This window comes from Hydra vulgaris, chromosome 09, assembly GCF_038396675.1.
Source record: "Hydra vulgaris chromosome 09, alternate assembly HydraT2T_AEP".
Lineage (NCBI taxonomy): Eukaryota > Metazoa > Cnidaria > Hydrozoa > Anthoathecata > Hydridae > Hydra > Hydra vulgaris.
Window position 1 is genome coordinate 16,455,001 of NC_088928.1, and position 122,500 is coordinate 16,577,500.

Sequence of the window (122,500 nt, forward strand, 5' to 3'; positions counted from 1 at the left end):
GAGCAACAAGAATTAAAAATATAAGCAAAAGAAAAGACTTGCTTTTTTTTTTTAAAAATTCGTTTTTGTGGTTATCAAGGTATTCCTAGAAATCCTTATCACAAAACACCGTGGAATAGCATTTAACTAGGAAGTTCACCTTCCTACCTTACCAATGTTGTTTATTAGGTTAAAGCAGGCCTCAAACTTCTGACCTTTTGGTTCTAAGCCAGAACTCTGACCACTGCGCTACAGCTGCCTGCTACATTAACATCATTAGAAGAGAGGGGTCATCATGGCGACATAATTCAGCTTTTAAAAATCTTCCTCAAGAAAAAATTTATATATGTGGAATCAATGCTTTTCAAATAATTTTTTGGTAAATTCAAAGCTGTTTAAGCCTAACATACATTTGTTAGGTTCAGGTATATAAATACTACAACATCATGTATTGTAATACTTGTATTGTAAGATACTAAAAGAATACCTCACAACTTACCGCGGAGCACCGCGGAAAGCATTTAATTGAGTTCATTTATTCCTCATAATGATTCTAGGTTTGAGAACTGCTGCCGATGCCTCACGCTATTCAGTTATCTGTATAGTTTTTATCTGAAAAATGAACAGTTCCTCTATAATGATGTTCTAGTTTACGATGACTCCTTACTTTAATGTTTGCATCTAAAGATGACCATTATTCATCATGTTCACTAAGCCTCATTAAATATTACAAAGTGTCCTTGTTACAAAGAAAAAAACTTGTTTTTATTTAGCATTAAGACTCCTCTACATTCTATTTATCCATAAAATGTGAGTTTATTTACAAATATTTATTCAGGAAAAAATTACTCATTGATTGAATACTGCTTTTCATTAACGTCGTATGATGAAATAAACAACGAAGAAGTTATAATAAAGTTATAATAAAATTTTAAAAGATATAAAGAGAAAGATGGCACACAAAAAAATGATGTACAAAAAATTCCAATAAAATTAAAAAATTTTGCATAAAAAAATTTTTATAACATTTATAATACTTATGCAATTAAAATAAAAGTTTATTGATTGATTTGATTGATAGCTATATATGGTAAATTGATAACTATATATGGTAGATTGATAACTATATATGGTAAATTGACAACTATATATGGTAAATTGACAACTATATATGGTATAGTAAATTGAAAACTAACTATATATGGTGAATTGATAAATATATATGGTAAATTGATAACTATATATGGTAAAGAAATATGTAGATATTAATAAAAGTTTTGTCAACCGTAAATAGAATAGATTTTAAATGTGTATAAACTCAATTTACACAAAGTTTTATTGTTTATGTTTAAAACAAAAATGGGATTGTCCCCAAAAATCTTTCAAACTTATTTTAATAAAATTAATCATAAGTATTCAACAAAGTTTTCAGATAACAACTTTGTTCTTCTCAAATATAATTTAAAATTAACCTCAATTCAATTATTCTATTCAATTAAATACCGTGGACCTTATTTGTGGAAAATATTCCCAGATATTGTCAACAGAAACAAGACTACCTTAAAGCAATATTTAAAAATAATAATTTTTAAATATTGCTCAAAGGTAGTCTTGTTTCTGTTGACAATATCTGGGAATTAAAAAGATTATTACTGTTCAGGGATCTTAATTTATCCGACTTTAAATGTGTTTTTATATAGTAAGCTCAAAACAGATTTATTTATATCAATGAAATTTAAGTGATGATGTTAAAAATTCATCTAGTGATTATGTTAATTAGTCGTCTAGTAAAAAAGTATGTAATAATAAAAAAATTTTTATTGGTGTAGTTTAAAGGAGAAATTTTTTCTCTTTCAGAAAATATATACTTTTACACATATTTTTTAATTAGATTTTTCCAAAATTTTATTTCCTATAAAGACATGTATTAGTTTATTCCCTTTGCAACGTCCTTAGCAACAATGTTTTTTGGTTGTTTTGGAACAAAATTATTAACCAAACTTGATAATATAAACTTTCTTAAGAATGGAAAAAGGATTATAAGGAAAGAATTTATTGATAAATAAAAACACCAAGATGGAAGAGATAGTTGTTCTAAAGGATCATTTTTATTTTTTATTTTTATTTTGTTAGTTTTCTCTGTTTGTGATATTTCAGACTTAAAACAAGCATATCTCAACTTCTATGAATAATTTTTAAATGAAATTTTCAGAGTTTGTTCATCTGTATATAAGTTAGTATGTGAATTAGAATTTAATTAATTCTTTGAGTATTTTAGGAATTATGGGATGACTTTTGTTGAATTTTATCCCTTTTTTAATTTCACCAAATACGCAGAGTTGTCATTATGGATCTAAACATAATTATAAGTTTTTGCTGGTTCACGTACTAATTTTATGTATATCATGCATGCAAACCAAACTTCATGCAAAACAAATGTACGGATAACTAGAACTCTTTGTTTTAAGAAAGTTAAAGCGGTTCTTGATGAAAAGACCTTTTGGTCTTCTGCAAGTTTCCCGCGTTCTTCTTACAGTTCGTATTACAGAAGTTTGTTTATTATTCATGTTTGTGATTTTTTATATTTATATGTATATTCAATCTTAACGAATCTTTATTTTGTAATCACGAAAATGTATACCATGGAACAAAAATAATTTTTAAAAAAAGAAAGTGATGTTTTAAGGTGGTCCTCCACAGAAAAGGCTAACTTTTGAAAGCAAAGAGTTTTTGATTTAATTTTTTCACCAAAAATGTGGTTCTATAAACTATTTACAAAAATCAACTTTAAAAAAAAAAATGTCTCGATTAGCCAATTATTTAAAAAATGAATGAAAAACTAGCATTTTTTGTGACAAGCTAGCAATCAAAATACTTATCATATCAAGCTGAAAATTGGTGTATATACTCATTGAGTTATATTAATCCGGATGAGAGAAGCATTTTATATTATTCACAGTATATAAAAAGTTACAAGATTTGAAACAAACATAGAAAAATTGGTGGACAAATGGCCAACATTAGTCTCATAAAAAAGTACTTTCCTTATTTTATTTTATATATCTTTCTCTCATCCGGATCCTTTTTGATTATGTGAAAAATCAAAAAAAAATTAGATAAAAAGCTTAAACGAGTCCAAAGTTATCATGTTTTAAAGATTTTTATTCGAAACAAAACTTTATTTTGAGAAAACGATAAATATATAAAACAAAAGAATAAAACCATAATAAAAAGTTCACAAAAAACATATCAAAACCCTCCAGGAATATATTTCGAGTTTTTTTCTTCATCATCTTTGTCTAAGTAACCCTTTTTAATTGTTCTTAGATGTTTTCTTCTCTTTTTGACACGGTCAGTGGACCGCTTTATAGTTTCTTTCTTCTTTTCATTAAGTTTCATAGGCGTAACATATCCTGTTAGATGAAATTTATTTAGTACAGAGAGGATTCCATTAGGCCCTTCATTAAATTCAATAACAGATGAATTAACTGCAGACTCTAAGACCCCTCTACCCACAAAAATATTTTTTGGGCAGCGTCTCCAAATAATCTGGTTGAGTGCCTCGTTGGCGTTTTGGGTCTTACCATGGAGACATTTTTTTTAGTAAATCATCTGAAGATAAATCAGTAAAAGTTGGTTTCAAAATGTTAAAGACTGCAACAGAAAGATTCACTTGCTCTACATAAGTATTTACACCATGAACTCTGTCTAAATGATATTTACACCATGTCTCTGAATCTCTTGGGCACATATGGTGTCGCCATTCCTTGTCGTCAAAATCTGTGCAATGAAACAAAACGGCCCAAACAGCTTTTTTCATAGCATACAAATTTTCAAGATTGTTTCTAATGGCTAGGCCATAGAAGTTCTGCATAGAATTGATCACAGATTTAGTTAACTTTTCTCTTCCATGGAGTGGTGTGTTTGTTCCTTTGTAAGTCTTAACAACCTTACGAAGTCTAGTACCCATTCTCTTCTGTACATGGCCAATACATTCCAATTTTGTGATTTTAATGTTCAAATCTTCGTAAGGGTCGCTTTCAATTACATCTTTAAAAGAGGAAGTATCACCATCTTCTAAGTATTCATTATAAATCAGGTTATTTTTTTATTGAGCGATTGAATATTTTGACTGCCCCAGCAGATTCCATTGCACCCGAAGAACCAACATGGTTAATAGTGCATTGATGATTTGCAAACCATTCTGTATATTCTGGAGTCGACATTTTTTATTTTCCCGAAAGACACAACCATGGCAAAATTTTGAAAGTACTTCAACATCAATACATTTTTTATCAATGATTGTTGTTACTACTCCATTAAGGAAAGAATATCCTCAGGTTTGCCAGGTTCCATCAACGGTAACACGTTTTTGATTTGGGCATTCAGAATTAGAATGGAAGCTTTTATATTCACATCAATTTTTAACAATAAAAAAGATATTTGACTAGTTATTAACCTAAAAATAACTCAAAATGTGGTTGCTATGGGCGTTTCTAAGAATACTTTTTTAAGATACCTAAATATAACAGCTAATATCTTTTTTAATAGAGTTTGTTTACAATCCAATATAATCAGAGACTATTCACAAGTGATGAATAAATAAAATAAGCTTTTAAAAAAAAAAACTTTTTTTTTATAAAAATAAGCTTTTATGAGTGTAGGACTACCTTGAGCATTTTTTTTTTTATGCTGATTCAGCATTAAAAAACGTAAATAATTTTTTTCTTCATAATACAAATATAACTTTTTTATGTTAAAAACAAATTTTCCAACAAGTTGTTTTTTTTTATTTTTTTACTAGACGACCACCTTAATTATGAAATTTTATATTATCTTTTTATTCAAAAGTTTTTGTTTAAGTGTTCTTATATATTTTAGCGGTTGTAAGCATTTTAACACTTCTTAATTATTTGCCATTTTGAATTTCCTTGATTTCTAAGTAATTTTTTGTTTTAATTCTGATTTATGTCTTCATTACATAATTATTATATTACATAATTATTGTTACATAAATGAACTTAGTTATTTTTAAATATTAAACATTTTTAATCCATAAAAGTTGGATAAAATGTTCTTTAAATTGAAAATGTAAATGCGGGTTGTAAAGATCAAGTAAAACATATTTTGCAGATATCAAAACATTTCAGCGCTGAGTTTCTTTATTTTTTTTTCTTGTTTATTTTTGTTCGTTTTTATGATGCCAAATTATTTTTTGTCCGAATATCAGTTCCACAAGCATTTACGTTTCTAAGAAATTCTATTGTTTCTGTGCAATGTTTATCCGAATATCTCCTAATGCCTTATAATGATTTTTTAGAACACAGACTTTTACGCTATTTGTGACAGTAATATAAAAATATCAATTAAACAAAATAACACATAACTAAATATGAAAAAAATCACTAGTTTCTTTTTGGTTGACTACAGCTAGCCTAGTTGCAGCTGTAACTACAGCTAGCCTAGTTGCAGGACATTTGAGCAAAAAACAGAGTTTACCTTTAAAACTAAGTGGCTCTATTTTCAACAAAGCTTGGCTGGACAACTAGCCAAAAAGTGAAATCACTTGGCGTAGAAGCTAAGATCGGAATGAAAATATTAAAGGAATGGTCCAAATAAAAAGCGCTTTATTATGGCAAAAGAAGAGAGCAACAGTTATGCTCGATACGTAAGAAAATATTTGATCACAAAAAATAGGGACTTCAAACTGCATTAAAGATAAAAGAAGAAGATAAAAAAGAGACTTTTTTAAAAAATATTTTAAAGTCTTCAGAGTTCCGACAGAAATCAAAATTCCAGGACTTTTCAGGACCATTTTCCTATTTTTCCAGGATTTTCGCAAAAAAATTCCAGGACTTTTCCAGGATAATTCCCCCGAAAAAAAAAATTCCAGGACTTTCCAGGATTTAGCTATAAAAAATTCGTAAAATTGATATTTTCCTTTTGAATAAACCATTTAAAAAGATATAGAATAAAAACTTTATTACCACTTGAAACTAAAATTTTCATAAATAAATCTATCTTTCTCAAAAAACACAAAACCTAAAGCATAAAATAGTGTAGGGCAGTGGTAGCACGCTTGCCTTAGAAACTAGGTATCCGTGGTTTAAACCTACCTCTAGGCATATTTTGCAACATCTGTTAGGAAGGAGGCATGAACTTCTTGTTAAATACATTTCCACGGTGCTCTATTATAAGACCATAATGACTTCTTTTTGCAAAAGCAGGAATTTTCCAAGATCAACAGAATTCTGCTCATTCGGATGAAGACAATGAACCTTTTAGAGAGGTTCAAAATCAGATAGAATAACTTGATAATTTTTACCATCCAGGTACAACAGCTGAAGATGTTATTCTTGCAGATGAAAACTTAATTAGCACAGAACCTTTGCTTACAAATGAACAGTTGATAAAAGAAGTTAAAAATGCAGCAAATGAACATGATGCTAATGACGAGGAAGATAATGATGATGATAAAGCAATCGATCCAGTTTGCCCAAAATTTCAAGATTTCAAAGCATTATTTATTTTCCAGCCACTTGTTTTTGCATCAGCTTTCATGCTTCCGTGAATGGTGTGAAAACCACATGTACCTATATCAATAAAAGAATTTAGTTCTTCCTCTTCCTTTTGTTTACTGATATTTTTGAGAAATAGCAAGTTGACATTCAGACCATTGGAAGACACTTGTAAAATCTTTGCATTGGCAATTTCGGAACCCAGGGTTTGAATTGATCATCATGTAACCATTTTTCTTGAAATACACACTCATTCTTAGGCATTTTTTAATCTATTACAATAAAAGAAAATACATTTTGAAAAAATCTAAACATAATTTTAAAAACTGAAAGCAATTTAAACTACACTATAAACTAATTTAAAAATGAAAAATATGAAAAATTCTCAATCAATCATATAATTCTTATCATGTCAAGCATTTTTACAGATATATTAAGTAGAAGCAGTCAACTGTGTACTTTACATTATGAAATATTTATCTTAATCAAAATGTTTACATTGGTGAGAGGGAAAATATACTTGATTATAATATTATTCATAAATTTGAACTATAAAAATTAACCTCTTAAAATTTAGTTTAAAACTTTTACTATGGAACCAATGTTACTTAAAAACATGATTAAAATTTTGAAATTTAAATCTAATAATTTAAAAAATTCCAGGACTTTTCCAGGATTTAAGGGAAAAAATGAAAAATTCCAGGAATTTCCAGGACTGTGGGAACCCTGGTCTTTAACGCTTGAGAAAATTGTAACAGCAAACAGTTTTAGAACTGCATAAAAAAAACTGTTTACGTTTCGCAGACGCTGCAATATTACACTTTGTAATAAACAAATTTATGGATGCTTTTTCATTTTTACAAAATTTTTTTTAAATAAGTGATTGCCAAGAGTTTAATGCTTTTCAGCATCTCTTTTACAATTATCGACAGATATAGTCCCTTAAGCAAGATAATCCTTGCTAAAATTGTGAGTTATGTTTGGCTAAAATAAAATGTCTTTTGTTTAATTTGAAATATTGTTGTTTATAAATTCCTCTTCATTGAAAGCAACAAGTTCATCATATTTAAGTTCACGATAAACAACTTTAGGTGTCGGAAAACTTCAGGTGTCGGACAACTTTAGGTGTCGGACATCAGCTCGGAAAAGAGCTAGCATCTGTTTTATTTTCTAAACATTAAAAGAACTCATCACTGTAGCAACATTTTTTTCAAAAAACTTTATTTGATTGATTATTTTATTGTTTAGATATAAGTAAATACAACTACCATAATGCGTTACTCATTTGACAACTTGTGGGAAATACAAACAAGGCTTCTAAAAGAAGATCACAATGATCTTATCGTCAGAAGCCTTTTACAAAAGCTAGTAAAATATTATAAAAAACGCCTTTTTACAATAAGAGTACGTAAAAAATAACATAAAAACAATAAATCGTACTTAGATAAATGAAAATAAATTGTAAACAAGTATAAAACAAAACTTGAACATCCATGACAATAAAAATTATTTTTTATCACATGATAAATTAAAAATATTCTCAATAGAGATATTTTCAATAGAGAGAATGAGATCTTTTAATTTATTTTTAAAAATAGGATAAGTTAGGGGTAAGTCGAAGTTAGGCAAAATAATTTTGATTCAGAGATGAGCTGCACGATAAGTGATACAGAATTGATTGAATTTTGTTCGACAGAGTGGTTCATTTAAATAATTATTATTCCTCATGTTAAACTTGCCTAATGGTTTCAAAATAAAAAGGTCTTTACAAATTAAAGGAGATAAATCATACTCCACATATTAACAAAAGATAAATTTTTATATACGTTTAGTTTATATATATCTGGGATTTTCATTTGATTAAAAAATATTGAGGAATGTGCGAGCCGATCCGCAGAATTAATTAAATGGATTGCATGTTTCCGACGGCAATAGAGACATTGTAACTTGCATTGATCAGTGCTACCCCAGGCAATAACTCCATAACTTATATAACTATGAATAAAAGAATAATAAAGTTTAGTTAAATTATTTTTATCTAAATGAGTACGCGCCTTATATAAGATTCCGATACTTTTTGAAACTTTCAGGTAGACATAGTTAAGATGATGTTTCCATGTGATGTTCTCGTCAATTTTTTTTATCATAATACAAATATAACTTCTTTATGTTGAAAAATAAAACAAACTTTGCAACAAATTGTATTTTTTTCTAGATGACCACCTTAATTATCAAATTTTATATTATTTTTTTATTCATAAATTTTTGTTTAAGTGTTCTTATACATTTTAGCGGTTGTAAGCATTTTAACGCTTCTTAATTATTTGGTAGTGGGACGTCAGAGCGAAAAATTTTAAAGCGAAAAGTTTAAAAGCAAAAACCGTGAAATCGAGTATCGTGATAATTCAGCAACAACATCAACAACAACAATGTTATTATTGAAATAATTTTTTGTGATTTTGTTATTATTTCAATGTTATATTATAGATTATTTGGCGTTCGAATTTTATTTTTTTTTAAATTGTTTTATATTTTTTATTTATTAGTCATCGTTTAGAATTATTTATATATTTGATATTCTAGCTGAGAGTTATAGTTACAGTGTGACAAAAAGGTATATAATCTTCCATAAAAAATATTTTCGCATTACAAGTTTTTTACTGATAAAAAATAGACTTGCATAATTTCTTATTGATATTATTTCATTTTAGTTTCTTTTTTGATATTTATACATTACATTTCAAGCAAAAGATTGTTTTTTTGTTTAAATAAAAATTATTCTTAAAATTAAAAAGATGCAAATTAATAATGTGCTTTTCTTTTGATTAGGTATGGTGAGTTAGGCTGTTTACCCTTGATACTTTTAGAAATGATAAGATATTTAAACCTCAAGAATTGATGTTTAAATTTTTAGTCATAAACTAAAAGCCAGGGCAAATATACCAACACAACATATTTAAAAAAGAGACATATGAAGGTTAGTTTTTAATATAAATTATTATCTAGTAGATAATAATATCTACAAATACTCCTATTTATGTAAATTAAGGCAAACTTTTATCAGTTTACGTTTATTAAGTTGATCACTTATGCTTATGCTTATGATCTGTTATAAGAAATAATGTTCTCTTTATAAAATTATTTTTAAACTAATTTGTATTTAAACTAACTAGTATGCACTGACTATTTTAGTCCTAAAGTTAATATTTTCTCTTGCTATTTGATATATTTGCGGATTGGTTGGGTTACATACAGTGGAGAAAATAGAATTAGCCTCACCAGCCTCACTGTTTTGTAAATCTGTAAGCAAGTTTGTGCGGTGCATCTTTTGTATACACACACATATAATTATTGTTACAAACAACAATTTTTTAGATTATAATATAGCATAATTAAATTGCGGTACATTTGATAAAACCATAAAGTGTATAATACTTGATATTTGCGGTAACAAATAGCATTAGCCTCATTAATAATTATTTTCAGTTTACTTGTATATTTTGATCTGGTAATACGCATATGTGACTTATTTTTTTATTATTATTTTTAAATTAAACAAAGACTGTGATACCAGTGCTCATAAAGTTTTTAATATTTGGTTTTTAATACCATAATTTGAAATGGAACGTGGTAAGCGTAAAACAAATGAAGAATTAACAGTAATTAAAGCATACAAAGATACAGGCTTATCTAATTGAGAAATTGCAAAGAAAATTAAAAGATCTCCAAAAGTGGTTAATAATTACTTCAATATTGGCGTTAATTATGGAACTTATAAGAGAAGTGGTGGCAAACGTAAAATTGATAATCGTACTAAATGAGTTAATGTATGTTGGGCTGCTGCTCAGCACATGACTGCATCTAAAATTTGTGCTGATTTACAATTACCTGTATCTGTTCAACGTGTTAAACAAATCTTACATGAAGATTCGAACACAGTTTGAAAAAAGCGTAAACCAAAACTTACTGCATCAAGTTCTCTATAGTGATGAAAAAAATTTCAATCTATATGGTCCTGATGGTGATCAAGATTACTGGCACGATCTTCGAAAAGAGAAAGAAACTCGGATAAGTTGTAACTTTGGTGGTGGAACTGTTATGGTTTGGGGGGCTTTTTCCTTTGCTGGAAAACTCCCACTGGCATGGAATTCAAAAAATATCAATTCACAGGACTACATTGACTTATTAGAAATAAGTTTGCTTGAACATGGTGAGGAATTGATGGGTGAAAATTTCACTTTTCAACAAGATAATGCTGCTATCCATAATTCAAAACTTACAAAAGCTTGGTTTAGAGAAAAAAATATTCGCGTAATGGAATGGCCCGCATGTAGTCCAGATCTTGACCTAATTGAAAATCTATGGGGAATACTTTCTAGAAAGGTTTATGAAAATGGTAAGCAATTGGAATCCACCTTAGAGCTGGAAACTCATATCAGACAAGCTTGGAATGAAATACCTATAGAAACTATCCAAAATCTTGTGACTAGTATTTGTCAAGTCGCATATTTGAAGTCATTAAAAAATCATGAAGCAATACTAAATATTAAATGAGCAAAAAAACAAAATATTTTCTGTATTTTCTTGTATATAACTTGTATATAAATGAGGCTAATTCTATTTTCTCCACAAATTGAATACTTTTAATTTTTTTCACCATTTGTAATTAATTAAACATATCAATTTATAAACTTTTTTTGTTTTAATTTAACAAAATTGGCAGTGAAACAATTGTTAAGTCTACTTTATTTCTCAGTATAAGATAATGAGAAATAAAGTAGATTTAATAATTGTTTCACTGCCATTTTTGTTGAATTAAAACAAAAAATAAAGGTGAGGCTAACTCTATTTTCTCCGCTGTATTGTGATATTTTACGAAAATATTGTAGGTGTATGTTTTTGAAGTTCTATGTTTTTTTTAAGGGTAATTTTTGGGTATATGTTGATAGATTCTAATGTTCTTAAGTAAATCTGCTTTATTTTGCGTTTAATTTTGAGATTCCTTGCACTCAGTAATAATGCGCTTTGAATATGCAATATGGTTTTTTGAGTCTTTTATTTAGGTGAATGAGCTAAAGCACTGTCATTATTGGTCTGTGTTTAATTCTACAGTTAAGCCAATTTTTATGTAAAGAATAAGAGGTCAAAAACTAGTTGATATTTTAATTCATATGATGTTTAATAAATTATTCTTGTTCAGAACAGAAGTGTCAAAACTTATTATATTGTATTAAAGCTTCTAAACTTATGAACCTTTTTTTAAATTAGCTTTATACAAAAAATAAATAGAACATAGAAAAGAAAAAAGTGTTTACAATAAACAACCCTTGAGGTATAAATGCCAAATTGGTAGCGTGAAAAGACCTTTTGCTTATAATAATTGTGCTAAAATTCAGCCTTTAAAAATATTGTCAACTTATGATATATTTTTAAATTTATAAGCATACATCAATGCAAACATCTCTATAAGTATCTATAAATATCTTATCTCTATAAATCCTAAATCCATCCTTGTATGGAACACTTTCGCCATATCTTGAGCGGATCTTCAAGTGATTCCCTTTCTCTTTTAGACAAGGTGCAAAAATGAATTGTTTTTGCACCTTGACCTGCTCTTGCAGCAAACAAGGAGCTGCTCTTGCAGCCAACCTCCAACCATTATAACATCATCGTAATTTTGCTTCTATTTCTATTTTTTATAAATACTACAATGGACACTGCTCTAAAGAGCTAGCGTCTCTTGTGCCATCTACTAAAATTCATTCTTGTGTTACTCATCATTCAATAAAGTCTAATTGTTTTATTATGACTGTTCCTAAGTGCTCCCAAAATTCTTATTCGTCTAGCTTTTTTCCTTAAATTTTTGTTTTTCACTTGCTTTATCGTGTTTTCCTGATTCATATAATTCACACTGTAATAGTAGTTGCTTGCAGCCTTGTTGGAAATGAAGATGTTTAAAAAAAAACATTTCCAATGTTAGCCTTTAAGTATACATTTTACACTTTTGTTGTTATAAAAAAATTCTTTTTTTAGTAATAAAAAAATTAGCAATACAATAAACTAAGTAAATGATATAAAATTTCAAAAGAAGTAAACTAAAATTAGATTCATCTATAGCCTGCAGTAATTTATGTTTTAAAAACTATTTTATCTAGTTCAAAAACATATAACAGTATACTGAACATCAAACAAATAAGATAATAAAGGCTATTACCAACCAACCTGTAGAAAAAATAATTAAATATTTATGCTAAGTAATTCAAATGAAGAAATAAAAACTTTTTTTACTTAGGTCACAAACAATTCATGACATAAGTATTAACAATAACAAATCATTTAGTTAAAGCATAAAAAGTAAATATGTTTCTCACCAGTCAATCATCACAATTGAAACTTGTTAAACTAATTAGCCAAGTACACTTTATAAGCCTTTTTCCTTTAAGCAGAATTTTTTTTTACAATTAATGACTGAATTTTTAATTTTACATGCAACCGATCCAAAAAACATTATGCAGAATATTTTTTGAATTATTGGCATGTTTTTATACTACAATAAAATGCATAATGCAGAACTGCTTTCAAAAAATCTTTTAGGCATCAACCAAGAAGAATCCACCCAGTTATTAATTAAATCATATCCTCGAAGTGTTTTAAAAAATAAAAACAACCACAAAGTTAAATAAGAAAGTAGTTACACTACCTCCTGTAAAATGAATTATAAATAATTTTGACACAAAAATATTGCTGAAATTGAACACGTAGGAAAAAAAAGACACTGTGCAGCTTTCTGTTTAAGGAACAAATCAAATCAAAACAACATCATAAAAAAATAGTAGCCAAACAAAATACCTAAAAGGTACAGCAACATATTTCAAGTGTAGCAACATTGATCAAGATAGCGCCATACATAAAGGTCACAATATAAGTCTCTATATTATAGAGACTTATATTGTGATTTTTGACTTATAGATTATAAGTCAAAAATCAGGTTTTATAAATACAACATATAAAAGTCATTTTTGACACAGGCTTTGAGCTATTATTTATTTTACTAAAGTGTCTGATAACAACATTATTTTCAACGCAAATATTAAAAAATTCACTTTATCTTGCAGATAATTTACCAGTAAATATAACTGGCCGATATGATGGCACATAAAAGAGAACCACTTCTAACTAACTAAATTTTTTGTGTGGAGACAACTAAAAACTTCACTTCTTATCATTGGTATTTCAACTTTTACACTTTGTTTTGGAGCAAAATTCTAAACAATTCAATTTCGCCTTACTCTATCTTCCAGAAAGTATAAACTTCATGAACTTATTTCTGAAATTGACTCACTTCAATTGTAACACCTTTAAGATGACACAATTCAAAGAAAAAAATCCAGTCTTTATTAATAATTATTCCTCTCCTAAATGGAGAGGAATAATTATTAATAAAGACTTTTTTTCTTTAATTAAACTAGCAAAATATTGTAATTATTAATAAAGACTGGATTTTTTCTTTAATTAAACTAGCAAAATATTGTAAACAATATAAAATACAAAACGTGAGAAAAAATAAAAAAATAAAAAGATCACAAGTTAAGTTAAAATTAAAAGAAATTAAATTTTTTCAAGTGATTAGTAATACTGTAAAATGTTATCTTGAGAAAGAATAAAATTTTTTGCTTTGTTTTTAAAAAGATGAAGAGAATTAGTTAGATCAAAATCAAAATTTGGCAAAACAAGTTTATTCCACAGGTGTGGCGCACGATAGGCAAGACAGAATTGATTAAAATTTGTGTGACAAAAAGGTTTTTCTAAAAAATTTATATTTCTAAGTTCATATTTGTTGGTTGGTTTTAAATTGAAGAGATTTTTTAATTTTTTGACGCAATAAAGCTGATTGCTTCGTTCTTAATTATTTGACTGATTGATTCGTTCTTTGTTTGGCTGTTTTATTTTATTTATATTAAATCTATATTATTATATATTTATATTATATACATATATATATATATATATATATATATATATATATATATATATATATATATATATATATATATATATGTATATATATATATATATATATATATATATATATATATATATATATATATATATATATATATATATATATACTATTATATATTTATATTATTTATATTATATTATTTTATTTATATTTATATTATTATATATAATTATTTGGCTGACTGATTCGTTCTTAATTATCTATTTATTAATTATCTATTTATTCAAAAATTTTTGTATTGGATGCTTAGATAGAAACTGAATATTTTGGCGAATACTTGACTTCGTCTTCTTGATCTTGCTTTGAGTTACTTGTTTTGAACTTCCTATCCATTTTTCCTTCAAAAATTTTTTTTATTTGAAACTAATTTCTTTCTTTTCAACAAGATTCTTTTTATAATTGACCATTAACTTTCAATAACTCACTTCTTACATATTTTAAGGTTTCTTAGGTACAAATTTGAAGCAACTTTTTTCATACTATTCTAGAGACTTCTTGGAGTCGTAGATTTTAGCCAAATAAGGTCAAAGAGTTGTGCAAATATCATGCTTTTTTTAAAGTTAAAAAACTTTTTTAAACGACAAATTGCTTTGATTTTACCATCAATTGATTGCTTTGGAGTTTTCTTTGAGATTCTTTATATTCTTGAAATCTAAGTACTTTTCATATCAAAGCTTGGCTGCATTTCAATTTTCTTGCAAGTTCTCTCTGTGACTAATATGGGTTTGCCTTTATGGCGCAATATTTTGTTTTGTATTTATCTTTAAGTCCTTTCTTTTTTCACTTCTAGCTTCTCTTTTAATAGATTGAGTCTGTTTATATTGCTGCAAAAGAAATTAAACTGAAGATCGAGAAATACACAATAAACAATTTTGAATTGTCAACTTGTGACAATGAAGGGTTTTGAAAAAAAAAATTTTGATTTAATATTTGTTTACTTATTTATAACCATACTTATTACCACAACTAATGATTTGGTGATGGAAATAAGTTTTGGTATATGGATAATAATAAGTTACATATTTCTCATGACGAACAATTTGAACTTTCACAAAGGTGCTAAAAATACCTTTAGCAATCGATTTAGCTCCTTTTTTTTATTTTATCAAGTAATATTCTGTTCCGATTGATAAATTCTGTTCCGATAGATAAATTCTGTTCCGATAGATAAATTCTGTTCCGATAGATAAATTCTGTCCCGATAGATAAATTCTGTTCCGATAGATAAATTCTGTTCCGATAGATAAATGTTTTAAACTCTTGAGTTTTTAATTTTTGTGTTCTTTTTCTACTCGATGTACAATAAATTAACATGTTGGAAGAAAAATGATGTTCACGTCTTTTACTGTTAGCATATTGATGTATTAAGCGTAGGGCTTTTCTTTTTGCATCATCTGCACCTAAATCTTCAGGACTAATTCCGCTTATTGCTTTTTCTTTTTCGTTTAATTTTTGTTCCATTTCTTTAATGTAATAGGAGTTATTACACATAATTGGAGTAATTATGTTTTTTCCGTTTGTCTTGATTTTTTAATTTTTGATAAAGTAATTTTAGAGGATTAATAACCGATTCAGCTAAATACGCTTTTCCGTAATTTTTAGAATGAAAATGATGAATATTTTCAGATTCATACCATTCTTGCATTTTGTAATTGAAAATTTATTATTCAGTTTGTAAATAAATAAAACTTTTGTCGCTCGTTCGTTGAATGTCTTTAAAAATATGTTCAAGAACTCTATCGGCACTTTTTTTACCCGTCACTCTCAAGTAGACTTTTCCCAAAACACAGTCTACGACAACTAAACAAAATTCCGGATGATCGCCGAAATTAAGATTAAAACTGTTCATGTTGGCTAAATCGGCTTGAAAATATTGATGCTGTTTTTCATTGGAAAATTGATGCGTTTCGTATACATAAGGTTTTTGAGGTACTTTAAATACTCAAAATATAAATTAACCAACATTTTAAATAAATAACAGGGAAGCAACAAACGTATTAGACTTAGTGATAACAGAATCTTTGGGTAGAGTTTTTCAAGAAGAATTATTCAATATTAAACTTTTTTTGAATATTTCTTGAACATTTTAATATTAAATTTTTTTTGTTTATTTTATCTTTTAAAGAATAGAACTTTAAAAAATAATTTGAATATATATATATATATATATATATATATATATATATATATATATATATATATTATTATTATTATTAATACTATTATTATTTGTATATATATATATATATATATATATATATATATATATATATATATATATATATATATATATATATATAAATATATATATATATATATATATATTTATATATATATATATATATATATATATATATATATATATATATATATATATATATATATATATATATATATATATATATATATATATATATATATATATATATATATATATATATATATATATATATATATATATATATGAGGAATGGACTTGCAAAACCTGATAATTCACTTTTTCAAAAAATCTGACTTGCGCACACCACTGGATAGCTCTTGTAATTTTTCATCAAGAAAATAATTCAGGACATGCAGAATCCAATATTTCTATCACAAATTCAGTGGTTAAAATTAAGTAGTCCATGCAAAACCTGATAAACCAGATAATAAAAAAATTTATATTCGTTTTAAATCTGATTCTGCAGATTAGGATTTACCAATATCTATTCAAAACATTGTTTTATTAATATGCATACAATAGTGTTTCAATTACAACTGCATAACAAACAGATTTTCTGAAAACAGTTTTTGCCAATTATCTCGAAATGACAAAAGAGTGAATTATCAGGTTTTGCAAGTCCACTCCTCATATATATATCTATAAAAAAATATATATATTAATTATTTTTTAGCTTTAAAATTTATTAAAGTTAGTAAACATAACGGGTAATTACCCGTTATATCAGGTTTTCAAGCATAACGCTTACATAACTAGCAAAAGAGTAAACAAGTTTTAAAAAAAAACTTGACAAAAAAGTACTGCGATGAGTGTAAAAATGACATGTTAAAATTTTCAAAACACACCAAACCATCACGTCGACGTAGCTTAAAGCATAAACATTCCGCGCTAAGTTTAAATCGGGTCTCGGGTTCGAATCTAACATCACGCTATCATTTACATTTCATAACGTTACATGTTAAAACATTGAGTCTTGGTGAATATATTGAGACTTGGTGAGACTCTCTAGAAAGAATAGCTAGGCTCAGGATAAGTTTTATTTTTAATAAAAAAGATAAGTTTTTTTTAAATAATAAGATGCGCTTAAACGTAGATGATATTGATTTCACGGTTGCAAGGCCTCAAGTTTCTATCCGAGACTTTTTTTGATTATTTTGATCAAAGTTCTTTTGATGAAAATGATTTAACAGACACTCATATTGGTGGTTTAAGAACAATACGACATAGAAGTTGATTGGTGGTTTAAGAACAATACGGTGTAGAAGACGAAAAAAAAAATGAAAAAAAGTAAAGTATCAAATTTGTAAGAAAGGACTCTTGCTATAGAAAAACAAAAAGTCCTTATAAAATAATCAACAAAATCAAAAATTAAATTGTCTTTTTATAAAGATTAAATTTTAGGTTTGGTTTCACGGTTCAACAAATTTTTTTTTATAAAAAGAATATTAAAATTTGATTATTTTTTGATTCAAAGATTGTGACGTTCTAATGATGTTACGGTAGGGTAGATAGGTAGGTCATTGGTAGTGAAGGTAGGCAGGTAGGTAGGTAAAGAAACTCAAAAAAAATGAGTGTGCAAATTCATTAGGGAATACTCTAAGCTAAATTGAATGTGTAGTTGGCAAAACTATATTGTTTGTTAGTTATAAAAAATAACTAATAAACAATATCTAGAATACTTTGTTGTAGATACTACATTATTTATTAGTTATTTTTCTTCACCTATCTCTTGTCTCGAAATAGCAAACATGTTCATTAAAGAATTGTTGAAAATTACGAAAATTTTACTTTCACACCAAAATAAAATGTAATGCACCGCTAACACAAACACCCGCACCAAGTATCTGTAAAATAATTGGATAGTCTTAATAAAAATCTGCCAGTAATTACTTGGTAAAATTTTGGAGTCTTTTTCTTCAGCCGGTTTAACTATGGGATCGGTGATTCACTTCTACACGTAGCTCACTCCGACCCATTCTCCCTACTCAACAAAAAATTTTATTAGAAGATGTTTTTTCGTTTTATTTGTTACAGTAATCAATAGAACTTATACATTAAAAAATTTTATATTGATAAAGAAAAACAGTACCAAGCTTTCCTATACTGACGATAGCCATTGCTGCAGCTGAAGCAGTATTTAAATTTTTTTTAAAAAAAGAGTCTATTGTATATGCATCAACTATGTCATGCACTAATTTATTCAAACGGTTTGCATTTGGCTTGTGGGAAAAGTGCTAATGTTCTGAATAAACTATCGTTAGTTCGGGTTGTAAACACTGGGTATTTCTTATTTATATATTAAATTGTATGCCGAGTTTAATGAGAAAGATTTTTCTAGTGAAATCTAAAATTCAACCTTATGTAAATGATGAGCAATCTTGTATAGCAGTATTAGGTAATTACGATTCTTCGTTCTTCAAGTTTAAATTTTTAAAAATTTAAACGCGACCGCTAAAATGCTCAAAACAAGCAATTTTGATAGTTATAAATGTCTCATGAGTAGTTTCGTTCAAAAAAGTAAACATTGTTGATACTATAAAAAATTGCAGCAGTTGCTATAAAAACATAAAACTTGATATCAGAAAGTTAAACCAACTAGTCATGAAAGTGTGCTATTTATATTGTCGCCACTGTATATATAAAATGGTTCATTACGTTATACTTGTAGAAAATATTTGACTTTATATACAAAAATTTTTACAACACCTTTTGCATTTATTTTGAGACGTTCCTTTAAAAACTGGGGGATGTTCCAGATCTCTGGCGCAATTCAAATGTCACGCCTATCTTCAAAAAAGGTAAAAAACTCAAAGCTTGCATCTATAGGTAAATGTCTCTCACTTCTGTCCCATGCAAGGTGATAAAAGATATTATCAAAGAAAGAATTATAAAACACTGCAAAGAAAAAATTATAGAACACTGCAACAGACAAATTAATTTCAAGTTTCAACATGGATTTGTAAATCGCAATGACTGCGTTACAAACCTACTAGAACATTGCGACATTCTCACAGAGGCAGTATACCGTAGGCATATATATATAGGCAGTAAACACCTTGTTTATATAATTTTTACCGATTTTGCAAAAGCATTTAACACTACTACGCAAACGACTTTTTTATAAACTTCATGGTATTCGATGTCAGTCATTAAACTGTTTTTATCACAGAGTAATCATAGAAGAACAAATGTCCGAATAAAAAAGGATGACAAGTGGTATCCCTTAAGAGTCAGTTTTAGACCAGTGTTATTTGTGGTCTTTGTTAATAAATTACAAACTGTATCAGTATCAGTGGTATTAGTACCAATCAATGTTCCTCTGATTACGAAAAACTGCAATCAGATATTGTCAGAGGTGTAAATCAGTTGCACAATTCATAAGCCACTTCAAGGTTGAGAAGTCAATGCATTGATATATTTTATAAACTAGATATCTAACTTCGATCCGAAAAGTGAAGCCGCTTTTTGCCCTTTTTACAAATGGCGGATTAAATTTGTAAACAAATATTTTTAACTTTTCTTTTCTTAAATAAAGTAAATATATTTTAAATTTAAATACTATTTATATGAAAGTGTTAAGTGGAAATTTGAATATTTGAAAAATAATAATTTATGATTCCTTAATTTATTTTCGATTAAAAAGGGATTAAAGTTTTGTATAGAAAAGTAAAACAGCAAACGCTTTTAAAGCATTTTTATTAATTAAAATACTTTTTAATAAACATAAGTTCATAAAAAAACTTTTATAAGTATTTTATAATTATTAAAATTTGTTTTTGAATTATCTTTAATATATTGGGAACTTTTGACTTGCATTTTTAACTTTAATTCCACACTTCTGCCTCAGCTTTCGCCTTTTTTACAAAAGGCGGATAATATTAACAAAAAAATAAAAATAAACAAATAAATATAAACAAAAAAGTAATTAATAAATATTAAAAAAAAAAGCGGCTTTATTTTTTGTCCAATAAAATCCCGCAAGTTAGATATCTATATATAATATCATTAGTACAAAGTAATGAAATCGACGGTAACCGACACAATCTTGCTATCCGACAACCTAAAAGTCAAAGTGGAAGAAGCAGTTTCGGCTGGCAACCGAGTTAACAATTGGCTTTGAAAATCAAGCCAGTGCTGGAGCCTTTATGCTCTGAAAAAACTGTGACAGCTCTAGGTCTCGAATGCATCTTGAGTTAAGTGCACAGGCCTACTCCCCAAAATAAATCAAAAATTACCTTTTATCGAACGTGTCCAACAACGTTCAACGAGGGCAGTTTTGTCGATTAAACATTTTAGTTACTTTTAGTTACAAAAACTAAAAAAAGTATTTTTAGTATTTTTAAAAAAAGTATTCAGTAATCAGAGGAACATTGATTGGTACTAATACCACTGATACTGATACAGTTTGTAATTCATTAACAAAGACCACAAATAACACTGGTCTAAAAACTGACTCTTAAGGGATACCACTTGTCATCCTTTTTTATTCGGACATTTGTTCTTCTATGATTACTCTGTGATAAAAACAGTTTAATGACTGACATCGAATACCATGAAGTTTATAAAAAAGTCGTTTGCGTAGTAGTGTTAAATGCTTTTGCAAAATCGGTAAAAATTATATAAACAAGGTGTCTACTGCCTATATATATATGCCTACGGTATACTGCCTCTGTGAGAATGTCGCAATGTTCTAGTAGGTTTGTAACGCAGTCATTGCGATTTACAAATCCATGTTGAAACTTGAAATTAATTTGTCTGTTGCAGTGTTCTATAATTTTTTCTTTGCAGTGTTTTATAATTCTTTCTTTGATAATATCTTTTATCACCTTGCATGGGACAGAAGTGAGAGACATTTACCTATAGATGCAAGCTTTGAGTTTTTTACCTTTTTTGAAGATAGGCGTGACATTTGAATTGCGCCAGAGATCTGGAACATCCCCCAGTTTTTAAAGGAACGTCTTAAAATAAATGCAAGAGGTGTTGTAAAAATTTTTGTATATAAAGTCAAATATTTTCTACAAGTATAACGTAATGAACCATATTATATATATACAGTGGCGACAATATAAAAAGCACACTTTCATGACCAGTTGGTTTAACTTTCTGATATCAAGTTTTATGTTTTTATAGCAACTGCTGCAATTTTTTATAGCATCAACAATGTTTACTTTTTTGAACGAAACTACTCATAAGACATTTATAACTATCAAAATTGCTTGTTTTGAGCATTTTAGCGGTCGCGTTTAAATTTTTGAGGTCATTTTAAATAGCACACATTTACTTTTTGTTAAAAAAAAACAACAAAGTTCTTGTATTATATCAAAAGAAAATCATTATATTCAATATTTTAATGATAAAAATGTAATTCATTTTACAAGAATCGTATTCTTTTAACTATGGGACGAGGTAAACATGGAACAGATGTCTTTCGAGAACAAGTACAGAAATCGAGATCAAGAATTAAACAACTCTGAAATAGCTCGAAGATTGGGTTGTTCTCATAAAAAAGTTATCAATGCTGTTAATTTAACAATACTGGTTCATTAAGCAACAAAAAATACAAGTCTTGCAAACGGAAACAACTCCCAGAGAAGACGCAGCCATCGTCCGTATCGCTAAATCTTTTGCTGGCGCACCAAAAATTAAAGATCAAATCTCTCAAAATTTACAAGTCAATTTGTCTATCAGTACTGTTGAAAGGGTCGTCACTGTCAAGCACTCAAAAGGATACCCTACTAAATGTTAATTTACCTCAAATAAAAATTTCTTAACTATTTATACAAAGAACTTCTTTGATTTTTATAACAAAGGGACAAAATGATAATTCTTTAACAGGATGTGCTATTTAAACTGCCCCCTTATTCTGTACCTTTATACGATCAAACTTTTTTCTTTAACAAAGTTAATTTATTTTTTTACTCAGTTTTTTATCTTCTAAAACTAATATTTTATTAGGCTAAAAAAAGTTCAGAACTCAAATACTCTGATCTCTGGAAAACATATCACTACATATATAACATCAACCCGTGCTATTTATTTTGACGCCACTGTATATAAAATGATTATATATATATAAACCAATGTATATTGAACCTAAGAAAAATTTGTAGCGATAAATAATTTCCGAGTAATTTAGACAATTTTCAGTTACCAAAAAGAAAAAAATATCTTTATTGATTATCTTTTAATTGTTAAAAGAAAATTACATTTAGCTAAAAATTGATGTTAACCATAATATCGCTTGCGATCGCAGAGGTTACAAAATTTACGTATTGAGTCGATAAACTAAAAGTTTTTATTTGCACGCATAGATTAAAATATAAAAAATTGAAATTTGAAATAGTATACGTTTAATAGAATTTTAAAATTTCAGTGCATTAAGGAAAGAAAAAAAAAGAAAAAAAAAAAAAAGATTAATAGTATTATACATAGCTGTTGATAAAACCAATGCGCTTTTAAAAGATAATAAAATATTTGGGTAAACAAGTTTAGCTGTCTATAAAATAATCATCTTAGAGATAAAAAACATTTTCTTAAAAGTTGATGTTTTAGAATATTTAATAATTTTCTTCAAAATCTAATTTATTTTACAGAACCGAGTAACCAACCAATATTTCTTCTCCGTGTTTTCAAACAAACTAGTGATGCAAGTCTTTAAAATAAAAAAAAAGTATTATACTTTTATTTTAATCTATTTTATTGCGATTTTTATTATCGGACGAGTTTGTATCGAATTTTATGGTTGGGCGAGCCTTTATTAAACTTTATTTCTTATATTGCGCTTTTCTTGATTGAGCGAGTCTTTGTCGAGCTTCCTCGAGTTCTCGTTCAATTTTAAGTACTTCATTCTCTGCCTCTCTTTCTTGACGTATTCCCGTCATTTTGCGTTGACTGACGGTTACTGAAATAACTTCTGTGTTATCTGATTTTGCAGCATTTACAAGGATTTCCGTAGCTCGTTTAACATCATTACCAGCAATCTATAAATAAGAAACGTTATTAAAAAAAAAATTATTGTATTTACATTTAAAATATAACTAAAACACAAAACATATTACACAATTAAGGAGTCTATAAAAATACGCTTTATAAGCAACAACATTTAACAAATAAAATTAGCGTCATAAAACAAATCTTTTAACACGTTGCACAGAATGCACTTTTACTGGACAAAATTCATAACTAATTTAATATTAGAGCATTATTCACTAAAATTAGTATGAGTACTAATATGATGTCTGCACTTTTTATGAAGGTAATATTTTTTTATTTCGTTGCTATGGATACCTTTATTTTGCTTAGCAACAACCTACTTTTGTTATCTGCAGATATTTTATAAGTGCTATATTCACTAAATTTGGCATGAGTACCAATATGAGATCACACTTCTTACAAAAGTGATAATTTTTTAAATTTAGTTGTTATGGATACTTATATTGCTTAGTTACCGGATACTTTCCTTAGTTACAAAGTGGTAAATTGATATTTGAATATCTTATCGGATTTTTGACCCACCTATATTGAATAAAAATTGAGTATTTAGGTAAATAATGTTTTAGGAATAATAAAAGCAAAAAATAGTGCAAGAAAACGTTATCAATTTTAAATTACATCAAAAAATTATAAAACAATAATATCGTTTGAAGATTGTTTAAGTAATTGTAAAACATCTGAAGGAAATGCTTTATGATTTGTTTGGTGTGATGTTGATTTACGCAATGATGAAATAAAAGGATCACTGGAAACTAGGAGTCTATTGATAAGATCAGTATTTGTTGCTTTTCTGGATGTTTTTCGGCTGAAATTTTCGCGATAAGATTTAAAGTCTTTATTTCTAGCCTCTTGAGCTTCCTCTGACATAAGTCCGATGGGTAATGTAAGGCTTTTAATTATGTCATGTCCATGTATCAATACTTTGTGAACTGATTGAGCCATGTAATACCATGGATAAAGGGACACATATAGTCTAAAAGTGTCAAAACAATAATCCTTGAACTTTAAGCAGTCTATTTCATATCCTGAAGAGAGCGTTACCAAGATAATGTAAAATCTGAATATAAGGTTTTGGTCAATACCCAGAATTTCAGCTGTTTGTTCATATGCTGCAAAAGCACGCCTTGAGGTATTGCCATCATTACTTGTTCCAGAACCACCACTTTTAGGGAAATCAACAACAAGTCCCATTTTGTTTATAAAATCAGTCTGAATCTTTTGTTTAGCTACAGATGCCTTTTCTTTGTGTTCTTTAGATCTTGCTTGCCACTTTCTTGTTTCTTTTTTATATGCAATGTGCAATAACATCTCAAAAAATCGAATCCATGCATGAAGACTGGAAAGACCATATTTGAACTCTCTGTTAGTATAATCTATATTAAGGATATCAAGACTATTCATATTTTTTGGAGAGACACCACACACTGAACAGCATTGGTATGAGTTATTTTTTTCAGATAATATTGTTTGAACCTTCCCATCAATCATTGTAAGTTCAATAATACAATTCACTTCAATAGAAGATCCGCAAACCTCTAATAAAATCATACCCAAGCTTTCTATCTCACTTTTAATGTACTGATCTTCTTCAATCACAGATTCCTTGGATTCCATTTTGTATGCAAATCTTATGGGTCTACAATAGGCTGTGGAGGACGACTTTTGATTTCTCCAAATAGGCACCTTTTCGTTGCTGTTGTTAAATCCAGTCAAATCCAATGGGACAAGACAAGTAATAAATAATGATTCTTCACGCTTTAAATCTCTGTTAATGCCGGGTTCTGATAAAACTTGTTTATAAATGCTTTGGCCAGTAGCACCATCAAAACCAGCCTTACACGTTAGTGTCATTGTTTTTATTGCTTTGTTGTTCAATATCAAGTGCCTTAGCACAGGTTCCTGAACTGCACAGATTTTTTGCAAAGTATGAGTCATTAAATCTTTTAAAGGAACTGAAGCTGAATAGTCCTCCACTGTTATGTTTGCAGGATAACATTTCAATTTTGCATCTCTGACATCATTGTAAGCGGGGTAGATGTTATATTCTTTCTCCAAGGCTCCGCTTCTAATTAATTGATAGGAAGCTTTTGTCAGACTTGCATCAATTATTAAAGCCAGTGCTTCGTCTGCTGAATATTTAGTTGCTTTATCTGTATTTGATATATTTAAAACATTCTTGGCAGCAATAACAACAGATTCATCTCTAAATTTTTTATTAGCAGCAAAAAATAATTCATTGGATGAATGAGATTCAATTAAACAAGATACACGCCGTTTTTTAGTTTTATTAGAACTATTATCAAATGCAACTGGTTTTCGACCACGTCTACTTGCAGTTGGTTCATTGTCTTTTTTTCTGACAATTAAATATTCATTAAGCCAGTTCACAAACTTCTTTTCAAAATTTTTCACAGTATAGTTTGCAGATTTCCACTTTTTTTTATACAAGTAAACAAATCATTGAACAGCATGTCTAAAATCAACGTCTTTAAAATCAGCAAATTTTGGCTGAATAAATTTTAATATATCTTCAGTAATATTTTGTTTTGAAATACTAAGATTGTTTTTTTGGAGAAAATTATGAATGTCTAAGTTTAACAAAACCATATCTAAATAATTATTGTAACAAGTATTTTGTATTTAAAAGTAAAATGTTATAATATATATGCCGCCTGGACTACTAATACTTGTTAGTAATTAAGTTACTACAAGTGTTAGTAATTAAAATTAAAAGTAATTAAATTACTGTCAGTGTTAGTAATTAAATTACTAACAACTACCGAAAATATATTGTTGCTATGTTATGCAAAGTAAGGTATCCATAGTAACCAAAAAAAGTTAACCTCATAAGAATTCTGAATCTCATTTTAATACATACCCCAATATTGTGTATTTAGCGCAAGTAAAATACTGTTAAAACAACGTTAATGTAAAAATGAGTTGTTGCTATGCAAAATTTAGTACCATAGCAACCAAGTTAAAACATACATAAAATCTGAACGGGGATTTAAGGGGACGAGCAATCAATTAAAACTCGATTGAAGCATCATATAGCTCAAATAAATATAAGACAACACATGGCAAATTGTGGTAATTATTAGTTATTGTGCGGCAAAAAATAAGTTTCTTAAGAAATTTTTTTTTTTTAATCTGTGATTTTCAAAGTATAACTGAGATAACATGCTATGACAAATTTATTTCACACATTGGTTTTTCTTATCTCTAAATACTCTAGAATAACATGTACTAATTTTTTGTTTCAAAAACGTAGATGTAATTGAAATATAACACAACGTTGATGTCACCGTTAATTACTTATTTATAATTTTTTATTTTTTTTATTTTATCTCAATATTCAAATGCTTAGAGTCCTGGTAACTAAGGGATTTAATATAAATAAATTATCAATAGATTTCTCCTAATATATGTAGATACTAAAATTAAATAGGTTTTCAAGATTAAACAACTAAAATTTTTCCCATTTTGTCCACCTACTGGCCCACTGTGCGTTGTTTTAACGTAATACAACGGTTATTTGTTTTTAAAAGTAACGTTCTAAACGTCCTTTAAATGTCTTTTAAACATTCTAAACTTTGGAACGTTTAGAGGACGTTTAAAAAACGTGTAAAAGACGTATAGAGTCTAACTCGAAAAAACAAATGCTTGTTAAGAATATGCTAAGTTGTTAAAAAATGTTAGCATAATATGTAATTAAATGTTATAACTGCTGTAGCTGATAATGTTATTTAAAATTATTATAAAATTCACTCTGTTTTTAAATAATAGAATAAATTTAAAATTAAAAAAAAAAAATCAATTATACTTGTAAATTTCGTTGAGCTTTACTATTGGGATCAGCTTTCACACGACAAGCCAGTAGCAATTGCGCAGTAGAGCTAGCAACACCTTTTGCTACAGCAATAATTCTTTCTTCTGTTGCATTGCCTTGAACAGCTGCATTTGCTGTCTCACACAGTTGAAGAATGGTTCCAACAACAGTATTTGCCTGTATTAAACACACATTTAAAGAATCAATTATAAGCAGAAAAGACATAAATGCAGCGTTTATAAGAGCAACAACTACAAAATTGTCACATAAAAACAACAACAACAACAACAACAAAAACAATCAACCTATAGTTGCACCCAACACTTGTTGAATGTTGAATTAAGTTAACTATTTATTTACATTTTGTAAACTTTGAAAAAAAACGTACCATAAAAATAACTTGTAATATACATTATCATATACATTTTGTATTTACATCATACATATTATATATTTATATTATGTTATGTATTTATATTGTACATATATTATTATATCATATACGGATATATGGTTACAAAGAAAAGCATAACTAGCAAAACCAAAATTACAAACACTCTTAACAAGCAATTTAGCTCAGTGTTTGCACAAAAGAATATAAATGATCCCCTACCAAATTACAACTTTCGCAAGAATGCTGTTATCTTATAATTACAACAATGACTGTATACAAATTTGTACTTAATTTAAACGCTAACAAATCAATTACAACAGATGGAGTTCGTCCACATGTACATAAAGAGTGGTCTATGTTTTGATAAAAAAAATCTGTAATAGATCACCTAGGGCTTCCAATTCGAACATGTTCAGGTTCGAACGTTCGAACTTTGCCATTTTTTAAGAGGTTTTAAGTTCAAACCTTTTTTCTCTTAAAGTTCGAACATTTATGTATATCAGAATTAGGTTTTTTATTATCATTTTTTAGCAGTTAAACCAAAATCTTTTTTAAACTGTGACTTTTTTAGTTTTTGTTACACTTAACTTTTGTTGAGCAATATTTTCTTTCAAAAGCAACACTTTTAAAGTTTGAGTCACAAATGGAATATAAATAAACAAATGATTTAAAACGCCACTTTTAAGTTTTAAAGTTATAATAGTGGTTTACATATTTTTAATTGAAAATAGATCGTTAAAATTTCGGAATTTAAAAAAAAAGATGAGTTAATATAGCTTTGATAAGCTAATAAAAGTTTTAGTTGTACAAAAAATAAGTATGGATAAGTTTAAAGATGTAAGCACAACTAGAAGATATGAGGCATAGGGCTATTTCGAATTTTCCGAAGAATTACAGAGTTCAAAGTGTAAACTCTGTAAAATTATTCTCAAAAAAATACTTAGCTCAACAGCAACAGCTATAACAAGGCATTAAAAAAAAAATAAACACAAAATTTAAGTTTTTAAATGCAATAACTCTGCGCCCTAGGCCAAAAGCAAACACTCCTACTGCCAAAATACCGCAAATTGAAATTTTTTTCAAGGATGACCCTAAAACTTTTTTGAGTCGGCTTTCACCTATCGATGGAATCATCTTTCACACAAATTGCTAAAAGTGAAACTTTGTGAGCAGCATTTCATGCATAGAGATACCAAATTCCTCAAAGTCCTAAAACCGTTTGCGATCTTGTCATTAAATATGTCAGGTTAGTCAAGAAACAAGTTATAAGTTCTTTGAAAATGAAACTTCAAGACAAATGTAAATTTAGCCTTACATTTGATGAGTATACTTAGTAAAAAATAGAAGAAATATGAACTTAAATCTACATCATAATGAAGGATTTCAATTGCTAGGAACGTTAAGAATCCAAGGTAAAATGCCAGCAACAAAAGCCATTAAACTGATCAGTGATAAGCTTAATTCATTTGATTTAAATTTGGACAAAGACATTGTAGCTTCTGTTACTGAGGGAGCAAGCTTAATGAAAAAAATCGGTCATGAGACTAAACTCGAACATCAAATGTGTTACACGCTATTAATCTATGTGTGCCTGATGTGCTCTTTACAAAATACAAAGTTGATGCACATGGTTCTGATAATAACCCTGTTGATGGTGATAAGAAAGCTGTAGATTATGATCAAGGTTACAGTGATGAAGATGGGACTGTAGTTGGCGATGATATTCAAACTGTTCATGCAGTTAATGCCGTTTTAACATTTTTTGGAGTTGCAAACAGTAGTAAAAATAACTTTTTATTGAACAATTAGACACTGAAATGAAACTTGACCATCGGGAAATTGGAACAAACCTTGTTCAAAAGGAATTGGCTATTTTTGAAGCTAGCAAATCAAGACCCAAGTATTTAGATTTAGACTTTTCAAATCTCTTCAAACAATTCCTCCTACATCCATAGAAGCTGAGAGAGCTTTTTCAAGTCTTGAACTTTTTGCTACTAAAATAAAAAGTTCTTTAAATGACAAAACTTTGGATGCACTAACTTTTTTAAAGCAAACTATGAAGGGTATTAATTGATATTATTTACTTTTGTCCTAATTAACCCTTTCGTGCCGAAGGCGCACATATGTGCGCCTTGGACATACCAATCAAAACACCTCTCTAAAAGTTAGTTCAACCCTTTTTAGTCTTAAATAATAACCTTTTGTGCTTGTAGACATAAATTGAGCTTAGGAAATTTGAAACTTTCAATTCACGGATAGTTTTCATGTTTAAAACACTAAAGATAATTGACAAAAATATATGTAGTTGTTAGACGTTTTCAGCGCAGATGGCTTTGAGAAATAGGATTATAAATGATCCGAATGAAGCTCTTCGAATCCTTGATGAAATGGACGATGTTAATGATTTGTCTTCTGAGTCTTCAGAGTCTGATGACAACGAATTCGAAGAGAATAAAACTGATATTTGCTCAACAACAGCTCCATTGACTATGGCATTATCAGCAAGTCGGTCATCATCATCAGAAATAATTTCATCTTCATCATCTGAAGAATATGTTTGTTCCGAAGATGATTCAACAGAAAAAATAGGTGTGGATTTTTCTATTATTAATTCAGGAACTAATAATAAAGGACTCTATGCAATAGCATTTGCTGATAACAATGGTACTGTAAATAATAAAAGAAAAATCCGTAAACAACAAACGAGTAAACAACTTCATACCATTAAGACTAAGAAGCCTAATATTAGTAAAGATAATAGAGAATGGAAAAAAATTAAAACTATTAGAACTATTATTCCATTTATAGCAACACCAGGACCAACATTTAGAAGATCTGCAATACCTAATTGTGATGGAAATATCGAACCAATCCATCTCTTTGAATTGTTCTTTGATAATGCTTTAATACAAAAACTTGTCGCTGAAACAAATAACTACCATTCAAGAAGGTTACAATCTTCTCCGATAAAGCATAGAATGTTATGGGTTGATGTTACATCAAATGATATCAAAGTATTTATAGCAATCTGTTTAGCCATGGGAATATTAAAACTTCCTCGTATCCATGATTACTGGAGACAAAAGCAATGGTTTTTTGCTATTTCATAATTTTAGTAAAGTAATATCTTGTGATCGATTTAGACAAATTCACCGTTACCTTCATTTTTGCAACAAGACAGCTGCAATACCAAGGGGTAATGAAGGTTACGACAAACTTTTCAAGGTACGTATGTTGCTAGATAACCTTTGTCCTAAATTCAGAAATCTTTATAAACCAAAAAGAGACATTTGCATTGATGAGAGTATGATACCTTTTAAAGGAAGAATCTCTTTCCGACAATTTATTCCAAGCAAACATACAAGTTTTAAAGGAAGAATCTCTTTCCGAACATTTATTCCAAGCAAACAGTATGATATATGTAAAGCGGAAGGGAAAAAAAGGGGCAGTTGGTGGAATAAATGTTCCATGCCCCCCTGCAATTAAAGATTACAATGCCAACATGGGTGGTGTAGATTCAGCAGACCAAATCATGAAGTATTATAATTGTGGAAGAAAATCAAGTAAATGGTATAGGCGAATCTTTTACCACCTATTGGAAATATATGTTCATAATGCATTTGTATTAGAGTCTTGGTTTACTGACCAGCGTGCCCGCAGTCATCAAAGTTTTCGTGAGGAACTTATTGATCAATTAATAGGAAGTACTAGATCTAAGAATAGTGGGAGACCTAGTAACTCAAATGAACACATTACACTACGACATACAAATGTTGGAGTTCATAAACCTTTGGTGAACGATAAGCCAAGAGATTGCAAAAATTGTTCTGAAAATGTTCGAAAAACTACTTTAGTTGGTCAGTCCCAGCGCCATTTAAAAGGTATTCGTAGATCACGTGTTTTTTGTTCATTATGCAATGTCCATTTATGCCTTGATTCAGTTTCTAATTGTTGGAATATGTGGCATTCATAGTTTTATTTTTAAAATTATATATATAATTACTTGTGTTGACTAAATATAATAAATAAAATAGCTTGAAAAATTTTTCTTTGCTTTAAACAAAGTGTGTGCTTGTTATTTTCTACTTATCTAAATAAGGAAAGTATCCCATTAAATTAGTTACTTTTCCTTATAGGTATTTTTAATATTTTTATTGAATAACAAAATTACGTAAAACAAAAAAAACAAAAAATTTACGTCACCAGAGAAAAATGTTATTTATTTATTTTCTAGTTATCTATATTAGAAAAAAAAAACCCATCAAATGAAAGGTGAAAAAATTGTGCACCGTTCTACAAGCCTTTAATCACTTCTAAAACAATATAGCTAGCTATTTGAAAGGCTTCATTAGCAAATATTTAAAAGTCGCAATGCTACTTCATCAATATGAAATAATGTCGACGTCATCAGTTCAATTTTTTTACTTTTTTAATTTAATTTTCGGATTCTGAATTTTGCCTGCTTTCCAATAATATATACTTTGTTTAACTTATTTTGTAAGGAAACCCATCTATTTAAGTGTTTACGTGGCATAGTATTGCGTTTTTTAAATCGCCTAAATAAATTCCGGTACGAAAGGGTTAATGATGATAAACAAATAATTACTTTTACACATACTTTTGTGTTACTTTAGTGTGTTTTAACATAACTAAATAAAAGTTCAAAATAGCTCAAAATAGTTCGAACTTTTTTAATAGCTCAAGCATTCGGAGGTTCGAACTTTAAAAAAAAAGATCACCTAAATACAAATAAATTATTAAATCCAAATCAACATGGTTATGTTAATAACAAGGCTTGTGTAATAAACCTTCTAGAAATATTAAATTTTGCAACTGAATCCATCTCAAACAACAAATCGGTTGATATAATTTATAATCTTTTTTAACTTTGCTAAAGCCTTTGACAAATTCTCTCACAAAATATTCTTAGATAAATATTCAAAAATGAAATCTAAGGCAAAATTTACAAATGGCTAAACTCTTTCCTATTTAACCAAACACAACACTTAGTTCTTGGTGAATCAGTTTTGAAATAGGCTGACGATGTTAGCAGAGTTCCATAAGGCTCTGTACTTGGTCCTGTATTATTCATAACTTATATGACCTTCCCAATAGTCTGTCCTACCTAAAATTATGTTGACACTAAACTACTTTCACAAATAAATTTAGATGATGTCAACAGCAGTATAAGTAAACTTTAAACTTATTAGACAACGTTATTAACTGATCTAGACAATTATATTGTCTAGATCAGTTAATAACGTTAATAATGTATTATTAACTGGAATAACACATGGGTAATGGATCTAAATATTAATAATGTAAATTTATGCATGCTGGTAAAAAATAACTACATCTAACTACATTCTTAATGACTATTAATACTTAATTCAACCCTGCAAAAACTATCTGTGAAAAAGATTTGTAATATTTAATGATTTTAAGTAAAATCCAAACTAATCTAGACAATTTTATTAACTGGACTAATACATGGCTAACGCATTTAATTATTGATAAATGTGAAGTTTTACATGTTGGTAAAAACTTGTCTAACTACACAACCTACCTAATGTAAACAACCTTATCTAACAACACTATTATGAAATTTTTGCTTTGCAAAAAACTACCTGCAAACAAGAGCCTAATGTTTTAATTAATCTTAAACCATTAGCACAAGCATATAAAGCTGCCAACTAATTAAATAACACCTGAATTGTATACACTCATAAGCAAAGGAAGACTAAAGGTCATTTTTATATACATTTTGAAGTATTTCTGCTTTTATTATTATTTATTATTTTTATTATAAAACATTATGTTTATGATAAGTAATGTTTAAATCCTTAAATCAGCCAACATGATTGCTCTAATGAAACGTGTTTTTATCAGCCATGGTGTTAATCTCTGGAAGAAATTATATACTTGCTATGTACAACCACACCTTGAATTTGCAGTGCTAGCATGGAATCCTTACATCCAAAAAGATATAGATCTTTTTGAATGCAAAATTTTTAACATCACTCCTTTAGACCTCAGATGTGAACATAGTGATATGATTCAGTATTACAAAGTGTTTTATAGCATTGATAACACACAATCCTAACCACTCACAACTTAGATGAGAAATAATAAGAACTGTCAGCTTTGACATTTTCACAATCACAATGGAAAATCTGAACACAAAGCAAATGTGAAAGATGTCAAATCATTTAAGATACTAAACATGTATAATAATTAGTTATCTAAATTGCCACAGGGCGTCATCTACTGTTGATGTGCTCCACTTTATTAAAACTGCTATTTAAATGTGCTGCAGCTTATTATATTATACTATACTATGCCATATATCTATATCACATATATTGTATATTTATATCATATGTAATACATATTTATATCATATATATTATATATTCATACCATATACATTGGCTTTGAAAAATGGTATTTTTCAGATAAATTTTTATAAATAGTTTTCAACTTTATTGGTAAAACTACAAAAAGTTGTGAAGCTAAATACTAGCTGAAAGTGAAACGAAAATAAAAATTAATCACAGTTCTAACTCTAAAATAAGATCAAAAGAAACAGTTGTCCAGAAAGAAACATGAATCACAATCAATGATCATAAAAGATCACAAGAAACGGTTATAATCAACTAAATTAAAGGTCAGAATATAATTTAGTTAAATCATTTTTCCAAAATCAACTCATAAAGCATTTTGAGAAAATTGAAAACAGATATTATTTTATAGGTATTTTTTGAAACTAATGATTTTTGTAAACTTTTTTTTAATTTTTCAAAAATAGTTATTCAATTTTTAAATTCAATTTTTAAACATTCATATTAGCATACTTTGAAAAAAAAATCATTTGTGAATTTTTTTAAGGTATGAGAAAAAAAACTGTAACATTTCTATAAAATGCACAAGTTAGTAACCAGAAATTAAATTTAGTGGACCTTATCTTCTAAAATTCAATATTTTTTTATAGTAATGATTGTAACAAGTCAATTTAATTTTTTTAATCCAAATCTCAATGAAAAAGAAAAAATGAACTGAATGAATTTTAAGAAAAAATAAACTTTATTTACCCTAATATACAAATGTTAAAAACTTGGCAACTTTTAGTGTAAAATATTTGTTTATGGTATTTCTAGCAAAAGTCATCTTTATATTTTAATTGAGATAAAAAATTTTTATAACAATTTTATGAAGTTTTTTACTTTCCAAAACACTAAAATTAAAAATAATTAATACATACAGCAGATATAAGACCTTGAGACCATTGGCCATCTTCATCAGTGGATGTTATTGCATAAACCTATATATATAAAAATATATATAAATATACATACATATATATATATATATATATATATATATATATATATATATATATATATATATATATATATATATATATATATATATATATATATATCAAAAAAAAGCCAATATAACAATGAAATATATATTAGTTATTTAGAGAGGACTCATAATAGGCACTTCATAAAGGAACTTGTGAACTACAAAAAATTAAACAAGGTTATAAAATGAAAACTTCTTTCTTTCATTAAGATATTAAAAAAAAAAAAACTACAACATAAAAAATACTACAACATGCAACTAAAAATTTAAATATCAATTCTAATTTAAGTTAAAAATTTTGAAAAAAGAAATTTAAAGAACAAAATGAATCAAGTTTTATTTACAAGGAAAAGTAAGAATCTAAGAAAGTTAAGCAAGTCGATTAAAAAATTTAATCTTTTATCTTATTTAATGTCAACAAGTCTTGAAGAAGACTTGAGTTTATATATATATAAAACATGTCTGTTTATAAAGTTTGTTCAAATATTTGGTCAATTCTTGCTATCTGGACAGTAATCTTGTTTTCCTCTGAACTCTCTATAACTTTATTTCTGTTATGCACATTAATCATCTTCTTCAGGTCTGTAACGTTCTTTACGTATAATGTGAAGTTTAGAGCGAGCTATCTCAAGTTCACGTTCTTTACGTAAAATTTCTTCTTGAATTTCTAACTCTTGTTTAAAACCTCCAGTTAGTGATTTACTGACATTGACCTCAACTTCCTCATAATGGAACATAGCTGAACCTTGGGCAGCTTTGACTAAAGTATCAGCAGCACGTTTAACAGCTGCACCTGCAGTCTAAAACATGAAAAGTATATCTTAAAAGTAAATCTTAAAATATGCTTCAAACATAGAAACTAAAAAAGTTAGCGAAAATAAAAATACTTAAAAACAATTTATAAATTAATAAATAAATAAGCTAATATTTAATAAAATAATATGCAAGAACATTAAACAATAAAATTAAAAAGTTGTTATTATTTAATTACATAAAAACTATAGAACTAATTTTACTTGTAAACCCTTTTGTGATTTACTATTTGGATCAGCTTTAACGCGACAAGCAAGTAAAAGTTGGGCAGTTGAGTTAGCTACTGCTTTTGCACTAGCTACAAGTTTTTCTTCACTAGCATTTCCTTGTACTGCAGCATTGGCAGCTTCACACAAAGAGCCTGTAGCAGCAGCTACAAGGCGAGCCTAAGGAACACCACACCAAAGTTATAAACATAAAACATAACATCAGAAATTTAAAATTTAATTTAAATGCAATAACAAAACTAACAGCAGAAATAAGTCCTTGTGACCATTGACCATCTCCAGACCCTTCTGAAGTCACATCAACCTAAACATTATCTTAGAATATACTATTTAAGTATAATAAATTAGAAATATAAGGTGGGGCCTATAATAGGAGTCTAAAAACCAGGCCCCCGTTAAATACTAGTAAAAAAACTCTAAAAAATGTGTTGTACAAGTTTGATAGCAGAAAAATTAACATACTTACAAAAGCCTTGATTCCATGTTACTAATGTTATTTTCCTCTACCAAGTTAATCAAGTTTTCTCAAAACGTTAGAGTACTTTAAAAAATCCATATGAGAAAAAATTTCAAAGACGTAATCAAAAATAAAATAAACCATTAAAAAAACCTTAAAAACAATGGAAATAACATTTCAACACACATTTTTTTACTCAGTTCCAAGTTCCAAATTATGGTTTTAAAGTTTTACCTATTATAAGCCCCCTCTTACAGATTAAATATAAATTAAAGTAACTATTAACAAAATTTTAGAAATAATATGAGGGATAATTTTTTTTTTTACCCTTCCAGTAGCTACTAATTCACGTTGAGCAGCAGTTGCAGCTTTAACAAGAGCACCAGCAGCTGCAGTAATAGACTTAGCAGCTTCTAAAATCTGCTCCTCAAAGTTGAGTGACTCATCTGCTTCCTAAACATAAAAATGTTATTTTTAAATTCTATTAATAAACTTTTTAATGGTGTTTAACAATTATTAATAATAATAAACTTTTTAATGGTGTTTAACGATTATTAATATTAATAAACCTTTTAATACTGTTTAACAAATAATCTTTCTCTCCCTCTCTCTATCACACACTAAAAGTACATATTTTGAAATTTCACTCAATTCCAACACAGACTATTTTGTCTCCACTTATAGTTTCAAAAATACAAAAACTTTATTCAAAACAAATTGTATGGCTCTTTTATTTTCAACTTTTTAGCTGTTGCACATTAGTTGAATAAGTTAATTGGTTGAACAAGTTAACCCATTGATTAAATAGGTTAAAATATTGGTTGAGCAAGTTAAAATATTGGTCAAATAAGGTTTAAAATTAATAAGGTTTTTCAAATTAACTAACTTTTATTTAATAAATTTGCTTTGAAACAACATTTGTAAAATATCAATAACATTAAAAAAAGGAAACTTTACAATAAGATTTTTAAGATAAAAAAATTCAAGCATGTCATTTAAAACTTTAATCATTCGAGCATGTTATTTAAAATTTAAAACATTCAAGCACATCATTTAAAATTTAAAACACAATAATTTAACTTTAATAAAACACAAGGACCCCACAGTTTTAGAAGTCTAAAAATTAATGAGTCTTTTACTAAAAATTGTTTGAATTAGTATATTCTTATCATCAAAAGGAATGGCTTTCTGTCTGTGTTGTATTTTTCATTTACTAAGCAAAAAGCAATCAATATTTAACCTTCTTAAATATTTAATATTTTGTATTTTATTAATAAAAACAAAAATTGATACAAAAGTGTACCCAATCAAATTAGCTTATCCATACCGCAATTAACTTGTAAAGTTTTTAATTTCTTATATATATTTATTATTATTAATATTCATTAATTGATTTGTATTAGCATATATCATTTATAAGAATTCACACAATTCAAGTAAAAAGGGTAAACTTAAACCTACGTTGAAAAAAAATCTAAGGATTCCAAATGCAACAAAAGGAGAATTCAAAACATAGAAATAAAAGAAAGTTATATCACAAAAATCAGTGCTAGAGAGAATGATTGCAGCAGGCAAAACACAAATATACCCGTAGTTTCCTTACCCAAGTTGATAAGTTTAACAGAAAATAATTTACCATTTACATGAAAATCCAGAGGATTAAATAGTTAATGCTCCCTTAGTACTTGGTTAATATTTTCTACAGTGTCTTGATAAAAGTAAATGTTATCATCAACATGAAGATCTTTCAAATTATTACATTTACAAACACTTTGAATCTCTCTTTCGAACAGACCCAGACAATAATATTTCAAGTTACACTATATTATTGTATTATAATTATTTTAGTTTAAACTTTAACTAAATAGTAGTTATAAACTTTTTTGTGAACTTTTGTGTTAAGTTGATTTATCATAACTTTGTCTAATTTATCATAACTTAATCATTTATTAAGATTGATTTGTCATAACCTTTGTGTTAATTGTGTTTATAACATTAATTTATCTTTGCCTGGCCCTAGCTTTTTTTTATGAAAGCAGGATTCTATCATAAAACCAGGCTTCTATCAAAATCTAACCCTAGCTTGTCAAAACTAACTTTAACAAAATAAATGAATACAAGTAAAACAAATAAGGAAAGGAAAATATTTTTAACTACTATATAAATAGTAATGAAAATAGAATTAAACAAATAATGTAATAGGTTATAATATGAAACAAAAAATTTACATAATTGTATAAAATTCTTACAATAAATATTACAGTCAAAATTAAACATGATGCAAGGCTTGAATTACTTTATCATGCATTGTGATATCTGGAAATATTTCTGGTCATCAAATTCTCAGTTTATTAAAAACCATTAACACTGTTATAATGAAATGGTCAACTTATCATATTTCAAAAACTATTGAAAACAAAACAAATTTACTACTGCAAAAATAATAAGAGTCAAAACTAACATATTTTAAATTGTTTGTTTAAAAACCAGTTAATTTAAGTATTATAAAATAAAAAAAGTTATAAGAAAAAAATAATAATTACTAGAGGTCCAAAAAATTTGCGCAGTAATTTAAAAATCAACCAGAGTTGTTAGTCCTTGGCCTTGCCCTAAGACTAAAAATTGAGGCCTTGGCCATGGTCTTGGCATTTGAACTGTTGGTCTTGGCCTTGGTCTTAGCCTTGAAAATTTTGGCCTTGGCCTTATTGATTTTGTTGAATTCTGTGTATAACCTTGGTCTATTTTTACAAAATGTGGTTTTATCGCCACAGCACTTGCTACTTTTGTAAATAATACCTACAGTTTCGTTAATAATTGGCCTTAACGAAAAGCAAAAATTAAAGTCTTTGGTCTTGAAAATGTTTGGATAGGCCTTGGCCTTGAAACTCTTAATCATGGCCTGACCTTAAAACTCTTGGCCTTGGTCTTGTAACTTTTGGGCTTGGCCTTGCTACTTTTGGCCTTGCTACTTTTGGCCTTGTTAACAACTCTGAAATCAACCAAAAAAAAATTATACTAAAGTTATTTGTGCATGAAACATTAAAATCGATTTTTGTTAGGGGCCAACCTTTGAGGAATTTTTTTTTAAATTTAAATGTTTTAAATTAATTGATAATAAGAATAATAAAATAGATATATTTTGATACAAGCTACTTGAGTTTTTTTGTTTTGTTTTAAATTAACTATGAGTAGTTTAAATTAGTTTTTATATGTTTTTAAAATTCCTTAGACTGTTGTGATTTTCAGTTGTTTTTTTAATATTACATCTAATAAAGCGTACATTACTGTATGCTTAATTTTTTTAGTTTTATCCGATGATTTATGAAATAAATTAAAAAATTAAAGTTCAAATTTTTATATAATAATAAAATTTTTAATAATAACAAAAATCAATAATAATAAAAATGATAGTAATAATATGGTTTTATGAGATTTTATGTCATAATTTAAAATGAATATAAATATGTTTTATTAAATAACAACTATCAAGTTAAGTGATAGAAACGAAGTTAGTCTTTTTTAAAAACATATAGTTTTTAAAAAAGACTAACTTTATATATATACAGCCCTCGGAATTAGGGTCGGCATTCGAACTGAAAGTATTTAAGGTTGGCAAATAATCGCCGACCTCAATTCTATGTTTTATGGAAAAACCTTTGTATTTTTTTTCCAACCTGATGACAACCTCTAACAGTTTAAGGTCGGCAATATAATGCCAACCTCATTTTTTCTAATTCCGAGGGCTGATATATATATATAATAGAGATATCATAGTATAAATAAGTATACCCTTGGTCGAGCTCGTGGTTTAAGCTCTGCTAGCTTTCTTGCAGCTGCTTCAATTGATGCTGCAGCTCCTAACAACTCATTTTCAGCAATAACATTTGGATCTTCAGGATTCACCCAATCAGCCCCTTTAAAAAAATAAATTCTTATAAATATCAAATCAATTGTGTAATATATTAAGTTCGCTGACATTTTTACAAGATGACGCCTTTTAAATTTATTAACTTAATACCTTTAAGCTCTTCTGCAGATTTTACAAGTTCAGCAACAGAGAAAGCTACTTTCTTAGATAAAACAGTTAAATGTTGTTTCTTTTGTGGTGTTGGATGAACTATAACAGATGCAACGTGATCTAAAACTTCACAATAAGCTTGAGCTGTGTCGCGACCTTTTACAATGGTAGCAACGCGGATAGATTCTGATTCAGAATTAAAAGCAGCAGCCTAAAAAAATTAAGAGATTTTTTTAATACAAGATGTAGTGTACATATATCTCAATATTTTTAAAAAATGATTTTCTCAAACCACCACAATATACAGAGTAAATATAAAAATAATTTTAACAAAAGTCGAAAACAAAAAAATAAATATGAAAATTTAAAACTAAAAAATTAAATATCAGTAAAATAAACAATATGCGTAACAATATTCAAAACTTTATGATAAAAAAAGGTAAATGTAATAAATTTTGTGTTAAAAACACTTTTTATATATTTTTTAAATTAGTTATTAAAACTGTAAACAATTGTTAGTCGAAAAAAAAAAAAGTAAATATGAAAATTTAAAACTAAAAAATTAAATATCAGTAAAATAAACAATATGCGTAACAATATTCAAAACTTTATGATAAAAAAAGGTAAATGTAATAAATTTTGTGTTAAAAACACTTTTTATATATTTTTTAAATTAGTTATTAAAACTGTAAACAATTGTTAGTCGAAAAAAAAAAAAAGTAAATATGAAAATTTAAAACTAAAAAATTAAATATTAATAAATGAACCTGTATAATTCATTAACTACAAATCAGTGAAATAATAACTGAGAACAAAGTAAGATGTACATATTGATGTTTAAAAAAAAGCATGAAATTAAAATCTAAACAGATTAGAAGATAACATGGATGGTAAAGATAACATATGAAACAACTAGAAATAGATTTCTATAGATTCGTTTAGATGATCATTAAAGATGTGATAATATATTGTATTTTATTATTGAAAAAGTGTAGCAGTTTTGAAGAATAATGCATCTATTTTATATATGCTTTAAATAAATTTTTTTATATAAGAAATAAAAAATTCTTACTTCTACAAAAACTTTATCATTTTTAAAAGTACTTGGACATTCAAATTTGATTATTATAAACTCAATATGGAGAGCTGTAATATGATTTATTTTATATATTAAGAAAAGTAATAAAAAACATGTGGAAATTAAACCCAAAGAAATACTATTATAAATTAAAAATAGAAAATTATAGAGCGATTAAATATATATAAATAGAAAAGCAGTTGAAAAAAAAAAAAACTGTGGTAATTAACCACAAGAAAGCTTTACATTCTTTGGGAAATGGATGTTAGAGATAAAAAGTTATTTATTTTGTACTTTATATTTGGTGCTTCGAACATATAAAGCTCGTTTTCATATAAACTATCTATTGAAATTATCTTTAATAAATAATTTAAATAGGATATATACTCAATAACTTTATTTATATAATTATAAAAAAACTTTTTTTTTATGGAATTCCCTAAAAATGATGCGTAATTAAGATTTAAGGATATATTTTTTCAGAAAAAATATTATTTTCTTATGCATACTTTTTTACTTAAAGTCAAGTAGCTATATAAAAAAAAAGCTTAGATTACCCCCTACCCTATTTATATAAAAAGAAATAAAATATAACAACCTTGACAATTATTAGAAGCTCAGTACAGTATCTTCTACCAATATTTGCAGCTTGCACAATATCTTCTTGACGACCAGAGTTACCAGCAGCTACAGCTTTTGCTGTGGCTAAAGTGACTCCTTTTGTTGCTCTAATTAGATCTTCAGGAGAAGCTTTAGATTCTGGATCTCCAACTTGCAAGTTCTACATAAATAAAAAAACAAACATAAATTCAAACATTTTTTTAGAAAATGTAAAAACATGACAGAATAATGAAAACAAAAACCAAATTTTTTTCTACATAGAAAAAATTTTGCCCAAAGTTTTTCATACATAGATGATACCTGCTCAAACTCAAACCTTCAGTCAAATTATGTACAAAAGCCCCCACAGCTCCTTATTTCAGTTATTTATGCTAAGCTAAGTACATAAAAATCTTTATTTGTGTACAAATACATTGTGTGTACACAAATACACATACGATGTAGTGCCACTACATCTAGTAAGGGTTTAAATAATTCTTGAATCTACTCAACATTATCAAGATGACTACAAGGAATTGTTGTTTCTTGGTTCCCCATCGTGGGGCTTATGTGATGGCTTCTGGAGCCATACACATGACTAGGTGAATTGCCAAAATTTTATATTCAATGAAAATATGGATGTTCAAGAGACAGTTCAAATAAACGGCAAGAGGAAAAATCACTTCAGGATATAAGCTTGTTGGCTAGTTTGGTGTACACCAATTCTTGGACATGTGGTTCATCCTCCCATGCAATATGCTAGGGAGGATGAACCACAGAAACAAATAAAAATAGATTTAACTTCAATTGAAAATTTGCAACTAGAAAGTTTTGTAACAGAGAATACTTTGAAATTTTTTAACATTTTGAAATTACCAACTACTTTTGGTCCAGACAAGTGGATCCAAAATGAAGAGTTTCAACAGGCTGTAAAATTTGTAAAAAGTCTATGAGTTGTTAATGATATGGCCAAAAGACAAGTAAAACTAATTAAGGATTTTAACTGTTCAATTACTAAAAATGAAGAACAAAAGCAATTCTTGCTGTCTCTAAACCCAGGTCAAACAGAAATCTTTGTTGATCGATGGAACCAAGTCATCAAAAAGCGATGAAAACAAAAATCAATAAATATTGTTTTTTCATACCTACAATAAATTATGGACGATGGGTTCATTATTTTTTTATTATTATTTTAGTAAGGGGTCGTCCATAAAGTACGTATGCCAAAAATTTTGAAATTTTACCCCCCCTCCCCCTGTTGCCATGCGTACTTTTATGTCCCCACCCCCCCCCCCCTTAAAAGTACGTACGTTTCTCAAATACCCCCCCTCAAATATCCCCCCCCATCCCTCCTTTTTTTTTTTTCTTAATTAAAAAGTTTAATTAAAAAAAAAGAAAGACGGAGGCTACCTTAGATACTTTATACTACCCCAAAGCTCTTTGCTTACGCATTTTAAAAATGTCTTCAAGTATAAATGCAAATAATAATTTAAATAAATTTAAAATTTACCAATGTAAGTGTGTATTTGGGCGAAAGGTTTATGCGGGGGCAATAGTCGACGGAGATCCAGGTTCGATTCTCGGTGAAATCTCGGAAAACTTTTTTTATTTTTTTAACGAATCAAATGTAAATAAACTATACTTAAGGTGGACGTTTTTTTCAGGCACCCCTCTTTAGTAAGTAAAAAACGAGTCTAAGGTGAGATCAGTAATATTGAAAACAAAGGGTAAAACCCAGTGGGAGGGAGCAACAGCAAATTTTGTGCCCTTTTGCTATTTTAAGAAGCTTTTTATTTTAGCAAAACCTAGCGGTCTTTGAGACGCCATTGACACGTTTTTTTTGGGGTGACTCCGTCCCATCAACCACGGCCCTCAGGTCTTACTCAGGGCCAGTATATAAGGGCGGGCATGTGTGCATGGGCCCCCTCAGGATTTTTTGATGTTTTGATTTTTGATGATAGAACACTTTCACACAACGTGCAAACTTAAGTTTGTTAATATGCCAAATGAGGTGGCCTTGCAAAAAATTTGGATGGCGGAGGCCATCCAAATTTTTTTCCAAATCCAAAAGTTATAGCCATGCAAAATTTACACCCCTCTCATTTTGGGGGTCGGGAGGGTAAGCGTTTTAAGGCTTTTTGTTCACAGGCCTCCGCCATCCCGATATTTTGCAAGGCCTCCTCATTTGGCATAGGTATAAACAAACTTAAGTTATGAGTTTGCACGATGTGTGAAAGTGTCCTATCTGCAACATCAAAAAATTCTGAGGGCGCCCATACATGTGTGTGCATAGAGGAAAACTAGACCCTCTACTTCATATACCATACATCTTTTTATGTTGGCAAACTAGAATCTTTAGTCAGAATGTAACTTTTCTATTGATTAGCTGGTTAATTGTGATAAATTAGAAAATCGAAGTACGTACTTTTAAATTAAACCCTCCCCCCCCTCCCATACGCTTTCGTACGCTTTTTGAAGACCCCCCCTCCCCCCCTATGAGCGTACGTACTTTATGGACGACCCCTAATGCAGCAAGTATTTCTGTACTCAAGAAACGTAGCAAAGTAGATCAACTATAAATAATATAATAATACCTGAGATTCTGACTATTATTAGACTTTTTCGAACTTTTTCAAAAAATTTTTTTTTACTATAGTGAACGCAATGTTATTATAAACCAAAAGTTTATTACATTATTCTTTAATTATTTAACTTGTAAACAATAACATTAATAATTTAGTTTTAAAAATAGTACCTGGTTTTTGATTAGTAAACAGTAAAAGTTAAAATGCTATGCTGTATTTTAATTTATTTATAATTTGGGACTAAAATAGATCTGGGACTAAAATAACCCAAAAAGTAGAAAACTTGATGTTGATGAGCGACTTTTAAAAACTATACAATCATGCCCAAACTATACAACTGTTATTCCTACACATAATGTAACAAAATAAAAATGAAATTTAATTTTTTTTTTTGGCACCACCTTAATATATATGTATATTAGCCAAATTCATTAGTCGCGGTCCGCACACTTATTTTTACGATGTAGGGAAAAAAATAAAAATGGTAGCTTTTCAGTTTGATAAAGTGAAAACAAGTGTTCCGCATCTTAATATTTATATTTTTTCTGATTAGATTTTTAAAATGCTTTAATTGTATTGTACTTCTGCTTTATGCTTTATAAAAATTTAAATCAAAAGATTTGAATGGTCTGCTCAAGTACTATTGTTTACCAAGATCAGAAAGTGTTCAAAAAACCTATATGAAGTTGTTTAAAACAAGTTTAAAAAAAGAGAGATTTAATACAAACAATTTGCCAGAAATACTAACAATTTGCCAGACATTATTATTTCAGTTAAATAATAAGAAAGAAGATGCAAAAAAAACTGACTAGCTAAAATAAAACTTGAATCAATCATAAAAACAAAGTGATATGAAAAAACAAAAATAAAATTCAGCAAAGAGAAAATTATAGTTATAAAAATTATAAAAGGAACCCTTTATATATACAAATTGAAAAATAAAATTTTCAAAATGTTAAAATCTCGAAAAAATTACAATGGCAAAAAAAGTTTTTTATAAATTTTCTTAATGATTTTAACATAACAAAACCAGATTGTCCAATTTGACTTTTAACATAACAAAATTAGATTGCAAAACTTGATTTCAAAATAATTTCAGTTTTTCATTTTCTTTTAATCATACATTGAATTTACTGTTTCTTCAACAATTACTAATAAGGTATTAATTTGTTTAATTTAAAAATGTTTGATGTATTGCATCTCTACACTTAATCTGTAGCTGACATTGAACATAAAATTGAAGAAAATTTTCTACTTGTTGTTCATGGCCCAACACAATTAACACAATCTTGAGTTTTCTAGTCTAACAAACTTCTTGATAGATCTAATTTATCAGGGCTACAACCATATTTATTGTTGATTAGGCTAATAAAGTATAGGTATTTTTCAACTTTTGCTTTAGAAAGAAGTATTTACCTTTTTGAATATTTTCTGAATGGCTTAGGCCTGGTGTAAAAAACATTCCAATATAACACAACTTTAAAAGTTTTCCAAAAAAACCAAGTAAATTAGATAGTCAAGCAGCTGTAACTTTATGTTTTCTGTAATTATGCTACTTTTTTGTATTTTGTTCTATTCTTATGTAATTAATACCATATCATTTTGGAGCCATGTGGTTACTAAGGTCAATATTTACAATACCAGTATTAAAAAGTTATCTATTAATGAGAAATATGCTATGCCTTTTAAACCATCATATGTTCTTTGTACATCAGTATTTTCAGTCTTATGTCGAATGATAATAGTGACAAATTTTGGTATTATTTTTAACAGTATTAGAAGAAGTTTCTTCAAGTATTATTATAACTTGAATCTTCCGTGAGTTTATTAATATAGAAATCAATATTTTCAATTTTAGTATTATCCATGTGAAGTATGGATCAAATAATGAGGTATTAAAACAAATATAATCTGATAAAACAAAGGCAGTTCTTTGTGAGTATTTATAACATAAATGTTGACAGACAAATGATTCATGTTCAAATTTCAACTTCATTTGTACAAAATAAACACGTTACAACTAAACAGCCATTTCTTAAAAGTGTTATTTCAATTTTTAAACAATGATACATCTGTTTAAAAATAGTTTAGTTCTGGATATGCTGAGATAGCAATTGTCATCTTTTTTATTTAGGACTCAATTAATTTTAAAAAATGATTACACTTTGTAACTGTTCTGTGCAAGAAAGAGCCTAAATCTTTTCTTTTATAGTTTTCATTGTATTTAGTATTTTATCATTATTGTGTTTTAAAAAACACAAAAGTGAAAGTAAGTAAACACAAAAGTGAAAGTAAACCCAGTACACAATCTACTAGAACTAACAGGACAACTTCAATGTTCTATTTTAGGAATAAATCAAAAAGTAAAACAACTGATCTCATATATTCATTATATAATTTTATACTCATAGGTTTAATGCATGTAACATTTAACCAGGTAACTATTTTATTTTGCAACTTTGTAGCATTTTTTATGTTTTTTCAGGAAGACGCAGTTGCCTTTCTTTTTATGGTCACAATATCTGTAAACGATATCTTCACTAATTTACTTATCGTAAAACATCTTGTTTGATGACCATTCAGCTGTAATTTTCGGTATTTTAAGAGATACTTCATTAAAAATAGATGTTTGCTATTTAATAATAATATTCAATAGCCTATTAGGCTTCCTTTTTTTCTTTTAGCTTTAAAAAATGTAAATACATTTGCATTTTCTTTCGCAATCCTCGAAATTATCTTTTTATTCATTTAGGTTTTTAATCATGATGAATTAAGAGCTAATAGTAGCAGCGACAGTATTGTTTAGTTGATTTTTTTAATAACAAAGTAACCATCTTTACTTTTTTCCCTACATTGAATAAATTTTGAGACCAGGCCTCTGAAATGAATTTGGCTAATATATATAGACATATACATATATATATATATATATATATATATATATATATATATATACATATATATATACATATATATATACATATATATATACATATATATATACATATATATATACATATATATATACATATATATATACATATATATATACATATATATATACATATATATATATATATACATATATATATACACACACACACACACAAAGCGAGAGAGAGAGATTTGGACAGGTCATTTATTTGAGCAAAATTTTCTTATATTGTTCTCATTATTCTTCTACTTCTTCTATTTCTATTTCTCTCCCTCCCTCCCTCCCCCCTCTCTCTCTCTCTCTCTCTCTCTCTCTCTCTCTCTCTCTCTCTCTCTCTCTCTCTCTCTCTCTCTCTCTCTCTCTCTCTCTCTCTCTCTCTCTCTCTCTCTCTCTCTCTCTCTCTCTCTCTCTATATATATATATATATATATATATATATATATATATATATATATATATATATATATATATATATGTATACACACACACACATATTATTACATATATATAATATCAAAATAGACATACAATGACTGCTTGTTTAACTGCTTCAACAGTAGACTCGATAGCACGTACACCCCTAGAGGCTTCATCTTCGACACTTCTAACTGTTTTGAGTAAGGACGACACACTGGTTACCATAGTCTGAATAAATAATTTTTCAAATTTAAAATTAAAAAAAAAAAATTATTCCATTGGTAGTAAACAGTGAGCAAATGCCATTTAAAAATTTTTTAACCAATACCTTAGCAGATACTTTAAGTGTATCCATAGCTGGGTCATTGGCTGACTTTCCTGATGAATTTTTAGTTGAATTTATTAAATCTGTTAATGCAACAGCCACATCTTTTGCAGCCATAAGTAACATAGTCTAATTGTTTTATACAAAACTTATTTAAAAAATAATTATTTTTCCTATAAATTTTTCAAAATATAATATTAAACAAACAAAAAAATGTTTATATTGTTTTATCACATATATTACTAAGACAAAGTAATCTAGTTTTCAGATTTAAAGTGATGAATAAAAAAGTTACTTGAGCCTCTTGGTCATCAGCACCTAATGCAATAGCACCTAGCTTAACATTATCAACAAGCTTAGTCATGCTTGACAACACATTTTGAGCAGATGTTGCAAGCTGCTCTTGGCTTCCTTGTGCTGCAACAACTAAATTCTTTGTATTTTCTACTAAATTTTTTGCTGTTTTTAAAATTATTTCTCTATGGTCACTGAACGTTTCACCTTCATTTTCTGGATTTAATGTACCAGCTTGAGCAAACATAACGGTGGTATCAATATCACCAACTATTCCAGCTAGAGTGGAAATTGCATTAATACACTCTTGAGTGCCTACAGATCCTGCCTGTAATGTTGCTAACACATAAGACACCTGAAACAGAGTAAAATATTATGAAAAATTTGAACAATGCAAATAAGTAAATACAAAAAATGATTTAAAAAAAATGCATTTACCTTTTCAGTCACATCTCGAGCTTTATCTGAAAGTTCAGATTTAGCAAAAGGATCACTAGGACTTGACTGTACACAACTAGCTGCCTGGATTAAGGATCCACAAGAATCTCCTAATGCACCAACACTAGTCTTTAATCGATCAGCTATCTAAAATTATACAATGTTGTTAAATATTATTATCTCTGAATTATTATCTCAAATTATTAACATTTAAACAAATAGCACAATAATAACAAAAAAAATTTTTTAAATGATTACTAATTTTTAAAATTAAAAAAAAATTACATCTAATTGAATAGTAACTCTAATTGCATTTTTGGTGCTCTCTGTTAATTCATTATAGTTCTTACACATCTCCTGACTTATTGCACCTAGCTCTTTTGGCTTTGTGGTTGCCTTACCAACCTGTAAAAATTAACAGTAAAAAAATGGTACACAAGCCATGAACTCAATAAAATGAATTTATCAATCTAAGATGTAGAAATAAAGACATTTACTAACTTTTATTAAAAATAAAGACATAAGTCACTAACCATATCTTGAGCACCTCTTGTAATATCTTTTAATTTTTTAACCATATTATCTTGAAAATCAACAAAGGAAGCAGTTTCAGCACCAGGAGGACTATTGGGATCTCTACGATAATCAGCTACATACACATTGATCTGTAAATATATGATTATACATAATATAAAAAAATATAAACAAAGTCTAATTTTGCCAGATTAAACAACCTTAATGATCAAAAAATCACTTTCATTATCAAATTACATAGTTAAAATTAATCCATAAAGATAATTTTTATGTCTTAGTTCAGAATTATTACATTGATGCATTACATTTGTATTGTAATATCTCAAGTTAACTAAACTTGGAGCTAATTATATAAAAACTAATTTTAACAAACATTTAATTAATATAAAAATTAATTAAAAAACAAAAAAGATTATTACCGAAGTTCGTGCTTTGTTAATAGAATCAACAAGAGCCATAACAGCTCCTGTGTCTCCAGCAGTTTCCTCAAGTTGTTGAGTAAGATCACGAAGTGCTTCACATAAGTCTTGAGCAGCAGCATCAACAGCTGGGTGGAAACTCAAAGCCTTTAAAATTGTTTTAAAAGATATGTAAAATTTGATTGTCATAATAAATAGTGACTTTTCATCATCATCACATCATTTCATGGTGTGATAAAATAGTTACCTTTGGATTTCCACCTGAATCTTTTGTAGCATATACTAAGTGTGAAGCAGATTCACAAACAGTTTTTGCTGTATCAAGTAACTCAGTTTGTTTTTGTGAACCACCAGGAAGCTTTGATGCAAAACCAATTGCACAGTCAGCAAGAGGATTTACAAGATTTGCAATTTTCATAACCTTAGAAAATAGATTTTAAAAACTTCCATTGCAAAAAACAAACAAAAAAACTCATTTTGTAATTAAGAAAATACACAATACATACTGAGTGCCCAATATTTTCAGGAGAACCTTTTGCATATTCTACGGTTTGCGGAACTGCTTCTCCAAGCTGAGCAGATGTCAGCATCATTTTCTCTTCAAAACCCTATAATTTAATAAAATCATATCAAATACCAGCATTATGTTAACTATGAGCATGAGATGTGTTTCATAAAAATGTTGACCAGATCACTTTGAAATGACATCATTTTAGAATGACATCACTTTGGAATGGCCTTATATATGATACATATGATATCAATCCCATTTTAATTACCGTACTTAGTCAGCAAAAATAGACAACCCAGGATATTAAATACTAATAGAGAACTTTGTCAAAAAAATAAAAATAATTTCAAAATATATGAAAATTAGGCTGTGCAACTGCAACGAGAGTTAAAATGAACAAAGAAAAACAATTTTCAAACAAGAACAAAGAAAAACAAGTTTCAAGAAGAAACAACATTTGTTTTGTATTCTATCTATGTTGTGTCATTGGAAATAAGGTTGTTTTTTATTTGCAATTTAAAATTATATATTTATGGAGAATATTTTGCAACTTTAAAAATGCAGAGGTCACAAAGGATAAAAAAAGAAGCGACTATCTTATATAGAGTGTATCTAATAGGCAACACCATTGAAGATTAAGGGGGTTTGAACAAGAGTTTGAAAATGCATTTGATTTGACATCATCATCTAAAGAGTTTGGAGTATCAGCAGATAAAGGTAGAAATAGAAGTAGAAAAACTTGGAAAAAACGCATTGCAGATGGCATAAAAAAGCTTTAACTATATACTGTATTTTGATATTATATATAGGGGTGTATCGGATTAGAAATTTAGAATTCCAGCCGGAACTGAATTTGCCGGAATTGTTGAAAAAATTCCGGCTGTAACGAGATTTATATTTATGTAGTTTTTTACCTTCAACATTGAAAGTGAAAGCCTGTACCTCAACATCGTGGCTACATAATATATATTTATAACCTATATTATTTACATATATATATATATATATATATATATATATATATATATATATATATATATATATATACATATATATATATATATATATATATATATATATATATATATATATATATATATATATATATATATATAATATGTATATATATATATATATATATATATATATATATATATATATATATATATATATATATATATATATATATATATATATATATATATATATATATCAATCTTTTAGAGGTCGGCAAAAATTATTTGATACAAAGGTCTTACCATAAAACATAGAAAAGAGGTTGGCAATTTTTTGCCGACCTCAAACATTTTCAGGTCAGCAGTTAGGTCGGCATTGCCGAATGCCGACCCTAATTCTGAGAGTTGATATATATATATATATATTTATTTACATATATTTACTGTATTAGGCATCCTATACTTTTTAACTATTTAAAAGTTAAGAAACATTAAAAATAAGACTATTGTCAGAGGCAGGTAACATTTTTGATGAAAAAAGAACTTGTTTGTTGCCCAAAACTGGATAGCAACTCTTTTTGCACCACAATATTACTAAACTTTTAGAAATCTTTACATAAGTGATACATAAGTGAAAATTAGGCAAAGCTACAGATTAGCTAATTTTATTTTATTGCTTGTTGCGCTATCGTGTGGAGACTTGCTCAAAGTGGTGAGTTTTTAATATAAACATAAAATATATTTATTGGCTTTAGTACATACATCGACTATCTTAAAGCCTGCTGCTACAAGGGAGTGCAGCTACATCTATTATCTTATAGCCTGCTGCTACAAAGGAGTGCTACTACATCCATTATCTCATAAACTGCTGCTACAAAGGAGTGTTGCTACATCAACTATCTTATAGCCTGCTTCTACAAGGAAGTGCTACATTGACTGAGGATTTGGTATAGGGCAGCAATCTTTTTTCTTTTATTATTTCAATTAAAATTTCTAATGTTTAAAAACTCTCTACTAACGAGAGCGCAACAAGCAAAAAAATAAAATTATTTTAGAGCGCTAAACTGTAGCTTTACCTAAAATTACATTGCATTTGTTAAGAATTTTGTATTTTTTACCTAGGTTTACCCATAGTTCTTCATTGCCCTGTAGGACAATGATTTTTTGATTTAATTTACACAGTCTGTGTCACAATAAAGTAAAAAATAAATTCCGGCCTGAAATATTATAATTCTAGCCAGAACCGGAATGACCTTAAAGACACAAATACCGTCCGGAACGGAATTCCGGTACATCCCTAATTATATATAAATATATTGGAGAAATGACATTATGAGAAATACCCAACTTGGGAACAAGGACTATAAAAAAAATATGAGAATAATTCACTTTTTGCCAAAACATGATAAAACAAAGTCAATTGACATTGATAAAAAATATAAATATAATTTATTAACCTGCAGAAAATGATTTTAACAGCTCATCAATTAGATGGAAATCAAGAAAAACTATTCAATATAAAATCCTCAAAATTAGATAGCAGCTTCAGAATTATGTTAGCATTTCTGTCATCTAGTCTACCTCCATTATACCTATGCTAAATAATTCCATATTTTTTTTAGCCAAACAGTGATATCAGGGTCTTTATACAAAAATCTCTGTTATAATCTTTATTAGTAAAATTATTAGTAAAAAGTTCTAAAAGAGGAACTCTTATCAAGGACTTTAGGTTATAAAATTATCACACACTAAATTTATGCTTTTTTTTTCTTTTTTATATATTAGAGGCTTGCTTAACACATATTATTGCAGCAGAATCGGCAGAAAAAAATTATTGAATTCATATACCATCAGCAGGATATTAAATGTAAAATAGGGTATTTTGATTATTAAAACCATGTCAAAACATTGTTTTTTTAGTTTTAAAATAAGCCATCAGTTTACCTTAAGAGAATCTTCATTTGATGGTTTTAAATTATTACTAATAGCAGCTAAAGAAGCTTGATCAATTTTGTTTATAGCTTTGTTAATTGTATCAGCTGCCAACTCGCATTCCTGTTGACCTGGAGCATTATCTCTAAAATAAAATACTAAGGTTCTGGAAAATCTATAAAATAAACTATGTAAAGTTAAACTTTTATTTATTTTTACTAGAAGAATTTTAATTATTTTTACTAGATTTAAAAAAATATTGCTACATATATCTGTTGTAAACATGCAACTGTGGAAATATGCTTTAAAACATATATATTATTAACATATATATTAAAATATAAAAACGGCTTTTTCATACTTTATTGCTGCAACAATTTTTTTCATTGCATCAGCCATTGTCTTTGAATGTTGAGCGAAAAGTTGCCAAGTTCCTTGATCTTTATTATTCAGGGCTAACTGTTTAGCAGTAATAAAGTAATGACAGCTGGAAGTCACCATAGATTTTCCAGACATTATTAAAGGATATTGAGCGGCTTTAGCCTATAAAAAATGATAACAGTATTTAAATATCAATTTTCAAGTTTTATGAGACTTTAAATATGAAACTAATTTGAATAAAAAAATATAAAATTCAACAAATATGAAATCAAAATATGATAAAAAATGTATCAGTATATATTTATAGCAATGAATTAACTGAGTTAGTATTTATTTCATTTAAAATGATAAATAATAAATAACTAACAAACCATAGCTAAAAGTCTATTATTTTTATTATTGTGATATAATAAATAACTTTTTTATTCAAACGAAGAGGATAATAATTGAATTTATTTTTTTATGAAACCATAAAAATGATCGCAGAAACAAATATGTTTTTTTAATTAATTGCTTTTAATTTTTTAATTCTTATTACTGCTTTTTTTCTTCCTTTTTTTTAATCTTTTGATGTTTTGGCTGTTTTTTTGTTTGTTTTTTTAATTTTTTGTACATTGATTGACTGACTTAATTAGGGAGAATATGCATTGGAGTTTACATACAGCATTTGATTTAAAAAGGGATAGCATGCTGTACATTCATCAACTGACTTATGTAGGAAAAAAATGTATGGAGTGTACATGCATCAAGGGATATGGCTAGGGTTGGCAATTCTAACTCTAATCCTGATGCATATACATTCCCTGCATGTTCAAGTCGTTCTCCCTGTTTAAGTCAGTCAATGCATGTACACTCTGCTGCATAAATTCATTTGGTCACAACACATAAAAAATATATATCATGATAGATATTACAATGTGGTAAAATATCTAATGGAAGATAAAATATAATTATGTAGACTATTATTATTATTAATATATATATATATATATATATATATATATAGATATATATATATATATATATATATATATATATATATATATATATATATATATAATATATATATATATAGTTATTTTTACCTGTGCACTAATTTTAGCAGGAACCGATGCAAACTCAGGAGAAGAGGCATATGTGACAAGATTATTAACAGCTTCTAACAATGGTTCTGTGGCACTAGCACAGTTATTACGGTTCTCGGGTGTCATGCTACTAGCATAAACCTGTCAACAATTTTTTATATTAAAAAAACATTAAAGTTTTTAAAAAAAAAAAAAATTACAATTAAAAAAAATAGCTTTACTTATATAAATTATAATGGTTTACTTTTTAAAACAAACATGACTTTACCTTGATAAATTTCACTAAATTTGCAGTATTATTAGCAACATCCTTAGCTGATTGCACAAAATGACGCTTTGCAACAGGATTGTCTGTCTTTGAAGATGCAGCTTTGCAAGCATTGCACAGTGCAGCAGTATGCTTTGCAATTACAGTTGCAGCTGATAAAACCTGTTAAAAAAGCAAACTTAAAACAGTTTCAAAAACTAAAATGTTTAAACTTTTATTACAATAAATACATATTATAATATTTTTATTAAATAAAATATTAAAAGAAAACTACATCATGTTAACTTGAATTTGTTTTAATTTAGTAAAAAGGTTTTGCTTGAAAAACAAAAATTTGCTTTTTTTGTTGTTCAGCTGATTTTTAAAATATAACATATTAATAAATAAACTTAATGTTTGATCTTTAATCGAAGAATAAATTCAAAAAGCTCAAAAAAACATATTTAAGAGTCTCAAAACAATGTTAGACATGATCTGTAGTTTACCTCAAATATGCAGATATTGTTTTGTTAAATGTATTATTTATTATAATTAATTTTATTTTTATGTTATGTATTATTTAAAATAATTAATATATTTTAACTAATGTTATGTTTAGAGACTATTATTTATTTTTAACATTTATTTTAGAAAATTTATACATAATAACTTTACCTGGAAATACAGTTTCTCTTTATCCTTAGAAAATAAAATTAAAGTTAGAAATTAGTATATTATTTATTATATTTATATAATTAACTTATTATTACTTATTTTCATCTAAATATAATATGGTTTTTTTTTTACATATACACACAAGACAAAATTATTAAACGCTAAATACAGTGCAGTCATTTTTGTCCTTATTTTGTCTTTTTAGTTGTTTTTAAAATCTTGAAGTATTATTTCCCTAGTTTATTAGTTGTTTCTTTTAAATTAGATAACAAAAATTTTAACCAATTAAAAACTTTTAAAACAAAAAAATTAACTAACTAAAAATCATATATACGTGAGTGCCAAAACTCACATATAAGAGTGATGTGCATCATTATGTGTCAGATAAAGTGAGATTAGTAATATATTTACTATAATTTACGATGTTAATGATTTTATTTTAACTATCAACTAAGAGTTTTTAGTATTTAGTTGTAATTATTAGATTTTATACTTGTATAAGTTGTAATAATTAAAATATATTAAAATTTAATTATAATTAAAATAATTTTAAAAATATTAAAATTCAATTAAATATTTATTTAAAAATTTTAAAAATTTTAAAAAACAACTAAACACAAATAGTACTTGTTGTTGAGTTGCATTGGGATGAAGAAGACCCTCACAAGCTCCCATAATAGCATCACGAGCTTTAGCAAATTGAGATTGGTCAACTAAACCTGCTTGGCCAGCAGTACTTGAAGGATCAGCAATAGCAACCAAATAAGCAGCCTTAAAAAAACAAACAAAAAAACTAAAAGAATTTAACACTAAATTTATTAACACAATGAAAATAATAAATCTGACAATAAATGAGATAAGAAATAAAAGGCAATAGATATATATGATAGATTTAAAACAGTAAATGTAGTAGAATGGATACTAATTAAAAAATTTAATGATTGATTTACAAACATACTTGAGCTGTAAACTCAGTTAGTTGACAAACTGCATCTGATGCGTAGCTAACAGAATTAGCAAAACCTTCTGAATCTTCTTTTTTTAAAGAATTTGTTATGTCTTGCATATTACGAGCTAGCTCTTGTGATTTTTCTGAAGCATGTTCTAAGCACTCAAAAAAGGATGCTTCATTAACTGGCTCAACAGGATTTTCTAAAACATGAGCCAAACCATCTATGTTTCGTAAAGCAGAATCACATTCTTTTTGTCCAGGAGCTGCAGTCAACGCTTGATTGAGAAGTTGATTAATAGCATCTGTAACACCCCTTTTAATTAAAAGTAACAAACTTTTAATACCAAACTACTATTTACAATTTAAGTTGAAACTTAATATAAATAAATTTTATATTTAAATTTTATGAATGTTTTATAATGAACTTATTACTAACTTTATAATGAATGATTATATTTGTACTATTAATAAGAAAATCATGTTTTTAAAAGATTAACATATATATATATATATATATATATATATATATATATATATATATATATATATATATATATATATATATATATATATATATATATATATATATATATACATGTGTATATATATATATATATATATATATATATATATATATATATATATATATAAATAAATATATATTAATATATACACATATATATGTTAATATATACAGTTTATATATTTTATGTTGTACATTATATACAAACTTTCGAAGATTTACTAAGTAATTTATAAGTAATATCATACTATTCTTAAAAGAAAATTCACATATTTTATAAATTTTTTGCACAATAAACTGTATTAATATAAAATTTCTGATCACCATATTTTTTCCAGAAACAGTTGCCTATAGTTTTGATGCTTTTGTTTGTTAGTATCAAAGCAGTTTTTAAAAATAACAGCAAATTTATTATTCTTTTAATTGCCATCAAAATAATAGAAAATTATTATTTATACATATTTTTTAACTTTGAGATTAACTGAAAGTTTGTACTTATTTTATGCTAATGGTAAATGCATCTCAATCTTTTTTAACCTTAGTTATCAAAATCAAAATCATTAAAAATATATACTTTGCAGCAGCAGCTAAGAGATTCTTTGCATTAGGAGCCCCAGGATCAGCAGCCAATGCTTTTGATGCTAGCAATAACTTGCTGCTCACAGTTGAAGTTTTACGTAAGTCATTAATTAATTGATCTTGTGCAGCTTTATCTTTAATTTGTCCAGCCAATGTTAAACCACTTGCTTGAAAATCTGCATAGGAATGAGAAAATTTTAACGAAGCAGTAGAAAGTTGAGCACCAGGCCCTTTTGCAGCATGTAAGACATCATTTGCGGCAGCATTAAGTTGGATACTTGATGCATTTAATTGATCTTGAACTTGACTGAACGAATCAGTTGAATAAGGAAACTTTAAAAAAACAACAAGAAGAATTAAAATTGCAAGTATTTAAAAAAAAAGCATTGCATTGTAATGATGCTAAATTAAAAGGAAAAGATAACCATTTAACATACTTTTATATCTGGGGAAGCAAGATATTGACTGGCCTCTGCAATTTCTTCAATGGCATCTTCTAAAACTCTTTGTCCAGGCAAACAGTTAACTACATTATTTAGAGCATGGGATACACCACGAGCCACCTGACATATATTAAAAATTTTTTAAATCAAAGCGTTTTTAATAGCAACAATTCTATATAAACAATAATAACAATTTTTACTTGCGCCAACTTTTGTTGGTTTTCTGGATCACTTGGATTTTCTAATGCTGTCTTTGCTTCTTCAATAAGATTTGCTGACTCATGCATCACAACTTGCGCTGCCTTAAGAATAGCTTGCTGATCTTTGGACTCATTTGAAGTTGAGGCAACTCCACGAACAGCATTTGAAAGAACTTTCAACGCGTTTGCAGTGTCACGAGCTGCAATGCCTGTATAACTATCATTTCCTTGAGCAGCTGCAGTTAACAATTGTGCCATTGAAGCACCAACAGTTTTGGACGTGGCGCCAACTTCTAATGCACGATCATCAGCCTATTTATAATGTATTTCATTAATGAAATTTTAAACACATTAAATTCTTAAAATTTTAAATTCCATGAAACCTTTACCAAATAAAAAATTCATTATGAAAAAAATATTAAACAGAACAAGTTTGCCCAGGTGACCAAAAGGTCAAATATAATTTTAATGAAATTATAATTGTATTGATGTAATTACATATTTTAATTAAAAAATACTTAAAGAGATTACATTTTCATCAGGAAAAGATTTAAGCTGTCCTTTATCAGCTTGGCTTCGAATTTCTTCTAGTTCAACCTCAAGAGCTTTTACAGCAGCTAAAGCATTGTCAATTTCAAGAGAACCACATGCTTCTGCAGCCTAAATACAAATCAGGAAAAAACAACTACATTATTTCATCAAAAGTTTATTGGAAAAATTATTAATTGATAAATTACCAATTAAAAAACATAATTGGTATAAAAAATAACTTTTATCCATACATTTATATATAAGAATATATAATTTTTAAAATATTATTTTATTTTAACAATACCTTTTCAGCAGCATAGCGTAATTCATTTAATGAATTTTGCACATTTTTACCAGCATTTGAAAGTTGAAGAGCAACAGCATTATCGCCAACTGTTGGCACAGCAGCTTTTGAATGAGCAATAAACTTTGCACAAGCCTGAAATTACATAAAAAATTCATGTTATTTATATAGCCACATAAAATGTCTGTTTAATAACAAATAATAAAAAAAAGGTTTATATTTCAAAATAAAGGCATACAGGTATAAAATTCATTGAAGATGTAATAAGGCCCAGTTGTGATGCAGGAATATCAGGGTGACGTTGGCTATTTCTAATACTAAATATTAGTTCACCAGAGCTATCATTAACAACCTAAAAAAATGAAACAGTTAAAAATCCATAAATCAACTCTGAATATTAAAACAATTCACACCAGGCAAGGACTATGTCATAATACAATTTAAATACTTGGTATGTGAAAACTGAATATAAATGCTCAAGTAACTCGATTTTTTAAAATTTAGTTACCTAATGTTAAAGTTTAAAAGATTAGGAAAAGTTTTAAAAAAATAAAACTTTTAATTAATGTATGATAAAAGTTTAAAAAAAATAATTTAAAACTTTTCACTTTTTTTTTAATGGATGGTAAAATCACAGAATGTTATTTTAGAGTTTTCTAATTTCACTTAACAAATAAAAAGAATTAAAATTAAAAAGTAAAATTAAAAAAATAATAATAAAATTAAAAATAAAAATATATACAGGATGTTAATAATTTTTGTGTATAAGTTATTATATTAGTTTTTATAAAATGTAAAAGTTTAAATAATAAAAAACATTATTTTTATTTCAAATTAATTGGCTTTAGCCAGTCATTTTATCACAGAATAATTCTCATTACTAATCAATCTGAGAGTGCATTAGTGCAAACGATTTACTTAAAAATAAAAATTATAATCTCTATTAAATCATTTTAATTAATCAAATAATATTTTTATTAAAATTTATTTGAATTATACTTTACTTTTACATATTTATTATTATTGCATTCATCATTGTCACTATTGATTTTATCATAGAAATAGTCATCAAATACTTAAGTTCAACTGAGGTATACTGATTTTCAACTTTTTTTGCTGTTTGAAACACTACTTACTCTACAAGTCTTTCTGAAAGTTAATTAGTCTTATATAATTAGTCTTATATAATTAGTCTTATATAGTCTTATATGGTCTAAAGAAAAACTTACCACTAATAAAACAGTATACTATATGTAACAATGTTATATTATAAATTTATTATAAATATAATTAATCAATTGATTATAAATATATATTTCTTCAGACCCAACATAATTTTGAAAAAATATTCAAGGGTGTCACATGACCCTACAAAATCTACTTCTTGGGTCATATGATACGTCTGAAACCTTTTTGAAAACTAACTGCTTTAGTTTACTGTTATTATATTATATAGAGCACATATAAAGGGTGTTAGAAGACATTTTTTTAAATGCTGTTTTGAGCACCACCCTATTGCTTACTGTTAAAAATTATCACAATATTGTTGGTACTTCTATATTAATGAATGGTAAAATGTAAAGTTAGTTGGACCTACTGCTAAGCTTTAGCCTCTTTGTCATAAAATTGCAACTCTTAATTTTTTATCATTTCTTTTCTGCAAATACTACCTGCTGCGTGGTTGCCAACCAAAACACTATTTTGCCTGACATGTCATTCAACAAATTTGCATTCTTTTACTGTAACTGTATGTTTATGTTCAAAAAACTATATCTCCTGCACTCATATTTTTACCACTTAAACAACTTACAAGTTTTTCAAAACTTGCTTTTTAACTTTAAAGCTATTTTTGAAAATACTCTATGGTTCTTTATAGATTTTACTGATCGCTTCCTTAACAACCATATCAATGATGCTATTGTCTTAACAACCATATCAATGATGCTATTGTCTTAACAACCATATCAATGACGCTATTGTCTTTTTAATTCTCCCAAAAAAATTGTACTTTCCATTATTCAAGATAACTTTAAATAAAACCAATCACTGGAATCATTATTAATCTTCTTAAATGGTTAAAGTTTGCAGCGCTAAACAAAGAACTAAAGCATAATAAGGATTTGAAAAAATAAGAACTTTACCTTTCCAGAATCTTCCATTTGATTTTGAGATGCTGGATTACGATTTGAGGCTTCTGCTGCTTTAGAGGCAGATATCAATTGTGTAGCAGATGCTACAGCATGTTTCGCAGCATTTTCTAAACGAGCAATTAGTTTTTTTTTCAAAGCATTACTTGCTGCAGCATTAGTGGCTACACGTAAGTCCTCGGCAGCATTCTTTAACTTTTCTTGCTCACTCTTATCATTAGGATTGCGTGCTGCTCCCTTTAATAAAATATAAAACAGTTTAATAATAAAAAAGTAGTTAACTTATTATTATTTAACAATTTAATCTAATTATCTATTTAGCTTATTTATACTTCTGACAAAAAAAATACCTTAGCGGCTTCAACTAATTTAGCAGTAGCATCAGCAAGTAACTTAGCTGCTGCAAGTAATCTTTTTTGTGAGTCATCGTCACTTTGACCTTCAGCATCACCTTTAATGCCATTCACAAGTTGGGAAGTAGCCTTAAATGTTTAATTGTTTAAGCAATTGAAAATAAAAAAATGTTGAAAAAAAAAAAAAATACGAGAACAAATTTTTTTTTTTAATCAAAAAATGATTGAGTACCAATAATGAAAGAAAAATATTCCCTAAAATACGACCCTAAAATGATTTTTTCTTTTTATAAAAATTAATGAAAAAAAAAGAGTAAATATATTACCTGTGCTAGTATTTTAGCTTGTTTAACCATTTCACCAGCATTTCCCATGCTATTAAACAACCTATCTGTAGCATTTAAGATATCATCACAAGCACTGTCATATTGCCCATTAATCTTTACATGGGAGCCATCACGAATATGTTGAAGAAGTTTATTTAATGCATCTGTAACAGCTTGTGCTGAATTTTTTAACTTATTTGTAGTATCCTCATCATCTGTAACAGCCTATAAAAAATAAAAATGCGAGTAATACTTCCAATACAAACAAAGGATAAAAAAATATATATTCTATTATTTGTACATTGCATTGCTAAATAACATTTAATTGATAAAAATAAAAAAAGCTTTAACAACATACATAACAAGCATCAGCTATTCCATCAACACTTGTAGCTACCAACTTAGCAGCTTCAATCATTTGTTCTTGACACACAGGGCTTGAAATATGTGGAGCTAATACTTTAGCGCATGCAACTAGTTGAGAAGTTGTCATAGCAGTTTCTTTTGCAGCATCAATAATGCTGTTCTGAACTGCTGTATCTCCAGATAAACTTGCAACATTTTTGGCTTGAAGAACAAGAGCAGCAGTAGATGTTGCAACTGCTTTTGCTAGCTGAAGAAGAAGTTCTTGAAATTCAACATCTGTATCAGGATCACCCAACACAGTCATAATACTACCACTTGCTGAACCAATATCACCTGCACTTGTAAGTATGTCTTGCCTAGGCTAATAAATAAATTGATATATGTTTACTAAAGTCTATTAAGGTTAGTATAGTACTGATATACTGAGGGGGAGGGTAAGGCAGTGAGTATGGATTTACTATCTTTCATTTGCTATCTCTCTTAAAGCTAGTTTTTTTTTAAAACAAAAATATTGAATTTTACAAATTTAAAGAGATCCTTAAGTGCAGAGACAAGTAGTGTTCATATTAATGAAAATGTTTAAAAAAAAGGTTTGGGCTAAATTCTTTTGATTAAAACTAAACAATAAATGCATTTCAATAAAATTTAAATTGTTGTTTTAGTGTTTAGTCCATTTTTTCTTGGTTTTTGCAGTTTTTATAATATACATCGCAATCTACAGACTTAATTTATTTCATGCGCATTTAATTCATAACAGTTTCAGTATATGACACCATTGTGTAATTCTTTTTAAGATCTAGTATTTTTTCTGCCACAATCAGCAAGACAATCATATTTATTTGTATAAACTCTCACTAAATTTCAAAAAATATTTCTGATACAATTAAAAATAAAATATATTTTTGAGATTTCAGTAGTGTAACTTATTTTTTAAAAAGTATAAATCTTTATCTAGATTTAGATACTCTCACATCTTACAAAATATATAATTATTTGCCCGTGTAAGAATTTTATATCTTTATATCTTTATATATATATATATATATATATATATATATATATATATATATATATATATATATATATATATATATATATATATACATATATAATATTATAAGAATATTATATCAAATTTATTTTGTCAAATTTGTATTACTTATTTTATTTACTTTTTAATTTTAGGTGCCCCAAGAAGTCTTTACGGTCTTATCACAGAGCACCGCGGAAGAGCATTTGAAAGGAGGTTTACACCTCCCCTTCCTTACCCATTGTTTATAAAACTTTCCCAGAGCTGGCATTGAACCATGGATCTCTAGTTTCTGAGGCAAGCGTGCTAACCACTGTGCTCTGGCTACTTGAAGTTTATAAAGTGATTAAATTGCAATGATTATGGGTGAATATAAAAAAAAGGATATTAATGTATAATTCCTTCATTGATTTACTTTTCAATTATTATTTGCGCTTATCCCTATTTAAGTCAGTTGGTGTATGTACACTTGACTGGGACTATCTAAATAAACTATAACTAACATAAATATAATGTAAATAAACAACAATATTAGTTAAAAACATAAAACAACTTTGAATAAAACATTATAAATCAAATAAAATAGTTCTCAATAGAGTATTCAAACCCTCTGCTTAAACTGGCGAAGCTTGAAAATAGAGAATCAGAACATCCCTGCATTACACTAACATATTGATTGAATTAATCTTTTTAAACATATTTAATACTACCCACATATAATACTTATATGCATTATAATCAAAGCAAATTTATGTTTTTATAAAACATCTGTTATAAAATCTTTTTCTTTTGTATCTTTTGTAAAATCTTTTGTATCTTTTGCAAAATCTTTTGTAAAGTTTTATCTTTTATAAAAGATATGTCAGTTTAAAAATAATCATGACAATTGACAAACCAAACATGTTGCTTTATTTTTAATTGTATTTCAAATACTTTTTGAAATTGCTTGAAAAGTTATGCAAATAAACATAATTGTCATGCTGATTGTGTCAAAAAAAAATTACAATTTCTCTTGCAGAAAAAAAATTCTATGGTGATGCCATATACTGAAACTGATAAATTATGCAGTCTGCAGATTGCGGCGTATATCATGAGACTTTGAGAACCAAAAAAAAATGGAGAAGGTGAGCTTCACCTAAAACAACAAGTTTTATTGATACATTTATAATTTTTAATTTTAATCAAAAAAATTCAGCCCAACATTTTCTTAAACATTTTCTGTAATATAAACACAACTTGTCTTGGCACTTAGGGATCCCTTTAAAAAATCAATATTATGTTATGAAACAAAGAAATGAAAAAAATTCACTTGAAGTTTTTTTGACTTTGTTTTGAAAAATTTTAAGTTGGGAAGAAGAATAACTTGAAAAATTTAATTGATTAAAGTGCACAATTTAAAAATTAAAGTATACAAAAATATATATTTATTGATATAGAGGATTATAAATATTATGATTTTCAATTGTGAAAAAGTAAACTAAATAAAAAATAACCTTAATATATATTTACCTTTCCGTCTACCATGTTCAAATTATTTAAAAGGTCAGAAAATGCGCTAGTCAGTTTTTTGGCAGCATCTAATAACGAATGACTATTCATATCATCATCCATTAAAGCAGCTAATAACTTGATTCCATGAACTAAATCTTCAAGGTTGGAAGTTCTAGATAACAAAATTTAAAGAATACAACAAATTGAAGAAAATACTTGCAATATCACAATAGCTAATAGATTTAAATTTAGATTAAAGATTTTTTTATTATAATAAATACAGATACTTGAATACTTTTAGTTTAAGTATATATAATTTTTTAAAGTTCAAGTATTTTAAATTTTTTAAAGTTTAAGTATTTTAAAGTTTAAGTATATATAATTTTTTTAATATTTAAGTATATATAATTGAAAAGAAATTCATTCTTTTCTTTATATATTCACACATATGTTAAACTTACATTGTTGACACTCCAGCTCCTACTGCTGTGTAATTAAATCCCTCTGGATCACCAGAGGTTAAAGATATTATGGCAGCAGTTGCAGCAGACATAGCAGCTAAACGACTTGATATGTTATTTTTTGAGATTTCCATCTGGTTATCTTTCCACTTCAATGATTGCTAGAAAAAAAGAACAAAATAAGAAAAGAAAAAAAAAGAACAAAATCAGAAGGAAAAAAAGAACAAAATAAGAAAAGAAAAAAAAAGAACAAAATCAGAAGGAAAAAAAGAACAAAAGAAGAAGAAAAACAAGGCGAAATTGGTAGTAAAATTTTTATAAATTAATAAAATTTAGTTAACAATTAATTACTTACAATAAATTAATAAGTGAACTACTATTTTACTTTACATTATGCCCCTAGGTGCCGTTATGTTATTACATTACCATTTTTTATCTATGACATATTACAGAGCATAGTGGGCAAAAATTTAAGATATAAGTTAATAATTAATTTTAAGTCTTATATATAGGCTTACAGGGTCATTTCCTAAATCAGGTATTAAATCAGCAGTTTCTGACATATCTTCAATAACAACTCTGATTCTTTCGTGACCATCAGTAACATTTTTCATCAATGCTTTCTGTCCGGCTGTAAAGTTTAACATTTGTGCTTGATGTCCCATAGGTGGTTGATGACCAGTATGTGACATATTGCGGGTACTTAGTGATTGTTCATCTGGCATGCTACGGACTTCATAGGAGCTTGGGCCTTGGCCACCAGCACGAATGACAGCTGGAATAGCCACATTTCCAGATTCAGGTTGTTTTGCCCGATTGGATTGATGCTGCAGAACAGTAGCACGAGAAGGAAGAACTGTGTCCTCTAGCATGACACTACTTTCATCTCCATCACCTTCAAACATGTCATGAGCTCTTCGCTAAAATATATATATATACATTTATAATTTATTTATATCATAATACTTATTTAAACTTATATAAAATTATAATGCTCATTAAAATACAATTCTTAATAAAACTATTTAATATTGAATACATATAATACTAAATTACTAACTTTTATTGGATATTTTAAAATATAAATTACCTTCTTAAGTATTATGTCAATGTAACCAGCAATAAGCTGACTTATTTGTTCACCTTCAGAAGTTTGAACAGAATAATAGCCTTCGGTATAATCTCCAAAATCCTATAATAAGTAAACACTTTTTTTTATGTGCACAAATTTAAAATACAATTTGAAAAACATTATTAAGTAATAAGTACATTTTCCTAGTTTAAGGTTAGTTATGAACATTTTAAAATCCTTAACTATGTAGATATCAAAGGTTTGTAAAACAGAAAGTTATAATTTTATGAAAATAAAATTCAGAATAAAACTGATCCTCATCACCATACAAATGAAGTTTAGTTAAAAACATCACCATACAAATGAAGTTTAGTTAAAAACTTAGCTAAGGCATCAAGATAGAAATATACTTTTGAATTAGAAAAGAAGACCAGGCATATCTTGCCACAATTATCGTAACCTTTATGCAGATTAAACTTGTTTGTTTTTTTCTTCTGTAAAATGTTTTAAAGGGATTACCAAGTGCCAAGACAAGTTATGCTTATTTTGTAAATAAATATTGGAAAATAAGTTTTGAGTTTATCAAAATTACTAAAGCAATTTATTTATTGAGATATTAACAAAAAACATTTGTTGTTTTGCTAATATACTTCCGGTTGAGAGGTTAACGTTAACTCCATAAATCTGCATAGTTTTTTCCTTTGTAAAAATATCTGGTTTGAATTATAAATGTACTCACCATTGAGTTTTTTTAACAATTTACACAATAAAATTAGATTTTATTTTCTCTTCTTGGTTTTCCTCATTAGATTTGGTTTTCCTCATTAGATTGGGTTTTCCCCTTTTATAAAAAGATGTGCTACATTAAACATTTTAGAACAATTTTTATTTTGTTAAAAGTCTCCAGCTTTTAACAAAATAAAAATTGTAAATAAATGAAGGTTATCGCTTTTCTACTTTGTTTTTATTTTTATTTTCACTAAAATATTTTGTTTTCAATTACCGTAAAATCAAACATATTTTCACTATTTCTTATTTAATTAAAAAAAAAAAAAAAGTTTTCAGTTCTAAGATTTTATTAGCAGAACTTGTTTTTCAGTATGATTTTTAAATTTACATATCTTATATTTATAGCACTATATAGCATTAGTTTTGTAAAATAAAAATAAGTTAGACTTATAAAGCATTTACTTATTGATTGTGTTATTTTTTTAAATATTTTTTTTATTCGTTTTTTAAAAGTTTTTATATAAAGGCATTCTTCTACAAAAAAAATTAATTGCAAAAGGGAAAACCCAAACAAAACATTTATAACTCAAGTTTAAGTTAATTGAAAGAACTTTTTTGAATTGATGTCATTTATTAACTACAAAAGTGCATTAATCAGACCAGTATTATTATTATTATTTTTTTTAAATCAAGAAGGAACTTACCGTCAAGAAAAAAAAACAGAACTTGCATTTGAGGAAAAAAAAAAGCATTAAAAATTATAAATTTTTTGCTAATAACTTGATAAATAATTTGTTCTGGAAAGTTTAATTACCATGAAACTTATTTTTTAAGGATTATTTATGATATGAACACAACTTGTCTCGGCACTTGGGGATCCCTTTAAGTAAATAATTGTTTTTCTACAAAAAATTATCTTGACAAACCAAGCAATAATATTTTTTTACAATTTAGTTATAAAAACTTAAAACAGATAAAATTAAAAAAAAATAGGAAAAAACTTAAAACAGATAAAAATTGTGAGGATGAGAAGGAAAATTCTTAATGACAAAAAATTATTAAATTTATAAAAAATTTTCCATCATTGTAAAAAGAAAAATTTCAAAATAACCTACTAAAGTAAAACTATTTGGTGATGCAGCCCATCTACGTACTTGAGTGAGAGGCCATATTTTTAAAACCTAAATAAAACAAACAAACTTTGTTTCATTAAATAAAAAATAAAATAAAATTATAAAAGCATTATCTTTTTAATTTACCTGCTTTGTTTTTTCATCTACACGTAAAACACTCTCTTTATTGACACCAAGTAACCTGGGTACAAGTTTGTTCTTTCCTTTCATTTTTTCCTATAAAAATAAAATCTGATAAAGTCTGTAAAAATAAAAAAGTGTGAGCATTAAAAAAAATCAGATCCTAAAGTCACAATTAACTTGAGTTGGTAACTTATAATTTATCTAAAGTTTTAAACACTTTCTTTTTATAACTTTATATATCAAAATATTTTATAAGTTATTCAATAATTTAATGATAAATTATACCTTAACTAAAAAGAATGTCACACCATATGATTGTAAATTCTGGCATAGCTGAATATACTTATATTTTGAGTTCAGGGCATCCATTCCCATTATATTTTTATGTTCCTTAAATTACACAAATTGTTTCTTTAAATTACAGACAAATAAAATAAAAACTTATAAGACAAGTATTTGTTTATAGAAGAAGCAAAAAAATAAAAATAAAAAAAGACCTCTTTAACTCTTTTTTCGGCTTCTTTTTTCTTTAAATATTCTTTAGGAAGAAAGTCTTTTAAACTAGATTAAACAGATGTGTTTTTTATTAAAATAACAATTATTCATAATTAAGTTGATAAAATTTAACCTACTCAATATAACCAGATTTATAACGACTTTCATCAAAATCACCATGTTGAATTTGAATTTGATATGCAGCAAACTGTATAAAAAGATTTTTAAATTTTTAAAAAAACTTTTAGCATAAAAGCCTTGTTATTTTATTAACTTTATTAACAAACAATTTTCACAAATATTTTTTTCACATTTTCAAAATTTTTCACATCAAGATAAAAATGTAATAGTAATAAATGTAACAGTATAACAAAAGTAAAACCACTTTATTTACTTAGATAACTATGTTTATGGATGCCAATTATGTAGTGTTAATGGTTAATAGCTTTTGCAATTTTAAGGTTAAGAAATTTAGAAAATCCGGTTAAAAAAAGAACATCAAGTTTTTGTTTTTGTCCTGCTATTATATATTAACTGATACAACACTCATACATAAATATTTTTCTGTTACGTACTGACTACAATGAAGATTTTACTTGCTCTAAGTAAAATCTTTATTGATTTACTTTAAGCGAAAAAGACTTAACTACACTCACTGCATGAGATCATGATGAAATCAAACTAAGTATCGTCTCATTCTTTAGTTTATTTTTTATACTTCAAACCTTTCTATTTTTAGCCCCAATACCCTTATTGTCCTCTTACGTTCACCTGAACCATAAATAACCACAAGTACAAAATGAATAAATAAAAAAACTGAAAAAAAGTCTTGTGACAGTGACCCCACAAGACTGTGGGGTCACTGTCACAAGACTGTGAAGTCATTGCTATCAACCCTTTTTTAACCCTATAGCTCAGAAACAAAAAAACAAGTAGTAGTTTTAGGTAGAAATAAGTTATAAGGTATAAAACCAACAAAGATTGTAACAAAGAATCAGAAAAATATTTGCTAAGATTTTTGATAATCACCTTTTGTAAGTTAAATGTAACATGCTGGTTCAGGCAAAAATCGACCAAAGCAGTTGGCATAAGAAAATTTTGTAAAATTTGTTTTTCTGCATGTTCAAAAGTGATTTTTGTAAGGTTATGATCATTTGATAAAACAAGGTTTGTAAAAACCAAGTTCATATTCAAAAGTGATTTTTGTAAGGTTATGATCATTTGATAAAACAAAGTTTGTAAAAACCAAGTTCATATTCAAAAGTGATTTTTGTAAGGTTATGATCATTTGATAAAACAAGGTTTGTAAAAACCAAGTTCAATGTTTATACCAATTTTTCAAGAAAACCCTTCAAATGTATAAATATACTCAAATGATCAAATAACTATGCCAAATTTTTAAATTTTATATATATAAAAATAATGTCAGAGTCAAATATTTGTGATTTAAACAAACCTTTCCCCAATTGAGATTTTAATTTTTACATGGTCACCACATTTTTAATTAATAAACTTTGATTTAATTTTAGTTAAATCAAAGTTAGTTAAAAAAATAAAATGTTTTTGACAAATTAAAATCAATAACACTATTTGTTAAAGAATGTAATTTAGACATATCTATACAAGTGTAGAATGGTTAAAAACATCAAAAACAAGGACTCAGTACAAGTTAAAACCTGGTCAATAGGAATTGTTTAAATTGTAAATGTGTTGCTTATATAAAATTTTAAAATTTGGCACAGTTTCACTATTATAAATGTAATTCATAACTTTAAAAGGTTCTCTTGGAGATTGCCATAAATATTAAGCCTGATTTTTACAGACAAGAAGTACACACCTTAGTAGAACATCATATGACACGTTACAATCTCTGCGAATTAGTAAGAAATTGATTGGATTGCCTCACTTATTATATTTTATCGTTAGAATGACAAGTTAGTGAAAAAGTAAAAGTGTGGTCAAGTGTATTATTAAAAATTAATTTAAAAATTGATTCATTAATGTAAATGTAATAAATAGATTCCTAGATTCCAGGTGATTCTTTGTATTTCTGGATTCTTGATACAAAAAATCTTGTGACCTACTTTTTATCACTCAGATGTTTGATAACTCCCAAGATGTATAGATATTATGGATATTAAAAAAGGGAACATTTTAACTAGTTTACTACAGACTAATGCCTTTTTGTGCAATTTATTTTAACTTCTTTTTGTACAATTTATCTTAACTTAGATTACCCATCATCAATAAAAGTTTTCATAAATGCAGTAGTTTTAGTAACAGTAGTTTTCATAACCACGTTCGAACAACCTAAACGAAACAAGCATTACCTAGATCTTGTGAATTTGGGAGATCTTTTTGAGTCAGTCAGGCAGTGGTAAGTTGTGTACAGCATTCTAACAATTTTCACAATTTTGTAACTATTTTTTATTCTCACCTTTTTGACTTGTTATTCTTTTTTAGTAAGCCAAAAAGTTTCTTCTTGGTTTTTCCTGTTTATTTATTTATTTTTAAACCATCCTTCACTGGATTTATGATTTGAAATTTATTTATAGAATTTACAATGAATAGATTTTTAAGTCTGATGAATGATGAGTAATCGAACACTATTGCTGACTACAAATTTTTTTTTTATTTTGACAAATTGATCTCGGATGTTTAGATGTTTTGGTGATTTAAATATTTCAGGAACTTAAACTAGGAAGAAAAATTTTTATAAAAAGTTTTATATGTAATATTTTTAAATTGTATAAACATTTACTTTTATTATAAAATCTAATTTAAATTAAATTTTATTATCAAGATAAAGTAACTTAAAAAAAAACTTTTAAAAAATAATTGTTTGAAAGATTTTCAGAAAGACACAGAAAATTAGTTTCAAATGTTTAAATTTATCATAGAAAATACATTAAAAAAATCTACTAGTAACATTTTTTTATAAATTTACACAAAACACGTTTATTTTAAACAATCATTATAATAAATTTTTATTTTAGAAAAAATTAACAAGATGAAATTTAAAGACCAAAAGATATTCCTAACACAACAATTTTGCATTGCATTTAAATTAAAACATCTAAACAGCCGTGGTCAAATTTTAAAGAAAAAAAAAAATTAGCGTGGTCAGTTGTGGTCACATTTTGCGATTGCAAGCGTGGTCACCTTGTGCAATTGCACGCAATTCCTGTCCAAGCCTGAGATTTAGAATTTGAATAAAAAAACTTTAAATATTATTAAAAAATAATTAATTTTAAAATTTTCAAGTTTACCTCCCAAAAACTTCAGGATCACTACAGTAAAGTAGAGGATTTATATTTTATTTTTGTTAATAAGTAGACAGCCAATAATACGTCATACACCTTAACTGTTATAATAAAATTGCTAATTATGAGGTAATCATTATTACTTCATAAACCTTGGTCACTATGAAATTACAACAAATTTGTATGTTTTAGTTAAACTGTGCATTTTGTAAATCTCAAATATGTTTTTAATACAAGATTAACTGAAATTTGGCTATTAACCACATTAACAAGTGAAGTATAAATGATGATGGTTCAGAGGGCATATTGTGAAAATTGAACTTGTTTTACTGTGGAACAGCCTCGCCTGTCCGAATTTTTGCTTTGATGCTATATAGTTAAAAAAGGAAAAAAAGAAACTACCACTGGTAGTAACTTATTTATCTAGAGAAAGTTAACAAAGAAACTCATGCTGGGAATGTAAAATCAAAAAAAAATATTTTGAAAGGATATGAGAAGAATGACTTCAAGTTACCTTAAAGTGGATGAATGAAAAAACCATACTATTTAGTAAAAAGTCTAACCAATTTAGTAAAAATTCAGACATTATTACAATGCACATACGAAAACCTTTTGAATTTTATTAAAACTAGTTATAAAACACATAATGAACCTTTATGGCTTCATCAATTGTACAAGGATGTGTTCCATTAAGTATAGCATCTCGAGATTGAACATAAAGCAGATTTATCTCAACTGGATTCTTTATGTTGACACTTTGCTCATACATGTATTTTCGTCTAAATATTAGAAAAAATTTATAAACAGTTGCTTTGCTAAAATCAAAACAATTTTTAATAACTATTAAAAAAAACTTATATTACCTTAAAACTACCATTGAATCATCTTGTACACCGGCTTCACGTAATGTTTTATCATGACCTAGCCAATTTGCTAATAAAAATATCATTTATCTATTATTAATTGCTTTAAAAAATTCAATTAAAAAAGTACAATCAAATAACAGATCAACACCATACTTTTTTGTTTGCTGCAATTACAGAAGTAATAATAAATTTACTTGCTTAAATAATAACTTATAGATAATAAGATATAGTTGTTATTGTTAGAAATAGTTGCTAGTTACCATGTTAATTATCGTTTAATCTAAGTTTGTTGTTAATTACTACTGCATTTAACTACTATTACTGTTTTATTAAGTTAAAACTATTTGCATTTAAGTAATTTCTTACACATAGTGAATCATAATGGGTTGTATATACTAAAAAAGAAAGAAAACGTAAGGACCTAGATAGTACACAATAATGTACTCTGAATGTAAAAAATAGGATCAGAATAAAAATAAGCCAGAAAAAGATTTTAATGAGAAAAGTGCAGGATCAATGTTCCATATCATTTTGTAGAGATGTATCACAATATGGTGATTGTAACAGCAATTGTGATTTTAAGTTCAGCCAACAAAAGCATAAAATTTAACCAAACAACCAACCCTTGAACAAAGTTAATAGTCATGATTTTAAACAACCCTTGAACATAGGTAATAGTCATGATTTTAAACTATTAGGACTATAACTGAGATAACTTGTGTTATTTTTTTATAAATATAATAAGATGGTAAATGAAGATTTTACAGTGCTAAAACTAAAAAAAATGACTTAGCAACGCCAAATGATGAAAATAATATAGGAACAAAAAGTCTTACTTTCATCATCAGTGTGCAACTTTTTTTTCAAAGTTCTCATTTTTTGTTTGTCTCTTTCTTCAACTTTAAGTAAAGTACTAGTTTTTACGGATTTATTATCCTGCAAAAAGTGAAAAAAAAAACAACATAAAAAATAAAATCTTTACAAATGCGTAATAATTGTATTTCTAATATTAATTTTATAAAAAGTTAAAAAAATACCTTTCTTCCGATGGTTCCTGTAGAAAACTCTTCCTTTTTTTCATCTTTACTTTCTTCAATAAACAGTGAATATTCTTCAACATTTGTTATACCTGCGCAATTGTAAAAATATTTGCTGTGAATAAAAACAAAGTTGATAATTTACCAAAAAAATAGGCAGCTGTCTCATAATTGACTCACCAACTTTTTCACATATTGTTTCTAACACAACACCAACAGTTTGGCTGTCGTCAATCTAAAATAAATATTAATATTTTGCTTTAGTTTGTTAAACTGTTATAGTTTTATACCAATAAATTTTCAAATCACGCTGTTTGTGCTGCTGTTTACCTTTTTTTTTTTAAATGTTTTTTGCTTTTTATTTACATTTTTTTTGTTTATTCTTTGGATTTATGTTATCTGAATCAAATAATAATAATTACTATAACTATTATTGTTACTACTTTTATTATTATTAATGTTGATATTAATATTGTTAACAATATTATACATATTTTACTATTGTATTTAAGTAAAATAATTAAGATGGCTGATCAAATTTACAAGCATGCATATTTTTTTGGAAAAGGTTCAACAAGAAAAATTTATTGCAAATATTGTGATAAACAAATTACAGCATGCTTAACTTTCAGATGGATGCAGCATATAAGGGGATGTGAAAAAGCTTCTGATAATGTTAAATTGTGCTTCAAAAAAACAAAAAGAGAAGTTCAGAGTGTTTTAGTTGAAACAAAAGGCAATAAAAATATGGCCTCGCAAATCTCTGAAGATTCAGTTTCTAGGCAATATGGTAAAATAACTATGCTAAATTCATAGTTTGACGCTATAAACTAAGATGACATTGAAAAGATTGGTAAATTATATACAAAGTGTTTTTCCATAAAGGAGTAACTTTTGCATTAGCTGATTCTTCTACTTGGAAGCTGTGATATAGCTGATCATTATGAAACTTTATTGTTACATTTATAAAATTCTTGTCATAATATTATTAAAGTTAATTGATGTAATTTATTAGTCAAGTCATAAGCTATTTTTGTATATAATTATGCCCTCGATAATTTTTGTTTCTGTATAAAAGTTGTAAATAGAATTTAATAAACAGAGTCAAGTAAAAGTAAAGAAAGTTGTCGTATTAACAAGCTATTTTGGCAGTATGGCATCTATGGCAAAAAAGATTTTGGTAAATTTGATGGATCTGGAGATATTGTAGTGTGGCTGAAAAAGATCAAACTGGTGGGAGAGCTGCAAAATATGGGCGATCTTTCATTGATCATTGTTTCTTGAAGGCAGTGAGTTTGTACTGTATGAGCAACTTGGGGAGAACCAAAAAACCGCCACTGCGGACATTGAAAAAGCTCTACTAGATGCATTTGCAGTCGATGGTTTCCAAGCTTACGAGCAGTTCAGAGATCGGAGATGGAATGATGGTGAATCTGTTAATGTGAATTTGGCCAGTTTGCGTCAACTTATGGGTTTGGCTAACATTGAAAGCGAAGAATTATTGCTAAGAGCATTCATAACTGGATTGCCGGGTGAAATTTCAAAACAGCTACGAGCACAAGTAAAAATATTTGGGATCAGTTTACAGGATGCATTAAACCATGCACGAGTACTCATGACGGAAAAAACAAAAGAAGAGTATGTTTCAACAACAATCTCTGGTTTCTATAAAAATGTTTAAAAACCATCCACTACTGATTTTAACTGCTACAATTGTGGCAAGCCTGAACATGTTGTCCGAGTCTGTTTTTCAAAGAAACAAATTGTTAGTGATGGAATAAAATGCTTTAGATGTGGAAAATCTGGACACATTGCAAGATTTTATTTGTTGCATCAGGGAAACTCAAATGGGGAATCGCGAGCGCCAGCTGTTTCCCTAAACAACTAATGGCGCTTCCAATATGCACTGTGCAGATGAACACCTTTGCAGGAAAAGCACTGGTTGACAGTGGATGTACTCGAACTATTATTTCAAATAACATCGCTTAGAAAGCTGGTGTTCATATCAGAAGAAATGAACTAATGGTGTTGGCTGTTAATGGAGAATTTGTGAAAACGGAGGGAGAAGCTACAGTTAATTGATCATTGAAGGAAAAAAACTCAAAACATCAGTAATGATTCTGAAAAGTTTTGTCAACAGTATTGATGCTATTATTGGTATGGATGTCATTAATCGCTATAGAGGAGTGCATTTGTACAATGGAAAAATTGAATTTAGTTTTGTTTCATTCATGCAGAGAAACAAGCTGTTGGTATAAAGGACAAGGATTTTGATGCTTATTTTGATGGTACAAAGTGGACTGCTAAATATAAATGGAAACAAGGTCAATCACAACTGAGAAATTCTGTCGCGCAGTACAAGGTAAAACCCCAGTTGTTACATCAATTTAATGACAAGATAAACTTATGGGTAAAAAATAGCTGGTTGAAACCATGCAGCATAGAAGAAAAAAGTACAAAAGGGATTGTCCCGTTAATGGCTGTTGAGCAGGAAAATAAAAGAAAGATACGACCTGTTCTGGACTTTTGCAAACTGAATCAGTATGTTAATTCACATAATGCCTCAAGTGACGCATGTGATGAAAAAGTTAGAAAACGGAGAACTGTTGGTGACAAGTTTGCAACGTTTGATCTTAGATGCGCCTATATGCAAATACACATCGATCCGAGTTTGTGGGAGCATCAGAAGGTAGTCTACAAAGAAGAAAAATACTATCTTACAAGTCTTGGTTTTGGGTTAAATTCTGCCCCAAAAATAATGTCTTCAGTCTTAGACAATGTGTTGAATCTCAATGCAGGTATTAGTGAAGCAACTGACCACTACATTGACAACATTATTGTTAATTTGGAAAAGACATCAGTTGAAAAGGTCGTAAATCATTTAGCGTGTTATGGATTGGTAAAAAAAGAGCCGGTGCAATGTGATACTGCACAAGTGTTGGGTTTGCAACTGTTTAGAAATTAAAAAAAAGGAGCTTTGTTGGAAACGTGGAAACATCATTCCAAAGTCACAAGATATCAAAACTGAAAAAGTAACACGACGGAAACTTTTTTCAATATGTGGACACTTATTAGGTCACTATCCTGTTGAAGAATGGCTTAGAATTGCCTGCAGTTTTATAAAACGTCATAGTCAAGGAGATGCTTGGGATGATCTAATCGGAGATCAAGCTCAGTCATGGTTGATCAAAATATTGCGCTGATTAGAAGTTTGTGATTCTGTGAGAGAGAAATGGAATGCTAAAGGGATTAAAAACGGAGCAACATGGTGGTGTGATGCAAGCAGCATGGCAATGGGGGTTGCTATGGAATACGATGACGTAATAACTGAGGATGCAGCCTGGCTTCGAAGTTTAAATGATGTCATGCATATTAATATTGCTGAATTAGATGCTGTGGTGTGTGGATAAACCTAGCTATTAAGTTGGATATAAAGATTTTGTCAGTATTCACTGATTCAGTTACAGTTCATGGATGGTTAAAAAGTATGCTGACTGAAAGTCACAGAATTCGATCAAATGCATTATCAGAAAGGCTTATTAAAAGAAGACTTTCTCTATTGCAAGACTTAATAAAAGAATATAACATAAACATCATGTTGAAATGGGTTCTGTCCTCCAAAAACAAAGCTGACTTGTTGACAAGAATTCCAAAGACTTGGATAAATGAGCTTTCACGAAGAAATACTAAAGAACTATGTGGAGTAAATATTGCTGAAGAAATTCGTAATTGTCACTCAAAGCATCATTTTGGTGTTAATTGGACAATGTTTACAGTGCAACAAAGACTTCTGCACGTATTAACAAAAGACGTTGAAGAATGTGTTCGCAAATGTTGTCAATGTAATTCAATTGATCCAGCGCCAATAAAATAGGAAAATGGAGTGCTAGATGTACCAGACACAAGGTATCGAAATGCTTGTGATGTGACTCACTATAAAGGGTCGCCATATTTAACAATGATTGACTGTGGACCAAGTCGGTTTGCAATTTGGAGAAAGTTGCCTCGCGAAGATACCAAAAATGTAGTAAGTCAATTGGAATCCGTATTTAGGGAGCATGGCCCACCACAAAAACTGTTGATGGATAATGGAGCGATGCTTAAATCCAGTGAACTTTCAAACATGAGAAAAATGGTGTGTAAAAAAGAAGTATAGATATGCCTATTAGGTCTGATATGTTTATCTATTTCACATATAATCAAAAGAATTTTCTGCTGATTTAAAAACTCATTTTAGACTCATTATTCATGTATTGGATGGATGGTTAGATTGCTAATAATGTTTAAGAACAAAAAACCAAATAAATGTCAAGTTACAAAAATAAGCTTCAACAACATGCAAGACTCAATCAAATATATCACAACAGAACTGCTATAACATTGTTGCTATAACAACTGAATGACTTTTATCATAGCAGAAAATGTTTGTAACTTTTATAGTTGCTACTTTTTGAAAGTTTATTAAAAAACAAGTTATTTCAATATTTATTTATTATTGGTTATAAATGAGTTTTCAATAGACCCCATTTTAACTTTCCTTTAAAAGTTTAAGCTCTAGCCTAATACAAATATAAAAATATAAAAACTGAAATATATACAAATTAATTTGTTCAACTAGATAAAAGAATATTAACTGATTCAAAACCTATTGGATTTAAAAAAGTGTTAGCTACGAAAGTGATATTTGAACCAAGGAGTTTGTTTTTATTGGTATATTTAATTTTTGTTAAACCATTCAAAATTTAGAGGAAAAAATTACTAGCGTTATTAAATTTAAAGTTTAAACAAAATTTTACCATGACTGTTTTGACAGATCCATCCAACATTTTGACTTTTAAATATCTGTGCTTATCTCGATAAATGAGTTCAGTCTAAAGAAATGATTAGATTAAAAACTTTATCAAAAAAACGTGTATCTCAGAAAGTCAGTAAACTTTTTTCAACTAAAATTTTATTTTCAAAATATTTGAAATATATTTATATATACCCCATTAACTATTCCATAAAATTCAAGAGTCCTATCATTTTCAAGCCATTGACTTTTTAAAATATCGTTTTGGTCAATATAAAAGATTCCATAGTTCTGATCTGTTTTAAAAAAAATCATTTAATAGAAAAACACAGAAAAACAAGTATGGACAATTACTTGACTGTTTAAAAACTTTTTTAAAACAAAAAATTCATAAACATTTATAAATAAAAAAAAGAAAAAAAAAGGGCTTAAATCATTAATAAAATAAAAAGTAAAAACTGTTAAATTCAAGAGGGTTTTACTTGGTTTTGGAGCAGCTTCAGGTATTTTTTGCCGTGTTAAATTGATGACTTCTTGAATAGTCGAAGATGGTTCAAACTAAAAACATTTATAAAATTTTATTTGAGAAAAAAAAAAAAATTTAATTTTGAAAAACAAAAATTATGTTCCAAAAATTCAGTAGAAAGTTTTTTTAATCTTATTTTCAAAATTTACTACATAATAAACGATTCTAAAAAATAATATTTTAGCACTAGTTACATTTAAAGTATAGAAAATGATACGAGAGTTTTTCATGTTAAATGATATCTTGAACAGATATAATTATAACAGATAATAATCAAAAAATCATCAGCAGCAGCATCATTATACTCCATGTCATCATCATCGTTAACATTATTTTAGCATCAGTGTTTTTGTAATTATTTTTGCGCCAACTAAACTCAGAAAGGTTTTTTCCATTGACATTGAAAAAAATCTTAATTCACCTTTGATTTTGATTTAAAAGTCAATTTTCAAAAAAAGTTTGTCACATTGTCATTGTACAATGATTAAAAATATCACTTATAACTTTCTTGACAAAAAAAAAAGCCATAACTAATAATTGTTATTTGCAAAAACAGACAAATATTTTAGAGAAAAAAATGATAATTTATTGTAAATAAATATGATAATTTATTGCAACAAAAAATTATTAAATTACCTGGAATGTTTTGACAATTTCTAATGCCTCAAGGTTTACTTTGATAACAATAAGATTAGACATTTTGTTTTTAGTTGTTCAATCAATTTACATTCTAATAAAACAAAATTATCATAGCAATGTTTAATTAAATAAAAACTTATTATGGATGTAACTATTTTTTGAATTAATTTTTATAAACAATATTTCAAGGGAGTATAGATACCCTCATTATCAAGTGTAATATATATACATAATAGAAGTTTTTATTTAACTATATATGAAGGGCTTATTGTAAAACAATGACAAGCCACACTTTTTTCAAAAATGAGTTATTATCATTTTTATAATCATAAATAATATACGCAATTTTTATTTTTATTTTTTTGTCCAATATATAATATCCATTAGTATTTTTATGATGTATAAATTTGAGAGAATAATAGGTAAGCACTGATTTTATAGATTTAAATAAAACTTAAACGTCATTTTTCTCAAATATTTGTTTTTGTGGCTTTTCATTGTTTCACAACAAGCCCTTCATATATTAAACTCTTAAAAGATGTCTTTTAAAAATTCTTAACAATGTTTAAATATTTAACAAAGAAATTCTTGATATTACTCAGTAGCTATATACAATACATATAAACTAATTTGTTAAAAAACTCAAAACCAAAACTAATGTATTGCAATCAAACAATATATATATATATATATATATATATATATATATATATATATATATATATATATATATATATATATATATATATATATATATATATATATATATATATATATATAAACAAAGTATATTTAAATACACAAGGACATTGATATATATATATAGGCTTTGACTGGAGCAAATGAGTGTGAGAGCAGAGAAATGCTCCCCTAAAATGAACATGGAATGGCCATGCAAGCTCCTTTAAACATTTTTTTACAAGAGCTTTCAGTTTTTTTGTGTGAGTTTGACTGACAAATAGGTAGAACATGGGAGGAGTGCTGCTATGTCAACTGATAAATAGTTAAAACATGCAAGGAGTGCTGCTACATCGACTGAAGGTCTTGGTTCGGGCGGGCAGGCAGTTTAATACTTAATTTTAAATATTTTCTGGCCTTCTAAATTAACTTTTTTTTTAAACATAAAGGTTACATTTTATAGTATATAAGTTTATACATATATATATATATATATATATATATATATATATATATATATATATATATATATATATATATATATATATATATATACACTTTTGCATGCATGTATGTATGTATACATACATACATACATCCATCCATACATACATACATACATACATACATACATACATACATACATACATACATACATACATACATACATACATACATACATACATTCATACATACATATAGACAGCTTAGGCCAAAAGTTTGGATCACCCTTGCATTTTGGGCGTTTTAGCCATTTTCGGCGGTTATAGACTATGCCGCAATGACTAACTTGCACTAATTAGTGTCAGTTGTTAAAATATAGAAGACAAGCTACAGAATGAGCGTTGTTTCCTATCTTACGCTTAAATACAAAGATATTTATAGCTTATACAATCAATGTACCATTGATTTCAGTATCAGCTGTTGTTCATTATGAGAGACACACACCCAATCATGTGTAAAGCTCTAAATTTCTTATGCAGTGTTTGACTTGTTTACATTCTTAGATTGATTCACGTGCATGTGTAGAGATCTGCTAACACGCATTACAGGTTAGAAATTTCTATTTTTGGACTCTAAATACGACTTTATTGACATAATCCATATTTTGGAATCATTTCAAACAGGTAGAAATTATAAATTATATTTTAGAAGGAGTAAAGGTTGATTTTTATGTTCAATTTACCTTGTTTTACTTAGTAGTTAATTAAATATTAGTAAATATTAGCAATTCACGATTTTGTTCTGGGTGTGTTTGCAGATATTCCGACCTATAATCTTCTAATGGCACGTGGAAAGGAGTTATCAGTCGCGAAATGTGCGCAGACTATGGTGCTCCACCAGCAAATTTCAGCCATTCTGGGGGTGTCCCGATCGGCAGTCATCAAAGGGATTGCTAGAGCAACAGAGTTGGGTACACTGGATTTACGCAAAAGATCTGGAAGACCATGTGTAACTTCATTATCAGCTGATCGTCTCATCCGAAGGACCTGTATTGCTCATCCCACGTGGTCCTCCTCAGCTATATCATCATCCATGTCGGACCCACCAAGTTCCCGAACAATCAGGAGGCGATTGGTAAACGATTTCAATCTCCGGTGCTATCGTGCTGCAAAAAAAGCCAAGTTGACCGCTAAAAACATCAAAGACCGATTGGCCTTCTGAAGGAAGTACCGGCACTGGGTGGCAGAAAACTGGAGGAACGTGATGTTTTCGGATGAAGCTACCTTCACTCAGTTTCAATCAAAGTCATGTCGTGTTAGGAGACTACCAAATCAACGTTTCAATGCCAGATATGTAACACCAACGGTAAAGAAGTCACCTACGGTCATGGTTTTCCATTTCCAGTTTCACGTTGATGTCTTGAGTGGTATTCCGTGCCAATCTCAGGCAGTTGAACATACTATTAGACATCTCAGCAACAACTATGAAAGTTTTCGGACACAAACATGATTTTGCAATGTCACAAATCTCGAACAGAAATACCAAAAATTGACTCTAAATCTGACTTCTTGAGCCATAACAAATAGCAAATAACTAAAACAATTTGCTGTTATGTGTTGCCTACTACACTCTGACTATTTCCCCTTCAACAACAGCTTGCAGTTTTAAATTTAATGTAACAAATTGTCAAGTAATGGAACATAGCATTAAACCACGTGTATTTACATTATACAATTATACAGTAATTTTAATTCCCAAAGTTGTGGATCCAAGACACACTTCCATTTTATTTCAAAAGGAGTTTTTTTCATAAGTAGACTGTAATGCAACATTTTAGTAATGGTTCACAGCCCCAACTTAACCTTTACATCATAATGTCTATATATATATATGTGTGTGTATATATATATATATATATATATATATATATATATATATATATATATATATATATATATATATATATATATATATATATATATAGATGTATATATATATGTATATATATATATATATATATATACATATATATATATATATATATATATATATATATATATATATATATATAACCTACTGATGGAGAAACAGTGTAGAAAGAAAAAATTAGATAAGTGTTTTTACTAATTTATTTATTATTGCTCTGTTCTTTAAGAACATTGATCACCCTGTTTGTAGAATACACCAACGTAATTTATATATATATATATATATATATATATATATATATATATATATATATATATATATATATATATACATATATATATATATATATATATATATATATATATATATATATATATATATATATATATATACATACATACAAAAACAACAATAAAGGGCAATATATTTACCAGAAACATCAATGTTTTACATAAGCATGATATAAATTACAAAAAAATATTATGTACAGTCTGTATGGACGGTTCACTCTCATACAGTATAGCCTGGCTAAATCATAAGAGCGAATATGAGCATAATAAAACAAAAAAAACAATTAATACACACACAGAAGGTTGCTATTAGTCAATATTGATATTTTTATCATATCTCATATATTTTCTATGGTGATAAATCTTTTATCACCAATGATACAATTGTTGTTTCTATTTTTCTTGAAATAACAAGTAGTATTTAGTAGTATTAGTTTTGAGGACATCTTTTTTAATATTGTAAAAACAGATTGTTTTTAGTTTACTTCAAAGTTGATTCCAGTCCATTAATGCAGAGTATTTAAAATGTTTACCGTAAAATTTAAAAGTGCACCTCTACAAAAATTTCTTGTAAATTGACAGCCAATTGCATTGCGTAGAGTAAACCATTTATTAAATATAGGAGGTAGCTTTTTGTTAAAGCAGCTGTGAATAAATAAACAATTTTAAATATTGATTTTATCATATACTTTGAAAATTTGTAATGAATTAAAAGATATTAATGCATGCGAATTTTTTGGTAGAGATTCAGCAATCCTTATTGCTTTTTTCTGCATGATAATTAGGCAATTTACAATACTTATATTTTTACTCTATGATAGAAAGCAATAATGGCAAGTCCACTCTAGGTATTTGTCTATACCCAAGTATATTATACCCAAGTAGTTTACAAATTTTTTGCACTTAAGTTTTTTCTAATTTAACTTAATTTTAATCTGCTGATCTAATTTTTTGTTACAACTTTTAAATAATATTGAATCAGTTTTTATGGAGTTAAGGGAAGTTGTGTTGGCATTGAGCTAATTGCATATTTTTTAAAGTCATAGTTAACATACTTGTTGATTTTTTTTATAGACTTGTTATAAGAGAAAAATGACTGCGTCATCTGCAAAGTATTGGATTCTACAAAATTTATAAGCTTTAAACATGTCGTTTATATAAATAGGAAACATCAAAGGACCAAAGACAAATCCTTGAGGAACGCATATTTTGATATCATGTAAGTTTGAGCTCACCCCATTAAGTTACACAACAATGTCAACATCTACAGTGTCAAATCCCTTTTAAAGGTCATTAAAAATACCACATCCAAACATTCCTTCACCAAGATAATTTTTAATTGTTTCTGTTAGTCATAGTAAAGCAAGTGATATAGAGCATTTTGTCTGAAAACCAAAGTGTAATTCAAAAAACAGTTTATTTTCATTGAAGAATTCATTTAAGCGGTTAAACATTAGTCTTTCAAGAACTATATCAATATTGGAGAGGAGGGAAATTAGTCAATAGATTGATATTAATAGTTTTAAACCAGTTTTAAAGACAGGCATAACTTTGGCATTTTTAAAGTGTTCTGGGAAAATACCATTTGAAAATGAGATAATAAAAGCATTAGGAAGGATACTTGAAAGTTCCGTTTTTAATAGTTTTAGAATACATACATATACATATATATACACACACATGTGTGTGAGTGCATGTGTGTGAAACAAAATGAAAGTTATTTGCAATCATCTGCATTATAAGTTAAATATTGTATATAAAATATATACATTTAATTTTTGATTTGAATATGATTATTCAGTTGCGCTTAAACAACATTTATACGTCTAAAAAATATTTACAGAAGAGGTTTTTTTATTCAGATATTAAGACAACTCTTGATAGAGATAAACAAGCAATTATCTATCTTAATGAAAAATATCATACAATAGCAAATATAATACTATACGTTATTAGTATGGAAGTTAATAGTTTTATAAATATTGGTACTATTTTCTATCGCACATGCTGGAAATCTGGCAATCGGGAAATAAGGATCAGAAGATCAAGGATTTCAATGAATACCATGAAATAAAATAAAAAAACAAACCTGTTCATCTTTGTGAAGTTCAACCTGAATTTCCAAATAAAATTTATAAAAAATTAAATTAAAATAAAAAACGAAACTATTAAATATACAATTTCAGAAAACTTTGAAGCGAAAAATGTTTATCTATAATTGAATTGTAGCAGGAAAGTAGCGACTCTCCCTTCTAGACTGATTTATTCATAATGGCTACCAGTGCAGCGCATTGCATAAATTAGAAATCTTCAGAGGGCGTTTCACGGAAAAATGCAAATTGTAATCACGCTCCGTTTAATTCCTTGTTAAATGTTAAATTCCTTTTATTTTTCTTTTGGCATTATCTTTACGGAGTTTCATCATGAAAAGCTTTTAACTTTGCCATAAAAACAAATTTAATTTGTTTTTTATATAATGTAACCTTATATATATATATATATATATATATATATATATATATATATATATATATATATATATATATATATATACATATATATATATATATATGTATATATATATATATATATATATATATATATATATATATATATATATATATATATATATATATATGTTACCTTATATATATATATATATATATATATATATATATATATATATATATATATATATATATATATATATATATATATAGCTGAATCAGTTGAATTTAAGCTTTTTTATTATTATATTGTTGTAAATATATAATAATAAAAGTTAATACGTAAACTTGTTTTTTAATTTTATGAAACTGCGTTTATAACTGATACGAACCGTTTTAAGTTTCGACAACGACATTAGTAAAAATTGAATCTTTAAATGGAATAAGTAACCAATTGTCGCTCAATCTTTTTTGTAACTGTTCCATTGAAAAAGGCGCAATAAAAATAAGTGAAATTTCTTATTTAGGAGTGGAAACGGGTCATGTTAAAACTCAGCCTAGATTTTTTTTTCTAACTTTTAAAAAATGAAAATTAAAAGGCGGCTTCAGGCGGCATTAAAGTAAATCAATGTAACAACATCACCTTCTGCAAATTTAGGAAGTTTTAAAATAAACAACAATCAAAAGCTTTTTAAAAAAACAAATCAATGAAATGTAAAATATCACGGAAATGTAAAAATTTCTACTGTTTTTTTATTTTTTGTTTGTTTATTTATTCTACTATCAGTGTTACTTTGCTTTTTTATATGGATATTCAAACCTATACGATTAAAATAATCATTAATTTAATAACCAATTTATAAATATTTTTGGCATTTTAATATTATTATTATTGTTATTGTTGTTGTTGCTGTTATTATTATTATTATTATTTATTAACTTTTCGTGTTATATAACTGATAATCTAAATAAATTTAAATAAAGATAAAATAAATAAATTTGTGCATTTAAAAATATTGTGAACATTTATTTTGATTTAATCTTTTTAACATGTTTTTAAAAAGAGTCAGTTAAAACCTTCTTATTATTAAAAAGTCTTCTTAGTGTTGTTCTATAGTTTTGTTGCAGACAGCCTTGTTAATCTCGACATTCATACTTATCAATGCATATTAGATGTATTGATGAGTATACATATAAATGTAGGAAGGTGAGATTAACCAACTTTTTATCTCGGTACTCACTCAAGAAGTTTTTTATACTTATAATAATAGATTGATTACATTATAACAATATATTAATATTAATAAATTATAATAATTAGTTATAATAATAGCCAGACTTGGTTTATTTACAAAATTAGGATTTTGTAAATAAACTTTAGGTTGCCTTAGGTTGACAAATTATGGACGGTATGCAGCTCTTCTTTAGATGAGTGTAAATGATACGATATGAGAAAAAAAAGTTTGTTACGCAAACTAATTTTTTTTGGAAATGATTGAAAGTTTTCTGCAAAGTGTTAAAGTTAGGCTTGTGCAAAATATGCGATTTATAAAATATAGATAATTTAAAATATATTTTGATTATTATTTGTAGTGAAGAAAAAAAAATTTTCAACTTTTTAACAAAAAAGTTTATATAATGCACCGTTTTTTAAGTGATTGCCATGCTTTTATATTATTTAAATAATATTTTCATTTTATGTTATTTCATTATGATATTAGCAAAATCTCTATGAAAATAAGCAGGTAATTTTTATCAAACTTTTTGAGCTTTTTTTATTAAGCACACAAATTTATGTTAAACTTGTTACAGAAGTAAAAAGTAATGATTAGTTAAAACAATTGTGTAAGAACTGGGTTAACTTGGATATACTTTCCTTGATTTTTTATTACCTAAAACAACTCAATCTACAAGGTTTTCTGATATAATAACTTTACAGATATAAGGAGTTCAACATGGCAGGTAATTAGGCTTGTGTTTTTTTTTTTTTTTAATATATTAAGCTTTTCTGTTTTCCTAAATGGGTGTTTGGGTAACGTTAAATCGATAAACGGTCTTATGTTGCATTACGAGAGCAAAAATGTCGCTATATTTCAAAAAAAAACTTTATAATCACATTGATAATTTACATTAATACAACTTTTACTTTATTAGAAAAATAAAAAAAATCCTTTAAACTCGAACATAGAAATCATCGTAACTACAGAAAGTAAACAGTTTTTTTATTTTTAAATAAAAATTAACTAACACATAAATAACACAGTTTCTTCTATAACATTTTTTACGGAAAATGGAAAAATAACATTAATTAGTTATATTATTTATTTAAAACTATTACATTATTTATGCTTTAATTCAATTTTTTCAAACATTTTTCAATTTTTTTTTGAAGCGTATTTTTTACGTTTTATTTTTTTATAATTGGTTTTTGTAACAAACAATTGCGCAACGACTTGTTTTCCATTTAACGAGAGATGTTTTTATGAATTAATATTTTATGAATATTTTGAGTTAAAAAGAATATTGTATTAAATGTTGTGTTTTTTAAAACACTACAACAGAAAATTACTCACAATCAGGGCTGGGATTGTCTATAATGCTCACTCTGCCATAACTTAGGGTCGAAAGATTTTACGACTCAAAAAATGTATAAATTAAAAAATAAAACTGCATCTCCCTTATTTTCTAATGTTTAAGTATGTATACCACTGAATCCGCGCATTCTTCATTGGGCAATATAATGAAAAAATAAAAAAGAAGTGTCCGAACCTTTTGCAGTCACCCTAGCAAGTTATTAACATAACTTATCTTCAACTCTTCACTAAGGGGTTGTCCATAAATTACGTCGCGCGCTATGGGGTGGGGTTAATGGTTTGTGACGACTCATACAAAACTTGCTACTAAAGTGTTACGATTTTGTGACGGAGGGGGGGAAGTTGAAAACGGTCAAAAATTGCGTGACGGAATTTATGGACGACCCCTAAGTATTAACTCGCGCTAAAATTTGAAACGCAAGCGCTCACGCTTTTCTACTTTAAGTGCCAAAAAATTACCATCTATTGAATAAAAAGTTTAAAGTAGAGATTTAGTAATTGATTTAGTTCTTGTTCATTTAATATAAATGTACTTTTTACATTTTTAATTTGTTAATTAAACCTGTAAAAACTTAAGGGTTTTTAAAGCAACATTTAATTTTTATTTGAGATTATGGAACTATTTTTAACCAGTTAAACACTAATTGCAATGTTTTGCCAATCATCGAAACAAACTTTTTAAGTAAAATCAATTTTTTTTGTACTTCTAGAGAATGAGGTGGAACAGAGCAGAATTTATGGTAGAATGAATTTGGGTTTCTTAGTTAACTTTAGTTGCTGACGCACAGTATAAACGTTGGTAAATCGAAAAGAAAGAATGACGAACCCAATGCAGAAAGTGAGGCTGATAAATAAAACTATAGAGCTGAAAGTTTTTGAGAGTTTCAGACCGTTTTAGTTTACGTCAAAATTAACTTTCAAGTTACGTGTCTGAATGATAAGTGGTATCGGGATGGGATTTAAAATGTTTTTTATTTTCAACATAATAATTATAAAGTACTTCATCAAGTTAGAGTCTCTGAAAAACAGGTAAAGTTGTGTCCATTTTTTTCAGTAAAGAATATTTTGTCATGACGTATAAGACTGTTTATTAGCATACAATTTTAAAACTATAGCGTAGCGTTAAAATTTAGCACCTGAATGCGACAACCGGTGTAGCATGCAATTTTTACCCGCGAGTTTTTTTACTCCCCAGTATAAAATCGCATATTAAATTTTACATCGTAAAAATTTTGCATTCAATTGTTACTCCTATAATAAAATTTTACTCCTATATTTTGCGGCAATTTGTATTTTGCGACTATATTTTGAAAATATTTTAAGGTTTTAAAGATTTTGCTTTTTTTGAGCAATAAAGAAGTTCAAGAATATAAATAAAGGAGATAAAGAATACAAATAAAGAAGCGACTCTGTTTTAAATAAACACTGTTTAAAAATTATGCAGTGTTTAAATCAATTGACAAAATGCTTTGAATTATTATTAAGCATATTGTTCCCGTATGGCGCTTTAACCCAACTCTTTATTTGAAACTCTGTGGAACTTGTATATATATATATATATATATATATATATATATATATATATATATATATATATATATATATATATATATATATATATATATATATATATATATATATATATATATATATCTTCCAATAATAATATACTTCCAAAGTAAATTTAAGTTGAATTGTCTAGAAGTATAGAATAATCACATAACTTATTAGGCCGTAAACTCCATGGGTAGGTCATCCATTTTGTGTTTGCTCCATACTTGCTGTATACTTGGGTATCTACCTCCATAAATGAAGCACATCTACTTACTTGCACTTGAAATATTAAATACCGTGAATGGTTCTATCCATAACTTCACTAGCTTTCCACCTTTTCTGTCATCACGTTTATAACTTCGCAACAATACTTTTCTTTCAGTAGCAATACTATCTCTGGGCTCTTTTATCGTAGCTACGTTTTTGCCTTATTTGTGACTTTTTGAATGTTTTTGTAAGCTTCATTAAAAATAAACTTACTCATTTCATTTATTTTATTAAAAGTTTCCAAAATTGCTTTTTTGTTATACGAGTCATTGTCAATCAGATTAAAACTATCATGATAGTCATTCAAGTAAGCAGCCGCGGCGCAGTGGTTGCGCACTTGCCTCTGAAACCAAGGATCCGTGGTTCAAACCCCGCCTCAAGACAAGTTTTGCGGCATCTGCTAGGAAGGAGGTGTGATCTTCCAATTAAATGCTCATCCGCGGTGCTCTGTGATAAGTCCGTAAGGGCTTCTGGGGCAAAATTAAATTAAGAAAAAAAAAAATTCTGATCAATTGGTAGAATAGGTTGCGTTTTTTAATTCACATTGAAAACAAAACACCATCAACAATTCGAGCACCTTTTCCAATTTTTAACAAAGTTTTATTGATTGATTTTGACGTTGTACTAAACCATTTGCTTGTGAATGGTATGCACTAGTCATACTTTGACGAGTATGCTTTTTCCTGTGAAATTCATTTTTCCTGTGAAATTCATTAGATAAAATCATTCACAAATTCACGGACTACTCATTCACAAATTCACGGTCTTGTATTTTAAAACATCCGTGCCTACATGTTTTTTTATACAGTAATAATGGCGCTGAATTTGCTGTTTTATCAAAAAGAAGTTCAGCTTCTATTCATTAATGGTTGTGGTAATGTTTTTAACATTCCGAACTAAAAAAATTAATTTTAATATGTTCTGTTGTTGAACTGATACTTATGTGACCAGATAATATGTTCTGTTGTTGAACTGATGCTTATGTGACCAGGCATTCGCCTTATTAGAAATATCATTATCATAATGCACAGTTTTAAATATATGATGTTGATCTTCTTTACATCAAATAACTTTTCTCTATAAAAACAATAAAAACCTGTATTCATTTATAATAGTTTTGAAATAGGCTTTGATATTTGTATTATTTCCTCTTTTTTTTTTATGATTTCATTTTATTTTTAGGTGCCCCAAGAAGTTCTTACAGTCTTATCAAAGGGCACTGCGGAAAAGCATTTAAAAGAAAGTTCACTCCTCCGTCTTTACTAGTGTTATAAAATCTATCCAGAGGTGGCGTTGAACTACGAATCTCTAGCTTCTGAGGTAAGACCTCTAACTACGGTGCTACAGCTGCTTATAAATATCAGGATTTCATGTTGAGAATTATCTCTGAAGAATAAAAATCTTAAATATGCTGTATTTAAGATTAAAAACCTTAAATACAGTGTACATACCTTTAGAACATGTATCTTTGCATGAGTAAGATGTACATGTATAGAATATACATAATACTAGTTAAATGTATAGCTTGGTTATACCAAATGAAGCTAAAAATTCATTACTTTTTATGTTTATTTGCTTTAAAGTGGCTTTATTATCATGTTAAGCATGATACATAATACATACATAAAAGTATAATAACCTGCTTGCCTATTATATACTGTTGCTAAATAACAAGCATTTAGCATAGTATTTAAAAAACTGTTTGTTAATGGATGTCTAAGTACTACAATCGACATGTTTATACTTTTTTATACAAATTAAAGATTCATTAATCAATATGTAAAAAAGACAATATAAAAAGTTACCGTTAAAAGCTACCTTAAAAAGGAGTGACTTGCATTTCTAAATTTATCCCAAATCACGCTAGTATAAAAAAATCTGATATATTAACTGCTAACCTTAACGCCAGATTTACACAGTTGATACAACTAATTATCTTTGTTTTTCTTCGAAAGTTTGATTTATCACCTTAACTAACAGCTGTCATTGTATATATAGAGTAAACTGGGGTAAGAGTAAACGGTTTAGCTTCAGATTCGAATATTTTTTCGAAGAAAAAATATTTTGTTTTTTTTTCTTTTGTTTTAGAGAAAATTCTTTACATTCTATAAATATATTATAATTAAGAAAAAATATTTTGAAAATCTTTAAAAGAATTGATTTTTATGAAGAAAAAAAACGTTTACTTTTCCCCTTATAATTGGGGAAAAGTAAACTAGTTAATTTTTAATAACAATTTTTTAAGATATTATGAAAATTAAAACTAAATAAGGATGTTAAGAAAATCAAGCAAAATTAATTAAAAATAAAATGAAAACTAATCAATTAGAAGTTAAGTTTACAAAAACTATTTTAGTCTAATATACAAAAAAAAACTATTTATTAATTAAAAAAAAGAGTTGTTTCATCGGAAGAAGCAGGTTCGCGGCATTTTTTCATGCAAAAAAACTCTTCACCAAATTTAGTATTTTTTGGGTAAACACAATCGACAAACCCAAGACTTGCAACTAAAAGCTTCACATTGGTATCACATTTTGTTTTGAGTTGGCAATGCTTTTTCCCAAACTCTACGACACTTTTTGCACCTCTTGATGTCTTTGTCTTGTCTTGGTTTTTTTAAACGTTGCACTTGCTGAGTTTCTTCTGAAGCTTCACTGAAGTGAATTTTGGGTTTCTTTAATTGCTTTGACTTTTTGGCCTCATCGTCTTGCTTTAGTTTCTTGAGCACCTCAGATGTACTTAGACACTGGCCTTCATCTCTCGGAATGCTGACTCATTTTTGCGTGTTTATATGGTGGCGCTGTAAAGCATTTTTCAAATTGCCTTTGAGTCTTTCTGTGAAGTGTTGCAACATTTGATACGTTTGAGCAGGAGTCACTGGTGTTGTTGTTAAATTTTGAAGTTGGAGTTTAATGCTGACTGATGTTAGATGATGATATAGGCTGGGATGAAAATGATGAAGCAGGTTCGGTTGAGAATGATGAAACAGACTTGCATGAAGATGATGAAACAGGCTCAGTTGAGGGTGTCAAAGCAGGCTCGGATGAAAATGATGAAGCAAACTGAGATGGTACTTGAAATGTTTGAGCAATTTGTAATTTTGATTGATCAATTTTGCTAATATCAAGTGGGAACAAACCAGTGTTTTGAAATCCAGCAATTATTTGTGTTCGTGTAAATGTGTCACCTATGTCAAACGGTTGAAGTATATGAGACGAATGAGCCGGTAAATATATTAACCTGATGTTATTGTCAATGGAAATACGTGCAACATCGTAAGTAATATGTGTGACGTGTCCGCCCAAGACTAAAATGTGAGTACATGAAATTTAAAAAAATATAGTTACCAACCAATTTTAAAGGGCGTTTAGCACCGAGCCTGCAAATTATATGCTGTTTACCTTGATCCCTGAAAATCCAATTTCGTCAAAATTTCACAAATTGCACGCAGTTTTATTGTTGATATTTGCTTCAAGAAATTGTTTTTGAACTGTATTGAAATAACTTGTTATTTTGTTTTCAGTACAAAAGGAAGCTCTGGGAGACGAAGTATTGCCGGTTACTCTGACGCCTAATTTATGACTCTATAGTTTAGTGAAACCTTGATACAGATGACTTTGATTTGTAGATGCTTAATATTCTCCAATTATTGCTATGAAGCTTTAATGAGTGATATTTCGCCTTTTTTTTATTTGTTCTATTGTAAGTTGCAATTGCTCTTCATTGTAAGTTGTTTGCGTTTTATGAATGTAAGTACGAGTCATTTTGTTTTAAAATTTTTTAGATGAATAACAAAGGCTGCCATATTTATTTGCGTCTTTAATAATTAATAACTATTATTTAGTTTAACCGCGTTCATCTTAATGCATAAGTGTGAGCAATAATCATGTTTACTCGTCCCCAAAAAATATTTATATTGGTTTTTTGCTCATAACTTTTTTCCGGAACTAGCAAATTCAATTTCGAAAAGAAAATCTTGATCGTTGATCAAAACGGTGCCTCACATTTTTAAAGATTTTTTGTTTTAGCTTTCATCAAATGCAAAAGAAACAAATTTGCCAAACCGTTCACTTTTTTTTTCGTTTACTCTAGCCCCTGTTTACTCTATATTATTAAATATACTTTATTAAAAAATTATAAACGTCGGTAAATTCAGCATGCATCGTTAAATTTTATACAATATATATGCCACTGCATTAAAAAATTCGCTCCTTTATTGTTTTTCAAAAAACGTATAAAAGTATTCACAAATAAAACGTGGTATGGTTGAAGATATACGGTTTTCCGCAAATTATCTAGTAGGAGTAATAATCTCATATTAGGAAACCTAATAAAATAAGAAACCTAAACTCTAAAAAATGTCTTTATAGTTTAAGTTAATATTCAAATAACGGGTATTTCGAAACGTCCGCTCGTCAAAAGAAATTGAAAACTTAGCTCCACAGTTAATTTTTTGTCTTAATTCATTTCTTATAACAGTCTTTATTTTATGTAACTGAAGTAGATGCGAATGAAGAGCTTTTGTTGATCCGCCAGTAATTTTCAATATTTTACGTAACTGAAGTAATATAATATAAATTATATATTTTATGTAACTGAAGTAATATAATATAAATTATATAACTTCAGTTACATAAAATATTGAAAATTACTGGCGGATCAACAAAAGCTTTTCATTCGCATCTATTTCAGTTACATAAAATATTGAAAATTACTGGCGGATCAACAAAAGCTCTTCATTCGCATCTACTTCAGTTACATAAAATATTGAAAATTACTGGCGGATCAACAAAAGCTCTTCATTCGCATCTACTTCAGTTACATAAAATATTGAAAATTACTGGCGGATCAACAAAAGCTCTTCATTCGCATCTACTTCAGTGAATAAATAGATATAAATTTTTAATTTTTTTTTTCATTATTGTTATTGTTATTATTATTATTATAACATTATTTTTATTTTATTTTTTTTTAATTTTGATTCACTCTCAACAAGGCTGCATGCAACCATTAGGTTGAAGCATTAAGGTCAAATTACTAGAAAACAAGAATAAAGTTATAGAGCAAGGAAACGGTTGACAGAAGACTTGAAAAGTTGTAGGCTGTATGCTTCAGGAAAATACGAAGATAGGAGAGAATTCCAAAGAGTTGAAATACGGGGAAATAAGCATGACGAACAAGGTTTTTTAGAGTATGTAGGGACAGATACAGTAAACCAATGAGACTTTGCTAAATGACGAGTCAAACAAGAATGAATTTTAGTTGATGGAACTAGAGATGATAGCTCCTTTGAGCAGCGTCCATGATAGTATTTGCAGAAAAGAGAAAGAGATACAACTTCACGACGATAGGCTCAAGCTTAGTAGACAGAGCGGGTCCAACTATATTTATATTAACTATATTGAGTTTATATTGAATGAATCCAAAATTTATTTGTATTATTATTACAGTTTAGATTAACAATTAAAATTAGTTTCTCACTATTTCCAAATAAACGCGCCAGTAATAGTCACAATATATAAGATTAATTAAACTTACTTTAAATTTAAAAACCAATAACGAAAAGATTGCATTGGTTTTAAATTTTATAGTTTTGTTGTTACTTTTGTTTTATTTAACGCAATTTAAACGCGGGTAATAATAGGTCAACGCAGGTATTAATCGTAAATTTATAATTTCTAAATCCGGGGATATTTTAAAAATAATCCCGGGAATTCGGGGTTATAAAATTAGAAGGGATCCTGGGATTTCGGAATCCCGGGATCCAGGATTGCAAACCTTACTTTCTTATTTTGTCACTAATTTTATTTGAAAAAAAAAAAAAAAATTCAACAGAAAAAAAGCAAATTCATTTAAGCAAACTCTACTCCACAAAAATAAAGAATATTTAACGAAAAACAAACTAACCCTTGCCACATTAAAACAGGGTAAGTTAACTTTTACATTATTTTTTAGTTTTTTTAATTTCTGTTGAAACTATTTCTTGAACATAAATTGGAAATTTTATTTTAACGCCACTCAACACAATGGCAGACGGAAAAATTTTTAATGTTTTGATTCGAAATCCCTCTGCTGCTTCCTTCCCAATTCGCTATCAAACCTTTCGTCAAATGGCTAACTTATCTGGAGACTCCACAGCTAAATAGGTTTCCTTGGTATATGGTTCGAGCATTCTACACTATGAATTTCGGGAGTTTGAGGTTTTTCTTTACATCAATTTATAGAAAGTTTGGAGAGCTCTGCAAAAAAACTGAATTATTCTTTTTTTCCAAAATCTTTTGGTATCTGGTTCCTCCAACTCTTCACAAAACTTTCTGCCATTTTAAAGCAATCATTAAAAATTGCATTCTTCTTATCGGGTTGACTGATTAAGAAGCTGGAAGAACAAGCAACAAAGTTTTGAAGCGTGTGAGGAAAAGTCAGTGGCGGAGAATATTCTTGTTTGTTCTTGTTTGTTAGATTTGTTCATGCACTTTATGGACCTTTGTGACTCGCTCATCCAGTCTTTGTCACAAAAGAATTAAGCTCAGAAGAAGCAGTCAACACTTTCAGGTGAAATCAAGGCTTAGCTAAAAACTTATTTTAACGTTATTTGCTGTTTGAAGGAGAAAAGTGAAAAAACTATGACTATATAAAGTTTACCCCCCCCCCTCCCTCAATTTAAGAGGGTTACAAACTTTATATGGTCATAATTTTGCTGAGAGATAATACTATGAACCTTAAAATTTATTTTTGCTCCATGTTGAAAATCCATGCATAAAAGTTAACTTTCTCAAACACCAAAAAATGGTGGATCCGTCACTGCTTGCATTGTCAATAACATAAACTTGTATTTATATTCGTGAATCTAAAACTAATGTATTTGTATTTTTATTTGTATTTGATCAAATGTACTTGAGATTTTTATTTGTAATTGATCAAATGTACTTTGAGTTAATGGTTAACAGGGATGGGCCCTGTTAACCATTAACTCAAAATACTAAAAAAATGATTTAGGCGACTATGAAATGATTATGACGATATGCTGCAGTCAAATTTTATGATTGATTTTTATGGTTCAAGGTGTACTGTAGCAACTCTTGACTTTTTTTAGGAAATTTTCAGGAGTTTTTTTCCTTGGGATATTTTGGTTCGACTTTAAAATATATTTGCTGAAAGATATCCATAGTAATCTTTTATTAGTAACAATTTTTAAGTTTTCATTATAGTTGTTCTTACTTTTTTTAAAAAGAATTGTAAAAAAAAAAAGTATTAAACTGTCATTATTTTTTTACATATATATACAATTTTAATCTAAATATGCAAGAATATGCAAGAAGAGAAAGTAAAAGAATTTAATATTTTTACTTTTTGTCATTTATTGACCATTGTGCAACTCTTGCAAAAACGCAATTGAGCAAGTCATAAAAAAAAAGCATTTAAAAACAAATCTAATCACAAACGAAGAAATATGCGGTAAATGCGTTTGTCGGTATCTGAATAAAAATTTGTGAAACGGTTTCATTCCGGCTTTGAATAAACCGACTCCAATAACAAATTTAGCGCCACCTCAACTGATTAAATTAAAAAGTAAAAACAATTAAAAATTAAAATAGGAACTTTTATAACTGACGTATCTGGCGACTTTCTAGATGTTCTATAATTTTACAAGAACCCATGAATCAACTTTTTGAAAAAGTAAAACCACGAAACAAACTCAGAATTTATTTCAAAAATTACAAGCTTTAATAAATTTTTGTAATAACTTTTATAACATATTTTAAAACCTCTACACAAAAGTATTTCCAAAACTCGACAGTTCCTGGATACCTCTGGAAGTCATAAAATCTAACTTAAAGTTGCAAAGGTAGTATTAATACTAAAATAGGGAGGTGACACTAATATCTCTAATAACAGGCCATACTACTATGCTTTTCCAAATTATTAGAGCACATTATTTATAAACAGCTACGCAAGCAGCACAAAAACGCAAGTAAAATAGTAAAAAAGCTAGTAAAAACTGCAGTTCTCGTTTATGAAGAGAAACTAGTCAAAATAAGTAGGCAAGACTAAAAAAATATCCGCTCATACGTCAAGAACAAACAAGAAACACACACAATAAAAACAGCTACAGGCCTAATAGTAATCTGCAATACACTAAATGATTATTTTTATCCAGTCTTCAAAACCAAGTCGAAAGTGCCTCTTCCGTTATTCAACTCTCGTTCCACTAACATACACCAATTGAACACCCTCACATCAATCTCGTTCCACTAACATACACCAATTGAACACCCTCGTACATCCACTAACATACACCAATTGAACACCTTCGTACATCCACTAACATACACCAATTGAACACCCTCACATCGTACAAATCTGTCAAAAAAAAACTTTTGTACCTGATCAAAACCAATTCAATGGTTTCGATGACATTCTTCGACACGTCTTTTGGTACGAGGCGGCAAGCTTTTCTATCCCACTCAGCATCTTATTCTTGAAATCGCTCGAGGCAAAAGAAGTCCGTTTCAATGAAAAAAAGCCAAAATCATCTTCATCTTTAAAGAATACTTCAAGTTGAATCCTTTTAATTACCAACCTATCTCATGCACTTCTGTCCTCTGCAAGGTAATGGAAAGTCTTATGCACAGACACATCGCTGATTACTTGATAAATGAACTCATAAGTCCTGGTCAATACGGATTCTTAAAAGTAAAAAGTTGCAAATCTACTCAAAACTCGCAACATCCTAACAAAAGCTACCCACAAACGTCACCCAACCAACATCATATTCGACAAAGTATTGCACAGTCGTCTACTGCACAAGCTGAAATCGTGCGGATAACTGATACCTTGCATAAATGAATTGAGAGCTAGTTAATCACCCATCTACAACGGCTCATGTCTTTTAATGTCGATATAAGCGAAGTCATGCACACCAGTCGCAACAATAACGATAGATCAACGGCAATCTACACAATGAACGGCACTGTCAGCCAACTGCATCAGCTATCGTGCACAACATCTAAACGGGATCTAGGCATTGCAATGACTGATAATTTAAAGGTCAAAAAACAAGTATGCGCGGCAACATCAACTGGTAACCGTATGTTTGGCATACTTAAGAGTGATTTTTTAAAACCGTAGTCTTAAGATGTAATCAAACTCAAGCAAATTTAACATCAAGCCACAATACACATTCCTATCATAAAAAACTTGCCCTACACTTAACGGCTATCAAGACTAAACCTGACAACGCTAAACGAATGACGAGATGATCTTATCTACCAAAATTCAACATCCTCACAACCGTGTAGTCAAACCATGGAAGGCCTGATCTCAAATTGCGGTGAATTCAATAAATCTAAACAACTTCAAATCTTTAGTACAACACCTTAACTGTAATTTTAAAGCTAAAGACAATATTTTCATCTCAAAGCGGTCTGGCGCTCTTCATCACACCTGGCGTTCTACATTAATAACTTGTAAATTTTATTGGTTGTGAATGAACTTAAGTTAAATTAAATTAAAAAGTTGTTACTTTTAGACACTAAAAATATTTTTTATAAAAAGTACTTTGGATTTAAAAAGAGGCACTTTAATAATCAGACAACTGTTCTTTAATTCATGATATCTTTAAATCATTTGGTGAAAATAAATATACATTAAGTGTATTTGATAATCTCATAAGGTTTTTGACACTGTCGATAACATTATATTAACAAAACTAGAAACTATGGTATTAAACATTTAAACAATGCGTGGTTAAGAAATTATTTTTTAAACTAAAAAGAAATGCAAATTTCATAAATCACCATATTTAATTTGTTTTTAAAACAAATTAAATATGCTTATTTCAAATATGCAAATCATTTTTTTCTATCACTCTCAGTTTTTGAAATATAGGGCATAACTCATTTATACAATAAATATAGGGCATAACTCATTTATACAATAAATATAGGGCATAACTCATTTATACAATAAATAATAACTGATTTATACAATAAATGAGTTATGCCCTATATTTCAAAAAAAATATTATAATTGTCAAGCAAAATATTATAATTGTTTTAAATAATTTATTTAACTACGTGATTATAAATTTAAGATGTTGCTAACTAAATCCTAAAAATGGTACTTTAACTATAATTGTATTATATATAAACTTTTTATTTATTTTTAAATTCGATTAAAGACAAATAAAAACATAATTTTTTTATATTAAAAATAAAGTTTAATATTAACAAATATTGTCTGGTTTAAGTTTTTTGGCTTTTGGATTTACGATTTCGGCAAATCGCGTTAAAGTGTCCAGCAATAATCCGCTAACATTGTTGCACTCCAACGACCTTGATAAGATGCGACATTGTATCGTATGTTTCTTTTAGATTGGCAGAATATGCAATCGGTACAGACGCATATATATTTTCGTTGTGAAGCAATACTGCTTTTAAACTGCTCTCTGATGAATCAATAAATAATCTCTATGATTCTATATTAAGTTCAATGCCTAGATTTTTCATAAGATTTTCAATATCCGTGCAATAACATATATTCTCATTAACTAAATAAAACATTACCAATTCTTTGTGACGGATTCGAAATTTAGAAATTGTTATACCTGGTGCCAATAAATTAAATTCTTGAAGTCGAGACCCAGGTAATTCAGCTAGGCCTTTTTTCAGCGCCATGTCTCGCACAAGATCGCAAAGTTCCGCGTTATTAGTTAAATGGACATTTTTGTCATGCTCGTTGTAATCAGAGTCTGAACTACTGACTGAAGGCGCAATTTGAAATTCGTCTAACATTTCTACTACGATATTATATTCAGTAAATGCAGTAGGTATTGGCAAAGTGGCAGGATTATGAATTATTGGCTTTGAAACTGATGCCACTTCAGGATATTTAACAGACAATCGAGTTTTATATGATAATTCAGCAATATTTACAGAATAGAAATAACAACCCGTAGCATGGTTGCTAGACTCCCACCATATCATTGGAATACCAGACGAAAAACGGTTGTTCTTTTTTGCTTTTCTTATCCAACCACGCAAGTTGCATGCACTGTTTACTCCCAGTTTACTTCATGTAAGAGGTTACGAGATTGCTGAGCAGATAAAATTTGGTGCCCAAGCTTTATCCAAATCTACTTTTGAATCAAAGTATAATTTATAAGCTTTTTTTTAGAAAAGGTGTAAACGTTTTCCGACGAGATTTGTCAGTTAGATAGCCGCAGACATAACAAAACATATCTTTTGAATTACTACAGCCTCTGAAAACCATGATATTAACTTACAATTCAATTTAAATTTAAATAATGATAAAACTAGGTAAACATTTTTATAATAAATTAAAAAAATAAATAAAATATAACAAAAAATAGAAATATTTCTATGCTTAGTAAAAACATAGAAAATACAATTTTACAAATATCTCAAAAACCTGATGTGATACAAAAAAATGGTTTTCAGATTTGAAATCAGCGCTAAAAACTACATTAGAATATATAAACGACATATTAGATTTCCAAAGCTTGCGAATTTGCAAACATGCGAATAAAAAAATCGTAGCCATCATTAACGTCATTGCAATCAGTCAATGGTTCCCAGTTTACTTCATGTAAGAGGTTACGAAACGTAGCGATTGATTTATTATTTATTTTTCTTACATATACAGTTTTTGTTTTTATTTTGTTCTCAAGAGTTGCAGAATTTGTTATCTGAAAAACTGGAAAGTGGTCAGTTATATCTGTTTTAATAATACCTCTTTGGATTTTAGCCCTTGTGTAATTATTAGTAATAGTATTATCGATAATGGATGCAGTTTATTAGTCACGGCATGTTAATCATGGGGAAAACGCTGTATTGCAAAAGTGTATTTATAAAACGCACGACTTGGTTATCAGTTTTATTATTCAATAAATTCAAATTAAAATCACCTAATAAGTAAACATTTTTTTTATGAGCTTTGGTAGCAAGTAGTTTAAGTGGTTTTCAAATTGATTATAATTACCGTTTGGCGGTCTATATATTGCAGTTATAAATGTATTTTTATTTGTTTTATTAATTATTTCAATAGTAAATGACTCACAATCAGCGTGATTTACTTTGAGGTTATCTACATGTTTAAAAATCAATGAGTTTTGGACGAAAATAGATACGCCCCCGCCATTGCCGTTTTTTTGCTGCTAAGTTTTTAAAATGAAAGGAAAAGGATAGATCTGAGTCAATTCGGATTCCAAGATATTATAATGAAACTATGGGGAAAATATTTTGGCCACTTAGTCTAAAGTTTAGGTTTTTATACATTTTAGGTTGACTTGATTTGAAAATAATGAGTTCAGTTTTGTTGATATTAAGAATTAGTTTATTAGAGCGCAGCCATTGAAGAAGGTTGGATAAATCATGATTAATATGTTTGTTAATTTTTTTTAATGATTTGTTTGTTATGAGTAAGTTGGTGTCGTCAGCAAGATGGTAAGCCGTTGAAAATTTTAAAGAGATATTAAGATCATTTATAAAAATAAGGAAAAGTAATGGTCCTAATACAGAACCTTGGGGTACATCCGTGGAGCATTTTTAAAAAGGTTTTAAAAAGGTAACAAAGTACTCATATTATCCAGAACAATTGATAATAAATGTGTAATACAGTTTATATATTAGTTTAATCATTAAAAATTAAATTAAAAAAAAAACATAATTGATTGAGTAAAAAATAGCAAACTGAAAATTATTACTAATTTATGAAATATAATGATTCTTTATTAATCAAACTAATCATTAAAAGATCGATCTTTTATTAAAGCAATAGTACTTTGTTTTTACACAAAAAAAGGAAAAAACTTCGTTATTTATATAATTCTATAAACTCAAACTTCTAAGTAATTAAAATGCAAATTTTTTGAAATTAAATTATAAAAAGATGTATAATACCGTTAGAATATTAATATTTTTAACTTTTATTTCAAAAGCAATTATAATTGCTGCATTCTTATGACTTTAAACTAGGTAATTTCACTAAAAAACACTGGGTAATATGAGAATGCTCATTTTACACGAAAATGCTATCTTTAAATGAAGTCAAATATTTATGTTCCCATTCATTGTTTTCCGAAAAAAATGGGACGGTTTTCTTAGCAAACATAAATCTTCTTTAAGAAAAAACCAATATCTATATTTCAAAATCAAAATTTCGCGCCACAGATTCTTTCACACGTAACGAAAAAAATTTAAAAAAACAAAAAAAGTTTTAATTAAGTTAGAGCCGCTAATTACTGCATATAAATTTACGCTAATTATGAAAATTTACGCTAATTATGCTGCGTTCTGTTTTTACCACATAAAGTCAATTCAAAAAATAAAAAGCAACTTGAGCTTCACTACACACATCATTGAAATCTTTTGGTATGTTCAAATTACCAAGATGCTCAAGTTATCTTAATCTACCCTAATAAAAAAAGTTATCCTAATCTACCCTAATGAAAAAAGTTATCCAAATCTACTCTAATAAAAAAAGTTATCCTAATCTACCCTGATAAAAAAAGTTATCCTAATCTACCCTAATAAAAAAAGTTATCCTAATCTACCCTGATAAAAGAATATGATTAATGATTTACTTTGTTTTAAATCTTTTTTTAATTAGTTAATTTTTAATAAGTTTTAATAATAGTTTAAAGTTTAAAAATAATAATTGAGCACTTGCCGTTTCAGAGACTAGATAATAAGGCAATTCCACCTAGCAAAATTTTTTGAAAGCGAAAACTGGTGTGGAAGATTTTACATAAGAAACCAAACACATTTTTATAAAAAATAGTTTAATTAAAATGTAAAACTGATTCGGGCTTCAACATTTAAAAACTGACAAAATTGAGAATAATTGTGCAAACATAGAAACTTCACACTTGAATATAGCATGCTGTAAAAATTGGCAAAAATGTAAAGAATTAATATAAACGTAAAAGCTTAAATGTTTTTGGATGTCAACAATAAAATATGGGTCTGCTAGGCGCTAAAAGAGACTAACTCTCAGATCAATGCACGGTAAAAAAGTGTTAACTTTACAGAGTTTATGGCATTGATCGAATAAAAACAAAACATCAGTTTAAGAATTTTTTAATTATCAATCAATTTATCATTTGCTTGGGATAAAATAATTGGACTTAATAACATTTCTGTGGTTTTCTTTTTTACTCTGATCTTTAATAAGAATTTTTAGACTACAAACTAGCTTAGATGCTTCGGTTACAGACTTTACAGCACGTTCAATTGAGGAAGATATGTAAGTGAAAAAATCTCTCTAGATTCTTTTCCATTCATTAGATCAATAGATGAAAAAATAATTGTGGTAAGAGATTCCACCTCAATTTGACAAAATTGTCATTCTAGGTCATTCCAACATTTACAGTCTTCATAATTGATTAGGGTTTAATCTTAGGGACTAAGATATAAATGAACAAAAATAACATTTTTAATTTTTTTTATTTATCTATCCATTGAACAGAGTTTATTACTCAACCTTGTGTTTTTTTAGGTTATGCAAATAAAAAAATTTTTTCTTAAAAAAAAAATTGCTACCATAATGATGGTTTGTTTTCAATGTTTCCGATTCTTATCTAGTTGATAAGCACCCTATTTTCAGGAAAACTTAAATTTTTCAAATTTTTATTTCATTTCAATTATAAACTTTTATTTGCACTTGCATGGAATACTGTTGTCATATTTGGTTTGTTAGTGTCATACACAAAGATTTCTATCTCTACTTTGATTAGTGTTGAATGAGAGTTTAAAGGTAGATTTATAATTTTATCTAAAAATATTCTGTTAAGAATATTCATATTTGACAAAATGATAAAATAAATATTGTTACTGTGGTATGCATTATTCTATTCAAAGATAAATTGAAGTATAACCTTATGGCCTAAAATAGTCTTTGCTGTGGTTAGAGCGTTTAACTTATCGGGTTTTTGGAGAACTTTTCTTTTTCTGGATAAACAGATTGGAGCGACCGTGGCGCAGTGGTTAGGGCGCTTGCTTTATAAGCAAGAAATCCAGGGTTTGAAGCAAGCCCTGGGCGTATGTATTTCCATTGGTAAGCAAGGAGGCGTAAATCTTCTAGTTATACTTTCGCTTCTTGAGACACCTAAAACAAAAACAAAAAGAAAAAAAAGGTTGCATAAAGGGCTAGTAGAGCATAAGGGCAAATTTAGCAAGTTAATTATCTTATAAACTACGCAAAACATGGCTAGGAGCAGGGGCGGATCCAGGCCATCAAGTGCGGGGTGGGAGATTTTTAGATTTTTTCAGCAAACCCATAAATCATATAACTTTTTAGATAATTTTGAATATCATAATTATTTAGGTGTTATTGGCAAAAGTTTTTGGTTTTTTCAATTCTCTGCAAAACGAAATTTTATTATAAAGAACAATTAACTACTGCTTTCACTCTACAAAACACGATGGATTGAGAGACATGACGCTTTGCTAACGTTTAGTGATGAGTTTCCATAAACAACTGATGCACTGGAAAGTATATCTAAACTAAATGACAGAACACCTTATTTAAAAGCAACAGTTTTATTGTTATCAATTAGAGAAAATGATTTTATTAGGCTGTGCTGCACAGGTTCTCTAACAAATGGGCTCAGTCAGTTGTTTCAAAAAAAAAGTTGAGATTTACAAAGAGTGAAATATCGCAATAAAGATAATTAAAAATTAAGTTATTTGTTTTAAAGTGAAAAACTATAAAAAAGTTTTTTCACTTTAAAACAAAAAAGTGAAAAATACGAAGAAGTGTTTAAGGAAGTTTTTAGAGCAGCAGAAAAAAATTATAGTTAAAAAAGATGGTAGTTTTACTGTCAAAATATACCTTCAAAAATAACGGAAAAGTATTGCGGGGGATCAATTTATACTCTTCTTCTTGATCTGCTGGTGTTGGACATAAACAAATTTTTCTAATAAAAATTTGTAATATTTTCAAATCTATTTTTTGATGTCAAAAAATATTTTTACACTGATTCATTAAGAAATTATTTTTGCAATCAGCGCCTATGGCATTATTCTTGGACTTAGTATCAAAAACTTACCTGTACCTGAATTTACATCGAAAGTTAAACTATGGCAGCGCAAATGTATAAGGATATAGGATGAGGGAGGAGCCACATCACTGCCTGCTGATCTTTTTGTTGTTTTTGATTTGTTTTTACTGTTGAAATATTCAATAATTCATAAGTTGTTTGAAATTATTAAGTCATTTCCTGTAAGTGTTGTCAATGCTAAACGTAGCTTCTCCACATTGTGAAAAATTAAAAACTGGCTAAAAATACGAATGACAGAAAACTGGTTTCACTTAATGTGTACAGAAAAATTCCAGTAAATGTTTAAAAAGTAGCTGACCGTTTTGTCGGCAAATTATAAATTAGAGCATGTTATATAATTTGTTAAAGTAATCAACAAACCAAAGTTTTAAATACGTATTTAGTTAAACTAAACTCTCCAATCTTTTTCAAATAGTTGTGTTTCAATAAATTTAAATTACTTCAAAATACTATATTATTTTAATTAACATTGCATGCTTTCTTTATAAAGCGATGCAAACACTTAGTATTAATCAAAAATAAAGTTTCTTCAAATCATGTAAAAGAGCGGGGGGGGGGGGGGCATTCGCACCCAATGCACCAAATGATCCGCCCATGGCTAGGAAATTATGATAATATAACACAATGTGCAAATAAAACACAATGTGCAGCAATTATTCATACCTTTTATGCGCCATTAAAATATTAAAATTAGGAAGTTCACTCTATTAGTTAAAGATTTATCCAATATAATGCATATACATTTGTTCGTGTATTGCTCAAACTTCTCCACACACTTGCTTTACTGTTGGGGTGGATTGAGCAGTTTGGTAGACCTTAAGCATTTTTTTCAACCAACTTTTTGCAAGTTAAATTAACTTTCTACTATTGAAAAATGTAAATCAGATGTGCTGATCTGTTGTATTTAGTAAATATTGCTCTAAACACTCCGCCAAACCCTACCATATATTTTTTGAGCGACTAGTTCTTTTTTGATTAAATTTGAAAATTGACAATAATTTTAAACAAGATACCTCATTTGACAGCATTTTTTAACAGAGCCTTTTATAAAGAAAATTTACATAAAGGAGATAAACAATGTTAAATTGGTCTTTGTCATATTCTAATTTAAACAAAAAAGACAAAGTAAAACTCCGTTCTTTTAACCATTTAATTATTTTGCTAATTTGATCTTAAATTTTTTTTTCCTTTTAACACTTTTCATCCTTTAAATACTCGGAATACAAATATGCCCACATTTTATTACAAACAGCTTCTGCAAGTTTTTTTATTATATTTTTTTTCAAATTTCGGTATAACTATATCAGACACGGTTGATTAGGTTTATTTTGAGCTTTAATATACCCAAAAATTTTTTAAAAAATTCAAGTTATTGAAAAATCTAAATATTCCACTAATAATTTGAAAATCTCAAAAAAATAAATATATATATAAATTAAGTATTAAATAAATAAAAAAGAAAATATTTAATGTGTGCATTGTTTTCTATTTTGACTTAATACTTATTATTTTTTATTATTTTTTTTATTTTAAATTATAAATCGCAGTTTGCAGAACTCACAATGGGTATGTTTATTGCAAAGATTCATTTTTAGCAAAAGCTAAAAATTTATAAAGATTTTTATCTGTAATATTGATTTAATTTAAGTGTTCAACTAAAATCAAAGTAGGAAATCGGCATCAAGAAAAGCAGTATTATAAAACTGTTTTAACGCTTGGTTTGTTAAAAAATAAATCTTGAATCTTTATTTAACCAAAAAAAAAAAGACAATCTGTTTTCTTGTTGGTAAATATATGGATGTTGTACGCTTAAAAGTTTTTATCGATGTTACATGGGAGCAGTATTACAGACCGCTGGTGCGGCTGAATTAGCAGCAGAACTTACTTGTTGTGCATGTTCTTCTGTGTGTGGTCTTGTCACAAGGGACAGTGCTACTCGAGCAAAGTTTCGCTATTGTTCATTTTTGTTGTTTGCTACAGTGACCTGCATTATATTGCTAATACCAGGATTGCGATTTAAACTTGACAAAATACCAGGTTTTTGTTCAAAAGTTGTATCTTCGGACACTTGCGATAAATTTGTTGGATTTGCCGCTGTTTATCGCATACTGACAGCGTTGGCTTTATTTCATTTTGTGCTTTCTATCCTCACAATTAAAGTTACTCGAATTAAAAGCTTCAGAGCAAAGTTTAACAACGGGCTCTGGTTTTTTAAAATGGGATTGATATTTGCTTTAACAATTCTATTATTTTCGATTCCAAAAAAAGCTGGAATTTTTAGAATTTGGATGTACGTAAGTATGACAGCTGGTTTTGTATTTATAATGTTTCAGATTATGCTTATTATTGATTTTGGACATTCTTGGTCGTTATCGTGGGCAGAAAAGTTAGAAAGTGGTCATGCAAAATTTTGGTACGCAGCAATGGCTTTCGTTACTCTGTTTATGTTTTCATTATCATGCGGAGCATTAATTACATTTTATATTTATTTTACTCATGCTCCAGATATTCGAAAATGTCATGCCAATGTTTTTTACATCTCGTTTGTAGGACTTCAATGTTTTCTTGCAGTTCTTATATCAGTTACACCATCTGTGCAGCAAGAGCTTACTGGAGCAGGACTCCTTCAAAGTTCTGTTGTTGTTTTGTATACAATGTATTTAACATGGAACACTTTATCGTCTGAACCAGACTCCACATGTAATCCTCTTGGTAGTATCATACTTGAATATGATTCGCTTACCGGAGTAAGTGGTGAAGCTATATTTGGATGCACAATAACACTTATTCTGTTGGTGTTTGCATGTTCTGTCAGAGCCAACACTTCGCATTTAGGAAAATATGGCTTAGCATTGGCTGAAAGTGAAGATTTTGCAATGGCTACTTACAAAGAAGATAAGTCCCGAGCTAATGTTGAAAAAAGTCTTGAGACAGGAGGAAAAGAAGTTTTTTTACACGAGTACGTGGGATACAATTATTCATTTTTTCATATGGTTATGTCTGTTGGATCTTTATACATACTTATGATACTAACCAATTGGCATTCTCCAGAAGAAAACTCTGACCTGCAAAGATTAGTAAAAAATTGGGCCTCCGTCTGGGTCCAAATGGCCTCAAGTTTTGTTTGCTGCCTTATTTACGTTTGGTTTTTAGTGACACCTTTAGTAAAACGAGTTTGGGGACCAACTTTTGGTATAATTTTAGAAAACGAATATTATAAAGATGACCTAAATAAAGATGAAGCAACCATTATTTTAAAATCTTATCAAACTAATTCGAAAAAAGACTCCGTGGTTGCACCGTTTAATAATAAACCTGATGCTGAAGATAAACTATACTGTATTGACACGCAACCAAGAAAGTTTTCTCAATTAAAAAATTCATTATCAGATCAATCATTAAAAGAAGAAATAAAACCTAATACTAAAAACACTTTCAACGCAGTAACAGTTAACAGTAAAAAATCCAGAGTTAAGAGAGTTGATTCTACAGAATTAAATAATTCCGAAATATCAAGTAAACCAAAATTAACAGCACAATTAAACAAATATCAAGATTTAGAAAACACAAAAAGTATTGAACACCAGAAGAATCCAGGGTCTTCAATAAAAGCAGCAGCAGAAAAATGGAGCGAAAATTTAAAAGATTACATTGATAGTGAAAAAGAAAGCATCTCAAGTTATACATCTCGTAACACAAAGACAGTTCATCGAAAATTAAAAAAACTCACCAGAGATCAAGCGGATCAACCGCAAAACGTTAAGTTGATAAAAAAGTCTTTTAAATCAAGCACAGAAAGTTTATATAAAGAACTTGATAAACGTAAAGTAACTAAACCTGAATTAAAGTCGACCAAGCACTTAGTTGACAAAAATACGGAGACTAGCATTCAAGATGAGTCTTCTCTTGTACCAAATGTATTTAAAACAGTAGAACAAGATCCTGAAACGGCTCAAGAAATACTTAAACTTCAATGGAAAATTTTAAGAACTCAAGCCAAAGTAGTCAAAGTTCAGGAACGAATAATTAAGCTACAAGAGTCAAATAAAACGATTGGCTCATATTCTCCTCAAGGTGATCATAGTAAGCAAATGAAAACTGTTAGTAAAAGTGAACATGGCTAAGCCGCTATAATTTCGAATCTTTTTAATTTTATTTAATATTTATATATTTTTAATAAACAAATTTGTAAATAGTTTGTAAATAAAAACTAAGTTTTTTTTTATAAATAAATATGAATATAAATAAATTTTTATAAAAAGATTACTAAAAGTTATATAAAATATTTAGAGATATTTTATAATATATATTACGATTCTAAGAAAAAAGGTTTTTTTGTTTCATTTTTATGTTTGCGCAAAATAAAAAATAGCATCTTATGAAGCTTCTTAATGGACAAATGGCATGGTCAAAACGTCTAAAAAAAATATTAAAACGTATTAAAACGTTTTATAACGTTTAAAACATGTCTTGTGCCCACTCGCAAGTTAATGAATACTGTCATTGGCTAGCGAGCTAGTTTGCATAACAGCATTAAAGTAGCATTAAAGTAATGATGCGTTGTGATTGTTATTTTAGATGCCGCACAGAGTTTTAACAATCCAAAAAAAAGTTATTTATTTTTAAAAATAATCTCAAAGTGTTTGTTTGTTTTATATTTTAACTGTAGATAAGCTAAAGTTTTTAAAAGATAAATTAGGTTTTATTTTAAATTAATTAAGCGCAAATTTTAAAGCAACAGCTTCGTCGAGAATAATTTGATACCTTGCAATAGAGAACTTTGCGAGTAAGAAACTTCATTCTATACTGTTTTATTTCGAAACAAGAATTGTTGTAATTGTCTCTTTTAATGCATTTTTCAGAAACGCAGCGAAGTTGGCTAAGATGACAGGAATGCACTCAAAATTAATAAACTGCCTAATAATTATTTTGGAACGCATGAACTTTGGTCATAAAATTAATTTTAATGACTTTGAAACCTACTCTAGAGAAACGCACAACCTATACATTGAACAATAGTATCCTATACATGTTACACTTTTATCAGTTTTTACTTCACGCCAAAGTAATTAAGAAAACTCGTTTTCTTTCAATATGGTAACCCAACCAACATTGTTTATATAGCAACCCAGTAAACATTGTTTTAGTGGATAATGTAGTACCCAGGACCCAGCAAACATTGTTTCAGTGGATTTGCTGTGGATTTATATAAGCATTTTTTTAGTGGTTCAATGGAGTTTTGCTCGACAGCTACTTAGTGGAATATTAGTGGCAGCCGCTATAAATGGCAATACATTATTTTCTGGCATGTTAATACTGACTAGTTATTGGCTAGCCACTTTTGGCGGCTGCCACTAATGGTCCTTTAAGTACCCGATGAGCAAAACTTCAGTAGTCCGCTCAAAATGCTTATATAGGTTCACTAAAATTCCACTATATAATGTTTGCTAGGAATATTCTAAAGTTGTATTTAAGAAGTTAAATACAACCATATGGCTATTACAAGACGTTCCATGTATTTGCCAAACGGTTGTTAAAAGTGTTAAAGCGACTTCCTAAATTGATAACAACTTGTTATTTGTTATCAATTTAGCAATGCTGTTGGATACAATGCTCATATACATAAAAGACAACAGTTAATTGATTTTCTTCTCTATTTTGTATTACTCGCCTCGCCGATCATAGAATAATTTAAAGCATTTTAAAACTAGACGCAGCTTCTGCTCCTTATTCCTAAATGGATGCAACTGTCTTGACTCTATATTTATCTGAACCCTGGTATCCCAGAACATAATTTATAAAAAAAAAGTTTTCACCTAATTACAGTGTAATTTTTTTCCCATTTAATCTAAAATCTAACGACTGAATTCATTTAATACCATTGCCATAATGCCCAGGAATATACGAAATATTCTCATGAAAACCTGATACATACAAAATAAATCTACTAAATGTAGAGTTAATAACTTTTTAATAAAATTTCCCATACTTCTGATTTGGAATAGTCGCAGTGGAGTGTAGATACAAAACTTTAAACTTTTTGGACATAAATTCGTGATGATTATGTGAAATGCAGCCCGTTTTCTTAAGATATTTAGCTATACCTTCTCTCGTAACGTGTGACTGCTTCCAACCTGTAGGTGTCAAGCCTTCGGACAATGCTAATCAATACGAATCAGTGTCGATGATCTCTAATCTATCGCAGATAAGTAATTACCCAGTTCATTTTTTTTGATTTATCATAACTAATGTTTCCTTATTCATCCGCGTTGCATTACGAGTAGTTTTTTCAACGGGATGAACTGATTGCAGTCATAATATTTAATTGGAGTGTTCATCATATTTATCGCAGAAGAATTTATAGCACCCATTAGTGTTTTTATGTTCAAATAATTGCTACCAATTAGTTTCCATTACCTTTTTATTAAAATTTACATAGTCGCCTTTAATGAAGTCATATTTTTTGTATGACTTTAATAAAGGCGATTCTAACTTTTACCACTTTGTAATTCAAATCTTGTCGTCTATATATTAAAAAGTATATACCATAGTTGTCTATACCTCTCGTCTATACTTTAAAAGTAAAAACTGAATAAATAAAATTTAAGTTTGAAAATGCTAAATATATTACTGAGTCTGTGTCAATTTGACGGGAAAAAACAAATACTGAAACTTTTTAGTCCCTGTGTAATAAGAAGTAGGAACAATTGTTTCGCAAAGCTCCTACATCACTAAAAGGACGTGTTTTTATCAATCTTTTTAAAAAAATAAAATATGGATCTAACGTTAAAAAACATCGAAAAGTTAATAACAACAAAGCTTGAAAAACAAAAAACTTTTATACTATCAGAAACAAGTAAATATTAAAAGAACAAGAACAAAACTTTATATTAATAATAAGTGGAAACTTAAAAATTCTCGCAGAACGACTAGACAAACTTAAATATGAAGCAAAAGAAAGCAATTCAAAAGATGCCATCATTGAAAGAGAAATTTACGAAATTAAAGAGAGCTTGAACTTTCAAGAAGAAAATATAAATAAAAAATTGGAAAAAATTACAACAAATTTAGGGTATGATATAAACCAGTGGCGGAATACTGGACGCAGGACCCTGCGTTGCGGGGGGCCTACCAGCTATAGGGGGCCCTCATATAAAAAAAATTAAACTCTCAATAATATTTATACTATAAAACTCTTTATCGCAGGTATAGTGGGCCCTAAAATATAAAACTTGGATAAAAAAAATGTCATCCATCGTATTAAAATATATTGTTCAAAAATTTATTTTTGTATTGGAGTGCGTAGTTTACATTTAAACGAAAAGTTGTAACCTTTTTAAAATTGCATACGCAATTGAGAAATAAAGTACAATTATCAGCTGCGAACTGCCAGATGTTATTGTATAGTTAATTTTTATACCGTTATGTTGTGTTTGTGTATGAATTAGACAATTAGACTGAATTCGGTAAAAGTAATAATTTGTTGCGTATAAATTTTTTTTAAACTGTAGGAAGTTCTTCAATTTATAAGTTCTTAGTTGCATATTCAATATTTTTAAAATACAAACAATATTATTTGTTATGTCGTTGCATATCAAGGATAATGGTTCTATAATCCTTGTTGCATATACAAATTAACTTTTAAATGTATGTTCTCATTTTCAATTTTATATTAAATCTTCCGTTGTATTAAATTAACTTTTCATTTTTTATTTTATCTGAATTACTAGTCTCCAATTTATTTAATCGTGTTACGAATAATAAAGTATTGTTGCACGAGAGTTTATTACTTCACTGATATATTTAATAAAAGGTAATTAATAAATTTGTAATAATTAAAAATTTTACAACAGGTACTGAATTTATAAATTTGTAATAATTTAGATTTTGACTCATAATAATGGAAAAGAAATTAAGTAGTACAAGCGGTGCAGCAAAAAAAAAGAAAGTTAAAAGAAACAAAAGCTACTTTAGCTAAATTGCCGAAGCTAACAACGTTTTTGAAACCAATCGAAAAGCGAGCGGAAACGGAAGTGGAAAGTCAAAACTCTGCAGAAGTGGTATGTATAAATCAGTCAGTAGAACATGATGATATCAAAGAAAACATTGCTACTGGTAATAAAAATGTGAACGAAGAAGATGTGAATAGGTCTCCGAGAAACCACCGAAATGAAGACAAGGAAGATTCAAACTCTGATACGAATGACGCCATTGAACAAATTAATTTTGAAAAATCAAGTGAACTATTTTCTACTGACATTGCAAATTTTCATGGTAAAATACTAACAAAAGATATTAAGAAAATCATTGTATTATCGGAATCGTGTCGGCCAAAAGGTCCTTTTATACGCGACCCCTTGCAAGAAAACCGTAGGTTTTCCAAGGAATATTTTAAAACTACCACAAAATATGGATCTATAGAAAGAATGTGGCTTTGCTATTCCCCAAAACTTGATGTCGTTTATTGCGAGCCTTGTTGGCTTTTCTCAGAAAAACGAAAAGCAAAGGATAACTGGCGTGAGCATGGTGTCAGAGATTGGCATGGTCTTTCTAAAAAAATTAAAATTCACGAAAATAGTCAACAACATATATTTGCTTGTTGCATTTATGAAAAATGGCAACATAATGAAACAATTGATAAAAATATAGAAGAACAAATACGATACCAATCAAATTTTTGGGTGCAAGTTTTAGAGCGGATGGTAAATATAACATTAGCACTTTGTAAAAATTATTTGGCTTTTCGTAGTCATGTTGAATCATTTGACAATGAATATAATGGTAATTTTTTGACCCAAGTTCAACTTTTAGCTTAATATGATAATGTTATGAAGCAAGTTTTGAGTATGCCAAATGGATCTATAAAATATTTAAGCCATCAAATTCAAAATGAAGTCATACATTGCCTTGCAACGCATTTAAAAGCCACTCTTACTGCTGATATTAATAGTTCACCTTTTTATTCAATTATAATGGATACAACACAAGATATTACTAAAAGAGATCAGCTCAGTCAAGTATTTAGATACGTAAAAATTATTAAAAATGAAAAAGATGAAGCCACATCAATTGAAATTAAAGAAGTTTTCTTGGGATTCACGGAAATATATAACCACACTGCTGCTGGACTACATGAAGAAATTTTAAATCTGTTAGAAAAACATCATATAAAATTAAGTAACTGCAGGGGTCAAGGTTATGATGGTGCGAACGTCATGAGTGGGATATACAATGGGGTTCAGGCCCTTTTAAAGAAAAATCAACCCAATGCTATGTATATGCATTGCGCAGCTCATAATTTAAATCTTGTTATCAACGATGCGGTTAAATGTTGTGTTGAAGTTGCTTCATTTTTTGTAATGCTAGAAGATGTGTATTCATTTTTCGGAAATAGCATAAACAGGTGGGATTTACTATCCAAATATACAGGAGAATCACAAATAACATTAAAAAGGTTAAATCCAACGCGATGGGCAGGACGATATACTTCTCTTTTCGCCGTTAAAATTCGCTTTCTTGATATAATGAAAGCTCTTTCCGAGATATCAATAACAAGTACAAAACGTGAAGAACGCAAAGAAGCAGTACGAATACAAAAAAATATGAGCAGTTTCGAATTTGTTTTTTTATGCGTGCTTTTGTCTAAAATCCTTAATGAGGTACATATACCATCAAAATTGCTGCAAACTCAAAATTTAGATCTTACGACAGCTTCAGGTTCTCTAGAAAATGCCAGCAAAAATATAAAACAATATAGAAAGATGTTTGATTCAGCAAAACTTGAAGCGGTAGAAATAGCGACTACGTGGCAGATTCCTGCATTATTTTTTCAAAAAAGAAGAAAAATTGTGAAAAGGCATTTTGACGAATTATCTACAGATCACCGTTTTGATAGTAGTGAGGAAATTTTTCGCATCAATATTTTTATAAAAATTTTGGACGTCGTTATCAACCAACTCGACAATAGATTTAAAGGAATGCAAGAAGTGGTACAATTATTTTCTTGCATCCATCCAAATAAATTAATGGTAATGAAAGAACGTGAGATCATAAGCTGTGCAGAAGCCATTCAGAGAAAATATAGTGAAGATATAACAACTGAATTTCCGCTGCAAATGGTTATGGTAAAGTCAATGCTACACGATGAAATATCAAAAATATCATCTATACGTGAATTGGCTGACCTTTTAATATTAAAATTGTCAACTATAGCTGCAAGAGTTCCACAAGTGATAACAGCATTGTTATTGCTTCTTACATTACCTGTTACTGTTGCATCAGCTGAACGTTCTTTTTCGAAACTTAAAATAATAAAAAATTATTTACGAAATACCATTGGTAAAGAACGTTTAAGCGACCTTGCAATAGTTTCTATTGACGCAAAAGCGGCTGGAAAAATGGAAATGAAAAACATCATTACCGATTTTGCCAATATGAAATCAAGGAGGAAAGTTTTCACTATTTAAGTTCGGTTAAGTTTTAGTTTCGTTTTGAAGTTATCTTTATCTTTATTTAATTTTTTGTTTTTAAATATGATATATGAAATAAATATCTATTTAATATGTGAAGCTTTATTTTTAAAAAATAAAAACATTCTTTTGCGGGGGGGGGGGGGGGGCCAAATTTTGAAGGTCCGCCACTGATATAAACTATCTAGTAAAAAAAACAGTGGACTTAGAGAACCGCTCACGCAGAAACAATTTAAGGATCGATGGCGTAAAGGAAAAAGAAGGTGAAAGCTGGGATGATTGTCGAAACTCGATAAAAGAAATAATTAAAAACAAACTTAGCATATCTGACGAAATTGAAATTGAAAGAGCCCATCGCATTGGAAATGCAAGAAATGATAAGTTACCAAGAACAATAATCTTCAAACTGCTGAATTATTCAGATAAAACTAAAGTTGTCAATAACGCAAAAAAATTAAGAGAGACTGGCCTATACATAAACGAAGACTACGCGAAAGAAACAATAGAGCATCGAAAGAAACTGTGGGAGGAAGTTAAACGACTTCGTAAGGCTGGTAAGTACGCCATCATTAAATTTAATAAAATTTATTACAGAGATTTGAAAAAATAAACAGCTGTTTTAAGCGAGCGCATTTTCTAACAAGTTTTTATTTTCTAAAAAATCATTTTGGCTTATGAAACAATAGACTTTGAAACGCTACGTTTAAATATCTTTGAAATTGCTAATAAATTTTTACCACATAATCTTTATGACGACTTTAGCTTTTTAAACGAAAAATACTCCGATTCTGCATATTTTGATATACAAAATTTTAAATTTGAACTAAAAACCACTATAAATAATTTTACGGTAATACACATAAACATCAGAAGTTTACTTATTAATATAGACAAATTAAAAAACTTTCTCCTTGAATGCAAACATGCTTTCAGTATGATCTGCCTTACAGAGACTTGGTGCTCTGACGAAGCAGCAGAAACAAACTCTGACCTCCAAATTTCAAACTATAAATTATTTTATAAAGAAAGATCAGTTTGCAAAAGAGGAGGAGGAATTGTGAATTATATACGGAATGATCTAAACACTAAGATAAGAAATGACCTTTCAAACTCTGATGGCAATAGTGAGGTCTTCACAATGGAAGTTATAAACACTGCCTCAAAGAACTTTCTAGTTTCTACATGCTACAGACCACCTGATGGTGATACTTGTGCATTTTCAAATTATATTAAACATATAATTACAAAAAATAGAGAACAGAAAAAGTTATTCATAATTTGAGATATAAACATAAATATTTTAATGTACAACAAGCATGCTATTACTAAAAATTTCTTTGACGACATGTTTCAACTTAATATCTTCCCAATTATCAACAAACCTACCTGGGTAAATTCCAAATCTATTACTGCTATTGACAATATATTAACAAACTCAATACAAGATCCTTCTCTAAAATCAGGAATAATAAAAACAGATATTTCAAATCACTTTCCAATATGCTTCTTTCTGTCACAAAATTCCACAAAAATTGATAATTCAAAAATCTTATGTTATAAAAGAGTTATCGATGAAACGTCTACTCAAAAATTTAAGGACTTGCTATCGGCAACAAATTGGCAAACTGTCTACCAAGAATGTGATCAAAGAAACACAGACTCTGCGTACATTAACTTTATAAATTTATTTATCCTACAATATAATAAAAGTTTTCCAATTCAAGAAAAAGAAATAAAAACAAAATATTTAAATTGTCCATCACAAAAAAAATAAGAAAATCTTCAAAACAAAAACAAAAACTATACGTAAAATACTTAAAAAATAGAAGCGAAGCAAATCTTTCCCATTACAAGCAATACAAAAACCTATTTAAAAAAATAAAAATAAAACACAAAATTTTATACTATTCCAATCAAATACAAAAATTTAATGGTGACTTAAAGAAAAGACATGGGACATTATGAAGGAAATTGGTAAAAGTGAATTTAATGTTAACAAAATGCCTTCTAGAGTAATAATTAATGAAAGTGAATCAAAAATCAAGCGAGATATTTCCAATGAATGTAACAAATACTTTGCCAACATTGGTGCTGATCTTGCATCGAAAATTCAATGCCCAAATAATACATTTAAAAGTTACTTAACAGGCTTACACTGCTCTTTAAATTTCAATGAAATAAATCAAGACAAACTTGAAATAGCTATTAAATCACTTAAAATTAAGTCCCCAGGAATCGATGATATCTCTTGCAAAATAGTCTCAGATGTTTTTGAGGAGATACGTAATCCAATTTACCAAATATTTAATTCATCAATTTCAACAGGTATTGTACCTGATAAACTAAAAATCTCTAAAATTATACCAATCTATAAATCAGGAGAAACCAATTCTTTAAACAATTATAGACCAATCTCTATCCTTTCGGTATTCTCAAAACTTCTAGAACGAATAATCTATAATAAATTAAATGAATATTTAAAAACCAACAAAATTATCAATAAAGGTCAATATGGTTTTCAAAAGCTACACTCAACTGAGCATGCAATCCTTGACCTCTCAAATAGGATAAGTAGATCATTTAAAAAATTCACATTAGGGATCTTTATTAATTTGTCAAAGGTATTTGACACCGTCAACCATGAGATTTTACTAACAAAAATGAAAAACTATGGTATAAAAAATCAAGCTTTAAATTGGTTTAAAAACTACCTCGATAACAGACAACAGTGTGTTATTATAGATAGAAAAAGCAACTCAAATTTACTAATAACAAAATATGGTGTACTCCAAGGGTCCATTCTTGCTCCTCTTTTGTTTCTTATTTATATAAACGATCTTCCAAACGCCTCTAATATCTTTAAAACTATAATGTTTGCCGACGATACAAACTTATTTTACTCTTCAAAGACAATCGAAGACCTCTATGAAAAAACAAATGCTGAACTAAAAAAAGTTAACATATGGTTTAAATCAAATAAACTGTCACTCAATATAGAAAAAACTAAGTATATGCTATTTCACTCTAATCAACAAATTAAAAAAATACCCCTGAACCTACCAACAATTAATATAGAAAATATATCCATCAAAAGAGCTCTGAATACAAAGTTTTTAGGAGTTCTAATTGATGAACACATCTCCTGGAAACCCCATATAAACTACATAAACATAAAAATATCAAAGAACATAGGTTTACTTTACAAGGCAAGACCATTTTTGTCACAAAAAAGTCTCAAACTTATCTACTTCTCATTCATACATAGCTATCTCATGTACGCCAATATAGCATGGGGCAGTACCCACTTATCTAAATTACAACCACTTCACTTACGTCAAAAACACGCTTCAAGACTAATATACAACAAAAGCAAATTTACTCATGCTCAACCCTTACTAGAACAAATGAACGCACTAAATATATTCCAAATAAATTTTTTTCAAAATATACTTTTCATGTTTAAATATAAACTAAGTCTGGTTCCAGAGCATTTTACAGCACGCTTTTTTAAAAACATTATAAATAAATACAATACAAGAGCAACAACAACAAAAAAAAAATGTTCACTAAATATTTTTTAACGGTCCAATAAAAAAGTCGATATTTTTATTAGGATAAGATTTTTATAAAGAAGAAATAATTGCTTTGTTTGTTTCAATAGCTCTAGTAAAAATGTTAATTTATAAATTAGTTAGCAATGTAATCCAAAAATCCAACCATTGCATAGTATATTTAATTTAAAAAATTTGGGTTTCTTGTCTGATGCAGGTATATATATGTCAATAGTAGTAAAAAAGTATGTTTGAAAGAAAATGACAATGATTTCTGGTATGATGTCAATAATTAAACTGGACATAAAATATTTACAAAAGGTGTTAATATTTTTGTTTGATGTATTTTTTTAAATTAGTTATTTAGGTGCTCCAAGAAGTCCTGAAGGTCTTATTATTCCGCATAGCGAAATAGCATTTAACCAGGAAGTTTACGCCTCCTTCCTTACCAATGTTGCATAAATGTGCATAGCCAGCTTTGAACCACGGACCTCCATTAAATCATTAAAGCTTAAATCTTCAACTTATGGTATGAAATCTCGTAAGCTTTCTTTTAAGTAAACTTCTTCAAATAGACATTACGTTAAATATTTTTCAAAACTTAACCAGTTAAGGAAATAATATTCATCAATAATGAAAAAAATGCCATCAGTGTCTTCACCTCTTATACCTGGATGACACTTTAATGTATTTATAGTTTCTTCACAAAATAATTTTTAAAATGTTTTAACTTTTTGTCTCGCAATAGGTCTTGAATTAGAACATAAATCAGCTTAGACATTTTAACCAGCTCACCGATTCGAACTTTTGAAGCTTTCTGAACCATACAAACCAAATGCAGTTTTTGAAAGATTTAATTCACCATTTATTGCTTTACCAAACTATTGTTATTCATGATAAGTTAGCATAAGGTTTAACTTCTAGTAATAGAGTATAGTGTTTTTGACCATTGCTGAGTTTTGAAAAAACACTACATATAAAAGTATTATCATCAATGTGTGAAACTTTTGAAATTATACGAGTTAGGGTAGCAATACTAGGAACTTGAAATTCATTTAGCTACGTGATCGTGCAAAATACTTGAATGCTCGAACAATTACTCTAGGCGAACATTTTTGCTCAAGAATGTTACTTGAGTTTACGTTACGCATGCATTAAATTTAAGATTAAAAATGTTTTCTTATCAAACTTTTCTAAGGAAATCAAATACTGTAATGCCTCGTGAGTTTGTGATCAATATTTGAACTGGCAAATAAGATTTTTAACTAACGAGGTATCAATCCATCTAACTCTAGCATACAATGCTTCATATGATAGGTCATTAAATACTTTAAGAAAATTTTTTGATTGAATACAACAGCTATTCAAATAAATATAATAAACGATTCAATCCTTGATAAGTATTCATTCAATAATGAATGATTCAATAGGTTGATAAGTCAATTATTGATTGACTTATCAAGTCTTTTTTGAGATAACAAGTTGCAAAAACTTTCAAATAAATCAATTTTGTTAAGCTCTACAAGTTTCAAAAATTCATATTCTTTTCTTCAACTGATCTTT

General features: G+C 28.0%; 4 protein-coding genes across 11 annotated transcripts; 3 read left to right on the forward strand and 1 right to left on the reverse strand.

Moving 5' to 3' along the window:
- Positions 1-22,910: 22,910 nt before the first annotated feature.
- Positions 22,911-86,229, reverse strand: LOC100207482 (talin-2). Of its 8 annotated transcripts, none has more exons than XM_065804868.1 (52): positions 86,064-86,229; positions 80,631-80,724; positions 79,951-80,026; positions 79,664-79,764; positions 79,473-79,547; positions 74,857-74,911; positions 74,677-74,768; positions 74,476-74,575; positions 73,637-73,706; positions 73,426-73,552; positions 69,648-69,718; positions 69,513-69,576; positions 69,301-69,405; positions 69,019-69,108; positions 68,875-68,940; positions 67,049-67,150; positions 66,477-66,878; positions 65,959-66,119; positions 65,516-65,669; positions 62,969-63,337; positions 62,611-62,835; positions 62,282-62,413; positions 61,926-62,168; positions 60,023-60,136; positions 59,785-59,919; positions 59,481-59,609; positions 58,950-59,261; positions 58,744-58,869; positions 58,302-58,639; positions 57,211-57,517; positions 56,880-57,023; positions 56,253-56,276; positions 55,599-55,760; positions 55,331-55,471; positions 54,226-54,407; positions 53,877-54,009; positions 50,972-51,073; positions 50,713-50,886; positions 50,466-50,612; positions 50,046-50,177; positions 49,798-49,917; positions 49,513-49,659; positions 49,076-49,429; positions 48,784-48,909; positions 48,567-48,683; positions 42,517-42,699; positions 40,841-41,051; positions 40,612-40,736; positions 37,150-37,275; positions 35,219-35,278; positions 27,558-27,740; positions 22,911-23,721 (listed from the first exon to the last, which is right to left on the reverse strand). In XM_065804868.1, the coding sequence occupies exons 2-52, from the start codon at positions 80,691-80,693 to the stop codon at positions 23,506-23,508; spliced, it is 7,713 nt and encodes a 2,570-aa protein (XP_065660940.1). In that variant the 5' UTR covers positions 80,694-80,724; positions 86,064-86,229; the 3' UTR covers positions 22,911-23,505. The 8 variants fall into 8 exon arrangements, with proteins under 8 accessions (XP_065660940.1, XP_065660944.1, XP_065660939.1 ...); XM_065804866.1 differs by lacking the exons at positions 22,911-23,721; positions 27,558-27,740; positions 35,219-35,278 and adding exons at positions 35,504-36,125; positions 36,342-36,524; positions 36,610-36,669; XM_065804872.1 differs by lacking the exon at positions 56,253-56,276 and having other exon boundaries at positions 86,064-86,228.
- A 22,243-nt stretch (positions 86,230-108,472) lies between these two features.
- LOC100206588 (probable serine incorporator) lies at positions 108,473-111,165 on the forward strand. The gene has a single exon (XM_065804875.1). It carries the CDS (start codon positions 108,750-108,752, stop codon positions 111,039-111,041), a length of 2,292 nt encoding a protein of 763 aa, XP_065660947.1. The 5' UTR covers positions 108,473-108,749; the 3' UTR covers positions 111,042-111,165.
- A 2,526-nt stretch (positions 111,166-113,691) lies between these two features.
- LOC136085303 (uncharacterized) lies at positions 113,692-115,733 on the forward strand. Its single transcript, XM_065806598.1, has 3 exons — positions 113,692-113,773; positions 113,842-113,989; positions 114,863-115,733. The coding sequence occupies exons 1-3, from the start codon at positions 113,692-113,694 to the stop codon at positions 115,731-115,733; spliced, it is 1,101 nt and encodes a 366-aa protein (XP_065662670.1).
- Positions 115,734-115,745: 12 nt separating this feature from the next.
- LOC136085304 (zinc finger MYM-type protein 1-like) lies at positions 115,746-117,383 on the forward strand. The gene has a single exon (XM_065806599.1). The coding sequence runs from the start codon at positions 115,746-115,748 to the stop codon at positions 117,381-117,383; it is 1,638 nt and encodes a 545-aa protein (XP_065662671.1).
- The last annotated feature ends 5,117 nt before the right edge of the window (positions 117,384-122,500 follow it).

Coding starts and splice junctions, on each gene's coding strand:
- LOC100207482 (XM_065804866.1), bottom strand. CDS start 80,693: ATGTCTAATCTTATTGTTATCAAAGTAAACCTTGAGGCATTAGAAATT. Junction 55,761..56,252: donor AAGAGAAACTGTATTTCCAG/GTAAAGTTATTA, acceptor CTTTTTTAACAG/GTTTTATCAGCTGCAACTGT. Junction 36,670..37,149: donor AATTAGTAGCTACTGGAAGG/GTAAAAAAAAAA, acceptor GATAATGTTTAG/GTTGATGTGACTTCAGAAGG.
- LOC100206588 (XM_065804875.1), top strand. CDS start 108,750: ATGGGAGCAGTATTACAGACCGCTGGTGCGGCTGAATTAGCAGCAGAA.
- LOC136085303 (XM_065806598.1), top strand. CDS start 113,692: ATGGATCTAACGTTAAAAAACATCGAAAAGTTAATAACAACAAAGCTT. Junction 113,774..113,841: donor TTTTATACTATCAGAAACAA/GTAAATATTAAA, acceptor AAATTCTCGCAG/AACGACTAGACAAACTTAAA. Junction 113,990..114,862: donor AAAATTACAACAAATTTAGG/GTATGATATAAA, acceptor GCAAAAAAAAAG/AAAGTTAAAAGAAACAAAAG.
- LOC136085304 (XM_065806599.1), top strand. CDS start 115,746: ATGAAGCAAGTTTTGAGTATGCCAAATGGATCTATAAAATATTTAAGC.